Source organism: Pygocentrus nattereri, chromosome 1 (assembly GCF_015220715.1).
Source record: "Pygocentrus nattereri isolate fPygNat1 chromosome 1, fPygNat1.pri, whole genome shotgun sequence".
Classification (NCBI taxonomy): Eukaryota; Metazoa; Chordata; class Actinopteri; order Characiformes; family Serrasalmidae; genus Pygocentrus; species Pygocentrus nattereri.
The window spans coordinates 21,680,469-21,812,596 of NC_051211.1; the positions used below are offsets into that span (position 1 = coordinate 21,680,469).

At 40.3% G+C, this 132,128-nt stretch overlaps 8 protein-coding genes across 14 annotated transcripts in view; 5 read left to right on the forward strand and 3 right to left on the reverse strand.

Moving 5' to 3' along the window:
• LOC108444404 (probable ATP-dependent RNA helicase ddx6) overlaps nucleotides 1-12,931 on the forward strand; it is a 14,273-nt gene extending 1,342 nt beyond the window's left edge. The window contains exons 2-14 of the mRNA XM_017725583.2: nucleotides 1,139-2,130; nucleotides 2,230-2,293; nucleotides 2,829-2,933; nucleotides 3,070-3,199; nucleotides 3,393-3,539; nucleotides 3,867-3,961; nucleotides 8,741-8,863; nucleotides 8,949-9,077; nucleotides 9,177-9,293; nucleotides 9,438-9,501; nucleotides 9,785-9,886; nucleotides 10,228-10,439; nucleotides 10,609-12,931. Of these exons, the coding sequence (XP_017581072.1) occupies nucleotides 1,943-2,130; nucleotides 2,230-2,293; nucleotides 2,829-2,933; nucleotides 3,070-3,199; nucleotides 3,393-3,539; nucleotides 3,867-3,961; nucleotides 8,741-8,863; nucleotides 8,949-9,077; nucleotides 9,177-9,293; nucleotides 9,438-9,501; nucleotides 9,785-9,886; nucleotides 10,228-10,439 (1,476 nt within the window). The 5' untranslated portion in view covers nucleotides 1,139-1,942 and the 3' untranslated portion in view covers nucleotides 10,609-12,931. The remainder of the gene's footprint in view (nucleotides 1-1,138; nucleotides 2,131-2,229; nucleotides 2,294-2,828; nucleotides 2,934-3,069; nucleotides 3,200-3,392; nucleotides 3,540-3,866; nucleotides 3,962-8,740; nucleotides 8,864-8,948; nucleotides 9,078-9,176; nucleotides 9,294-9,437; nucleotides 9,502-9,784; nucleotides 9,887-10,227; nucleotides 10,440-10,608) is intronic.
• A 7,601-nt stretch (nucleotides 12,932-20,532) lies between these two features.
• tomm40l (translocase of outer mitochondrial membrane 40 homolog, like) lies at nucleotides 20,533-27,343 on the forward strand. Of its 2 annotated transcripts, none has more exons than XM_017725565.2 (10): nucleotides 20,533-20,637; nucleotides 21,275-21,480; nucleotides 22,618-22,685; nucleotides 23,469-23,561; nucleotides 23,830-23,931; nucleotides 24,027-24,132; nucleotides 25,096-25,218; nucleotides 25,340-25,416; nucleotides 26,352-26,454; nucleotides 26,597-27,343. In XM_017725565.2, the coding sequence occupies exons 2-10, from the start codon at nucleotides 21,276-21,278 to the stop codon at nucleotides 26,734-26,736; spliced, it is 1,017 nt and encodes a 338-aa protein (XP_017581054.1). In that variant the 5' UTR covers nucleotides 20,533-20,637; nucleotide 21,275; the 3' UTR covers nucleotides 26,737-27,343. The 2 variants fall into 2 exon arrangements, with proteins under 2 accessions (XP_017581054.1, XP_017581053.1); XM_017725564.2 differs by lacking the exon at nucleotides 20,533-20,637 and adding an exon at nucleotides 20,690-20,805.
• A 5,043-nt stretch (nucleotides 27,344-32,386) lies between these two features.
• Nucleotides 32,387-34,749, reverse strand: LOC108444392 (apolipoprotein A-I-like). Its single transcript, XM_017725568.2, has 4 exons — nucleotides 34,678-34,749; nucleotides 33,963-34,022; nucleotides 33,709-33,862; nucleotides 32,387-33,111 (listed from the first exon to the last, which is right to left on the reverse strand). Exons 2-4 carry the CDS (start codon nucleotides 34,000-34,002, stop codon nucleotides 32,568-32,570), a joined length of 738 nt encoding a protein of 245 aa, XP_017581057.2. The 5' UTR covers nucleotides 34,003-34,022; nucleotides 34,678-34,749; the 3' UTR covers nucleotides 32,387-32,567.
• A 3,325-nt stretch (nucleotides 34,750-38,074) lies between these two features.
• Nucleotides 38,075-40,246, forward strand: LOC108444394 (apolipoprotein A-I-like). Its single transcript, XM_017725570.2, has 4 exons — nucleotides 38,075-38,127; nucleotides 38,259-38,318; nucleotides 38,428-38,578; nucleotides 39,526-40,246. Exons 2-4 carry the CDS (start codon nucleotides 38,279-38,281, stop codon nucleotides 40,067-40,069), a joined length of 735 nt encoding a protein of 244 aa, XP_017581059.2. The 5' UTR covers nucleotides 38,075-38,127; nucleotides 38,259-38,278; the 3' UTR covers nucleotides 40,070-40,246.
• A 5,771-nt stretch (nucleotides 40,247-46,017) lies between these two features.
• apoea (apolipoprotein Ea) lies at nucleotides 46,018-49,778 on the forward strand. The gene is made up of 5 exons (XM_017725567.2): nucleotides 46,018-46,038; nucleotides 46,133-46,197; nucleotides 46,726-46,876; nucleotides 48,214-48,501; nucleotides 49,003-49,778. Exons 2-5 carry the CDS (start codon nucleotides 46,155-46,157, stop codon nucleotides 49,307-49,309), a joined length of 789 nt encoding a protein of 262 aa, XP_017581056.1. The 5' UTR covers nucleotides 46,018-46,038; nucleotides 46,133-46,154; the 3' UTR covers nucleotides 49,310-49,778.
• A 4,396-nt stretch (nucleotides 49,779-54,174) lies between these two features.
• Nucleotides 54,175-71,588, forward strand: si:ch73-347e22.4. Of its 2 annotated transcripts, none has more exons than XM_037532628.1 (5): nucleotides 54,175-54,349; nucleotides 61,885-62,138; nucleotides 62,225-62,503; nucleotides 62,591-62,899; nucleotides 62,984-71,588. In XM_037532628.1, exons 2-5 carry the CDS (start codon nucleotides 61,932-61,934, stop codon nucleotides 70,352-70,354), a joined length of 8,166 nt encoding a protein of 2,721 aa, XP_037388525.1. In that variant the 5' UTR covers nucleotides 54,175-54,349; nucleotides 61,885-61,931; the 3' UTR covers nucleotides 70,355-71,588. The 2 variants fall into 2 exon arrangements, with proteins under 2 accessions (XP_037388525.1, XP_017580196.2); XM_017724707.2 differs by lacking the exon at nucleotides 54,175-54,349 and adding an exon at nucleotides 58,756-58,901.
• On the reverse strand, nucleotides 71,405-80,578 carry psmd4a (proteasome 26S subunit, non-ATPase 4a). The gene is made up of 10 exons (XM_017724708.2): nucleotides 80,468-80,578; nucleotides 77,449-77,589; nucleotides 77,241-77,355; nucleotides 76,864-76,950; nucleotides 76,511-76,579; nucleotides 74,184-74,399; nucleotides 73,713-73,821; nucleotides 72,577-72,708; nucleotides 72,317-72,372; nucleotides 71,405-72,215 (listed from the first exon to the last, which is right to left on the reverse strand). The coding sequence occupies exons 1-10, from the start codon at nucleotides 80,491-80,493 to the stop codon at nucleotides 72,045-72,047; spliced, it is 1,122 nt and encodes a 373-aa protein (XP_017580197.1). The 5' UTR covers nucleotides 80,494-80,578; the 3' UTR covers nucleotides 71,405-72,044.
• A 5,619-nt stretch (nucleotides 80,579-86,197) lies between these two features.
• On the reverse strand, nucleotides 86,198-111,829 carry pip5k1aa (phosphatidylinositol-4-phosphate 5-kinase, type I, alpha, a). Of its 5 annotated transcripts, none has more exons than XM_037541718.1 (18): nucleotides 111,337-111,829; nucleotides 109,728-109,816; nucleotides 107,270-107,314; nucleotides 101,462-101,496; nucleotides 101,189-101,278; nucleotides 98,815-98,945; nucleotides 97,663-97,780; nucleotides 96,898-97,050; nucleotides 96,351-96,650; nucleotides 95,130-95,323; nucleotides 94,892-94,975; nucleotides 94,737-94,785; nucleotides 93,513-93,597; nucleotides 93,166-93,396; nucleotides 91,823-91,955; nucleotides 91,654-91,707; nucleotides 91,473-91,560; nucleotides 86,198-90,166 (listed from the first exon to the last, which is right to left on the reverse strand). In XM_037541718.1, exons 2-18 carry the CDS (start codon nucleotides 109,771-109,773, stop codon nucleotides 90,164-90,166), a joined length of 1,839 nt encoding a protein of 612 aa, XP_037397615.1. In that variant the 5' UTR covers nucleotides 109,774-109,816; nucleotides 111,337-111,829; the 3' UTR covers nucleotides 86,198-90,163. The 5 variants fall into 5 exon arrangements, with proteins under 5 accessions (XP_037397615.1, XP_037397612.1, XP_017580200.1 ...); XM_037541715.1 differs by having other exon boundaries at nucleotides 111,413-111,828; XM_017724711.2 differs by lacking the exon at nucleotides 107,270-107,314 and having other exon boundaries at nucleotides 111,337-111,828.
• Between the last annotated feature and the right edge of the window lie 20,299 nt (nucleotides 111,830-132,128).

Below are 132,128 nucleotides of genomic sequence, written 5' to 3' on the forward strand. Positions count from 1 at the left end.
ATTATTCAAGAATTCTGGAAAAAAATAGGTGGAATTCCTCTTTAAGAGCTGAATCTGCAAGCTTGCCATATGAGCGAATTTGGGAAAGTTATCTGTGCCAAATAACTGACTTACAAGAGGCAGTGGTTAACCTTCATTGTGTTTGATCGAACTTTAGAGCTGTGCTTGCAGTGTTGGGATAAGGGGCCAGGACATGGTTCATACATCAGTCAATAAATTAATAGTCTCATAGTGATTCTGTGAGAAACAGTAACATTACTTGCACTTCTTTTAAAGTTTCTGTTGAAACACTGAAAAATTGGACATTGAGTGCTCATCATCCTAGACGTGGGGCATGTGTTTATGTTACTGTTGCTAACCATTTATGCGCAACTTTTTTTTGACCGCATATAACTTTAAAAAAAAAAACAAACATTAATACACATTATTTGCTACCTTCATCTACATTATATGTACTCCTGTTGTCTATTTTATCAGCCCCACTTACCATGTAGGTGCACTGTGTAGTTCTCTTATTAAAGACTGTAGTTTGTGTTTCTCTGCATACTTTTTTCCGGCCCTCTTATCGTGTTCATCAGATGTCAGAACTCCCACAGGACCAACACTGAGCAGGTGTTATGTGGGTGGTGGATCATTTTAGGCACTGCAGTGTTGCAGATGGATACCGATACCTTGTTAGCCCACCTTTTTAGATGTAAAGTTATGGACGTTTGCTCATCTGTTGCTGCATTGTTTGTGTTGGTCATCCCCTAGTCTTCATCAGTGGTCACAAGACACTGTTGGCTGGATATTTTTGGTTGGTGCACTATTCTCAGTCCAGCAGTGATACTGAAGTGTTTTAAAACTCCAGCAGAACTGCTTTGTCTGATCCACTCATACCAGCACAGCATACTCTTAACATGCCACCACCACATCGTGATAATGCTACTTGGTATGTCACCTGATTAAAACGTTCAGAAATGTTTCTTCTCTGCTCTTTTGGACTCAAGTTCTAGTCCCATGATGATATTGTTGCATAAAAATCCTCCTTTTAAGAAGTTACGTAGTGCCTATGTCAGTTATGTTGAGTAGCACGTACTTGGGTTATGATGATTGATTTTCATGTGCACACGCTGATTTTTGTTTCTATGTTTTGTAGGTGACAGAGGTGGAGGTCTAGTTGGAAGACCACAAGGAGGAGAGGTTACACACTAATCTCCGCATGCCCACACATTTACTCACACTTGTACACACACTCTGACACTGACACCAGGTCAGCAGTCCCAGTCTTTGAAGTTGGGTGAGGCTATTTGAAAGCGTAAAGCTGTACTGTGCTTTGGACTTTTGTCTCCCTGGAGTTTTGCGTTTTCCACAGACTTTGCGGATTTTGAACCTCAGAGAAACTGCTTTTGGACAGATGTACAAATAAGCTGTAAAACTGGATAGCGCTTTTGAACAGGACATCAAAAGGATTAAGTCTCGCACATCTTGGAATAAAAAATTGTGACGAACTGGAAAGAAAGGCCCCAACATAGATAAATACAGACACATTTAAAGACTAAGAGAGAGATTGAACTTCTTGAGCCGAAGAGAAGCATTTTGGCAATACGCTCTCCTTAGTTTATCTTGCCTTAGCTGTTCTGTTGCAGGAACCTGCTTGTGTATAATTTTCTATACCCTCTGCAGGTGTACTATTTATGCATATAAATGTTTATTTCTCTTCGTTTGGAAGAGCTTTCTTGTTAAACCTATTCTTGTGAAGACAGTTGCTCTTATTTGAAGAGGTCACACTGTACGTGTACATAAACCTGTTTGTAAATATATAAAGACTTTATCAATATCAAGTTCTGATTGCAGCATTGAGAACATTGTAAATATTTTATTAGAACTTTTGTAAGGCCTAGTGGTCCATTGTAAAAAGTGAAAAAAGGCGCATCAGAAAAAGCAACAAAAGGAGAAGAGGATGGCTAGCGCAAGGACGGAGAATGTGGGCCCCGTCGTAATGGGGATCAACAAGCAGAATGGGCAGTTCAGAGGACAGCCTAAGCCGGCCTCTCAATCAGGACCCATTGTTGGAAGTGGTCAGTCTGGAAAGGTTCCTACTGGAGGCCAAAAATCTGCCGGCGGCTCTCAAGAAGGGCCTGGAATCAGGTGAGTCTAGCATCTGTTGAAAGAGGGAACAATTCTATGCAGTGTTATCTCGTATTTCTGTGTCTCTTTGCATTGTTGCTACTGTTCTATCCTTCTCAGGTTTGGCGATGACTGGAAAAAGAGCCTACAGCTTCCACCCAAAGACAATAGAGTCAGAACTTCAGTAAGTCTTACACTAGCTTCACTTCTTTTAGTTTTTTTACTCTGTTAATATTTGAGCTGTTTATAAGATTGCATCTTGTCTGGCAGAAGTTCTCTTCCAGTCATGTGTTCGGAATACAGCACATTGGTAAATAAAGCTTATTTAACCAAAATGAGTAAGGGAATCCAAAATGCTGTAGAAATGAACTTTTTCACAGTATCTGATATCGGTATTAGATATCAGATCGGTGTGTCCCTAATAGAAATATTACATAACTTTTTTTTTTTTTTGTTTTTGTAATGTCTGCTTCTATCAAATGTGAGATTTCTGTCCTTTTTATCTATCAAGAAACAGCTGATTAAGACTGTCACTTCAATAATGTAGTGTAATAGCATAAATATCAGTAATATCGTCATTGTGGATTGCTTTTCTGAAATGTTTTTTATCTTTTTCGGAATACCACTTGGTCATTTGCAGAACACCTTTCACAACTTCTATTTTGGAGCTCGCTGAATACTTTTAACTTTTTTGTCTTTTTTTTTTTTTTTTTTTACAGGATGTGACCGCCACCAAGGGGAACGAGTTTGAGGATTACTGTTTAAAGAGGGAGCTGTTGATGGGAATCTTTGAAATGGGCTGGGAGAAACCTTCCCCCATCCAGGTGACTGAACGTCTTCGATACTTTAGTCTCTGAGAAAGCAATATCATTAACTAAGCAGCAGAAGTTCCAGCGTTTGTCCAGTTAATCTTATCCAGCAGTTTTAAAGATTTAATTTTTTTTTTTTTTTTGTCATCAGGAGGAGAGTATACCCATCGCGCTCTCTGGCCGTGACATCCTGGCTCGTGCGAAAAACGGAACAGGAAAGAGTGGGGCTTACCTGATTCCTATGCTGGAGAGGATAGACCTGAAGAAAGACCACATCCAGGGTAGAGTGGCCTTCTTTGTCTCACTTAGGCTTTTTGTTTCAGCATCCTGCGCAAATTTAGATGAAGCGGTTGTTGTGTATGTCTCATACATATGTAGGCCTCAATTTTTTCATCACCTCTATCAATGAAGGGAAAAAGATTTATTTTTTGATCCTCTTGTGTGCCAATTTCTGTTTTTTCTCTCTGTTTATAGCCTTAGTACTGGTGCCCACCCGTGAGCTTGCCCTACAGGTCAGTCAGATCAGCATCCAGCTCAGTAAACATCTAGGTGGAGTCAAAGTTATGGCCACCACTGGTGGGACCAACTTACGTGATGACATCATGCGTCTCGATGAGACTGGTAATAATTTGTCAGTTGACTTTTAATGCAGATAAATTGAGCATTTGCCAGTGTAACGCACAGTCCTACTATGTTCCTAGCATTTGAATGATCAGAAATAATGTTACAGGACTTCACAGAATTACACACTTTTCTCAAGTATGTTTACTTGCTAGAACATTTCTTTGTAGACATAGAATTTCTGTTAGAAAAGCAACTTCAATTACTGCTCATTGACTACAAAGAATCATCAGTGCTTAGCACTGTATAATTAAGTTATAGGTTTTTTAAAGTTAAGGTTTTTTTTTCTTCTTCTTATTTTTCCATGTTTGCTGGATTGTTTTGCAGTGCATGTTGTGATAGCTACACCAGGCAGGATTCTGGACTTGATCAAGAAGGGAGTTGCAAAAGTGGATAAAGTTCAAATGATGGTTATGGATGAGGTGAGTGATCATGGATCTTACCAGCGTTGGACGAAGTTCACAAATCCTGTACTTGAGTTAAAGTAGAGATACCCAAGGTAAAATATTACTCCAGTAAAAGTAGAAGTTCCTCCCTTTAGACCTCCACTTTTTTCCCACGGTTTGCCTTCAAATGTACTTAAGTTTCAAAGGTAAAAGTACTAATAATTAATTAACTTAATTCAACTTGGTTACAAGTTGAAGTTTAATAAATATTTGCTTTAAGGTTCCCAAATGAGTTTTCCTTTCCTAATATATTGCTCCTGTAGGTCTTTGTTCACAAACGTGAACTAGCAAAAACTAATTAACTGTAACATGAAATAGTCCGTCCGTCCGTCCGTCCATCCATCAATTATCTTCCGCTTCTCCGGGGTTCGGCTCGCGGGGGCAGCATCCTAAGCAATGAGGCCCAGACATCCCTTTCCCCAGCCACTTCCACTAGCTCTCCAAGGGGGATTCCGAGGCGCTCCCAGGCCAGCTGGGCGATATAGTCATGCCAGCGTGTCCTGGGTCTTCCCCGGGGTCTCCTCCCAGGTGGACTTGCCTGTGACACCTCCCGAGGGAGGCGTCCAGGAGGCATCCTAACCAGATGCCCGAACCACCTCAGCTGGCTCCTCTCGATGTGAAGAAGCAGCGGCTCTACTCCGAGTCCCTCCCGGATGACTGAACTTCTCACCCTATCTCTAAGGGAGAGTCCAGACACCCTGCGGAGGAAACTCATTTCGGCCACTTGTATTCGCGATCTTATTCTTTCGGTCATTACCCAAAGCTCATGACCATATGTGAGGGTGGGAACGTAGATCGACCGGTAAATCGAGAGCCTTGCCTTATGGCTCAGCTTTTTCTTTACCACAACAGACCGGTAAAGAGCCCGCATCACTGCTGACCCAGCACCAATCCGCCTGTCAATCTCCCACTTCCTTGTACCATCACTCGTGAACAAGGCCCCGAGATACTTGAACTCCTCCACTTGAGGCAAGAGTCTATCCCCGACTCAGAGAGGGCTCTCCACCCTTTTCCGCCTGAGAACCATGGTCTCTGATTTAGAGGTACTGATTCTCATCCCGGCGCTTCACACTCGGCTGCAAACCGATCCAGCGAAAGCTGAAGTTCGCGGCCTGATGTCCCCAGTAGGACCACATCATCTGCAAACAGCAGCGACGTGACCCTGAGGTCACCAAACCGGACACCCTCCATCCCCTGACTGCGCCTAGAAATTCTATTCATAAAAATTATGAATAGAATCGGTGACAGGGCAGCCCTGACGGAGTCCAACTCTCACTGGGAATGAGTCTGACTTACTGCTGGCTATTCGAACCAAGCTCCAGCTTTGTTTGTACAGGGCCTGAATGGCTCGTAGCAAAGAGCCATGTACCCCGTACTCCCGAAGCACCTCCCACAGAATACCCTGGGGAACACAGTCGAATGCCTTCTCCAGATCCACAAAGCACATGTGGACTGGTTGGGCAAACTCCCGTGAACCCTCCAGAATCCTGGCGAGGGTGAAGAGTTGGTCCAGTGTTCCACGACCAGGGCGGAACCCGCACTGCTCCTCCTGGATCCGAGGTTCGACTATAAGCCGGACTCTCTTCTCCAGTACCCCTGCATAGACCTTACCAGGGAGGCTGAGGAGTGTGATTCCCCTGTAGTTGGAACACATCCTCTGGTCCCCTTTTTTAAAAAGAGGCACCACCACCCCAGTCTGCCAATCCAGTGGCACCGCCCCCGATGTCCATGCAATGTTGAAAAGGCGTGTCAGCCAAGACAGCCCCACAATATCCAGAGCCTTGAGGAACTCAGGGCGGATCTCATCCACCCCTGGAGCCTTGCCACCAAGGAGCTTATTAACTACCTTAGCGACATCGGCCTCAGTAATGGACAAGCCTATTCCCATGTCCCCAGACTCAGCCTCCTCACTGGAGAACGTGTCGGTGGGATTGAGAAGGTCCTCAAAGTATTCCCTCCACCGCCCAATGACGTCTTCAGTCGAAGTCAGCAGCACACCATCTCCACTATATAAAGTGCTAGTGGCACACTGCTTTCCCCTTCTGAGTTGACTGGTGGTTTGCCAGAATCTTTTCGGAGCCAACTTACTTTCCAAGGCCTCACCAAACTCCTCCCATACACGGGTTTTTACCTTGGCGACGACTGAAGCCGCAGATCGCTTGGCCTGTCGATACCTGCCAGCTGCCTCTGGTGTCCCACAGGCCAACCATGCCCGGTAGGACTCCTTCTTCAGCTTGACGGCATCTCTCACCTGGGGTGTCCACCACTGTGTTCGAGGATTACCGCCCCGACAGGCACCAACAACCTTACGGCCACAGCTACAGTCAGCCGCTTCAACAATGGAAGAACGGAACATGGCCCATTCTGAGTCAATGTCCCCCACCTCCCCGGATATCTGGTCAAAGTTCTGATGGAGGTGTGAGTTGAAGATCGATCTGACAGGATCTTCTGCCAGACGTTCCCAGCAAACCCTCACTATACGTTTGGGCTTGCCTGGTCTGACCGGCATCTTCCCCCACCACCTGATCCAACTCACCACCAGGTGGTGATCAGTTGACAGCTCAGCTCCTCTCTTTACCTGAGTGTCCAAAACACATGGCTGCAAGTCCAATGACACGACTACAAAGTCAATCATTGAACTGCGGCCTAGAGTGTCCTGGTGCCATGTGCACTTATGGACATCCTTGTGTTCAAACATGGTGGTCGTGATGGACAAACTGTGGTTTGCACAGAAGTCCAAAAACTGAACACCACTTGGGTTCAGATCAGAGAGGCCATTCCTCCCAATCACACCCCTCCAGGTCTCACTGAGAAAACCCAAACATACAGGCACCAAGTCGAGGGGCTATGAGAAAGCCCACACCTGTCCGCCACCTCTCAAGGAGATTGGACCCAGAGCCCAAGCTGTGTGTTGAGGTGAGCCCGACTATATCTAGCTGGTATCTCTCGATCTCGCACACCAACTCGAGCTCCTTCCCCGCCAGTGAGGTAACGTTCCAAGTTCCAAAAGCCAGTTTCAGCAACCGAGGATCAGAACGCCAAGGCCCACGCCTTCGGACACTGCCCGATCCACAAAGCACCGAACCTCTACTACTGCCCCTCCCATTAGTGGTGCGTCGATGGGAGGGGGGACTCGTGTAACTCCTTCGGGCTGGGCCCGGCTGGGCACCATGAGTAAATGCACGGCCACCAGACGCTCGCTGGCGAGCCCCTCCCCCAGGCCTGGCTCCAGGGTGGGGCCCCGGTAACCCTGTTCCGGGCAGGGTGCACAAGTCCTGTTTTTGTGTTTTCGTAAGGGCTTATTATGGATCACACTTTGTCTGACCTGTCACCTAGGACCAGTTTGCCATGTGAGACCCTACCAGGAGCTTTTGCTCCAGACAACATAGCTCCTAGGATCATTCAAGCACGCAAACCCCTCCACCGCGATAAGGTGGTGATCCATGGAGAGGACATGAAATAGTGTTTGTACAAATTCAGAAAAAATAAACATGCCAGTCGCGACTGTGTATGTGTACATATTTCTATATTGTGCTCTATTTACACAAAGTTAGGTTAGTTCCATCATTTCTGTTGGAATAGACACTTGCAAAATTTTACGCTGCTGCACTGACGTTGAACCGTGTGCTTGCACTGGGTCAGTTTGTCCAACAGGTCAAAACAAGCTCAAAACAAAGTGCGCACTGGCCCCTGATCGGTGTCCTTGCTTCACTCTTCTTTTGACATGTTCCTTTTGGATAAAAACATAACAGGTTTCTCATAATTTAGTGGAGTAAAAAGAAAATATTTAAATTTGAAATGTAGTGGAGTGAAAGTAAAGTCACCCAAAATGAAAATACTTCAGTAAAGTACAGATACACGAAAAACTACTTGTAATGTACTGTAACGTAGTACACAGTATGTGGTACTAGTCAGTGCTGTCATATACGTAAAGACAAACAAGTCTAATTGTACTATACCTGTAGGCCATTGCCTGTGTTTGGATTCCCCCTTCCCCCTTTGCATTTTGTCACCTTAAGACAACAGACAAGAGTCACATTTCAGATATGACACAAAACTGTTTTTGGGTCTCAGGGAAAACATGTCATGTCTTGGGTCTTATACATTTGCCTCAGACACAAAGGCAACAGGCTAACCAGCCACAGCTTCAGACAAAACAGTAACATTTTTGTGACTTTAGTAAATCTGTTCCTTATTACAAGATTGATTGATTGATTAGTTCTATGACCAAATCGAAGATGACTGTGTTCTATAACCAAGCTTTTACAGAACTGCACAATTATGTTTTATTACCTGGCAAAAATTAAGCTTCAGCTTGCACACCATCACTGTGTATGTGTGTGCCAATGTCTGATTTGGGTGTCTTGACTTGGGTATCACCACAAAATTCCTGGAAGTTAAAGTATTGCTTCTATTATCATTAGTGTTGTTGTGATTAGTGCTACATATGAACACTTTGTGTAAATAAGAAAATATAAAGGAAAGGGCTTTCAGAATGTAATAGTTGGTTGAGACAGTTGATACTCCAGTCTGCTTTTACCATCCCTCACACCCCTCTGACCATCCATGAGCCTCTCTCTCTCTCTCTCTCTCTCTCTCTCTCTCTCTCTCTCTCTCTCTCTCTCTCTCTCTCTCTCTCTCTCTCTCTCTCTCTCTCTCTCTCTCTCTCTCTCTCTCTCTCTCTCTCTCTCTCTCTCTCTCTCTCTCTCTCTCTCTCTCTCTCTCTCTCTCTCTCTCTCTCTCTCTCTCTCTCAGGCTGATAAGTTGCTTTCCCAGGACTTTGTGGTGCTTATCGAGGACATAATTGGCTTCCTTGCCAAGAACAGGCAGATTCTACTCTATTCTGCCACCTTTCCCACCAGTGTACAGAAATTCATGGTAAGGGGTGGAGAGGTTAATCTGAGCAATGTTTTAATAGTAATGAACATGCTTGCATATTTTCATTTTCTTTTCCTTTTCACAGGCAAAGCACCTGCAAAAGCCCTATGAGATTAATCTAATGGAGGAACTAACCCTGAAAGGCATCACCCAATACTATGCCTATGTCACTGAGAGGCAGAAAGTGCACTGTCTTAACACACTCTTCTCAAGGGTAAACACAAACTCACCATGATTGTAGCATGACTGTTTATTTTATACATGAATTGACTGTTGGTGAAAACACTGTGGCTATTTGTTTTCTTCAATACAGCTGCAGATTAATCAGTCAATCATCTTCTGCAACTCCACTCAGAGAGTGGAACTCCTGGCCAAGAAAATTACCCAACTGGGCTACTCTTGTTTTTACATCCATGCCAAAATGATGCAGGTGTGTTAATGAGTTCAACTGGCTGTATCCGTGTTTTACTGATTAGGAGGCAATTAGCCTGGTTTACTTTTTTTATGTTCATGGATTTGTTGTCTTTGTTTTTACTACAAATATTGGGAGTTCTGACTGGGTTGTTTTTGACAGGAGTACCGAAACCGTGTTTTCCATGACTTCAGAAATGGACTGTGTAGAAATCTGGTCTGCACAGGTACAGCTCTATTCTTAAATTCCCTTGTTTATGTAGAACATAGAACTCCCCACCAAATATCCCTGAGCAATACATTGTTTTATTCTTACTGTCTTGGAACGTCACAAAGTTTGACTGTTTCAAATGAAGTAGTGCTCATCTTTTTGAATTTTTTACTCTTTTTATGAAAAGGGGTTCATTTAAGTGAATAAATAAAGAGGTTCTTTTGAAGTGTTCTGCAAGTATTTCAGTTTGGACTTTTAAAAGTGGAGTTGAACCTTTATTGAGTATCTGCTCCTTACAGATTTGTTCACTAGAGGAATCGACATCCAGGCTGTGAATGTGGTCATCAACTTTGACTTTCCCAAGAATGCAGAGACCTATCTGCATCGTATTGGGCGCTCAGGTGATGTCAGTTAATCAAATTCACATACAGCTTGCCAATTCATTCTCTACATTTTTTTTTTTTATGTCAAACAAATTTTTTCTGTAATTTTCCTATATAAATTCAGATTCCCACAGGAGCTTCTATCATTCAAAGTTACTTGATCATGTTCCACTTAGGATCCAACAAACTAAATATTAAACAGATCCCTAGTCTGGAGTCAGTCTTGGAGTAGATTTAATCAGTGGAACTATAATTGAACAATAATACATTTTTCAAAAGCAGATACATCTGCTGTATTATAAGGAGGCCAACAGTAAACATCTTTCTCTTTTTTTGGTCTTTTTTTAAATCATCTTTAGGGAGGTTTGGCCACCTTGGTCTTGCCATTAACCTGATCACAGCAGAGGATCGATTTAACTTGAAGGCCATTGAGGACCAGCTGGTGACTGATATCAAACCAATCCCTGGCAGCATTGATAAAAGCCTGTATGTGGCAGAGTACCACACAATGAATTCTGAGGTGGAGGCAGAGGAGAGGGAACAACTGGCAGGGAAACTTCAAACCTCCTAAGTAAGTATGTAGGGGTGTGCCTTGTAATGTGAGAGCATGTCTCTATATTTGAACAGACGTATTAGAGTTTCTAATGAGTGATGCAAACTAATTTCTTTGTCCCTTTATCTTTTGTGCTAAGCATATTTTAAGTAGCAAAATTAGTAACTTCTTGCTCTCCTTTCCTCAGGACAATAAAAGAAACAAACCTGGCTTTGCACAAACATCAGTGTTTGCACACACCAGCGTTTGGCGTTAAACTTTTTGTTTTGTTTTGCTTCCCATCTCCCCTCCCTACATGCAGTTAAATTTTGTGCCCTGAAACCTGGCAGTAGTTTTTGTTTACTTGGTTTTTTGTTTTGTTTTGTTTTGTTTTGTTTTTTCTTCTTCAAAAATGTATGTCAAGACTTGGATCGTCAGCCAGACTTGTATTATGCTTTGCACCAGGACTTGAGGTTGACTTTGAAGGAAAAACCCTATACATTCCAGAGTCCATTTGAGACTTGCAATAAAAAGGCTCAATCAAGACATGCAAGTCCAGGTTTACTTGATAGTGAAACACTTGCAAACACCTCTGATAAAATAATAATAAATAAAAGCAAGAGGGGAAAAGTGCACAGGATTCATTCTGTAGATTGAGTGTTACTGCTTGTTTTTACTACATATCAGCTGAATAGATGAGAGAATACTCAAGGTGAAGTTCTGACTGGATACAGCTCTATTCACTGGCTACAGGAGTATAAAACTGTGCCACAGTCTGCCAGATACAAACATTTTTTTACTCACTTAAGTGCCTTAACATGTCTCCTCAGTTGCGGGCTAACTAAAAGCTCTAGATGTATCTCTGATAAAATATATGAACAACTGTTAGAACAGTGTCCCAGGCTTGATATTAAAAGAGGCCAATGCTTGCCTTTCATTGCAGCTCTTTCATTAGAGCTGAATTAAAACTGAAAAGAAAGAGTTCATATAAACTATAAATGGAAGGCATCTTGTTGGCGATTTCGACAGCTGGCCTTTAACATCATTCACATGATCGTTGCACCAACTGTCCAAGTAATCAGAAGGAAGCTCTAAAAATTCCAGCCTCCCATTGCTTTTGGACATGATGCACCTGTCTGGGGATATTTTGCAATAAGACATGGCAGCTAAAGATGATCTTTTTACCTCCTTGAAGGTTTGTTATTGTTGTTGAGTCAAGCCTTTTTAATGTTTCTAATGTTTGGATTAACATTCCTGGCCTCAGCATGGTCAGTGGGAGCAGCCTAATGTCTGAAGGAGAAATTTTTCGAGCATCATATTTCAGACTCAAGTTTTAATACTAAATCAAGGGCATCCAACTGCAAATGAGTTGCATAAAAGATTGTGAACAAGGTCTGAGCACTGTGGAGACACATACTTTATCAGAGGTGTTTGCAGGTCCATTTAAATGTTTAAAGGGCAAGATTTTTTTTCCCCTTTCTTTTCCTTCTTTGAAGAAGTTCTGCATGCAAAGCATAGGAATTAATTTTAGGAAATAGATTTCAGGCTCAGTTGCATTTGTGTTTTTTTTTGTTTTTGTTTTTTCCCCCTCAGATTGTTCTTGTCCTTCATATTGGTGAATGTCTGAACTGGTAGCATAAATGAGTCAACAAATGAAAGTTAATTGTTTTTGTTTTTTTGTTTTTTTCTTTTCTTTAAGTAGCTTTATCGATCCTTTATAAATATGGAAGACCTTTTTTTTTTTTTTCCCCCCTTCCCCTAAATGGCTTCTAAAATTTGTATTGCATTTCTAAATTACAGAATGTGTTTAGATTGAATAAGAATAATTATTTTAAAGCAAAACTGTAGCATCTTCTAACTGTGGCAGCTCTAATTGTCCCCTCCCCACCCCCCTTCAAAAATATTTTCACTGCAAATTTAACGCAAAGAAAAACTACTACATTTTTGCGGAGTGGGTTGTCTTTTTCCCCTGTCCTCTGCTTTGGCCAATATGCTTTCTGAGCCAGGCTGGACAGCGTGTAGCTCTGGTGCAGAAACATCAATATTTTTTATTTATTTTTTTTTCTTTCTTTCTTGGCTCTGAATAAGCCTAGTAAAGCTTTTGGCTTTTGTGAAGAGCTGACTTTGCCTCAGCGGTGCTATGATGTGCTTAAGGCAGTTACACATGAAACGTCCATTCATAATGACTATTAGCATAATTCTGCCCCTCAAACTTTGTGCTCTGGCAATGCAGAAGGGCTGCACTAAAAATGGATTAAATTGGCCCACGATTTTATTGTTTCATATTTTGAATATTGCCTCGTATTGCAATTGCGATGCACTGCAATATATTAGAATGGTATTGCTGAGACAGAAATGTGACCCAAAACTCTGGCATTTACACATTTGCCCGTTGTCAAGTCTTGGAGATATCAGTATCATTGAGCCACCATTGAGAGAACCTTTAGCAGTATGTTGTGCTGCCCTAGTGTAGATCACAGCTACAGAGCAGAATTATTCTCAAGGTCTTTTTTTTTTTTTTTTCCCCTTTTTTCTCCTCCAAGCACATTGTTACTACTAGTAGTGACACTGTGCATCTCATATATATATATATATATATATATATATATATATATATATATATATATATATATATATATATATATATATATATATATATAAAATTTTTTTTTTTTTTTTTAATTAAAAAAAAAATGAGTGATTGGCTGGGTTTTCTTTTTCTGTGGGTAGCATCTTTCCTAAGTACTATTTGGGCAGGGTTAGTTTTACATGGGCAGGTATGGTAATGTAATTAATGCTAGCATCTCTGTGTTATTCCCATCTGAATCCACCTTGCCAGTTATTTTTACTACATGCTTCTGCCTTAGTAAAGATTGCAGGGCCTGTCTATTGTCTACCCATATTATAGCTGATTTACATAGCGATTATTTTCCAGGTGCAGGCCTATAAAATCCAAATACCCTGGCTTCAGGCTCAAATGCTGGAAGAAGTGTGCCAGACTGATGGTAGCGTGTTCATGAGCACAGCACGATAGCTTTTGATTAGTCCTCTACAGGCAAATCACAAGATCAGTGTTATTAGGTTAAATTTCCCTGCTTAAAACCCCAAGACATTGTTGATGGCATGTGCTATATTTAAAATTGCAGGTCTTGTGATGTGGAGATTGCACTCTTTAAAAATTTACTTCAATATAATAACAATTATTCAAATGAAAACAGGGTGAATAGTTAGATGAGTCAGATTAAACTAAATGTTTGATATTTTCTACTTGTGAACAGCTGAAAAGTTCTGCCTATAGAACCTTTTTGGAGTAACCGTTTTCTTTATTGGCCGTTGTGTGGTACAATTGCATTACCCCACCTCCCTGTGGAAGATTAATACCAAATAGTTCTTTTGAGAGATCGTGATTTGAGTTCTGTATGAATGTAAAGTACAGTTTACAAAAACGTGGCTAAACAAAGGGGTGTGAGGTCTTGAAAGTTTTTTGTTTTTCTTCAGGTGGGTGGGAATACTGACTTTCAGGACTCAAGCATAACCAAAAAGTGTAAGTGTGTGTGAGAGAGAGAGTGAGTGTGTGACTGAGTGGAAGAGCAAGAGCAGGTGTGAGTTGGTTTATGTACATTTATCGAAAATGCTGCATTTGTTATCCTGTATGTCAGTGCATTTGCGGATACGGGTGAGTGTGAGTGAGAAGTCCATTATGTCAGTATCAGTAATTACAGCTGGGGCTTTTTTTTTTTTTTTTTTTTAAAGGATGACACAAATCTGAGCCACTATTCTTGCAGAAGCATTTAATGCAAGTTAGTTGTAAAGCCCACACTGAAGTATGCCAGCTGTGCTGTTTAGAAACTTTTGTTTGAGGTAATACCTCAGTTCTTACTTTTGTAACACTGTGTACAAGAAATCGTCTCGGAATATTGTCGAACACGCACAGTGAATCCTCTGAACCTCAACTTTGCCACTGAAACAACATCAGTCAGTTTGCGAAAGTTGTGAATTTACATTGTAAAAGTTTTACTGTTTCTAAACCAAGGCAAACATTCTGTTCATCACAATTTGATTGGCTTGTTTGGGTTTTTTTTTTTTTTTTTGGGGGGTGGGGGGGTGGGGGGGGGGGGGGTGGTTGGGTTGGTGGGGGTGATGTTAAGGGGATCTGGTGGGGTCTTGCTAAATAATTTTTGTTTATGTGCTGTAGACATTGTAATGCAGGTAAATTGGAGAAAACGTCTGCAGCAGTGATAGAACAAAAGTCAACGGAAGAAATTCTCAGCATTTTGTTTTTGTAGTTGTACGCTAAATTGTACGCACCTCAACGACTTTCTCAAAGTCTCATTTGGTTTTTTTTTTTTTTTTTTTCCCCTCTCACCCTTTCTTTTTCCCCTCAGACTGCCACAGCAAGAGTGAGAGAGCTGTGTTCACTGAAACCATAACTGGACTGGGGTGTATTGTGGGTTTTATTTTTTTTATTCAAAAATCCAAGAAAAGGGATACTTTCTCTGTTCACTAGAATGAGTTACTGTTTACAGCATTGATTTTCCTTATTGCCATTTCAGAAGTTTTAAGATGGTTTTCCGCGGTGGATACTATCCTGAACTTTTGATATGTTGTTAATTGTGTTAATGACCACATCCACACCTAAGGGAATAACTTTGGGGGGAAATTGACTCAGTGTCTTATATTCTGTCTGAATATTTAGAAAGGGTATTTTTGCAGGTCTTTCATGTCTTGCAAAACAAAAGGTGTCTGTCTCTTTCTGTCTCTCTCTTTCTGTCTCTCTCTCTCTCTCTCTCTCTTTCTCTCTCTCTCTCTCTCTCACACTCACACACACACACACACACACACACACACACAGTCTCTCTCTTTCTCTCTCACACTCACTCAAAGGAAGACAGCACCCTTCCAGCTGAAATGTTTGCCTGGCCTGTGTGATCAGATGTCCTTTCTGAAAGCAGGTTTCCTGTGAGCTGCTCTCTCACTCTCACGTGGCAGTGTTTAAGTGAAACCAGTGCAGGGGAGTTGTTTGACTGAAATAAAACTATTACCTGCATCTCAGTTCCTGTGTTCTTATTTCACCTTTCCTGGGTCTGATGTTTAGATAATGTATGCTTTGAGTTGTAAAGAAACTGATTTCTTGAACTTCATATTTGAATGTTTTGTATATTAAAGGCTAGGGGTACTGTTTGTACTCAGGGCTGGGGGTAGTGATGGCATGGCATCATTTTCTTCTTTTACTCATGTGGAACCCGTAAGCATCAGCCAATACTTTAAAAACTACTGCTTTTTAAAGTAAGCTATTTGGAAGTGATGCATTTTGCTGAAGATGAGTGGGCTTTTGTGTCTAAAGTAGTCAAATGCTGCACAACCCCACATGAAGACATAAACAGCTAACAATATCACATCGCCCAGTGTCCGTATGCAGTGTAAACTTCACTATCCAGGACTTTTTTTTATGCTGCTATTGGCCCAACGCTGAGGTAATCTATAGCGAGGACACAGGAATTGATCCTAGACATGTTAACCAAGACCTCCTTTACTCAGTTGTCACTTTTATCAGCTGTTTTTGGGCTTAAAGTATCTGCTGTTAAATGTGTTGTACTATTAACTGACATTTCATATCATTATGCTTTATTGAAGTTCAAATACATCGACCATTTATTTGACTTTCATCATCGCTTTCCCCCACTATTACTTTAAATCATCAAATTGTGTGAGTTTTTAATGCTGTCCACTCTAATAGACGCTCCTACCTTGTCGGTTCACCTTGTAGATGTAAAGTCAGAGACGATGGCTCATCTACTGTTGCAATTTGTATTGGTCATTCTCTAGTTCATCAGTGGTCACAGGATGCTGTTGGCTGGATATTTTTGGTTGGTGGACTATTCTCAGTCCAGCAGTGACATAAGGTGTTTAAAACTGCAGCACCATTGCTGTGTCTGATCCACTCAGACCAGCGCAACCTACACTAACACACCACCACCCTGTCAGCGTTACTGCAGTGCTGAGAATGATCCACCACCCAAATAGTACCTGCTCTGTGAGGGTCCATGGGGGTCCTGACCATTGAAGAACAGGGTTAAAGGGGGCTTAAAAACTATGCAGAGAAACCGATGGACTACAGTCTGTAGTTGTAGAACTACAGAGTTCTATACAGTAAGTGGAGCTGATAAACTGGACAATGAGTGTAGAAACAAGGTCATAATGTTATGCCTGATTGGTGTATGTTCTTTAAGATGGTAGATTTCAGTTGATTTCTGGGTGATGGGCTGAAGGACAGAGAAGAGAGCAATCAAAGAGACATCAGAGTTGAGATCCGCCTGGTGTCATTGATATAAAGCACCAAGACCTATTGAGTGCTGCTAACCCCCCCCCTTCTTGTGGAAAATCTTCAGGCTGCTAAACATGTGTTCCAGGTCTCTGAGGTGCTTTGCATCTAATAAAAAACTGAAGAACGTATCAGTGCAGCACATTCAATTCCAAAGAGTGGATGTCCAGACCTCCATATTAGTCCCTGTAAGCATATACGTCTCTCATCCCATAGAGGTTAATAACATTCCCAAGTATAACAATAAAAATGCTCATTCTATCTTTATAGTATGCATGTTGTTTGGAGAGCTTACAAGTGCATTAATGTATACCTTATAAGTTACCATTAATTGAGCAGGCTTATATTCACTCTGTGGTTAGGTGAGGTGATGAATGTGTGTTGAATTGTTTACCACAGCTAGACTAATAAACATTTAGAAATTCAGTTAATGAAGTGTGAAGAAAAGCATCCATTCATAATTTTTGTCATATACTACAAGTACAAGGAGAACTTTACTTTTTGAGTGTGAAATAGAAAGATAGTAGAGAAATTACCTTGACAGGTCAACACAGTTGCATAAACACAACCTTGTAAAGGCACCTCTTATGAAATAGGGTTACATACAATATCATACATACAATATAATTCAAAGAGCCAAATTAGATACAAAAAAAACAGATTCCTCCTCTGTTCACATCCTTCTGCCCATGACTCAGACTCTTTGAAGTCTGACACATTTAAGTGATACTTTATTAATCCCACAAATGGGGAAATTCCACCTCCGCATTTAACCCATCCACAAAGTGAAACGCCACATACACACTAGTGAATACACACACACAGTGAGCACACTTGCCCAGAGCAGTGGGCAGCCCAATCTGCAGCGCCTGGGGAGCAGTTGGGGGTTAGGGGTCTTCCTCAAGGAGGCCTCAGTCATGGACTGTCAGCACTGGGGATTGAACCAGCAACCTTCTGGTCACAGGGCCAGTTCCCTAACCTCCAGCCCATGACTGCCCCAGGATAATCTTTAAGGACAGTTCTTCAAATGCGCTCCACGGATTCCACGGTTTGGCAAACGAATTTGTCCTCACATCTTATCCCTGCATCTCTTCCTCGGGTTCTTGAGGAAGGAACTCGGACACAAGAAAAAGTTACAAGAGAAAGAAACTAGAAAACACAGTTAAAGATGTGACAGGCACTTAGAGGTGAGAGCGCTGGGGGCAGAGTGCACTTTCAAGTTGCTCCCCAGCTCGAATTTCAGCCAGCAAAGATAAACGCATCAGACACATCTGCAACAGTCACTCTCAGTCAAGCCTAAAGCCTCGGAGGTTCCCAAATAAGCTCCACTATGTCACATTGCCTGGTTTCGTTTCCATTACCCAAGGCAGCACATGTCCTGTTCATAAGTTGGAGATCCGCATGGCCGTTATCTCAAGTCACAACAACCTTAGAATGTCCTTGAATGTCCATGATGTCCTTGAAGAGAAGAAACGCCACAGGCCTCACAGAAACAAAAGCCAAAGAAAATGAAGGGAATTTTAGAGGCAAGGTTTGCACCACATGCTCCCCCAGCCCCACAGTTAAAAGGACATTTGTTGTTATTGTTACTGATGTTTGTTGGGTTAAGGTGTGTGTATGTGGTGTGTTATTGTGCAGGGCTGTGGGTCAATTAGCATGAGTTAAGTGGTAAAGTTATAATGCTAGAAGTGACCCGGCTTCCTATTCTGACTGCATTTCAGTGGCCTTTTCCTTGTTCAATTAAAGGAGCCCTTAATAATCTATGAGATATGGCTTTCTCTGATTCATCTCTGCCAAAGACACCATAATATGTTGAAAGGCATGAATTTGATTGCAGGACCCAAACCATAACTTTTGTTTCAACTCTTGAACAAATGTTTCTTCATTTCAGCAGAGCCCGTACTGGAATCTATTGCATTGCAGAACAATCTCATTAGAGTAGACAAACTTGTTGAAATAAGCAAGGCAGAAACTTTCAGGAGAGCCCAATTATATTGAACTGAGATTTACTTAGATGGATAAATTAAGCCCATTTGGAAGCATCAGCTTGTGTCCTTAAGGGGGATTTTTACTAATTTTTCCATTTTCTTTCTGCATAATTGCTGTGATGTAAACAGTCATTCTTTACTCTGAACACAGTCAAACAGCCAAACTGTAATCTGCCTAGCAGCAGACTCTGATTGCCTACTACGTACGCTATAATGAAACAAAGTGTCTATGAGCAAAGATCAGTTATCATACCATACCAAAGGAACTGCAGATGTCGTTCTCTATATGGATGATTCTACTGAATCAGTTCAAAGTCAGAGTTTAAAACACATTTCAGACTTTCAGCTGACTCAGACTTTATACTAAAATCTTTTGAGAGACCCTAAATCTTAATTAGGTTTATTTTATTAAAATAAATGATTGAACATTCTGTTGCGCCACAACCAAAACAGTCCTAACACCATTGAGATTTTAGACAAACGAGCAGACCTACATGACATGACTAACAAATACAACTTTGAAGATTTGTGCACACACAAAATCATAACTTTTTTTTTTACATTTATGGCATTTGGCAGACGCTCTTATCCAGAGCGATCATTTACAGTTTGATCATTTTACACAGGTAGGCAAAGGTGGTGTTAGGAGTCTTGCCCAAGGACTCTTATTGGTATAGTGTAGGGTGGTTACCCAGGTGGGGATTGAACCCCAGTCTACAGTGTAGAAGGCAGAGGTGTTGCCCACTACACCAACCAACCATTTCATTTAAACACAAACAAACAAAATGTGTTTCTGTAATTTTAATTCTTAATATTACACACTAATTTTCAAAAAACTGCTCACCATGTTGAAATGGGGGAGAGGGATGCAGTCTCATTTCCTGCTCCAAAATGCAGCGGTGTGGCTAAAATAAGCTCCCCCATGCACTAAAACTCATTCTTTTGGTGGTGACATGAATACATGGGACAGCATTTTCTAAATAAAGTTTTTTTTTTTACATTTTGAACTGAAGATAAATGAAGTGTTTCAACTTCATTTTGAAAGAAATAAAAAGATCTTTCAAAAAATCACCAGTCAAAAAAAATCTAAATTATTTTTACAAGTGTAAATGTAGGGCTTAGGCTTTGCACAGACACGCCTCGAAAGAATGCACCCTATAAATGATGATTTTGTATATATTTTTCTAATTTCTATCTCGATTAATGCCCAGGGTTTCAATAGATCAGAAAATAATTTTTGTACAACCCCAATTCCAATGAAGTTGGGACGTTGTGTAAAAAATAAATAAAAACAGAACACTATGCTTTGCAAATCCCTTTCAACCTATATTCAATTGAATACACTACAAAGACAAGATATTTAATCTTCAAATGGATAAAGTGTATTGCTTTTTGCAAATATTCACTCATTTTATTTTGTTTTATTTATTTATTTATTAAATAATGGATTAAATGAAGTAAAAAAAATCTGGAACTTTTGTAAACCAGCCAAGCGAAACGGTAATACAACAAAGAAGCACGGATACAACCAAACTGCGGAAGTTTTCATTTGAGAAACTACAAAACCCATGACTTGCTGCTGGCGCCCCATCGCGTGGTTTGCGGGAGTGACGTAATTCGCGCGACACAGTTTGTAGTCCGTTTTGGGAGAACATTTAAAAAAATGCCTAAAACGTTTTACCGTTAGTGAATCATTTGTACCGTTGACCGTGGGGAATATAACAGACGTGTGGGATGACAGGGCGCGTTATACGGTACAGTCCACTCTGTAGAAACAACACATTTCCCCCGTCTGTCCGGTGATGGACAGTCGCCAGAGCTTCTATTGTCCAATGACAGAGCGCCATAGCTGAAGTGGGCGGGTCGTGAGGGTTTGCGGCGACCTTTCAGTGCCGGGTGAGGACTTGTCCTCTGCGAGAAGCGCAGCGTGAGTAAATCTCCATTCATTACTGCTTTGGGCTTTTTATTCTGGACGCAGTAGATGTGCTGAGGTCTTTAGACAGCGCCCGAGAACAAATCCCTCATTCTCACTTTTTAATGGGCCTCATAGCGGCGCGGTGGTTTCAGTCGCCTCATGTCGTTCAATGGCACACGTGTATGTGTGTGTGTGTGTGTGTGTGTGTGTGTGTGTGTGTGTGTGTGAGAGAGGGAGAGAATTAGTCCGTACGAAGCTGCAGTCAGACTCCCTCTCGCCAGCTTCTTCTGTTCGCAGTTACATTCAGGAGGCAGTATAATAATAACTGCTTCACCATTTAAGGTGGAACGGGAAAATTCTTGCAGCTGCAGTCCTTAACAGACTCTCAACACTAAATTCTCTGACAGTCGTGTGAAAAACCAACTGTCGTGCCAGATATTGCTATAACAACACCCAGCTCTGCATAGTAGAGTCATAAATATTCGTTCTATTTTGTCGAGAAATATATTTTTTTAGTTTATTATTTTTAGTTTTTATTTATTTGGGTTTTTTTTCTCTTGTCTTGCTCATCTCCCCATATGTAAAAACTCACCCTTCTATCTGTCTCTCTGCCTTTCCTCTCTACTTCTCTCTGTTCTGTCTCTCTCAGTATGGGTAGTGTCCTGGCCGCCAGTTCACCCAGTCCACCCCCACCCATGCCAGGTGGTCCTGGCTTGACCTCAGTGCCCCCTGGCTTCACCATGCCCACAGTGTCGCCCGTCTCGCCCGCTGGCAGTGCAGCTGCTGAGCAGCCAGAGGCAGAGGTTACGCTTCCCAACCCGGGCGCCTTCGAGGAATGTCATCGCAAATGCAAAGGTGAGCAAGATTTGCTCTGTGTCTTTGGTTCAGGGCAGAGTTTTTTTCAGGCCTGATGTTTCGGTTCAAACCTGAGTTTAGACTGAGAATTTTCTATCCAAGCCACAGCACCAAGTCAAGTTTCTTTAAACAGCTTATTTAAACTCTTGGTGGCTCTTTTAAAAGTAATTTTAATACAGACACAGCAAGGCAGCAACTACAGAAATGTTTATTACGTGCAAGGCCTAGTTTACTTCAAACACTTACTGTGTACATAATCTTTGTGGAAATATAACTTCCAATGTGTCTGAACGCTGCAGGTTTTTGCTGGTAATGTACATGTGGATGTGGAAATAAACAAGAAAATTTGAACTTTTCAAAGGTTTTTGATGTGAAACATTTCATTTTCATTGGTGGTGATATTGGAGCAGTCGTGGGGTGGAGGTTAGGGAACTGGCCCTGTGACCGGAAGGTCGCCGGTTCGATCCCCAGTGCCAGCAGTCTATGACTGAGGTCCTTGAGCAAGACACCTGCTCCCCGAGCACCGTGGATAGGGCTGCCCACCGCTCTGGGCAGGTGTGCTCACTAGTGTGTATGTGGTGTTTCACTTCACGGATGCGGAGATGGAATTTTTAAAAAAAAGTATCACTTAATAGGAACCAGGAGTCACAAGTCTGCAATGCAAAACTAGACTTTTTATTTACTATCCAAAACCAGTGAGTTTTTATGTGTAATGTCAATAATGGTATAATAATATAAATCTGAAAAAGTTAGGCACTGTTTTGCATGTATCTCTATATCATAAAAGTATTTAATCTTAGAACAGCCACAAGAAAAAAAAAATCAAGCATCAAGCACCATATTCATCACCGTTTGATGTAGTACCTTTATGTGAGCTTTTAGAGGCGTTAAACTCTTTAGATGTCCCATCACAACGGGTGTAAACAATTATGAGAATTTCTTTTTGAGTCAGAGTGGAGCAATAAACACTGAAAGACCGTGTTTACATTTTAATGGTTTAATTATGCAGAAGTTGTGAATAATCATTGAAATGCCTTTTTAGCAGATTTGTGACATTGACTCTCTTAAGGCCTTTGTGCAAAAAGTGAACCATGGGTTGTGTAGTTTTGTGGTCTCATGAATCTGTCTGCCTCTCAGAGGTTTTCCCCATGCAGATGGAGGGAGTTCGGCTAACCGTCAACAAAGGCCTCAGCAACCATTTCCAGGTCAGTCTGAAGTGTCTGATTGCATTTTCAGTGTTTTTCAGTGTCCCTGGTCTTGCCACGAGGTTTTAGGCATTCCACACTGACACCAGTTTATCTAGTGGACCTACCTCGTACCTCCAGTTGCTGGCAATTTGATTGGGAACCGATAAGCTCTAAATAAATGCACTTTGTAGGTTTACAAATACTGGCTCTAGCCCATCTGTTGCTACACAATTTTCCATTCACCTTCTGCTTCATCAATGGGATTCCCAAAAACCACCGCTGACCAGATTTGAATGGTGGACCATTTTTAGAATCAGCATGAAAGTAGGTGCTTCTGGGGCACTGAAACAGGGCTGAACAGTTGGCCGGCAATATCTAATCGCGATTTTCCCAAACGATATTGTGATCATTTTCGTTAAATGAAGCACCAGGTCTTTCTCGCCAACACAACTAGCAAATCCATTTTTTTTTTTCAGGTTTGAAACTTGAGTTCTGAAGGCCACTGTGAATAATATAGCCTAAGGTTTAAATTGTGGATTAAAACTGCACTTTTTTTCAAACTACGATTTTGATATGAAAACCATTTATCGTTCAGCAACTTGTATTGTGCCTAATAATATGGCCAATGAATGTAGGTACAGGGAAAGCGTACCCAATAATAAACTGTGTATGCGTGGCACGTGAAATGTTATTGGCTTTTTTTTAGCCATAATGCTGTGGCCGGGGATGTCTATTGGCCTCCCCTTTCATATTGTTTTGATGAGAATTAAATGAACTTGCTATTTTTGTGGGTCTTCACAGGTTAATCATAACATCACACTGAGCACCCAGGGAGACTCCAGTTACAGATTTGGTGCCACTTATGTTGGGACCAAGCAGACAGGACCGGGAGAGGTAAAGAGCTTTATTAGATTTATTAGAAGCTTTAGATGAAGAGCACATATGAGCAACCAACCATTTTCAAAGTCATGGAATGTTTTTTATAGTCTGTAAAGGTATATCATACAGATCAAACACACCTCTGTCCCTTGTGTTAGGAGCATTGATTACAGGCAACTTATAACAACTGTATTAAGAAGAGAAAAAAACAGTCTGCATGTACATGGCCAGTAGAGGAATGTTAAGCAAATGGCTTCTTATAACATTTGCTTTTGTTTACTAGGCTTTTCCTGTGATGGTTGGTGATATGGACAACACTGGCAGCCTCAACGCACAGATTATTCACCAAGTAACCAACAGCGTGCGCTCCAAACTAGCCTTCCAGGTAAAGCAGGATTAATGAGATTTTTATTCACTTTTCACTGGTGGGTTTTGCTCATGTCATTATTTTTCTTTTTTCCCCTTTCTAAACCAATACAGACGCAACAGCAGAAGTTTGTGAACTGGCAAGGAGATGCTGAGTTTAGGGGAGAAGACTTCACAGCTACTGTAACTTTCGGCAACCCTGACGTAGTGGTGGGATCTGGTAAACCACTGTTTATATTTTTGCGTGTGTCTTTAAAGGCTCCATCGGTAATTTATAGTTGGAATACCACTATTTAAATGACATGCTGATTTTGGACAAGGTACACACTTAAATATGCTGTTTTTTGCTAATTTATTGCACAATTTATATTTATTTGCTCATTTCAAGATATTTGGGTGAGGGGTATTAAATAAATTGTGCCACATTGTTTTATTTTTGCACAATATGATTCAGCAAATGAACAGTAAATGTGTGGAAATATGTTCTCTGTAGAAGATTTGTTAACATTTTTCACTTTGAATATCAAACCAATTTTTGACCTGAGGCACCCAAACAGTATAACCATACATCTCCATTTCAAGGAATAGTTGGAGTTTTGCATTGAAACGTTTTTTAAACAACCTTGCACTAAACATTTCCAAAATTCTGTTGAGAAAGAAGCTGGATATCTTTTTCCCTTTTAGTTTATGTCTGTCTGAAGTGGTTGCACTGAATACCGTTTGTGCATCAAGCACTCTGATAACTAAATTGAAGGGTGTTTCTGAAGATTTCATTTTGAAGAGTGAATGTGTGCCAACAATTTCACAAGCATTTCACTAGCTTGCTTGTCCTACTTGTTATCAGTTTTACTCCAGACATTAAAAGAGAATGCATGTGAAGGATTTGGGGGGTTGGGTACCAAGATTTCACCATAATCCAGCACAAAAAAATTAACAGGATTACCACAAGATGTATTCTCGGTATGAGATCTTGTCACTCTCCATGAGACTAGTGTGAAACGAAAGAATCTTCAGACGCTAAGCTGATCACTTAAGCTGAATGCACATAGCAAGTTCATACGTTCTAGCTTACTTATGATCACACTTTAAATGAGTAGCTGGCTATGTGTGTTCACATTCACTCTGTTGTCAGATAAAAGCTAAAGTAAACAGCTACAGTAAAAGCTGTATATCTCTCTCTCAGGCATCATCGTAGCTCACTACCTGCAGTCGATCACGCCGTCCCTGGCGTTAGGAGGAGAGCTGGTGTACCACCGAAGGCCAGGAGAGGAGGGCACAGTCATGTCTTTGGCAGGACGATACACAGGTAGCTTTCTCAGATATACGTTATTGGCTGCTATTTAAAATTTGATCTGCTGTCACAGATGGTTTGAATCAATTCTGGAAACGGGTTCTTTTTTTCTTTTTTTCTTTTTTTTTAAATCCAGGCTCCAACTTTATTGCCACACTGACGTTAGGAGGCGCTGGTGCACATGCTTCATATTATCACAAAGCCAATGATCAGGTAAAGGTCCTTTCTCAGCTGTGTGGTTTGATCTGGAGACACTGATCACTGTAAATAATGATTACGAGAATTTGTCAGCGCACTAGAAGCAAACAGACTAGAAGCATGAGCTCTGAAGTGAAAGATGAGTCAATATGTACACTGGAAAATTGCTTTATGTTTAGATGTTTTTTTGTTGTGGTTTTTTTTTTCCCCTTAAAACTATTTGCCATTGATTTTTACTGATCATTTTTGATTTTCAGACTTGCTTATTACCCCAGCCCTTAAAAGCAAATCCACCAATTTTTTTAAGCTTCTGTATAATTCAGGTGGAAACAAAGTGATTTGATGTGAGACAGTGCATTATAGAGAAATGTACTGACTCAGATTTCTTTACAGTGGTGGTGATAGGAACCAAGTGTCAAGGTGTCTACCACACACATATAGACATTTTATTTACTATCCAAAATCCCCATAAACCTACGTGTGTCCGCCTTTTTATAAGTAATGCTGATGGGACAGCAGTGATGTATCTGAAAAAAGTACTATTTATCCTCATAATGCCTTTCATGTATCTCTCCACCATTATTGTATATAGAAGAAAAGAAAAAAAAACTTTTCTCAGATCATAAAACAATGTGTCAAGCCACAGGCTGCAAATTCTTAACCATTTTGTGTAATACATTTTTGCGAGGGAGCTTTTAGAGGTATTAAAACAGCAGCAGGCGTCTGGTTCCAGTCCCCACCACTGTGAATAAATCAGACACTTGAGCGTTTCACATCAAACCTTTCTGAATGACTTCACATCTTAATGACTGAATGATGCAGAAGGTTGGAGAAATCAGTGCAGTTCTCCTTTGACCAGACACACAGATGTGCTTTAACAGATTAAACTCCTTTTAAGTTTATATCTTGTGTAGTCAGCATTTTACAATATTCTCTCTGGTGCTCTGTAGTTGCAGATTGGTGTAGAGTTTGAGGCCAGCACTCGCATGCAGGACACGAGCGTATCACTTGGCTACCAGCTGGACGTCCCCAAAGCCAATCTCCTCTTTAAAGGTTTGGCCAGTACAGATTCACATATACACATACAATGAAAACTATTAATTAAAGCATGTTGTGTTTTCTGCAGATATTTAAAGTGACTGGCATAAGTGTCCTTTCATTTTTTCCGTCTTTCTTTCTTTTTTTCCCCCTCCAGGTTCTATAGACAGTAACTGGGTAGTAGGAGCCACACTAGAAAAAAAGCTGCTGCCTCTGCCCCTCTCTCTAGCGCTTTGTTCCTTCCTCAACCATCGTAAAAACAAGTTCCAGTGTGGATTTGGCGTGACTATTGGTTAAGCCAGGCCAGCTCAGCGCCATATAGACATTCAAAGATCAAGCAGTCAGAGAAGTACCAAGTCTCCACATCCATGTTTTGATAGGAATGTATATTAGTCCCTGTTTAATCAGAAATTGAAGCGTTTAAAGGTTTAACGGCCGTATGTTCATTAGTGAAAGTATTTTACCTTACTCCTGCAATGCAAATCTGAGCTAAAATGGCCATTTCAAAATGTACATTATGTAAAAACAGATGTAAATCAAGATTTTGGATTCATGGTTTAAAAAAATGTGAGAAAATATCAGTGAACAGCATCTGAAAACATGAGGAAACCATGGAGAGTCTCTGACACAATCATTAAGAATCGATCCGGTTACATTGCTTTGCAGTTTGTGTAATTCTTATCACTTTTGTTCTTTTTGATATGGGTTCTGTGGAGTTTTTTTTATCGCTTTTTCAGAAAATGTTTAGATTTACAGTTTTATTTCTTTTGTTGTTAGCTCCTTATCAGTTTTCTGTCCTTTGATTCGTGGTTTTCATTTTCTTTGTACTTCTGTATTAAGTATTAAATCATATAAATATGTAAACTGTACTCCTCAGAAAATAAATACAGTTTCCTATTTAAAACATTTAGGCATCATTTACGGTTTCTTTTCATGTCTCTGTGTGATTTGAGCGTCATTCAGGGTTGTTTGAAATGCTTCATTCTAGAGAAATTGAATTGTTCACAGTGGTGGTGATGGGAACCAGACGACCCCACAGACAGTTATTACGTGAAATGGTTGTGAAAACACTGCCTGATGCCTGAAACGTGGTTTTACAAAAGAGACCAGGTTTCTTTGCTTTTAACATGTAGAGTGTTCTAAAAGAGATTTCTATAATGTTTGTACCATCGTCAGCATATTTACACTCTGAAGACACTCAGAAGTCGTTTCACTGGTAATTTTGGATAGTTGGTAAGATGGCCCCTAGTTTCTATCACCACCACTGTGAACAAGTCCAAGTAGGTAAGCTTGTCTACAACTATTTCACAACAAACCACTGTGAGTTACTTTGCTTACATCTCAGTGACTGAAGTATGCAGAAGTTTTAAAGAATTCCGACTAAACATCCACGAAGCACACTGTCAAAATCCTAATCCTCGTAAGCAGAGAAACCTTGTGAGGAACTGGAACAATCAGAATGAGCCAAGAAATTGGCAGATGTTTGCTCCAAACACGCAGCTGTCTGATTTATTGTGGCTGATCAGTGTTTTTATGGCATAATGTGACGCAAGGAAGTGCACTTGCACTGTAATTGAATGCTTGTTTTTGTATTAAAAGAAAAACAGCTGGAAAAGTACTAAAGAGATTCAAGTGTTCATTTAGCTAACAGTGTGAGCTTTAGGTTAAATAATAAATAAATAACAATACCAGAGCGTTTTGGCCATTTTGACTATACAACAAAAAAATCATAATCAATGTACAAATGAAGCAGTTTTTCCAGAGAGAATACACTTCACTTCAGTGATGCAGTTTGCTTAAAGTTGCTTAAAGCTTATTATTGAAAACGTGCGTAAAACCCTGAAGGGGAATTCCATAGATTTCTGCATACTTCTGCATTTGTGCATAATTCCATCACTGTGACATAAACAAAGTCATTCCAAGTGGTTTGATGTAAAATGATTAATGGTAGAGAAACTTACAGACTCAGATTTCTTTACAGTGGTGGTGATGGGAGACCATGTCTACAAGCAAGTAAGCAAGCAAAATTCATTTATATAGCGCTTTTTACAACAGGTGTTGTCACAAAGCAGCTTTACAGAACAATCAGTATTACAGAGTGAAGAGAAAAGAGAAGAAAAGAAAATCCGGGTCCGAGCCCCCATGAGCAAGCCAGCGGCGACGGTGGCAAGGAAAAACTCCTTAAAAGAGGAAGAAACCTTGAGAGGAACCAAGACTCAGAAGGGGAACCCATCCTCCTAAGGTCGACACCAGATAGCAAACATTATTAGTATTATAGTAAAGTGGGAAAAGAAAAGATCTGAGGGTGAGGACTGCACAGCACTGTACAGCAAGAAGCTCAGTGGTGGTCAAACCGGTCCAGAATGTTACACAAATGTAGCCATTTTATTCACCAACCGAAACCACTAGTCTTCTATATTTGTATATGTGATGTTGATGATGGTGGTTGGTTAGTGTAGTGGTTAACACCTCTGCCTTCTACACTGTATACTGGGGTTCAATCCCCCACGAGGGCAAGCACCCTACACTATACCAACAAGAGTCCTTGGGCAAGACTCCTAACACCACCTTGGCCTACCTGTATAAAATAACCAAATTGTAAGTCGCTCTGGATAAAAGCGTCAGCCAAATGCTGTAAATGTAATGATGGTAAAATAGTGGTAAATCTTAAATGTTTTGCTTTACAGACCCCTGCACTTGTGTGGCTGTCATGATTGATTTAAAATAAATGGATTAACAAGACATTTTGGGTTTTTTATCACAATGCAAAACAGTGTCTCAGGTATCAGGCACTGTATTCCTAGCCATTTGTGTAAAAACTTTCTGACGGGAGCTTTTAGAGGCATTTAACTCTTCGGATGTCTGGCTCATATCACCTCTACTGTGAACAATTCTGACTTGCTAAGTTTCTCTAGAACGAAGCCACACCAAACCACTCCAAATGATTTTGTTTACATCTTAATGTGTAATTGAATTATATTGCAATTGATATTAATATAATCATTGTAGGGTGTTCACATATTCAAAGAATCACAACTATATGCAGCGCAGTCAACAGCAAATGTAGAGGAAAGTAGCCTCATTTATCACAAATTACAGGCTATAGTAGCCACTGCTGGAGTCTAGATGATTCTTGTTCACAGGGCCCGACTGCATTAAACAGATTTACCTTTTTAGATGCAAAGCACTCCAAGGAGCTGACTTGTAATTTACTCATGCATTCACTCTAATTTAGCAGGCACAAGGGGGCGCTATTAGCAGTCAAATAGCTTCTGATGCTTCATAAGATCAGAGCTTAAAATCTGTGACTATGCCCTGTGCACTTGTGCATTGTGGTCTCTGAATCTTCTTCTTCTTTCGGCTTCTCCCTTTAGGGGTCGCCACAGCGGATCATCTGCCTCCATCTTGCCCTATCCATTGCCTCCTCTACTTTCACACCAACCATCTCTATGTCCACCTTAACTACATCCATAAACCTTCTCTGAGGTCTACCTCTTCTCCTTCTGCCCGGCAGCTCCATCTCCAACATTCTTTGACCAATATATCCACTATTCCTCCTCAACACATGTCCAAACCATCTCAACCTGGCCTCTCTGGCTTTATCTCCAAACTGCTCCACCTTCACTGTCCCTCTGATCTGCTCATTTCTAATCTTGTCCAGCCTTGTCACTCCCAACGAAAATCTCAGCATCTTCATCTCCGCCACCTCCAGCTCAGCCTCCTGTCTTTTAGACAGAGCCACAGTCTCCAAGCCATACATCATAGCAGGACGCACTACCGTCTTCTAAACCTTCCCTTTCACTCTTGCTGCTATCCTTCTGTCACACATCAGCCCTGACACCTGTCTCCACCCACTCTATCCTGCCTGCACCCTCTTCCTCACCTCTTTTTTACACTGTCCATTGCTCTGGATGGTTGACCCAAGATATTTGAATTCATCCACCTTTCGACCTCTACTCCTTGCATTTTCACCTTTCCACCTGCCTCCCTCTCATTCACACACATGTATTCCGTCTTGTCTCTACTGACCTTCATTCCTCTCCTCTCCAGTGCAAACCTCCACCTCTCCAGATTCTCTTCCACCTGCTCTCTACTCTCACCACAGATTACAATGTCATCTGCAAACATCATGGTCCATGGAGCCTCCTGCCTGACCTCATCTGTCAACCTGTCCATCACCATTGCAAACAAGAAGGGGCTCAAAGCTGATCCCTGATGTAACCCTACCTTCACCTTGAAACCATTTGTCACTCCAACTGCACATCTCACCACTGTCTCACTATCCTCATAGTCCTGCACCACCCTAACATACTTTTCAGCTACACCTGACTTCCTCATACAGTACCACAGTTCCTCTCTTGGCACCCTATCATACGCCTTCTCTAGATCCACAAAGACACAATGTAGCTCCTTCTGACCTTCTCTGTACTTCTCTACCAAACACTCTCAATGCAAAAATTGCATCTGTGGTACTCTTTCTGGGCATGAAACCAAACTGCTGCTCAGTGATCTCGCCTTAGCCTTGCTTCAACAATTCTTTCCCATACCTTCATGGTGTGGCTCATCAACTTTATAGCTCTGTAGTTACTGCAGCTCTGCACATCACCCTTGTTCTTAAAAATTGGGACCAATACACTGCTTCTCCACTCATCAGGCATCCTCTCACTCTCCAGGATTTTGTTAAACAACCTGGTTAAAACGTTCACTGCATTCTCTCCTTAACATCTCCATACCTCCACAGGTATGTCATCCGGACCAACTGCCTTTCCATTCTTCATCCTTCTTCATTCTTCATCATTGTGGTCTCTGAATGCAAACTAAAAATATGCAATAACGTTACTCAGAGCAAAAAATGACACTGCATGACACGTAGAGGTGACAGTTGAGATTCTTCTGTTTTGACCTTCAATCTGTGTAAGGTATTTTGTAGTAACATTACAAGCCGTACATTCCTGTATGTGCTACAATGTACGTGAAAGATAAAGGGGGCGAATCCTCTTATGTAAGAGGCCTGGAGAAGACTTTATCTAACTGTGTGAGAGAAAAAAGAAATCCCATAGACCTTTTTGCTTCTCCCTGATTCTACAGCCACAGATAGCTGACTTGCCTGTGAAGCACATTCCTATTTCAGAGCACATTATGTGCAAGGTTGACGTCTCTTGTTGAGTAGATATGTGAAGAAATGACTATCCATTACTGAAAAAAATTGCGGTTAGATTGAGAGTTGCTTGGAAGTACATGTTCCAAGCAATAACTAATAAGTTGTTTACGAGTACATTGCACTGGTGCTTGAATCTGGAATGGCTGACTGGTATGAATCTAATCTGATTTTGCTGTCAGGAAGGAAACTCAGCCAGTGACTCTGACACCAGTGCAGTTTTTCAGATGAACATTTTGCTTTAAGAATAGTTGTGGCAGGCTAGGCTAGCACAGCAGTGTTAGCATGGCAACACTCTGTAGCATTTCTTGTACAGAAACGCTGATGTTAGCCCAACCTAGGCCACATCCATCATTTCCATAAAGCCCAAATAAACCATAACAAATAACCACCAGAAGAAGGTGTTTGCCAAATATATAAAGATCTGGTGGTTAAACTAGTGATTTAGTGGTGTGTCAGTTCTGAAAAGGGTGGTTTAAAAGTAGTGGCCAGCTCACAGCTGTAACAGACAGGTGTATTATTAAATACTCCATTATAATAATTATTATTGTATTGTCATTTTTATTATTGCTATGTTTGTTTTATTAATGTCATGTTTAATAGCAATGTTTATGTGTAGCAAATATCAAATTTCTATTTAGCATTCAGCATCATATTAATAGGATGAAAACATATGGGTTCAGGCAACCACATCTGGCCCACTTCTGGCCCATCCTGCCAGATGTGGCCCAGATTTGGGCCATTTCAACATTGCAGTCTGGGTTTTTATCAAAGAGACAGAGAGATTTCTTCTTTTCAGCTTCTCATTTATTTGTTAATACAGAACCTTTATGGAACAGTAAAATGCAATATTGTGCTACAGTGATCAGTGGCCATAATGAACCTTGTAAACATTCAACAAGCTGAGTCCCTTGGATGCAAAAGTCAGATTCTCTTTATCAGGAGAAATCTGCCTTGGATGCAAAATTTTTTACTGGCTGCTCTTTGCAAAAGACTCCCAGAGAGCAGTCAGCTGGGTCTTCAGGTCCTGGGCGTAGGGGTCCAGTTTCTTCTGCAGGTCCTGGGCATTTTGGACCAGCTGTTCCTGGAGGTTTTCAGCCAGTGGGATCATGGTCTTCTGGAATTCCTGCAGATGCTGTTCCAGTTTCTGCCTCAGCTCCTCAGTCTGGGGTCCAAGCTGGGCCTGCAGGTCCTTCACGTTCTTCTCGAGATTGGCCCTCAGCTCCTCACTCTTCTGGAGCAGAGTGGCTTTCAGAGTCTCGGCATCCATCTCTGCATAGGGGGCCATTTCTGTCTTCAGCTGCTCCACCTGCTGCTGGACATTTGACATCAGCTCCTGAATGTAGGGATCCAGCTGGGACTTCACAGAGCTCAGGTCCTGCTGCAGACGCACATTCAGCTGCTCAGCCTCTTGGAAAGCCCTGGTCAGCATCTCCTGAGTCAGAGGAGTCATCTTGCTACGAAGAACCACAGCATACTGGTTGATGGTATCTGCGCTCTCGGAGATTTTGCCACTGAAGACAAAGAAATGCAGCAATGGAAAAATGAATATTTTTTGGTGTTATACAACAGTTACTTCCATGATTGGTTGAATATGGTCCTTAACAACCGCTGCTTTACTCTAAGCTGCTGAAACTACTTTTTTGGAAGAAGAAATTGCCACTACTTAAAACATTTGATACAACGTTCAAAGCTTCTTTGCCTTACTTTTTATTTACCTTGCAAAACTATTAGAAAGGCAGGAGAACATTCAAAGTCATGTGTTACTGCAAATGACCTTAGGACTGTGGTGATCTACATGGCCAAATCATAGCCATAGTGTTATTTGCAATAAAATACTTCCTCTTGTGTTCTATTTGCCTGATTCTACAGCTCCCCAATAACCCAGCTAAAATGGCACTGCATCAGATTAGTTCAATAACAACAATTATTGGGCCATGCATAACTATTCACACCTTAACACTACAGTAAATGGCTGGTGAATTACTTTGGAACAAGCAGATCCCCACTGTACACAACAGATCAACGGACGAACACCAAGCCAACCAATTCTAATTAAGCTAATCAAGTCATTTGATGTTTGACTTTAGATCTTATTGTCAGCCACTCACTTGACTTCCTGCCCCATCTCAGACTCTCTGATCTTCTGCAGGATGTCTTCAGTTGTTTGAGTTGCCTTTGCAACGTAATCCCAGAAAGCGTCTTTCACCATCTCCATACTGGGCCTGGCCTGGTCGTGCCACATCAGCACGTTGGCATGGCAACCTATTGGCATGGAAAATCCAAGATATTTTTATACAGTTGAGGTAATGATAGGTAATGATTTTTCTCAACTTAGTAACTAAAAGTTAAAAAAAAAACTCACCAGCAAAGGCAACGATGGCAAGAACTACAAGGACCTTCATGTTTGTGTGTTTCAGGAACTCTGAAAGACCAAAGACAAAACATGGATAAACATGGTTTCACCAAAAGGTAGTTTTAGATGTTTTATTCACCATTTTGAGAATCCTCTGAAAACGATGATATACCATAACTGTCTATGTGCATTCATCTTTGTAGAGTTATTTGCCTTGAGATTTCATATTCACTTTTTAAATATGATGAGCTGGGCATATGTTCTACACCTCTATTATAGGGGGTGGTCAATACAATATTTTATGACTATCATGATAAGTTTTGTTGTCGTGATAAACAATATGCTCCTCTCATATGGTAGATATTGTCAGTATGACAAGGAGAGCATAACTCATCTTGTTCAGTTAGATTTCATGCAGGACAGCATACAAAATGACATTGCATTCTTAATTTTTGATGGTAGTTTTTTAAATGTGACAGCAAAAACATACTTAATCTGTGTCGAAATATTGTGATACCTATTGTGTACTGTGAAAAAGTCCATCCCAACTCTGTTCATCGTTCTGGACACTTCTTCATTTTTATTTAAAGCTTCCTATTGTACTGAAATTGTACATGACTAGCATATTAGAATCATGGTAAACAGTTATTTCTGAACAAACTGGCTTAATATTATTAAAAACACTGACAAACATTTGAATGAAGGTGTATAGGTAGCTTCATACCTCTTAGGTGTTTCTTGTTCCCTTGTATGTCCCAGGGTGAGTGTGTGCTGAGCCGGTACTGGTGTTCTATATATATGGACTACAGGGCCGTGATGAAGAAGACAAAGTCCAGAACTCATCTCCCTGCTGTCACCACTACCATATCTTTGAGTCCTGCCACATCACACACTCCAACTCAGCTAAAGTGGAATCTCCTATGTGAGCTCTGTAAACACATTCATACAGATAGCACTCAGCACAACTGATAATTAACATCTCTTCTGAATGTCCTATGTTCTGAAACATAGTGCAGCTTTGGGTCAGACATTAAGGCATCATGTAACGTCACTTCTTTCCTGAAATATTAGGCCCTGATATGGAGCCCTGTTGTCATTGCTGGCTGGGATTGAATGGGTTTAGTTCAGAAAATCACAATAGAAAAATGTTTGAATAAAAGTACAACAAGTAAAGTCAACAGTTACGTTTCCACTTAAAGTAGAACTTTTAAGCTTATCAATTATTCATTCAACTTACAGCAGAACGTCACTGATTTTCAAACATCTGCATAATTCAGTGGTTGAGACGTAAACAGTCATTTAGAGTGATTTAACATGAAATGGTTAACTATAGAGAGACTTACTTGCTAAGATTTGTTTAGCGGTGCTGATAGGAACCAGGGGTCAGGATGTCTACAGAGCAAATATAGTCATTTTATTTACTATCAGAAACCACCAGCGAACCTACGCACGTCTTATGAATTTTTATATGTAATATTGATTATAGATATGTAGTGGTAAATCTGAAAAAATGTGTTTTCTTTGGGGATTATTTGCTTTAACACTTTGAACCTGCATTTGTCTCTCCACCATGAATGGATATTAATAAATATATTTCAAGCCAAACTTATACCTCCAAGCTATCGTAAAACAATGTCTCAGTGTTCATAACAATTTAGTGTAATAACTTTCCATAAAGGAGCTTTTTTAGGAATTAAACTCTTCAGATGTCTGGTTCCCATCACCACCACTGTGAACACTTCTAACTGGGAAAATTTCTCTAGAATGGAGCATTTCACATCAAACCATGCTGACTGACTTTGTTTACATCCATTAGCCATTTAATTAAGTAGAGATTTAAATAAATGGGGGAACTCCTCTTTAGTATTATATAACTGCTATATTACATAACTGCATACTACCCTGTAAGATCTATGAAAATAATATGTAAGTTGTGCAGTTGTGAAGGTAAGGAATTGACATGTGGGCCCACATACAGGCTTTAGCAGCTGATTAATATGAAGCAGTGAATAGAAATAACATTGTCATCATCATTTGGCTGGAGAACGCTACCCAAGGTTTACCCCCTGACGTTACGTGACTTGACATTACGTGAGTTAAATTGCTTTGTTTGAACTGATTGAGCTTGAAACCACTTGATCAATATCAAAACTAAGACAAGTGGAACCAGCGCCGTATGCCATATAAAGATAAAGAAGAGCTAAGGTCAGTCTATACGTTTGTGTGTTAATTGCATGCTTATCAGTGATGAGTTTAATGCACGGAATGCTTAGCTCACTAAGATGACGGATCTCTAATGATAAGCAGGTGATACATCACTCTGTGCAGGGGGATACGTCTTAAACCGAATTTTGTCTGAGGGCACTAGGGCAAATGCTTCTGTTTTGCATTCTTTTCCAATTTAATAAAAAATGTAGCATCACAAATGATATTATCAGCGTAGCAATAAGCTGATTCATGTCATTCATGTTATAATGAGTATAAGCAGAATCTTGGAAACTCTAACATGAATGCCAGTGTTAGAGTTTGTCCCCCATCTGTCCATGCTGTGTCCTGCCTTCCGCCCAGAGAGCACTGAGATATGCTCTAGCAGCCCCAACGCCCCAGGAGGATAAGCAGTTTAGAAAGTATGTGTGTGTGTGTGTGTGTGTGTCCTCTTTTTGCTTTAATGCCAGTGATCTGATCACTAACAGGGCTTCTGCTGAGTAGATTAAACCTGAGAGTCGTCTGAACACGAGTTTCGATGGAAGAAATCCATTGCAATCTGGCCCTTTCTACAAAAGCCGTAACATCATCAGAGTCACAAATGTGCCTACATTTGAGTGCCTACCTTTAATTTGTCAAAACCTTTCTTTATTTTAATTTCTGGAAATGCTCTGCTGTTTATTTCCAACAATCCCAGATTTTCAATGTGGTCTCAGACGTTTGACTGACACATTTCATTCAATGTTTTTGTATCAATGATAAGCACTAAAAAAAGAAAACAAAAGAAAACAAAAAAACACTTTGAGCAATTTCACATATTCCAGGATACAGAACTGTGGAACTCACTGTCATAGGGAATCGAATTTATTACAGTGCTCTGGTTCCAGGTTTCTATCTGCTGTGTAAAACAGGAATTCCATTTTCAAAAAATGTCTGCATAATTGAATTTGTAAGATGTAAACAAAGTCATTCAGGAGTGATTTAATGTGAAATGTGTAACTCTGGACAAACTTGCCAAGTCAGAACTGTTCACAGCACTGGTGTTAGAAACCAGATGTCTTCGTCTAAAAGCTCCCACTGTGGAGAAAAGCTTTTGGCCTGAAATCTTTTCCATACATTAATGAGATCAACAATGTGTTCTAAGGCAAAAAAGCCCTCCAATAATCTGTTATTTTTATATACATTACACATTTCAAATCAGAAGATGTGTAGGTTCACTGGAATTGGATATGAAATCGAATGCCTTTATTTTTGTTGTACACTGCAAAAAATCTGTTACTACAATAAACCATTTGACATCAAACCACTCTGAATGACGTTGTGTACATTCCAACAATTACATTTCGCAGAAATGTAAAAATCTGTCAATTCCACTTTAAAGAATTGGTTCACTAAAACAACTTGATTGAATTTTCTCTTTTACCCCAAACACAGTTGACCAACTAAGACATGTTTGGTGTCTGAAGTTTTGCACTGAAGCTAAAAGCCTAATATGATAGACGTCTACATCACCAAAAAAGATTTTGAACTTCCATTTGCTGTTAACTGTTTTAGCCTTGAAGCTCCAGCATAAACCTTCAGTCACAGAACAATGTTTCTGTGTAAATTAGACTTTTTTTGGTAAACTGTTCTTTTAAAATGGGAAAATTACAGGCCACAATATAATAGATTTGGACTAATAAATTCCATTCTGTTAAAATCCCATTGCTAAACCACTGTTGTTGATTATTTCAGACTAGCTAATGAATCAAATAGTGATAGTGATGGCTGATGATTTAGAGCCTATTTCAGTTCACCTTAATCAGGTTGGATTGTGTGATGTGGCATGAGTAACAGTACAATGGTGACAGCAGGGCGCTGAGTTTTGCACTTTGACTCCTTCATCAGAGCCCTATGGTGTGCATATATAAAGAGCTGATGCCTACTGAACACATACTCACACTCACAGAGACAAACAGGAGACATCAATGTAAGTAACTGGATAATTGTGTTTTTCTGAAGTAGAAAGTAAACATCTGGAAATGTAGAAGCATTATATGTAAGTATGTACTTATAAGCAGTGTTGTCATAAATCATGGTTTACTTTGTTTTTCTTTTCAGAGGTGCTCAGACATCCAGCCATGAAGGTCCTTGTGGTTCTTGCTATTGCTGTTTTTACTGGTGAGTATGTTTATGTTGTTATCATGATCACTATATTATGATTGATCTAAACAGAAAACAAGAAATCAATGTCAAATAAAACATCACTGAACCTTTTCAATGCCAAAAGGTTGCCATGCCAAGTCTATGTGGCAGGACCAGGCCAAGCCCAGTATGGATATGGTGAAAGATGCTTTCTGGGACTATGTTTCAAAGGCAACTCTAACAACTGATGACATCCTGCAGAAGATCAGAGAGTCTGAGATGGGACAGGAAGTCAAGTGAGTGACAAAAAATGACAACAGAGATCATATTAGAAATGTCTTACTCAGACATTTGTATGTATAGAGTACCACCCTGCTAGAAAAACCAGCACAGGCCAGCAGTAATGGAAGTTATGCTGGTCAGCATTAATGGAAGTTATTATGCTGGTCACCAGCAAAGCCAGCCTATACTGTGTTGGTATGCTGATCAACTAGCATAGCCATGCTGGGTGAGCAGCTAAACCAGCACCAGACCAGCACCAATCTAGACCAATGAGTGCTGGTCTGTGCTTTTGTTTCATCAGGGCGGTCATTCTCAATTAGCCTTCACACTTTTTATTTTATTTGCTATGGGAAAGTCACACTCAGTGAATTTTAATTTGAACTGCTGTGGCCCAAGGTTTCAATCTTGAAAACACAGCCAAAATACAAAGCCATCAGAATGCCTTCTGGACTCAATAGGTCAAACTATCTTGCAATATTAGCACTGCTGTTGAAATATTTACCTATACAAGCACTTTCGACTGACCAACACAATGACCACCTCTCTAGATTTGCATTATGCTCACATTTCAGACCACCACATCTTATCAATACCAGATTGTCATATCATTTCTAACCAACAAAGTTCATTCTAATTACCAGCCATAGTTCCCAACCCCTATGAACTATTTAGCTAGCTAATCTAGCTAACTGACTCTCATGCATTATTAAGTACACCAGGTCTTACCTTCAGCTTCTTGCAAATAACCCCCAAGTCAGCCGTTTGTTTTAAGCATCTATGAAGGTCTATTTGCCCTTTTTCAGTGCTTTCAATGTTAATGGGGCACATATATCAAATTGCTATTCTTTTTTTCCATTTTCCTCAGCTGCCCACTGACTAATCACACTGTTCATACCCTGTGTGGGACACAATAGGCAAAGTGTCTGTTATATGATTAAGGTGCCTCTCTCTTTCTGTTCAGTGCACGGATCTCCGAGAGCGCAGATGCTGTTAGTCAGTATGCTTTGGCTGTTCGTGGTCAGTTGACTCCTCTGACTCAGGACCTGCTAACCAAGATTTCCCAGGAAGCCGAGCAGCTGAATGTGCGTCTGCAGCAGGACCTGAGCTCTGTGAAGTCTCAGCTGGAGCCCTACGTCCAGGAGGTTATGTCAGAGCTCCAGCAGCAGATGGAGCAGCTGAAGAAGGATGTGGTCCCTTACACAGAGATGGACGCCGAGACTCTGAAAGCCACTCTGCTCCAGAAGAGTGAGGAGCTGAAGGCCAATCTGGAGAAGAACATGAAGGACCTGCAGGCCCAGTTGGAGCCCCAGACTGAGGAGCTGAGGCAGAAACTGGAACAGCACCTGCAGGACTTCCAGAAGACCATGATCCCACTGGCTGAGAATTTCCAAGATCAGCTGGCTTATAAAGGTCAGCAGATGCAGAAGTCATTGGACCCCTATGCTGAGGACCTGAAGGCCCAGCTGACCGCTCTCTGGGAGTCTTTTGCAAAGAGCAGCCAGTAATCGGACATTTTCTCTGCCGAGATTTGCACATTTCAATTATACAAAGGACTGACCAATATCATGGAAAAGGAAGGCTGGAATACAATACCTGATAGTTTGGCTTTACTAATAAAGTGTTTCCCTTTATTTATTATTTTTTCTTCAAAAAGAAGCTGAAATAAAATAATGTTCACAACAGTATTTTCAAAGCTGTTTTTTTTATAACATTCATCATTTAAAGGAAACTATGAGACAAGATGTTCAAAAAAGCCCTTTCAAACTTATGTTGATAAATAACAATAATCTAGAAATGACATGTTATGTCATTGCATCGTTCCCTTTTCAAATGAAGAAAGCAGTGTAACATATCACATAACTATAAAAGCACGACAAACTAATTAAAAGGGGCATTTCTTATGTTACATAATATTCTGTAGCACATCTCTCATTCTTAAGGGCTGGCCATATACCCAGCATGCATTACACAAAAATACACAAAACAGTACACTGATATTCCACTCATGCAAGTGATTTCATGACATATTTTCTCCATAAATTACTTATAAAAGGAACGAACATGACAATCTATACAGGTACATCTTCAATGTAATTTGAGCCAGATAACAGGTTTTCAAGCAGGCCAAAACGTTTGTGCAGGTATACTGGCCAACAAAACTGCATGGTCAGTCCACATGAAATCACTGGAGGCCTCCTAATCTTGATTTACAACATTTCCAGGCAAGGTAATATTTTGGGGTCCATGTAGAGCAGACTGACTCAGTAGTATCCAACCAAATAAAACTATGAATCACTGTCCAAACCTCAGATAGAAGCTTATGCTATGAAAGCTTTTAGTAGGGTAGCAGATAACTCTTGCCAACAGGCATTAAGTTCAAATGTATAAGTTCAAATATTCGCTTTAGGAACCCACAACACAAATCTAAAAAAAAAGCCACCACAATGTCTGTTCAAAGCTTCACATATCTGTGTTTAGGCCAGTGCTTAAATGCTAATGCATTGTGTGGGAATTAGCATTGTGCTACTGGGTGAAGAAAGGCTATAAAGTGCATTAATGTGCAGCTAACACACTCAAAAATGTGTGACTGTGTCGACTATTTAATGTGAATAAAATGAAAAACTTACTGAAATGACAGGAACGTCCTATATTTTATTTAAAGTTTGCATGTCTAGAGCGTCTTTATAGCTCTAAACCCAGTTAGCAGGAAAATAGCGCCCACTACTGGCCCACTGATAGCAAAGCTGGTGGCCTGCTCGCTCTTTGCTGAATGTTTTCCAGGTGGGGCACCAGCAATCAAGCAGACTGTGAAGCATTATTCCTTAATTTCTTTATTGTTATGCTGTAAATGAATTTTGTAAATAGTTTTAACAGCAATATCATAAATAAAGCTGGTAATACAGTATAACCAATCCAGCACAGTGTCAGCAACAAAATCTTTCAACAAAATTTAATATCAGGCCTAGCCATTTTCTTCTCTCAATTATTTGTAATATTTATGATAGTTTATTTTCATCAATAAAAGGGTTTGTGCATTTAAAATCTGTTTGAGATTCAAAACTAGTTAGACCTTGTGTGCAGGCCTGGGTGGTAGATACAGTCAGTGGGTGCTGACCTTAAAAGCCAGGGGACTGATATATGCTTGCTCTCAAAGGAGGGTCAGGTCAATCAGAAATGTATTGGAAGGTAATATATAGAAACGACAGATAATGAAAGTGGTCTCTTCTGGTATTAGGAATACAGTACGCTTCACCTGTGCCCTATATTTTTAATGGCATTGTGAATACAGACATTTGGAGCACTAAACAGATGCAGATAAAGAGGCATTGCATTACTAACCTACTAAACACAATCACTCAGATGACGACTGCACATTTAAATTTAAAATGGAAGAACATTAAGATCCAATAGGTTTATTAAGTCCACAGTCCAAAACCAGAGTCCAAAAATCATAAACCAAATTATTCAGTAACTAGATCTCACATAGAGTCAAGGGTGACCAAAACAGAGACAAATCAATCCAAAACCAAATAGTGTTGTAAGGGAGAGGGTTACAGACACATAATCAGAAAGACTTTCCATCAGCTACAAGAAAAACAGGTCGATTATTACAAATACAGCTCTCGGAACAACTGACGTGACTTGACGTGACGGTGACCTCTGGAGTGAAAGAAGGAAACCAGCGGGTTCTCATGAAGCACTACAGGGCACATGTGCCTTTCATAAGGCATACAGAAGTGATAAAATATGCAGATATATTTACTGTAGTAAAAGCAGAAAGCATGTAGCTGGTGCTATCAGTGGAATCAGTGGAATTGCCCTTAAGCAATCTTAGCTTATGTACTTTGAACTGTAAGCGTCTTTGGGTCCTTGATAAAGCGCTATATAAAAATAAAGAATTATTATAATTATTAATTAGCAACACGAAGTCTATTTTGAGAAAGCATCTTGATTTTTTGTTAGACCTACTCTCATCAGGAAGTTGCGATGCATTTGTTTCAAGAGGTGAACTCTGAAACCTCCTGCAAACACATTTAACCCAAACTAACGCTATAAGGGGTGTGCTCTTCGATTAAAGATTAATGTAGTGTTGCTCAAAGGTAATCTCAAACAGACTTGCGTACGTGGATTCTGATACTGATTATTTTTGAGGCTACTTGATATGGTTTGTGGATTGTGTCCTTTGATATAGGGATGCAGTTTGCACAGCGTTAATGAAAAGCTATAAGCTACCGTTGTTTGTTAGCTACAATAGCTGTTCCAGTGCAAAACTAAAGAAGTTAAGTTCAGACTGCAGACATGCTTGCAGTTTTAGTTAGTGTTTAGGTAAAGGTTTCAGTTTAAGCCCAAATGAGAATTTTAAAAATGGCATCTGTTGTAAACCCACTTGCTTTTAAAAACTACAAAATTGCCCTTCTGATGATCTTGAGGGCAGGGAGGAATTCACAACTGCTTGGCTGTGGATTTTAGAGGAAGGGCTGTTTAGAATTGTTTTTCAGTTGAAGAAAGGCAGATAGCTACAGCTAGGAAACTGAATGGCCTATTTTAGCCATATAACTGCCTTCAAGTGATCATTTCAATGGGGAAAATGGATTTACAAACAAATGAATTATGACTAGATACAAGATGTTCTCTCTGGCTGAAAGGGTAAAAAAATTCTCTCTGATATCCTTTCTTTATAAATTTGTTCAACAACCGTGGTAAGTTGTACACTAACGCTAGCTTGATTTGCTATGCTATCAGTCAGGATTGGTTGACACCACAGGGATTTTCAATGGTTGTATGAGGCGTTTGCATTAAAGCATGTTGAGTATTTTGGTGAAAGAATATTATGGAAGCCTGGTTCTGACACTGTAGAATAATGCAACCATTTAGTAAGTCATAATAAAAAGAAAACTTCCAGTGATTATGATGTAGTGTCCCATAATTATGACTAAGCGTCTCATAAATATGTCTTACTTTCTCATAATTATGGGACTGTTTCATAATTGTGATGCACTTTCTCATAAGTATGAGGCATTTTCTCATATTATGAATACAGTAATTACTATGAGATGTTAAGTCATAATTATGAGAATGTCATTATTATGAGATAGCAAGTCATTATAATGAAATGCTGTATCATAATCATGAGATACCAAGTCATAATTATCAAAAAGCTTCTCATTATTATTGTCACGATTGGCTCCTCCCACTCCTGTCCATGTGCTTGTGTTTACCTTTTAGTCCTGTCCATGCTTTTGTTTTGTTTCCTCCCGGTCCTGCCCCCTTGTTTCTAGACTCCGCCCTTGATTGTTCTCACCTGTGTTTACCACCTGTGTCTTGTTAACCCTGCTGTATTTAAGCCCTGTGTTTTCCCCTGTTAGTTTGCTGTTTCTTTGTATTGTAGTGTTTGGTAGTGTTTCTGTTGTTTGATATTGTTTGGTGTTTGTTTATTCTGGCCTCCGTTGTGTTTTTTCCATTTTCCTTTTATCACGTTTGTTCCCCGATCTCTCCGTGTTGGCTTTCTGACCCTGGACCATTTTGACCCTGATTATGGATTTGCCCTTAATAAATCTCGCACATCTCAGCGTATGTGTCCGTCTCATTGCTCCCCCACATTACAATTATGTCCAATTAAATGGCTGGATATTTATCTCCAGTGGCAGAAATGGGCTTCCATAGAATATTGATGAAGGAAAACATGAAAACAACATAACATTGCAAATTCTGTCAAACCTATAATTCTGAGGGATACAATGCTGCACTACAGAATACTGCATAACATGACATACATTCACCTTTAGTTTTAGGCCAGAATTCCCCTTTAATTAAGGATTTGACTAATTGCAATGCAACTTATTCTACAGAAGAAATAGTAAACATTTGAGAAGCAACTGCACTTATCACATTCTTACTTAGATTCTCATTCACCTGAAGTTTTTCGCTATACTGTTGTGGTGTTGAGGTGGTATTTTTTTGTTAGAGATTACGTCTGCCCAGACAAAGGTCACTGTCTCAAATGCTAACTGGGGAAATGTAAGGTGTTGAAAGTGGAAGTGTATAACAATGTATTCAGTACTCTATTACTCTATTCACAATGGTGTACAACACTGTAATAATGACCACCTCACCTTCTAAATAATCATTTCACCATGGGGTTTTGATGTTTTAAAACTAAATGCAAAACAACAAACCCTTATCAATACAATAAATTGAAATACATGACTAAGATTAATGGAAATTTCTTTATACTGGTTTTATACTAGGCGGCGCGGTGGCGTGGTGGGTAGCGCTGTCGCCTCACAGCGAGGAGGGCCTGGGTTCGATTCCCCGGCCGGGTGACCGGGGTCCTCTCTGTGTGGAGTTGGCATGTTCTCCCCGTGTCTGCGTGGGTTTCCTCCGGGTTCTCCGGTTTCCTCCCACAGTCCAAAGACATGCAGTCAGGCCAATTGGACATGCTAAATTGCCCCTAGGTGTGAGTGACTGTCTGTGTCTGTCTGTCTGCCCTGCGATGGACTGGCGGCCCATCCAGGGTGTATCCTGCCTTCCGCCCGAAGACTGCTGGGATAGGCTCCAGCACCCCACCGCGACCCTGACGGAGAAGCGGCTTAGAAAATGGATGGATGGATGGTTTTATACTATTATACTATACCTTATACTAGTTTTATTGCTAAAGTGGCAGGCTGTTACACTTAAGCAAAGTTAAACTATGTTACTGCTTCTTTCAGCAATAATCTGTTTTGGAAGCTTTAAAAAAATGCTTGAAAAAGAGATTGAGTGAGTCTATTAGACATTTCTCATGTTCAGACTACCTACAGGTAGTTTGGCAAATCAGGGTACATAGGTCTGAATAGGTTTATCTCTTTTATTATGTAAAATGTGAGTGTACAGGTCACGACTGCTCAGTTAAAAGTACTTCAACCCTGCTGAGTTGATAACACTATGCTGACATACTTAAATCTGTCACTGATATCTAAAAATGACCAATCTGTAAAGTATTGTCCAGTGCAAATGCATCTGATGTCCAGAGTTTTTCACACACTTTACTGTGCTCCCACTGTAATACTTAAACCTGAGGTTTGGGTCAGTTTATGAACTAGTTTTGTTCAAACCTGGTAAATAAATGCTGTTTGTTAATGTGGGCAATGATTACACGTTATACGAAAATATTTCTTATGCTTATTAAATGTTTTTAACGCAGGGTTTGTTTTTCACTTTTGTACAAGGAAGTATGTGCCGTGGCCTTTAGGAACCTCCGTGTTACAACGTGGAATAAAATATGGCAATAATAAAAAAAAAAAAAAAAACAGATTAGCAAAGCAACTGGTAACAAGAACTTCGGACAGAGGATGCCACTTCAGCTTTGTCTGAACACGTTCTCCCCATTAACAAGGTCATCTGTCTAGATTCACGTCATATAAATACCAGCCAGTCCCAAAGCCCTGCCACAGATACTCCAGTCTTCAGCCCAGTGAGGTGAGTCGAAATCAAGGTGAAGATCCCAGATCTCACAGTAGTTTATTTAGCTTGGACTTCTGTTCAGACTTTCAGCTCTTTTAAAAACTCAAAGACCCTGTTTCCTGCAGGTGTGCTCTCTGGTGGATAACCATGAAGTTTGCGGCTGTAATCCTCGCGCTGTCAGTCATCTCAGGTGAGATTCCTTTCCTGTCATGAATGAATGCTTGATGGTCGTATGTAGATGTTTTAACACCACTGGTTAGATTACATGGTTTGTTGATTTTTAAAATAAATAAACAAATATATAAATAAATAAATAAATAAATGACACGTCCTCTATATCATAATTGGCATTTTGTTCTGCAAATTTTAGTGCACAATTTCTATTCAGATGCTGATTTAAACAGAGTGGAAAGATAGAACACATAAAATGTGTCATAACTTCTGCACAGGCCACATTTTATGTTTTATTTATTTCCCAATAGGGTGTATTCAGCAAATAAACAACGGCTGTGCATTGAAATGCGCAGAGGGGTGACCTTTGTAGATTTCCTTTGTAATATTTTTTTTTTTCAAAATGAACAAAATGTTATTTGTTTGGGGTGCCCAAACTTTTGCATACAACTTTGTTTTTTTATTGTCTAGTCAAGCCATAATACTGTACATTTTTTTTTTAATTCTCCAGATAAACTATATAACATATGATATATTTCCTTTGTAGGCTGCCAAGGGCGCTTCCTATTTCAGGATGAGCCCAAAGAGCGCTGGGAGGTGATGGTGGATACATTTTGGCAGTATGTGGCTGACCTGAGCTCCAAGGTCGAGGAGATGAGGGAGAACATTAAGAGCATTCAGCTGGTCAGAGAGCTAGAGTGAGTATGGAGAAGTCTTTGAAGTGTGTTGTGCCTTGTTTACAGAACTGTGTCAACACATCAGTAGACCTTGCACACAGCTCCCACATGGCATACAGGGTATTGATGGTGATATGTAAGAGGTAGTCTGTTATATCCAACATCAGTAAAGCTATAACACCACTGTAAAAATGACTCAAATCTGAGCTTTTCTCAAATGTATTTTACTACCTTTTTGGTTTCAAAGCCACATGTATGTAGAAAAATGAAAAAATGACCAGCATGCCATTATTTTACTTTAAGATTAAAATCACTTAATGTTTCATATGTAACACCACTGACACAATCTTTTCAGCAGCATACTAAACTGCTCGTAGTTTAGCCAGTTTTTTTTTAGAAATACATTCATTCTTGTGAAAATAAGTTAACATACATGGAAGAACCTTAAATATGGCTTGGAAGGTTTAGTTCACAATTTCTATTTGTTCACTGAATTTAACATATTGGAACAAATATACAAATAAAATGTGCCATAACCTTAGCACCAGACACAGCTTATGCTTTTCAAACATGTTCAGAACATCAACAGGAATTGTACATTAAAATGTCCAAGGTGTGTAACGGCCAGGGGTGCCCAAATATTTGCATATGACTGTACTTACAAAAACACCTTCCTTTCTTCTTTAGTATTATTTAAATAAACTATATTTGTGCATTTCAAGAATCAAACAGGCAATTTCTCAAACTGAAGAGCAAGCATGACGTTGTTTCACATAAAAATAATAAGTTGGCATCTGTGAAGCCACTGCTGTGCCATGCTGTTTTCATGCATGATGTGATTAAAATTCACCAAAGACAAAATTCAAAAAAAGGAATTATCATAGTCTTTCGGAGGATAATTTAGGAATAGAACAGAGAACACTCAACACCAACCTTCAGTGTTTTTTTCTCTTATTTTGAGCTCATTTTCATGGTTTCAAAGAAGTAATAATTGAATGACCCAGCTGCAGATTGACAAGGAAGTGATAACCAGCAAGCATTTATCCTACAAGCCAAAGAGCTGATCAGAATGATATGATCCTACAAGCCAAAAGAGCTGATCAGATCATATGCAGTTGTTTAGTGATCAATACACAACCCTCCATGTGTATAACAATATACTCCACTACTTACTCTGATTCACAATAATAGGTTCACAACTCTATTTTCATTGTTTTTTGTCTGGGTTGTTGATGGTGCTGGTTGTTTGCACACAATGAAGTTTAATTATTACATTAATAGAATTTTTGAACATGTTTGTATCACAATATCACAATAATGCACTGTCCCGCCCCTAAACTCCCATTTTCGTCTTCCAGCACGCTGATCACTGACAGCATGGCAGAGCTGCAGATGTACAGTGATGACATGCAGTCCAAGCTGGTCCCTTACGCTCAGGAGACCGCTAAGAAATTCCAAGAAGACCTGCAGCTGCTCACCAGTAAACTCCAGACACATATGGTAGAGGCCAAAGAACGCATGACTGAATACAGCCAGGAGCTCCAGACCATGGTGGAGCAGAACACAGAGGATGTCAAAAACAGAGTCAGTGCTTACGTCCGCAAGCTGAAGAAACGCCTGAACAGGGACACCCAGGAGATCAACAAGTGAGTCAATAAAACCATTTACTTCATGCGGATACAGATGATCCTATAAGATTTACTTCGAGTTACACTGACTTGTTCTTGTCCTGATGTCTTTATAAGAGAACTTTGCAGGGGTGTAAAAACGTACAGTAAAACTATACTTACAAGAGAATTACATAAATTTTTCTAAACATCTGCATAATGCAGTAGTTAAAATATTTAAAAAGTCATTTGGATTGGTTTAGTGTAGTGTGCTATGTTCTAGAGAAACTAAACAAGACATAATTCTTCACACTGGAACCAGGCATCTGAAGGGTGTAATGCTTCTAAAAGCTCTCCCACAGAAAGTCATGAAATAATTATGAATATGCTGCCTAATGCCTGAAACATTGCTTTATGATCATTTTGAGAGAAGGTTTTGCCCTAAATCACGTTTTTTATAGATGTTTCTAAAAAAGAAAAACAAGTAATAACTGAAATGCAAAACTCATCTTTTGTAATGAAGTCATTTTCTCAACTTAGGAAAATGGCAACATACTTCGAGGAGGTCCAGGCTCGTACTGCTCAGGGCATGGAGGACGTGAAAGATCGCGTGGCACCTTACTTTGATGCAGTTCGCCAAAATGCTGAAGATAAGGCCACCAGCATCTCAGAGCTGCTGAAGACCCAGGCTGGAGAACTAAAGGAGAAACTGCAATCTGGTCTTGAGAATCTACGAGAACACATTGAGAAGACCAAAGAGAGTCTGCGTGCCAACTTCCAGGATAGAACTGAGGAGGTGCAAAACTGGTATCAGCAAATCATCACCCAAGTTGAGGAGAAGATCTAGACCATTGTTGAAATCTTTAAACCCTAAGAACCAAGCTGGAAAAAGGTGGATAGAAAATGGACAGAATGTAAAAACTATAGCAGCTTCAACAGCTTCAAATTAGGCCTACTAATGCAATGGATCACAACATCTACTTTTTTTTTTTACATAATTGAAGCTCATTCAGTGAAATAAGCTAGTAGCAGTTGACCTGTGTGTGTATTAGTTATGCCTTTAGCACATAAGTCACTAGCCACACAGAAACAAAGTAAATCTCAGAGGTTTCCATGAAAAATGAATTATAGTATCAGGATGACTGTATGTTCAGTGCTTCACAGTGAATACTGGTGGTTTAGTCCAGTTGATCTTGTCGACTTAACATCTGTCGCCTTAAATTCTATAGTGATCCAATGAGACATGAAAAGTTTTAATGAGTTACAGCAAGACTGTGATCTTTTGTAAAAAAGGCCAATAAAGTAAACAGAAACAATTTGTGTCATTATTTCTGGGTACTATGTATTCTCTGATATTTTATATTTTCCAAATGTTTGACATTTTCCAAGAGGGGACAGCCTACAAGAACATGAATTAACCAAACACTTCATGATTTCTAAGCCATATTCATGGCCAGAAAATGGTAAATTCTTCTAAAGAGTATTGATATGCTGATCTCTTGCTAATCTCACCCACAACTCATGGACAGACAACACGTTTTAGCTTTTAATTCAAAGTTTCAGATATTCAGTGTGTACAGGTTAAAATATGAATACTGGTCAGGAGACATATATAGAAAGCTGTTTAGTTGTTAATCCATAATTTTAATCCATAAAAGTAAAAATGTTACTGAATTATCAGTACTAGAATAATGACATCTGATTTGGGATTTTAGTTCTCACAAATAAGAAATCAGGCTTTTCCCAATTCATTTTAGTGGGAGAAGCATTTTTATTTTTCAATTAAATTTTAGTGTTTATGTGCCAATTCAGTTTTCACAAGAAAACAAAACTGTTACATGTGCAAATTTAAAGTTTTATATGTAAGAATAAACATTGAATATGTAACACATATTTTTCCTCCCATTCAAGGGGACTGAGAAAAGCCAGAAATTCTTACTTAAATATTTTTCTTGAATTGTAAGATTTAAATTTTACATATCAAATATCGTTTTTTCCTTAGTAATGACCCCCTCTGTTAAACAGAGTCCCTAAACCCCACCAACAGTGTTTTAAACAGAGACCCTAAACCCCACCAACAGTGTGTTAAACAGAGTCCCTAAACCCCACCAGCAGTGTGTTAAACAGAGAGCCTAAACCCCACCAACAGTGTGTTAAACAGAGACCCTAAACCCCACCAACAGTGTGTTAAACAGAGACCCTAAACCCCACCAGCAGTGTGTTAAACAGAGTTCCTAAACCCCACCAGCAGTGTGTTAAACAGAGACCCTAAACCCCACCAGCAGTGTGTTAAACAGAGACCCTAAACCCCACCAGCAGTGTGTTAAACAGAGACCATAAACCCCACCAGCAGTGTGTTAAACAGAGTTCCTAAACCCCACCAACAGTGTGTTAAACAGAGACCCTAAACCCCACCAACAGTGTGTTAAACAGAGACCCTAAACCCCACCAGCAGTGTGTTAAACAGAGACCCTAAACCCCACCAGCAGTGTGTTAAACAGAGACCCTAAACCCCACCAACAGTGTGTTAGAGACCCTAAACCCCACCAGCCGTGTGTTAAACAGAGACCCTAAACCCCACCAACAGTGTGTTAAACAGAGACCCTAAACCCCACCAGCAGTGTGTTAAACAGAGACCCTAAACCCCAGAGACCCTAAACCCCACCAGCAGTGTGTTAAACAGAGACCCTAAACCCCACCAGCAGTGTGTTAAACAGAAACCCTAAACCCCACCAGCAGTGTGTTAAACAGAGTCCCTAAACCCCACCAGCAGTGTTTTAAACAGAGACCCTAAACCCCACCAACAGTGTGTTAAACAGAGACCCTAAACCCCACCAACAGTGTGTTAAACAGAGACCCTAAACCCCACCAACAGTGTGTTAAACGGAGACCCTAAACCCCACCAACAGTGTGTTAAACAGAGACCCTAAACCCCACCAGCAGTGTTTTAAACAGAGACCCTAAACCCCACCAGCAGTGTGTTAAACAGAGACCCTAAACCCCATCAACAGTGTGTTAAACAGAGACCCTAAACCCCACCAGCAGTGTGTTAAACAGAGACCCTAAACCCCACCAGCAGTGTGTTAAACAGAGTTCCTAAACCCCACCAGCAGTGTGTTAAACAGAGACCCTAAACCCCACCAACAGTGTGTTAAACAGAGACCCTAAACCCCACCAGCAGTGTGTTAAACAGAGACCCTAAACCCCACCAGCAGTGTGTTAAACAGAGTTCCTAAACCCCACCAGCAGTGTGTTAAACAGAGACCCTAAACCCCACCAGCAGTGTGTTAAACAGAGACCCTAAACCCCACCAACAGTGTGTTAAACAGAGACCCTAAACCCCACCAACAGTGTGTTAAACAGAGACCCTAAACCCCACCAACAGTGTGTTAAACAGAGACCCTAAACCCCACCAACAGTGTGTTAAACAGAGACCCTAAACCCCACCAACAGTGTGTTAAACAGAGACCCTAAACCCCACCAACAGTGTGTTAAACAGAGACCCTAAACCCCACCAACAGTGTGTTAAACAGAGACCCTAAACCCCACCAGCAGTGTGTTAAACAGAGTTCCTAAACCCCACCAGCAGTGTGTTAAACAGAGACCCTAAACCCCACCAGCAGTGTGTTAAACAGAGTTCCTAAACCCCACCAGCAGTGTGTTAAACAGAGTTCCTAAACCCCACCAACAGTGTGTTAAACAGAGTTCCTAAACCCCACCAGCAGTGTGTTAAACAGAGACCCTAAACCCCACCAACAGTGTGTTAAACAGAGACCCTAAACCCCACCAGCAGTGTGTTAAACAGAGTTCCTAAACCCCACCAGCAGTGTGTTAAACAGAGACCCTAAACCCCACCAGCAGTGTGTTAAACAGAGACCCTAAACCCCACCAGCAGTGTGTTAAACAGAGACCCTAAACCCCACCAGCAGTGTGTTAAACAGAGACCCTAAACCCCACCAACAGTGTGTTAAACAGAGTCTCTAAACCCCACCAGCAGTGTGTTAAACAGAGTTCCTAAACCCCACCAGCAGTGTGTTAAACAGAGACCCTAAACCCCACCAGCAGTGTGTTAAACAGAGACCCTAAACCCCACCAACAGTGTGTTAAACAGAGACCCTAAACCCCACCAACAGTGTGTTAAACAGAGACCCTAAACCCCACCAACAGTGTGTTAAACAGAGACCCTAAACCCCACCAACAGTGTGTTAAACAGAGACCCTAAACCCCACCAACAGTGTGTTAAACAGAGACCCTAAACCCCACCAGCAGTGTGTTAAACAGAGACCCTAAACCCCACCAGCAGTGTGTTAAACAGAGTTCCTAAACCCCACCAGCAGTGTGTTAAACAGAGACCCTAAACCCCACCAGCAGTGTGTTAAACAGAGTTCCTAAACCCCACCAGCAGTGTGTTAAACAGAGACCCTAAACCCCACCAACAGTGTGTTAAACAGAGACCCTAAACCCCACCAGCAGTGTGTTAAACAGAGTTCCTAAACCCCACCAGCAGTGTGTTAAACAGAGACCCTAAACCCCACCAGCAGTGTGTTAAACAGAGACCCTAAACCCCACCAGCAGTGTGTTAAACAGAGACCCTAAACCCCACCAGCAGTGTGTTAAACAGAGACCCTAAACCCCACCAGCAGTGTGTTAAACAGAGACCCTAAACCCCACCAACAGTGTGTTAAACAGAGTCTCTAAACCCCACCAGCAGTGTGTTAAACAGAGTTCCTAAACCCCACCAACAGTGTGTTAAACAGAGTCCCTAAACCCCACCAGCAGTGTGTTAAACAGAGACCCTAAACCCCACCAGCAGTGTGTTAAACAGACACCCTAAACCCCACCAGCAGTCTGTTAAACAGAGACCCTAAACCCCACCAACAGTGTGTTAAACAGAGACCCTAAACCCCACCAGCAGTGTGTTAAACAGACACCCTAAACCCCACCAGCAGTGTGTTAAACAGACACCCTAAACCCCACCAGCAGTGTGTTAAACAGAGTCTCTAAACCCCACCAGCAGTGTGTTAAACAGAGACCCTAAACCCCACCAGCAGTGTGTTAAACAGAGTCTCTAAACCCCACCAGCAGTGTGTTAAACAGAGTCTCTAAACCCCACCAGCAGTGTGTTAAACAGACACCCTAAACCCCACCAGCAGTGTGTTAAACAGAGTCTCTAAACCCCACCAGCAGTGTGTTAAACAGACACCCTAAACCCCACCAGCAGTGTGTTAAACAGAGTCTCTAAACCCCACCAGCAGTGTGTTAAACAGACACCCTAAACCCCACCAGCACTGTGTTAAACAGAGTCTCTAAACCCCACCAGCAGTGTGTTAAACAGACACCCTAAACCCCACCAGCAGTGTGTTAAACAGAGTCTCTAAACCCCACCAGCAGTGTGTTAAACAGACACCCTAAACCCCACCAGCAGTGTGTTAAACAGACACCCTAAACCCCACCAGCAGTGTGTTAAACAGAGTCTCTAAACCCCACCAGCAGTGTGTTAAACAGACACCCTAAACCCCACCAGCAGTGTGTTAAACAGAGTCTCTAAACCCCACCAGCAGTGTGTTAAACAGAGTCTCTAAACCCCACCAGCCTAAACAGGGTCTCTGCTAGTACGGGGTCTCCGTGCTGAGCTCGTGGTCAGAGAGTTTGACGAGTTTATTCGCGCAACAACTTCGTCAACTTCCGGTCTTTGCGGATGTTGTGCTGGGGCAGGGAGCAGTGGGAGGAAGCACGGTGAGGCGCGGGGACGGTCGCCGCTCAGAGGGCGGATTAGAGACGGAGAACGACTTCCAGCGCAGAGAGGAGCTGCTGGGGAGAGAGAGGCGACGGCGCCGGGGACAGACGGGCCCTCCTGAGTGGAGGACTGAACCGCCGAGCTGCAGCGGTGAGACAGGAGTGCTGTGTTGGGGGGAGTTGTGTTGTGCTGTGTTGGGGGGAGTTGTACTCTTGAGGGGCTGCTGGTGGGGAAGGGAAGGGGCAAAGTGGTCAACATGGAGTAGGACATGCTGCTGGACCCTAACGCTAACCAACAACTTCTGAGCGAACTGGAAACGTCGACTGTCTGAAGTCGCTGTGTGAACGAGGTGACCCAGTCTGAGTCTCAGTCTCAGTCCCAGTCTGAGTCTCAGTCTGCGAAGCGAAGTCTGCAGAGGAAAGAGTAGCAGTGAAACGTGTGAAGGAAAAGGGTCGCTATTTGAGGAGGTCGCTGTTTGAGGAGGTCGCTGGTGTAGATAAACCCGTCGCCGCTGAAGTTCCTCCTGCGTATGTCTTGTTTTAACAGCTTTTTAAAAGCAATAGTATCTTTTTCACGGTGTCATAGATTTAAATACGCAAAGTGACCGTTTCCTCCCTCTCGTTTTTGCACTATGCAGTTATTCATTTATTTTTTTCCAGTTAATTAACAGAGAGAAAAACACATTGAATTCGATTTAATTTGATTTACTCTGCAATACTCTGCATTCCTAAAGGGGAACGCCACTGATTTTTCCAAATTTCTGGGTAATTAAATGGTGAATGCGTCAACGGGGTCATTCAGAGTGGTTTGGTGTGAAATGCGTCCTTCTAGGGAAACTTTGAGAGTTAGAATTGTTCACAGTGTTGGTGAGAGAAACCACCAAAAGCTCCCTCACAGATAAATATTGCATGAAGTGATTATGAATGCTCTGCCTGATGTCTGAGACATTGTTTTGCGGTAGTTTTGTGACAAAGTTCAGGCCTAAAACATATTTTAATCATTTTATTCTACTTAATGAGTGGTGGATGGATACTAGCAGGGGGTTCTAGGGCAAAATACACACACACACACATTTTCTAAGCCGCTTCTCCCTGAGGGTCGCGCCGGTGGGGGATGCTGGAGCCTATCCCAGCGTTCACTGTGCAGAAGGCAGTATACACCCTGGACAGGTCGCCAGTCCATTACAGGGCAGACAGACAGACACAGACAGTCACTCACACACTCACACCTAGGGGCAGTGCAGCATGTCCAATTGCACGTCTTTGGACAGTGGGAGGAAACAGACACGGGGAGAACATGCAAACTCGACACAGAGAGGACCCCGGTCGCCCGGCTGGGGAATCAAACCCAGACCCCCCTTGCTGTGAAGCAACAGTGCTACCCACCGCACCACCACCATCGCCTAGGGCAAAACAGTCAAAAAAATGTTTTTTCTTTAGATTTGCCACTGTATTATGGCATCATTAACATTACATAAAACTCAGAAAGCACATTGGTGGTTTTGAATGGTAATTACAATGACTATATTTACGTGTTGTAGACATTGGGACCCCTGGTTCCTATCACTAGAAAGAAATCTGAGTCTGTAGGTTTCTCTGTAAATGAAATATTTCACACCAAAACACTCTGAATCTGTTTACATCTCAACTACTGAAATATGCAGAAATATTGGTGGAGTTCTCCTTTAAGAATCTTTCAAATAAAGACTTGCCTCAGGCCAGCTCAGGTGTGGGCAGTATGATGTTACTGTAATAAAATACGTCACATTTTGTCACACTATGCTTTTTTGAACATATGGTGGACGTCACAAGTAAGACGGTCAAGAACACAGCTGCATGTTTTATTACAAAAAGAACCGTAATTTTTTTTTTTTTGTGATCAATTTTTTATTGAAAGCATATAGGTATACATTCTATGTACCTCTTGTATACATACATACATACATACACGCACATACACACGTATGTATGTTATTGTTTCTTAACAAAAAACCATACACATAATGTATAACTGAGAATTTCTTTAACCATTTAAAACCCTCCCCCTGGCGACTCCGATGACACATCCCCCCCCCCCCCAATTCAAATTACCCAGGATCTCTCTCTATATATCAGTTAAGATATACATGCACATCTCTGTGTGTGTACACAAACACACATTCAAACATGTTACAAACATATCATAGAGAAACAAACAAATCAAAACATCTTCTCTAAACAGACAAACAAAAATATAAGTAAATAAGATCAATCACACTGCACTCTCTCTTTAGCTACACTGTATGCCATATCCCAAGCCCTCAATGTTTTAGGGCTAGCTGCATGCATTTGAGCAACAGATCTTTCCATACGAATGATATCAAGAAAGGAATTAGCCCACCTTCGCCACTCTAAAGAATGTGGTGGCTTCCACCTCGAGGCCAACATTTTCTTGGCAGCAGTGAGCCCAGCCCATAGAATACGTTTTTGCTGTAAAGACATGTCTAGGGACGAGTCGTCATTAAGCAAAAGTAACACTGGAGAATGTGGGATTGTGCTTTCAAGAATGTCGCATAAGGTAGAAGATACCTGTTTCCAAAAAATGCTTACATCAGGGCAGTCCCAATATACATGTATAAATGTCCCTGAAACGTTAAGTGTGCATAGATCGCAATTAGGAGATGTGATAATCTTCATAGAATGGCGTCTTCTAGGTGTTAAATACATCCTGTGAACAAATTTGTAATGTATTAATTGATGGTCAGGGTTTTTGGATGTTTTACATATATTTTCCCACACTGTGCTCCAACAAATCTCGTCAGTTTCAGCTGACAAATCTCTCTGCCATGTGGCCTCTACTGGAAGGGACCTCTGAGGTTCAGAAGCAAATCTATAAAGTCTTGATACTATACCCCTAGTAGGTCCCCTTACAGCCAGCAACCTATGAAGGGGGTGAGTGGGCAGGCCTGTACCCCATGGGACACCGTATGCCCTCATGGCTGACCTTAATTGCAAATACAGAAAAAAGGATGATCCAGGTAAACCATAGTCAGCTTGTAAATCACTAAAGGCACGTAGACCATTATCACTGTAAAGATCTTGCAAAACCTTAACTCCTAGTTTTTCCCACTGCGGATGTGTAAAAGGTTCATTACCCCTAAGAAGAGAAAAATTGTTAAATATTGGTGTATGTCTGTGCCATTTAAGACCTGCACGCACATGTTTCATTAAAGTATAGTAAGTTTTGAGTAGACATGACATTACTGGACCTAATCGCGGTTTTAATTTCTTCAAAGGAATATTAGCATATATTAGGTCTTGTAGTCTATGAGGTGAAGAAAGGTTTTCCTCAATCTGCCTCCAAGAGACAGATGAATTAGGGTTAAACCAAACAGTAAGAGGACGTAACACAAAGGACCAGAAGTACATCTTAAAATCTGGTAGAGCCAGCCCACCCTGTATCTTGTCTCGCTGGAGAGTAGTGAGTTTTATGCGAGGTCTTTTTTTCTTCCATACAAAATTAGAGATTAATGAGTGAAGCTTTTCCCAATATCCCTTTGGGGGTGTAAGAGGAATCATGGAGGAATAAAAATTAACACGGGGTAGTATGTCCATCTTAATTGTCGATATGCGAGATTGTAAAGAGTTTGGAAGTGTGGACCAACGTTCAAGGTCTTTCTCAACTTGACTGTAGATATTCTGGTAGTTATTCTTGACTATAGAAGAAACAGAAGGGGAAATCTCCACACCGAGATATTTAAAACTTTTGACTACTGGTATATGGGGGGGCAGGGTTGTTTGTGATGCTCTAGAATTTAAATGTATCAGTGATGACTTGGTCCAATTGATTTTATAACCAGATAATATGCTGAACCAATCAAAGGTAGACAGCAGATGTGGCAGTGAAGAATTAGCGTTACCTACATAAAGAAGAATATCATCGGCGTAAAGTGATATTCGATGTTCTGTATTGCAAAAAGTGATGGGAGACACTAAAGAATGTTGTCTAATCTTTTGGGCAAGTGGTTCAAGAGAGAGAGCGAACAATAAAGGTGACAAGGGACAGCCCTGGCGAGTCCCCCTGGAAACAGAGAATCGAGAGGAGAGAATATTGCCAGTGCTTATCATGGCTGAGGGATTTGCATAAAGGATTTTAATCATGCGGATAAATTGTGCACCTAATCCAAATCTGTACAAAGCAGTCCAAAGATAGTCCCATTCCAGTCTGTCAAATGCCTTTTCAGCATCAAGTGATAGGATTGAGCACGGGAGTTCGATATTGTTTGCCTCATGAATAATGTGCAACAAGCGACGCACATTGTCAGATGCTAAGCGGTTTTTAATGAAACCAGTCTGGTCGCTATGCACCAATTTCAGCAAATAGGCCTCCAATCGTGATGCCAGCACTTTGGCATATACTTTAACATCCCCGTTCAAGAGGGAGAGAGGTCTGTAATTACCACATTGAGTCGGGTCTTTATTCGGTTTTGGCAATACTGTAAGTATAGCCATGTTAACACTTGTGTTAAATGCATCTTTGTCTATAGCTGTGTTAATCATATTTTAACAGTGGTTGTCCTAGCACATCCCAGAAGGAAAGGTAAAGTTCTGGAGGAATTCCATCCCACCCTGGGGATTTGCCCGTCTTCATATTTACCAAAGCATTCTTCAATTCTTCTAAAGAAATGACGGCACCAAGTGAATCAGCCTCACTGCTTGATAGGGTGGGTAGATCAAGTCCTTCAAAGAAGGGCGCACATGAATTTGTATTAAGCTCAACCTCTGATTTATATAGAGTGGAATAGAAGTTTTTAAATTCAGTATTGATGTCCCGAGGGTCAGTCAGAATGTGTAGAGGTGTTTTAATAGCCATAATATTAGAGCATTTCTCCTGGTTTTTCAACCTTAACGATAATAAATGGCTTGGTCTGGCCCCATAAAAATAGTATGTTCTTCTGGTCCTATGCATCAGAAATTCTGCTCTATGTCTCAACAGTGAATTCAATTCAGATCTCACCACAGCAATTTTCCCTTGTAAAATCCCAGATTGCTTAACATGTTGCTGATTCTCAAGCTGACTAAGTGTACGCTCCAGCTCTGTTATCTTATTCATTTTACTTCTGTTAAGATGCGAGGCGAACGCAATTGAGGAGTCCCTAATACATCCCTTTATGGCGTCCCATACAAATCTAGGGTCAGTAACGGAGCCTGTATTAAGACCTATGAAGGTATTAAGTTTGTCCCTGAGGAATATACAGAATTCTTCATTTTTTAATAGTGAAGTATTAAATCGCCACCGTGGTGCTTTCATCGGCACTCCAGACAGCGTGGCATGCACAGAGACAATGCTATGGTCTGATAGGGAACAAGGTCTAATTACAGCACTATGTAATTTAGAAAATGATGCGGGGGAAGCTAACATGTAATCTATCCTAGAATAACTCTGATGTCTTGCTGAGTAAAAAGTGTACAGTTTAACTGTAGGATTAAGTACCCGGTATAAGTCTATTAGGCTAAAGGCCTGAAGGAAACCTTGGAGGTCTTTAGATGCTCTCATCTGGGTGGGTGAAGCTTGTTGGATGGATTTATCCAGTGCCAAGTTTGCAAGTGCATTCATATCTGCTCCCAGAATGAGGGAGTATTCCTGGAGTTGTAGTAAAATCGAAGTTAAATAAGGAAAGAAATCTGTCTCGTATTGGGAAGGAGCATAGACAGAAATAAAAGCCAATTTACGCCCCGATATTACTGTCTTCACATATGAAATTATACCATCTTCACTACCAAATGTTCCTAATATATTCAATGAGAGACTGCGCTTCATCACTACCAGCGAACCCCTAGTTTTGGTGTCTAAAGACGCAGATGCAGCCACATAGTAGTACTTATTTGAAAACCTGCGGGTGTCGGTTGTTCTTAAATGGGATTCCTGTATTAGGGCAATATCCACACGTTGTCTGCGCAAATGGTCCAGACAAGCTGTTCGTTTAATTTGACCATTCAAACCGTTTACATTCCAGCTAACTATGTGAAGGCTGCTCATTATAACTGCGAGAAATTATCAACTTAACTGCTATATACATTGAAACATAATAGCAAAAGTGAGAGTAAACAGTGCAAAGTACAGTAAATAAACATACCAATGAGAGAGATCCGTCCCACCCCAATTAACCATGTCGCCATATCCCCTCCCCACCTTCCCACACCAAAACCAAACTCTATTAACACAGTTACCAAAAATGTCATCTTCGTGTGATTTCCCCCTAAAGTTGGACCCGTGGTTTTTAAGTGATGTACCGTCGTCGTTCGTGTGTGGCTTCTCCCCCCACCCCAGAATTAGTTCAGAACTATATGTATATCATACCAAACTTAAATGCAATGAGCTTTCTACGTAGCCCATGTTGAAATACGAATAGAAACAGTCAGCAGACCAAAAAAAAAAAAAAAAAAGGAAGGAAATAGCATTTGTGTATGTTAATATACACACCAGCAGATGCATTTAACAATTCTAATAAACATTACAGCCACTACCAAAGTGAAAGGTCGTACAATGAGTCAATACTCGGACTCGATTACCTCAGTGATCAAATTCTATTCATTAGCGGATTCAATGAAGACCTTCGCCTCACGCGGGGAGTTAAAGATGTGGCTGGCTCCTCCGCGACATGCTTTGAGTCTCGCGAGGTAGAGAAGAAACGTGCGAAACCCTTGCTTCTGCGGAATGTCCATCCAGTCGGAGTAGGCCAGCCTGCGCTTGAAAGTGTGCGGACTGTAGTCAGGGGTGAAGCGTAAGGCTTTCCCATCGACCTCCACGATATTGCTCCGAGCTGCTTTGAGAAGCTTGTCTCTGTTGGTAAAACGGAGGAGCTTGAAGATGAGAACGCGAGGAACAGGTCTGCCGTTCGCGTCTTCCTTTGGAGCGCCCACGCGATGTGCTCGCATAATTTCGACCGAGCACAGCCCTGGAAACCAACGCGGGATAGCTTCCGTGAGGTAGGCAAGAGCATTTGCGGTTTCAGCATTTTCTGGAATGCCGTGAACTCGAATGTTAACTCTGCGCGACCTGTCTTCCATATCCGCTATTTTTTCCTCCAGTCTGGCGTGCTGTGCTTCAAGCTTGCTCACCGCTGCCGATAACTTACTATCCAACTCCGCCATGCGGTTCTCATTTTTTTTCCATGTAATCGGCTGACTTTGAGACATCAGCATGCATAGAAACAATTTCTTCACGAAGTGAGGCAACTTGCGTATCCAACAGGGTCTGAGTCTTATTTATTAGCTGCGCCACCACGTCTTCCACGAGCGTGGGGATAGCCTCCCTTATAGCATCGGCAACCGCTAGCTTAACTAGCTCAGCAAGTTCGTCGTTGTCAGAAAGACGGGTAGTTGGCTGTTTGGCGTTTGCTTTTCTGGAACTGGTTGCCATTATAGTGTGCTAAAAGCCTTCCGAAGAGAAAATAAGCTGACTTAAAGTTCAAAAATTAAATTTAAGGTATGATAATCTTCAGATTCTTGGGGGATTACGCCGAGCTCTCGTCGAAGCCTTCTACATCCCTCGCGGTGACCACGTGACTCAAGAACCGTAATTTTTTTTTAAAATAATTTTTTATTTTGCCCAGCTCTAGGTTTTTCCTTCATTTTGGGAGTGTTACTGCCTTTCATGTTCGTCTGATTTATTTTTTCTTTGTTACTGTTTTTTCTTGTTGCCAGCAAATGGAAATTAAAAGTTAGGCCATACCACCCAGGTTTGTGTAAGTATGAATGACAAGTTCCCGCCATGGAATGCCCAGCGAGGGTACAGCCACGGAAAGGCATATGGGTCTGATACACTACAGAAATGCCAAGGATTGGATAACGCTAATGATGTTTCTCCACATTGTGGAGAAGCAACAACTGATGGAAATTATGAGGAACAATCAAGAGACTTCTCCCGTACCAGTTGGCCGCAGACATCTCAGCATGAGGTATGTTGATGCTTCATTATGAATACTGAATGCTTCAAGCTGCACTGAATCTTTCCTTTATAACCCCAAATATTGTTTAATTTTAGGGGACCGACATGAGAGGCATCCAGTCTGTTGGGCATGCATCATCATACACATCTAGTGCCTCAAATGCTTTTTCTTCTGATGGCCAGGGAATTCCTTCAGGAATAGTAAATTATCCATATTACCGAGTCAGCCCACACCCCATGAGATCCAATATGGGACACATTACAGAACATTATGGAGAAGGAACTGCAAAAGAGATGAGAAAGAGAGACCATTTTATCAACGACAGTTTAGCTGCTGCATCAACCAATGCATCAAATACATTGGTTCAAGAAACGGTAAATGACAACTACAGATTATTCTTAATTGAAAGTTCTAGATCCACTTTCTTTTGAGATGAATTTGTGTTATATTTTATTTTACAGGAACTGGAAAAAAACAGCTCTTCTAACTGGACATCTGTGATTAAAGAAGCTTTAGAAATGAGTAATGGTGTAGGATTGGAACAGGATGTATCCTGTGGAACATCAGTGGTTTATGAGGAAGCACAGAGTGAGACAAGAGGAACAGAACTTCTGAAGGACCACTTTGACCCTGTAGATTGCCAAAGTCAAAATGACCATGAGAACTGCAAGACAGAAGAAATGATTGGTGCTCAAGATTCATCAGTTATTGTCTTATTTGATGGGATGAAAATCACTCCTATTAAATCAAGTCAAGATCTTCAACAGAGGGTAAGTTTTGTATTAATGAGATATTAATTGTCTTAAATTAAGCCAAATTATAGTATTTATGTGTTTGTCTTTTCCTTTTTACAGGAGGTAAATTCCTTGAATGATGGCTTTTCTGTGAATGACAAGGTACACAAAAAGACTTCTTGTGGGACAACTGAGCAGTGCTCATCACTGGGATTTTATAATACCACTGAGATTTGCTCTTTAGAGCAACATGCACCTACAAAACAGAAATCAGTTTCAGGTTTTACAATTAGATCCTGTTTGTCAGATAATTTAAGTACAATCAGAACTAATGTGGAAAAGCAGTCTGAAAATTTAGTTGAACTTGTGTCCACGGTTCCTTCTACCTCATTAGACATAACAGGGAACAGAGAGGGCACATTATCACCAGCTGTTTCCCAACTGAGACAGATTTCCAAAGAACATGCTGAGTCTTACAAAAATTACAGAAGGTATGTGGACAGCCAGACTAAGCTTTGTGAAGACTATTGTTCTAAAGGTAACAATGCAATACTCCCTAGAATTTTCAATGTGCCTGGTAAGAATTTGAAGCCCAGTATGACCCAGAGACCAATCTTTCAATCAAATGTACCAGATAATATCAGTCAGACTGGTCAGCATGAATGGGCTGGATCAGAAATGAAATTAAATTTTACTATTACAGAAAATCAAAAACCAGTTGTGGCACAAAATGAATTGGTGGTGATGGAAGAAAACTGGTCCTCAAACATAACTGAGGGAACAAATACAGATGACGGCCAAAATTTCCCCTTAAAACTTAATGTTCAAAATGAGAAGTCTAACACAGTTAGGCGGTGTGCCTTTACCGGTACCTCTGCTGAGCCAAGCTCTGTATGTTCTTCTACCCCTGTCAGTCAGCTAGAGAACTTTGTGCATAACCTTTACAAGGAGATCCTTCCTACCCCTACACTGAAATCTCTGCAGCCCTTTCACATCCGAACAGACACTACAAAGGAGACTGCAACTAAATGTGAAGATTCTGATCTACCACCTAGACAAGAGCAATCCTTAAACATGGCATCAAATGCTGAATGTACACTAACAAAACAAACTAGATCAACATCCAGAACTGCCTGCTTTGCTGTTCGAAGTCCTCAGAAGGACTTGGTGAAAAACCAAGTGAAGCCAAACAAATGGGAAAAAACAGGTAATGGTTTTAGTACTCAGGAAGCTTCTACTTTTCAAGACTCAGCTGCTGAGCCAGGAGACTTGGCCTCTGACAAAGTACCTCCCACAAAGGCAGCTGGAAAAGATTGTTTAACCTCACCAAAACCTTATAAGAAACAACCTCAACATGATTCCACGCCCTCGTTTACCTCAGAAAATGTCTCTCAAAACTCACAAAATGCTTTAAAAAAGCAGAAGACACCAAGTAAAAGAAAAGCTTTAGATGGTGAGGCATTAACTTGTCATACACAAAAGAGAACCTGTGAAATCGGTAATTACAGTCCTATAACTAACCTTGAGAACGTACCATCGGAAGGCCTTACTAAGGAAGTTAACACTACTGATGTTTCACAGTGCACAAGGGAAAAGCAAAAGAAACCAGAAAACAGTTGCGGCTCACTGAAGAAATCATCACACCTGCTGGAGGAGCAACCCCTTGGCTTATATAATGTGGTTAAGATGCCAACTGCAAAACAAGAGTGCAGTCCTATTGCTTTGACTGAAAAAGAGGAAAGTAATGCAGATCTGCCAGAAACTGCCAGAAGCCAAATTGTGTCCCAACAAGAAGATTGTCTTCCACTAATCTCAACATCTGCTGCACAGAAGTCTGTAAAAGCAAAAGCACATGCAACAAAATTTACAAACAAAACAACTAAAGATGTAACTTTGGAGGATGATCCTCTTTCCTGTGAGCCAGCAGATTCCATTTTAACCTCTGAGAATAGTGATTTACGCCCAAGGAATACCAGCATGAAATTTAAGAAAACTAAGAATTCCAAAATAAAAAACAAAACTGCGGCATTAGGCTGTGTTCATAAATGCCCAGCTCTATCAACAGACAAACTCTCATCTTTTGGTCTTTTTGAAGATGTTAACGCAACCCATGAAATTCAGAATTCAGGATCTAAAAGCTACATTAGAAGATGTTCAGATGAAGATGTTAGTATTGATGCAAAAAGCAAAGCTGATGACCAGAATTCTCTTCAGGAGCCAGTGCAGCAGAATGCAAAAGCAGATATAATAGAAACTTACGGAACACCTGATGCTTGTTTGTCCATGGATATTGTGTTTCCCAGAGAATTAGACAATACATTTCAGCTTGTGTCTGACATTAAAACTGAACCAATGGAAGTCAGAAACTATCTGAAGAAGCTAAGGAAACGAAAAACTACCTCTGAAAACCACTCTCTTGTTTGTAAGAGTACAAAAAATGTGAAGCTAGAGTCTGATATTTATCCTCAAGGCTGCCGTGATTTGCCTGTTACTCATTTTGAAAATGTGTCAGATTTTCTAGAGAAAGGAACAGTTTCAGTCAAAATAGAAGAAACCCTTGAAGATGGTTCCCCCAGTCTTGCTAAGAATGATCTTAAAATGGTTAATCTCAAGAGCATTAAAGCTCATGTTTTAAAGAGGAAAAGAGCTCGCCGCCCCTTGAGAAAGAGGAAGCTAATGAAATTAGCCAAACCATTATCGGAAGCCCTGAATACTGAAACTATAACTGCTAAAGGTTTGCAGAAAATCTCTCAAAATGTTGTTCCTGGAGATTTAATGAAGACTGATGTGAACTTTGTGAAAACACAGATGGAGTCTTCCGTGGATTCTTCTAGAAAATCATGCTGTGCAAGACAAAGTAACTCCTGTTCCAGTATCCAGACCCGTTCTACTGTCAACCTGGTGCTGGAGGACCCGTGTGAGAGTCCTGAACAGAAGCAGACAATTCTCTCTCATCCAGTAACTAGGGAGACTATGGATAATCACACTAGCATCTCTAACTGTAAAAGTTCCAGTAGTGATGGACATAAGTCACGAAGAAGACAGCCAAAGAAGCAGAGACGATCTGCACGATCAAGGACAAATACAGCGCAAACAGCCTTAATTTGCAAAGCTGAAAAAACAGAGCTTGAGAGTCCTGAACAGAAGCAGACAATCCTTTCTCATCCAGTAGCTACCAGGGAGACTGTGGATAATCACACTAGTATCTCTAACTGTAAAGGTTCCAGCAGTGCTGGGCAGAAATCACAAAGAAGACAGCCAAAGAAGCAGAGACGATCTGCACGATCAAGGACAAATGCAGCGCGAACAGCCTTAGTTTGTAAAGCTGAAAAAACAGAGCTTGAGCCTGTGAACGTTTCAAAAAGGAGTAGGTCCGTGTCTCCTGTGGAGAATAATATCCCACCCCTTCAAATCTCATATCTTTCTGCAAGTACAGCTAGTGCAGAAAATGAAACTGCAGTTGTGGAACCCACAAATCTGATGAAACAGAAGATTAGCCAGACGTGCAGGAAAAGGACATTATCAAAAATTGGGTTACAAAATTACTCTCCAGAACAGAGGGTTACTTCTAAGATGGTAAACAGTCTGCAAGCTCTTCCTGTTCATGCAAAAAAAGGAGGCAAGATGTCCAAAACGCAGTTATCAAACGTCAACATATCAAGTTTGAGATACTCCAGAAGACTGTCAAGGTTTACCCCAGGCGAAGTCAGAAGTCTTCAAAAACCTGGTAACAGTGCAGCAGATGACAGCATTTCATCAAAGTGTCATTCAGTTTTATTGTGTGAAGTGCGCCGCAAAAGCAGAAGAAGAAAAAATAGAAAGCACAATAAGAAGAAAAGTGTTCAAATCAGATCAAACACCAATGAATCTTTGCCTAAGAGTAGCTGTGATATTATGGACAACTGTCTCCTAACTTCGACATGTGAGGAAAAAGACCAAAAGACAAACGAAGATAGTTCATTGGATTCTCTTGCACTGTGTGGCCACCACCTAAAAGTATCCGAGGGAAAAGTAATACAGGTAGCAACACGCATCCTTCCCAGGACAATGAAACTCAAGCGTGAAAAGGATCAAGGTATGGTTGCAGACACAAAACTATTGGAGAATAGCTCAGAGACACTGGCTAACAATGGAGAAATGTCAGAGGAAAAATTTGGCCAGCTAAGTCTTATGTTAAAGCAACCACCTTCAATGATTCAATGTGGAGAAAGTCCAGGTGTAAAGGCAGAATTAAAAAATAAGAGGAAAATGTCAAAAAAGAAGGCTGAACAAGTTTCCAAGAGGATGGAATTGAGCCAGGAAGCAAAAGGTTTGCAACTGGATTCAAGTAAAGACTTAGGCTGCTTTGAAAGACCTCTCAAAATGGGTATAGCCAATGGGGAACAGCAATCAGCAAATGTTTTTCGTGCAGTTAGCAGCAAGATGCTACTGAGTACAGCAGTTGAAGAAGCCCACTTTGCTTTGTCCACTGCCTTATCTTCTAAGTCAGAGAACAAGGACATAAAGGGGAGAGAAAGCAAGAAAAAGACAAGATGGCATGAAAAGAAGAAAGACGCTTCCAGCACTGAATCAAATCGTGGTGATGCTTTTGAATTATCTCTGAAGTCCTCTGCTAATACCATAGGGTTCCATCCCAGCAAGATCGGTGATGCAATTTGTGATGATAACATAAAGGAAGAAAAGTATGAGAAGGTTGTGACTGATACAAGTATCAGAGCATCTGATCTGGAAGTACTAGCAAGGGATGTTACAGTTGAAAATGCTGGACTTAAGGCTGCTAGTGAGGGCACTTCACCTAATTTTGGAGATCAAAACACAGGTGGGTTTATACAGTATTTTAAAGACTTTATAGCCACTCTAAACATAGGCACATGTGCAGTAGATGATGCTGCTGAACATAAGAAAGCGGGATCCCTACCAAGAGAATTGGCAAAGAAATTTATCATCTGTAAGTACTGTGGTCAGTCTTTCCGTCATATCTCAGCATACACTGTTCATCAGCGTATTCATACTGGTGAAAAACCTTACAGATGCAAACTTTGTGGCAAGAACTTTGCTCACCTTTCCAAACTCAAATCTCATAGAAAAAACCATACACAGCCAGAAGCTCTGCGTTGCCCATGCTGCAGCAAAACATTCTCCCGAAAACAGAATTTTGTATCCCATTTTAAGATCCACTTACAGGAGACAAAACAGAAGAATGGGCCTGACAGAGACATGAAATGCAAAGATTCTGCCCCTTTAACTTCTCCCTTCAGAGATGACACAAGCCTCCTTTGTGAAATTTGTGACAAAAACTTTACCAACAAATTTATGTTAAAAATCCATATGCATATGCATGATGGAAAGAGTCTGTCCTGCACAACCTGTGGAAAGAAATTTCAGGAATATTCAAACCTTCAGGTCCATGAGAAAACCCATTGGCTTGTGAAACCATATGCCTGCTCCATTTGTGGTAAAGTGTTTAAACAACTCAAGGCACTGAAAAAGCACTCTCAGGGCCACACAGGGGAGACTCCTTTCTCCTGTTCTCACTGTGGCTGTGCTTTCCATGACCTCTCTGCACTACGAGTGCATCAGGTATTCAAGCAATGTGCTGTAAATGGAAAAATAAATGGGGGCAACTGTGACAATGAGGGCTTCCTAGTCAGTCAAGGAATTGATAGTCAAGTAAATACACCAGTTTTCTTCAAATGCCAGATATGCAAACTGCTTTGTCGAAAGTGGTGCCAGTATACTCTTCACCTGGAAACCCACACAAAAGCTCCACCGTATCTCTGCTTTACTTGTGGGCAGAGTTATGCGAAGGATTCTGACATTAGCATTCATTGTAAGATTTGCTGTCAGTCAAGCGGGGAAGAAGTGGCTTGTCGTGCATCAATTTCTGAAATCTTCTCCGGTGACACCCAAAAATATACTTCCTCTCTGAATACTTCAACCCTTAACCCTCATTCTGTAAAGAATTGCAAAACCAAAAACAATTCATTGTCAAATGAAAGTCACTCTCAGGATTCACAAGCTTCTGCTAATCTGCAATGGACAGAACGCCTTAATCCTCATGAGTTCATTGAGGCTTCATTGTTGCCTGAAACTAATGTTGCTGAGTTACCCATTCATCTGCATTCAGGTTCCCCATCACCCACACCTGAGATCACTTGTGTCTCCTTAAACGACTCTCAGGAATGCATTGAAATCTCACCAAGGCTTGGGAAATTTGAATGCCCACGTTGTGGTCAGCAATATGAACAATACAGGACTTTACATGCTCACATGCAGACACATGCCCATGGTTATAGATATGTTTGCGGACCATGTGGGCAGTCATTTGAGCGGTGGAATAGACTTTGGTTGCACCAAAGGATTCATCGTAGGAAACGCCGGTTCTATTCTTGTTCACAGTGCAACCTCCAATTTCGCTTCATTGGTTCATATAAAGGGCATATGCTGGACCATGCAGGGCAGAGACCTTTCGCTTGTCCTGTCTGTCCTGAAACCTTTGTCCATGGAGAAGCATTGCATGCTCACCAGTGTGAATTTCATCAGTTCTCAAAAATCTTACAGTGTGATGTTTGTGGAAAGACCTTCAGTAATTTGAGAAACTTGCTTAAGCACAGTCGTCTACACAATGGTGTAGTTTCTCACCAGTGTCTTGCATGCAAGCTGTCCTTCACAAACAGCAAAATCCTACAGGAACATCTGAAATCTCACCAGAATAAGCTTGGACTTCCCCTCCCTGATATTCCATCACAGCCTTTGGCATTTTTGCACAAGTGCAAGAAATGTGAGGCCTGCTTTTCAACAGGTGATCTACTCTATGCTCACCAGATTTGTCATTTCGGAGGTCAGTTGTGTCCTACTCATATCAACAAATCTACCTCGTCTGTGTTTGAGGGGAGCTCTCAACCTCACACAGAATCCCCATCTCATTCTACTACCAGGCCTCTGTTATCCACTCTTAACCTTGATACTATTCCAAATGATGAGCGCCTTTATACTTACCCCCACCCAGACAAGCTTTATGTGATGCCTAGCCTGTCAAGAACACGTCTCCCGCTCATTAATTTGGACTCCGATGAGGAGGAGAACACACAGCCAGCAAGTAGTGACCAAGCTTCTGCAAACATTAGCATGTCTGGAAGTGAAGGGCAAAGAATACCAGAAAGTACTCAAGACTTTTCTGAGACTAATACCACACATCTACCTCAGGCTTTGGAAAGCCCAGAATCTAGTCTTCAGTCTCAGTCCACTGAATGCATGCCAGCACCTTGCACAATAACCAGTAATGTTGAGAACAAAGTTAGTCACGATTCTGTGACTCAGACAGATAATTTTGTGGAAACTAGTGTGTTCCTAGAGGACCCAACCACCACTGCAAACAGAGAACAAAATGAGGAGCTGGAAGAGAGTTTTGAATGTGCTGACTGTTCCTATAGGGCAAACAGTCTTCTGGGATTACATGAACACTATTTTTTACATGCTTTTGGGAATTAGTTACCTACACAACTTCCTCAGACAGATGAGAGTAGTTGTATGTTAGCAGTATTGTTCATATGCCACTTTTGGTTGGAAATGCAGCCTACTGTAGGAAAACGGGATGTCTTGTTTTTTCAGTAGGGGCAGTATTGAGTTGCTGAACCTTAGCAAGTATCTTTCAAAACGGAAATCGGTCATGTTTTGTGCTAAATAAGGTTTCCATATTTATTTATGGATCTTAGCATGCATTACGAAACACCTTTTAATCTGACACAGGACATGTTTTACTCTCGTATGGTTAAACACAAAACAATGTAATTCACTTTTACAAGCATATGGCTTTATTATGCAGAGCTAGGGCTTAACGATTTGTGTAAAATAACTAGTTGTGATTTGTCCGATCATTATTGTGATTGCTATTGAAATATTTTTTTCCTGCTAAATTAAACTCCTGGCCTTTTTTCCCGCAGCTAAAAAAAACTGCACATCAATTTATGCCAGCTTGAACGCTGAATGTAGTGTGCCAGTCGAAGCTCTGTGTTGTTAAGGTTAAATTTGTCCACTTAAGACGATTGTGAATAACATAGGATATAATTGCAATTGCAACCCTTGCAATTTGGAAATGGTACCTTTTTCAAATTTAGTTTCGATATAAAATTTATCGTTTAGCCCTGTGTAGAACTTTGTGCCTCACTACTGTGTGATGTCTTAACCCAGTGTGTTCTTAAAACATGAAGTGCATTATCAGTTTCAGTACTGAGCAGTTTTAACCTGTGCCTTCACAAAGTTTATCTTGAAGTGATACATTTAAGAAACGGTCTACATAGTTCTACAGTCTGTTTGCATATCGTGACTCTTATTGTAGTCAATGGACCTGTAAATATTGTCACAAACCTGCACTAGAAAACCTTTACTAAAAAGTTAGTTTGTATTAGTTTTTTATACTTTTTTTTCCTTCTTAACACTTTATGGGTGAATACTGTATCAGTAATATAACTTTAGCCATTTATGGATAAATGGATAGAAGCAGGGAAAGTTCATGCAAGATAAAATGGACACAAGCATTGCTGTAGTTTGGAGTTTGTTTATATGTACTGTACATGATCATTTTGGGAACACTGACAGCTTTCTTTGAAAATTCTATACAGTAGGTTTATTTTTCAAGAAAAACATTTAAAAATTTTCTGAAACAAACTCTTTTACAATGTTTTTTTAAAGGCCTTTAATAAAACCCTATCTGTAATACCCAGTACTCTCAGTTCATGAGTTTGTGACTATTCTGTGGAAAAGCTGATATTTTCTATTGTCAGAATAGAAATCCAGGGGAAAGTAAAAAGGAGCAATGAGGAATATCATTATTCTTAAACTGAACCTTTAATGGCAATAAGAAAAAAGAAAAAGTAAACAAAAAGTCAGCTGTTAACATAAAGAGAGAGCAAGCGACCACAAAAGGAACAAAAGTAGTTAGCAAGCTATGTGTGAATTTGAGGTACCAGCTTTGCTAGACAATTTCTGAGAAAACTGGTATCCATCCAAATTTTACAATGTTTAGTGCCCCAGTCTTCATTCATTCTAGAGCCTGTCACTATAGAGGCTTGTATGCTGCAACATACGGGGCTCACTGTTTTTTGTTCAGAGGGGATTTTTTTTTCTCTTTTTATTTTTCCATCAAATAGGTTGTCTATCAATAACGTTTGGTTACAACATTTTATTTCTTCTTTTCCTCATCTTTTTTGCCATCTTGTTTCGTTCCGCTCTGAGAAGCCAAAGAGCCCATGGCATTGCGGATGGCCTCGTTGTTGGGGTCCACACCCGGAAGATTCTCCAGTACACTTTGGAGGAATTCTGGATCCTGCATTACATCATAGTCATCCTCTTCCTGATGGCAGCAGAAAGATATTTAGTGATCAAAGATGAAATTTCAAATTAGAGCGGAAATTAGAATTTGTCCAACAAGAAACATTTGTCATGTTATTTTACCTTTGCCGATTCAGCCGTGTCCATTGGAGCTCCTGTGTCCATTGATTCACCAAATTCTGTATTAACAAATAAGAAAAGACTCAATCACGGACAGCATGTCCCATCAGAAATTCCACTTGTCAAGCATAACAGTCAACATGAATATTAAACCAGCAGGCAAGATTAAAGTTGGAGGTAAACTTTGCAGGGGGTAGATTAGCTGGGCTCTCTGCCTAGGAGTGTGGGGGGAGGGCTGATGTCAACAAAATTGTCAAACTAACCTCCACCAGCCAGGGACATCTGCATGGCATAGGCAATCTGCTCCTCCTCAGTCATGCTGCTGAAGTCTGGTAGTGATGCCACACCCGTCTCCGGCTGGGACACAGACATCTTCAGCAGAGCATCCTCCGACTCTGAAAAAACATGCACAAATATATGAATGAGCCACTCAAATATCGCAAAGCAAGTCACAAAATGGAGATTCCATCAGCACAAAGAAACTCACTCCTGACATCAGAATTAAAACACTGAATGCAGACTCATGAAAAGCTGTTATGAATGACTAAGAGCTTAAACTTACACACCTGACTTGCCAGTCAAAGCAATCACTGGCTACAAGGTGTCTGCACAGGTTCAATTACACTGGCAGCTCAAATATGAACTCCACAAAGTTTTTCATCATATGCCATATTCTGTAGCATTGCAATGTATCCCACAGCCTCATCAGTTTAAAAAAAATTGTGTTGGATGAATGAAAACAAAAAATTACTTACATTATTCAAAGATTCAAACTATGAAGAAACCCCCTCAATTCCTTAACTAATCCTGAGTGTTTGCCCAGCCAATGATCTTATAAAATACACTCTAGCTAGTATTATGTAACTTTGATCAACAACCCTGATTAAATATCAATATATCGTTATTAATAACAATTTAATTAAATGTCTCGAGGGATGGAAAATCGATGTGATGGAGTAAAAAAGTAGTGTTTAGATAGTCAGGTAGGCATATTATTATTTTTATCTTTTAGCTTGTTGTCCTCATCTGGCGAATCATTTCTGTTGTTTGAGTAATCAATCCTCTCCATTGTGGAGATGATTTAAAAGGCAGTTACCACAGTTACTCGGTTGCAAGACATTCCTAGCAGTAACATTATGTATTTGGCTTTAAAGCATCGACACAAAACACCAGTTGTAGTTTTTCCACAAGTTCATTCCACCTTTACAATATGTCATGAGAGGGGGGTTTCCTGGTCTTTACATTGAAAAATCATACTCTAGAGACTTCTGTGGGTCTGCTGTAGGATGAGATGTTTTTAAGAGATGTGGTTTTTCCATTTTGGCCAGACTGACCCTTTTATTTAAATGCAACAGGAAATTCAATTATTAAAAAGCTAATTTTTCCTTTGGATCCTTACCATCAGCAGTAGGGGTGGGAATGCCTGCCTCAGCTGCTGACTGGGCAGCAGCCCTGCGCGCCTCCTCCTCCTGCCGCTGTCTCTGCTCCTCCATAGATACACGGAGAGCCTGGGGAGAGAAGGAAAATAAAACACAAGGTTGTCATGTAAGATTTCTTGAAACGATTTAAACACAGGCTATTTAATATGAACAGACATTTTATTACCAGAAGCGTAACTGCTATGGTTGTGTTTGATTTCATCCCAAGGCTTCCTAGTTTCATCCTAGATTTCATCCCTAGTCAGAACTCAACTATATTCTGACAAACTGTTAAAGCTCGTTTTCCTGTCTGTCTTCTGTTCAAACCCAAACATTGCTTTGAACACTATTCTGTTGTTTAAGAAATGCCACCTTTAAGTGAGGGACACAAAAACAGGCTCCAGGTGGTCATCAGTTATTTGGAATCTACATACACACTCATGTCATCTCACCAGAGCAAGCTCGGGGTCGGCACTGGGATCCACTCCAAACTCAAAGTCGCTGGCGCCCAAACCCATCATGGTTCCACCCTCACCCGCCAGGATTGGGGAGGAGAGTAGAGCATCTGCTAGACTGGGTCCAGGGGGCACAGTGACCAGATGAGAGCCTGTGCCCTCCTTTCCGTTTAGAGTGTTCACAAATGCAGTCAACTTCTCAGTGTTCACCTCCTATGGAATGAGGACAAGTGAGAACAACAAGGATGAAGCATAATTTAAAAATCAATTAATTTAAAAATTCAACAAATGGTAAAAAAAAAATGCAAAATTCAAAACAGGGCGGAGTGATTAATAAAGCCTAGAAAAAAAACAGCTCTCAAATAAATAAATAAATTAAAATATTAGTTATTCTTAAAGAAGCATACCAGACCAATAAGTATTTTGATGTGAACACTTAACTAATAGGGCATGGCTATCATTAAAAATGTTTCAGTATCAATACCAACTCTGATATCGACTGCTGAACCCATTTACTTTTTCAATACAATAAAAACTGTGGCTTAAACCAGAAAGAAGTACGTGGTGGTGGGAGCGGGTATATTTATTAACTGCACCAGATTATAGACTAATCAGGAAATACCTGACTAAGAACATATGACATTTTAGACAGCCAGTTATCGGTCTGTTGGCTCACAGATGCCAGGATTGACTGCTTATCGCTGTTATCAGAAGAAAACCTTGCATCTCCATTTTTATCATTTTTCTGGCAAATTGTCTGTTGGCCTTCTTATGATGTGTAAATCTCATGAAGAATGGATCCAAAGAAACGGCCCAAAATGGCTTGGAAAAAAGTCTGGTTCCATTGAATTACATTAAAAGTAGAATATTTTCTTTACAGAAAAAAAGTTACCATTTTGGAGATTTAAGCTTTTCTTCTACAACAGTGTTATGTACACTCACCGGCCACTTTATTAGGTGTTTATAACCTTTATAACCTGTTCAGTTGCTTGTTAACACAAATAGCTAAATCGGCCAATCACATGGCCGCAACTCAATGCATTTAGGCATGCAGAGGTGGTCAAGACCACTTGCTGAAGTGCAAATCGAGCATCAGAATGGGGAAAAAAGGTGATTTAAGGGACTTTGAACGCGGCGTGGTTGTTGGTGCCAGATGGGCTGTTCTGAGTATTTCAGAAACTGCTGATCTACTGGGATTTTCACACACAACCATCTGGGTTTACAGAGAACGGTCCGAAAAAGAGGAAATATCCGGTGAGCGGCAGTTATGTGGACGAAAATGCCTTGTTGATGTGAGAGGTCAGAGGAGAATGGGCAGACTGGTTCCAGATGATAGAAAGACAACAGGAACTCAAATAACCAACCAACATCTCTGAGCTTCAACACCTTGTTGAAAGTACAACCCCAATTCCAATGAAGTTGGGATGTTGTGTAAAACAGAAATAAAAACAGAATACGATGATTTGCAAATCCTTTTCAACCTACATTCAATTGAATACACTACAAAGACAAATAAAAATATTTAATGTTCAAACGGATGAACTTTATTGCCTTTCAGGGATGCTCCCTTTATACCCAATCATGACACTCACCTGTTTCCAATTAACCTGTGGAATGTTCCAAACAGGTGCTTACTGAGCATTCCTCAACTTTCCCAATCTTTTCTTGCCCCTGTCCCAACTTCTTTGGAATGTTTTGCAAGCATCAAATTCAAAAGTGAATATTTACAAAAAACAAAGCTTATCAGTTTGAATATTAACTATCTTCTCTTTGTAGTGTATTCAACTGAATATGGGTTGAAAAGGATTTGCAAATCGTTGTATTTTGTTTTTATTTATGTTTTACACAACATCCCAACTTCATTGGAATTGGGGTTGTATGACACGAAAAATTAAGGCAGTTCTGAAGGCAATGAAACCTAATAAAGTGGCCGGTGAGTGTATATTTGGTACTGAATAACAATTTTTTGATGCTTTGTGGTAAGTAATGATACAATCATGATCATCATTTTAATGTTTTGTTCTTTATGACCTGTAACCTGTTGCATATGGAAGTAATACGTAAAATACAGCATACCGTTGGAATAGGACTTGCCGTTATGACAGAACATTGTTGGCTGTTTAATCCAAGTTTGTGCCCATCACTATTGAGCAAACTCAATCTGATGCATATAGAAACCACTTTAATGAACAGCCAGGCCATTGTAAGCTTTATAACCTAATAAAAGGGCTTTCTTGTGCTGATTACTGTAAACACTGCTCAACTTCAGAATTAGTTACACAAATTCCACACGTATAATCAATGCAAAAAGAAAAAACAGTCACCTCCTCTCCAAAATTAATCACATCCACGTTGACCTTCTCTTTCTTCAACCGTTTTGCCAGTTTCACCAGCTGTGAAAGGGATATATTGGAAATTAGAAAAGCAAGGTAACTGCTCACATGCAAAGCAAGAACAAGAACAGTGGCACTAAAATCAGCATATTATATACATATGTAAAATCTGTAACGTAACACTGTTGGACCTGGAAAACCCCCAGCACTGAACATGTGTTTTCCTGCCAGTGCTTCAACTCCGGAAGAGCAGGTGTGTTGGGAGCAGGAAAAACAAACTAAAATGGGCAGTGCAGGGAGTCCTCCAAGTCAAGAACAACAACTGGCATAATACACACACTTACATCCTTCTCATTGTCCTCTACTGGGCTGCCCACAAAAGCAATGATCCTCATCTTGTGGTTCTTGCCCTGTCTGTGCTTCAATGCCAGCTGTAAAGACCCATACACACAGAGAAGCGCCATGAGCAGGTTATTATGTGCATAAGACATGCAGCATATATGAAATTAATGTAGCCCAGTGTAGGTCAGGGGTGCCTGATGCTAGTACAGAAATCACCCTGCAGAGTTTAGCTCCAACCCTAATCTAGCACACCTGATCCAGGTAATCAAGGCTTGCAGGGGTATCTGACTATATAAAGCAGGTGTGCTGGATCTGAACTCTCCAGGGTGGCAGGCCTCCAGACCAGGATTGAGCATCCCCTGACGTAGGTCATACTCACATGGGCTATTCTAATGCCAGTACAAAAGCTGATCTTTCCACGGGGCTGAACGGCATGCAGTTTGGAGAGGATGCGCCCCGTGTCCGGTGTAAGAGTAGTCAGGACCTCACAGTTGCTGCGCTCACAAATACATTCAAATAATAGATCGTTATAAGACAAATCAACAATCACTACTACACAGCATGGCTAATGTTAATAATGCACTCACTTGGCCATTGTGATGAGTCCCACATTATTCTCCGGATTGCTGCGGGTCTTGGAGTGACAAACGATATTGACGGCATCTTGCTGTGCCTGTAGTCGGGTGGGCAGAAAATCGCCATTCCTCATGTACTCGCTGTTGTCCACACTGAAAAACAAGAATAACATGGATGAGAATAGTCAAAGCATGTATTGAACCTTTTAGGCCATTAATGTTTGTTACACTACATTCGCACTTCAAAGCAACATGTTTGGTTCAGCCTCTGGAGATGCAAACGAGAGTCTCAGCTTTGCCGTTTCTCATGACTAGAATTCTGAATAGTGGCATTCCAGCCTAAAAACTACAATTCATGTCATTGGTCATATTATGCAGAGTTCTGTAGCACAGCCTTGTATCTCTCAGCTTCATCGGTTTGGAAGAATTCACAATTTGATAGTTTACTCATTACAACGCTCAGCAAGTATTACGTACTGATTCCATATGGAATCAATCACTGCAGTGTCAATCAATCCTGATTGACCATCAGAAATGGGCTTATGCAGGGGAAAACTTGCCCCGTATCAAGTGCATCAGTGTTAACATTTTTGTTTTAAAATGGGAAAACCATCAAAAATAAAACAAAGAGGACAAATGTGCCCCATATCGGGCCATTGCCTATATACAGATTTAATAAACAAGTGTTACTGTGTTTGTGATTGAAATGTGCTCAGCTCTAGCTGTCCTGATCCTGAGGTAGTCAAACATGCATTGTGATTAGATGCGTGTGCATGTGTAAAGATGATCAGGCCAGTGTGGTGATGGGAAAGATTGAATAAAATATTCCTGATTAGTAATCAATAAACTAAACACTGGCTCACTAGAGACCCCTCCTAATAAGGTAATACAGGGAAGCAGACTATGGACTGTGTGCAGTAGACTCTCTTAAAGGGAACGAGTTTCTGGGCCCACAGAAGGGAGCTGTGCCAGATGACAGCTGAAGTTATAGCTGAGGTTCACTCTTGCATGTACATGGAGGGTTGTGCAAAAGGGCCCTGCAAGGAGAGAACAATCCAGTGAAAGTCAGACCAGAGTGGGTTTTAAATAAAAAAAACAAAACAAAAACAAACAAAAAAACCCCACATCATCCTATGCGTTTGGTTTTAAAGGTTACAAAAAAAAAAGTGTAAGGACATGATGGGGACTAAAATGGTACGGAATTGTGTAAATAGGGTGAAGAGATTGCCTCATCGCCCCAGAGGGGAATGAAAAGGGATGTTTAGAGATATTATTTGCATTGTGATTGACCAGGAGCTACGTTACCTTTATTCCACAAGAACTCAGCGGCTGAAGTCTTTGTTCATTATTCTTTGATTCTTTTGAAGTCATTAGATGACAGACAGTTATTATCTGCACTGTTGCCCTAATATTAGAGTTACTTATAAATGACCAGACCCTGGAAAGAGATTTCTTGGTTGCGACAGTGGTTACATTTGTGGTGTAACGTGAGTGTCAGAACATACATTTAGACGTAGACCTATGAATGCAAAAGCCTAAAAGCTGTTTGCCGCCTGTGGAGCTGCCTGGCATTTGAACTTTTCCTTTAGACTGTGCTTCAGTTAGTAGGCCTCACCAGACCAGCCCGATTGAAATTTTAAATACTGCATGGGGAAAGGAGCTTGATCAATATCTGGATGCAGAAGCTACATATGAAAAAGGCAAGTGCGCAGATGCTGCATTCAGACTGGATGATGATCGGATGTCAATGTCAACCCCGCTGAACAAAAGAATTAGAACCGTCCGAATTACAACCTGATGGTTTGGCTGAGGTTTAAGTGTTACTATTACAGACCACTAGTTTCTAATAGGACAGCTTTAGATCCTATTAGGAAACCACCTGGAATCAGTCCATCAGGACAACACTGAACACCATTAGTGCGGCCAAGAACAAAGAGAAAATTTTAAAAAGTAATAATTAAAAACTCCCTAAAAACAGCAGCTGTTCTCACCACTGTAGTAAGTGGTGAATGTGTCGCTTTGTCTGCAGTATCACTTTAATAATTAAAGTGAAAGTGCAATCTGGCCCCAGTTCCACACTACATGTCCAATTGTTTGTGGACACTACTTGTAATCCTACAACAGTTCTTGGCACAAACGCCGAATCTGTGAGATTTTCATCAAATGAGGCTGAACTTGGCTTCCTACTCGCCCGCTCCTTGTCAGAATTTACCCGTTCCACCTTAAATGGCGCAGCAGTTACATCCTACGCCATTTAAGGTGGAACGGGAAAATTCGGGTTTGTGCCACGTTAGCTGAATCATGTTAGCTCCCATGGCAGTTAGCTTACTGAGAACGAGCCAGCTGGTTTCTCGAAAATCTTCTTGCGCCAAACATTAAAGAGCAAACGGCTCTTTCAGAGACTTAAACGACGAACCGGCCAGGACGCCCTGCGCGAACAACGCGTTAACTTCACCCCACGGCGAGCTAACGCAGCCAGCCCACCGACAGCCCGCTGAACGGTAGGACACCCGGCTTGTGAACGCTAAGGTCACGCACTTTCCACGTTGTTCAGTCAGACGTTGAACTGCCGACAGAAGAACGAGTAAAGCGGAGTGGAGGAGCTCGTCCTCGCCGGCCTGCCGGGGAGCTAACCGGCGGCGTTGGGCTACACGTCCAGCGTTCGGGCTGCTAGCTAACGGCAATTAGCCACCACAAAACCTCCACAGACACACGCCGCAGCTAGAAACCCGGCATGGTTCATCGGGCATATCGACCACTTTCGTCGTTGCTACATTTCTGGGCTTCTGCCCCTGGTCAGAAGTCCGTTTTTCGGCGGGTGGTGAAGGTTTGTCGGTCCGGACGGGGAATAATGACTCAGGAGAATCAGGAGACTCGCCGGCCTGCATTGTTCCGCTGCCTGCACCTCCACACATCGCCTCCCGTACATTAGCACACCGAACCAAAGCCAAGCTCATCAACAATGACCTCCAAACGTTAAACAGACATGCAAAGAGTAAAAACTGGACCAAGGCGTTTGTTTATTTCTTACCAGACCATAGTACTTTCAAGCACCATCTTGGAAACTTTCTACTCCTCTACAGCGCCGTCGCCGATTGGTCTAACCCGCGATATTCATAACGGAGCAGCGGATTGGCTGCTGAGCGGCTCTTCGCCTCTCATTGCTAGTGTCGCCGCCGCGTGGTACAGACGCTGCATTGCAGCCCTGCTGGGAAAAAAACACAGAAACCATGAAATGTTTCTCAAGGTTCCTGTTTGCATACAAATGGTATCGGCGTAAACACTAACAAAAAAACTAACAAACAACAAATGTCCTTTTTTAACAAAGGGGGCTGCTTGTGTACGTGCCGCTTTTCGTGTCATGCCTCTTGGGCCCCTCTTGAGGCACAGAACCTGTGGCAGACAGCAAAATCTCACTTCTGACACCAATGTAGCATTGGTGTCAGAACAACAACCGGGACAATGCTGTTTTATTGATGTCAAAATGTTCATGATGATACAATTATGCCAAACCAGAAAGAAAAAGTTTTATCCGGGGACTGTTTTGCCTTAGATCGTCCTGCATAACCCCCCACCCCCACTTCCCCCCCATGGACTGAACAAAAAGTGTTTTAAGCCAAAATCTCTCAGAACTATCAGAAAAAGTCTCAGTCACCAAGCAATGTATTCTTAAGCATTTCATGTAACACCTTTCTGTGAGGGAGAGTTTCATTCAATGCTTTGGATGCATGGTTCCTGTCACTGTGAAACTCTGTTTCTCTAGAATGGAGCGGAGCACATCACTTTGAATAACTTTGCTTTCATTGCAATGGCTTCGTTATAAACTGGAGGAATTTTCTTTTAACATTATTTACAATAGTAGTGCTAGGGACAGGGGGCTGTTTTATGAAAGCTTTCCTAGGAAAAAAAATTCTCAAATATTCTCTTAAAGTGTTTGTTGTTTTCTTAAGAAAACTTTAATTGTTTTTCATATGTTGGCTATCAATACTAAGTTACATTTTACAGATTACCAGAAATATTCCATGTTTCCAGATAACCCAAGTAAACAAAAAATGCTGTTCAGGCCTACCTGGCCCCTTGTGAAAAAGTAATTACCCCTTTATCTACTAAAGCACCCAGTTAACCAAATTTAGATGACTGTTGGGTTTAGTTTCACTAGATACACCCAGATGTGGTTAAATTCAACAGGTCTGGCAGTAAACATATACATATTAGACATTGAACTTGTCTGGCAATGTGAAGCAGGCTAGAAGGTCTCAAAAAGCAACACATGATGCCACATTCTAAAGAGATTCATTTCCAGATGCAAAACAAAGTAATGAATGAAATCTACCAGTCAGGTTACAAAGCCATTGCTAAGGCTCTGGAACTCTTGAGAGCCATTATCCACAAATGGAGAAAACTTGGAACAGTGGTAAATCTTCCCAGGAATGTCTGGCCTGCCAGAATTTTACCAAAAGTGTGTCAACGACTCATCCAGGAGGTCACCAAAGAATCCAGACAAACATTTAAACAACCGCAGGCCTTACTCACCTCAGTTAAGGTCAATGTACACTGGGCAAAAATTGCATCCATGGGGGAGACGCAAGATGCACATCACTGCTGATCAAAAAGAACACAAAGGATCTCACATTTGCCAAAAAATATCTAGATGACCCCCAAGACTTTTGGGATAATTATTTGTGGACTGATTAGTTAAGGTGGTACTGTTTGGGAGACACGAGTCCCATTACATCTGGCATAAAGCTAACACTGCATTCCACCATATGAACATCATACCAGCAGTCAAACGTGGTGGTGGTAGTGTAGAGGGTGCTTTGCTTCTTTAGGACCTGGATAACTTGTCATAGCTGATGGAGCCATGAATTCTGCTCTGAATCAGAAAATCCTGAGGAGAACATCTGCCCACCAGTTCATGACCTAAAGTAGAGTTCACTAACTGATGGACCGTGGTCTGAGACTGGAGCCAGGCACTGTCCTATGCAGACCTAGACCTATAACTGAAACTATGGATTATAATTTAATTTTGACAGGACTGTCCTATTTTAATCAGAGTTACATTTCTAGTCATTACAGTACCAGTTTGGAGACCTGGGAAACTCCCAGACCAATCATTTCCATTGTAAATATCACCCCGTGAAGCTACTCAGCCAATCAGATCTGTGCATTACGACTTGAATGAGTGATGCACACACAGGAAATGAATGGGGCGAAACACAGCAGATAGAGAAGAAAGTGAGCCGGATTATTTTATATGACCTTTTCTAAAAAGAGAAAACTGACAACAAACATTGTTGAAATATTACTGAATTGTACTTTATTTGATTTGACATTCAGTTGTTGACTACATAAGATGTTGATATAACTACTAGGCTACTTCATTAAACACTATATGGCACTGAATCATAAAGTTCTACATTATGATGTTTCAGACCTTTGCTTGAGGAATTTTTCTTTAACTGGACCTTATTGAATTTAATTAAATAACCCTGTCCTAAAGCTTAAACACAGCTGGGTTAGGCAGAAGCACAATGATCTAAAGCACACAAGCAAGTTCCTCTCTCAGTGGCTCAAAAGAAACAAAATTAAAGTTTTGGAGTGGCTGAGTCAAAGTCAAAGTCAATGTCAAACTTATTTGAATCCCACTGATGTAAGAACTTAGACAGTTCATGCTTGAAAACTCCTCAATGTAGCCAAATTATAACTCTGTAAAGAAGAGTGGGCAGAATTCCTCCACAGCGATGTAAGAAAGACTTATTAAAAGTTATCACAAATGTTTGATTGCAGTTGTTACTGCCAAGGGTGGCAATTACTTTTTCACATGTGTAATATAGGTATAAATGTTTTGGGGGGAAAAAAATCTCAATATTTTTAAATTAAATATGTAGTTTAAAAATCCACATTTAAGATTTGTCATATTCTTTTGTGAATCTAGCCTTAGGGGTCACAATTTTTTATACAGATACATCATTTCATTTACTATCCAACACAACCATGCACTTGTCTTCTGAATGGTAAATCAATATAAGACAAAAGGTTTTCTTTGGGCAAAAACCTTGCATCTCCAAAATGGTAACTTTACAGAAGAAGGAAAAAACATACTTTACTTTAAATGTCAATGTAACCAGAACCCCCCAGTCCCCCTGGAAGAAAACTGGAAGAAAAAAAAAGGAAATACAAGGTTTTCTTCCGACTGCAGTATATGTGTACAGTCATGTAAAAAATTAGGACACCCTATGAAATCCTGTAGAATTTTTAACATATTTGCACATTTGGATATTTAATATAAATCTTCATAATACTGTGGTAGGGCAGCACGGTGGCGTGGTGGGTAGCGCTGCCGCCTCACAGCAAGGAGGGCCTGGGTTCGATTCCCCGGCCGGGTGACCGGGGTCCTCTCTGTGTGGAGTTTGCATGTTCTCCCCGTGTCTGCGTGGGTTTCCTCCGGGTTCTCCGGTTTCCTCCCACAGTCCAAAGACATGCAGTCAGGCCAATTGGGTGTGCTAAATTGTCCCTAGGTGTGAGTGTGTGAGTGACTGTCTGTGTCTGCCCTGCGATGGACTGGCGACCTGTCCAGGGTGTATCCTGCCTTCCGCCCGAAGACTGCTGGGATAGGCTCCAGCTCCCCCCGCGACCCTGACGGGGAAGCGGCTTAGAAAATGGATGGATGGATGGATGGATAATACTGTGGTATCCAAGTATTAAGACTAAACTATTAAAAATTAAGAAAGGCCTTTTTACATTTTTCTGTAAAATGGAATTTAAAAAGAATGTAATTTCTGGTGAGGCATACATTAGGACAGCCCTACATACTGTCCCACTTAAAACAGTTAAGATCACACACAGGTGTATCACATCAGGTGCACATGATCAGAACATTGTTACCCAGCATTTTGAATGAGGCTTGCTCTATTTAAACCTCAGAAAATTAGAAGTGAGAGTGAGCACCATGGTGAGATCCAAAGAGCTGTCTGAGGCCCCCAGAAAGAAGATTGTGGCTGGTTATGAGTCTGGTAAGGGATTTAAAAAGATCTCAAAAGAATTTGACATCAGCCATTCCCCCATCCGGAAAACTGTTTACCAGCGGAGGACATTCAAAACAACTGCGACCGTGCCCAGGTCTGGCCGTCCGAGCGAGTTCACCCCCAGAGAAGACGGCAAGACACTCAAAGAAGTCATGAAAAATCTAAAAATTTCATCACAGGACCTACAGCAGGCTCTTGCTACGGTCAATGTGAAAGTGCATGACTCAACTATCAGAAAGAGACCACACAAGTTTAATTTTCATGGGAGGTGTGCAAGGAGGAGACCTTTGCTCTCTAAGGAAAACATTAAGGCCAGAGAGAACGCAGACAAAGACCAGGACTTCTGGAACAATGTTCTTTGGACAGACGAGTCTAAAACTGAATTATTTAGACACCAGAACAGAAGACAAACACAACATTCCAAGAAAAGAACCTCAAACCAACTGTGAAGCATGGAGGTGGAAGTGTCATGGTTTGGGGATGCTTTGCTGCAGCAGGACCTGGCCAGCTTAGCATCATAGAATCCACCATGAATTCTACTGTGTATCAGAGGGTGGGAAAAAAAAATAAAGCTGGAGCGGAACTGGACCCTGCAACATGACAATGACCCAAAACATACCAGTAAATCCACCAAGGACTGGCTGAAAACTAAGTGAAGAGTCCTGGAATGGCCAAGTCAAAGTCCGGATCTTAATCCCATTGAGATGCTGTGGAGTGACTTAAAATGGGCTGTACATGCAAGAAACCCCTCAAATATCTCACAGCTTAAGGAATTCTGCGTTGAGGAGTGGGACAAACTTTCTTCAGATCGATGTCAGCGACTGGTAGATGGCTACAAGAAGCGTCTAACTGAAGTTAAAACAAAGGGGGCAACACTAGTTTTAAGAACGTAGGGTGTCCTAACTTTTTCCTCCATTATAATACGCATTTTTATTTATATCTTTTGTTTCATGAGTAAAATGAGGTTAATTTTTGTTGTTTAATTGCAATTAAATCACTTTCTTTTCCAGAAATAAACAAAAACAAGATTGGACATTGATATGTAAACATTCCTTAAAGAGCTGACTACTTAATGGGGTGTCCTAATTTTTTCACATGACTGTGTAAAATGATATAATAAATAAAACAGTTCAGACTAAAACCTTGCAAACTACCTTAAATGTTTCAGGCATTACATTCATAACCATTTTGTGTGATAAGATTTCGGTGATGTAGCTTTCAGAGGCATTAAATGTTCTGTAAATAAATCTTCACTTCTTTGATTTGTTGATTGCTCGAGAACAGCACATTTCATAATCAATATATATTTCATGACAATTTGAATATGAAGTTGAAGAAAAAAAAAAACGAAAGTGAAATTCCTTTTTAAAAATAGATCAGATCATATTTTAAAGCATGTCACAGGTCCTGGGAGAACAGTAACAGTTCTTTCCAGAATTTGCATAAACACCCATTCATACTGAAATGCTGCAGTTCAACTATTTTTGTGACCGTTTCATCTTCAATTTAATATGGTAGACTAAAAATAGTCACTGTCCAAATCTTTACTGTATAGAGTTAAAATGAACGTTTATGGTGCATTTTACAATAGAAGTCAATACAGATGCATTTTCAAAACATCTGCTGAAGCCCGTTTTCCAGTCAGCTACACGTTAGCCCACATGCCCTGTTTGAATTCTCTTGCCATAACAACTCAACTTTAGGAAACAAAAACAGAGCCAATAAATAAGATCTTGTTCATTTTTTAAAAATTTATTCTGAATACAGTATGAAAAACTGTCAGCACAAAAAGAACAGCTAAAACCATACAAAAGTAACCCATTTGATATATCCTCTTTAATAGAAAGCAAAAATATCTGCAGAAAATTGCCTGATTTAAAGGGTAGACAATGGATCATTATAAGAACCTAATATTTTAAATAGTTCTTGGAGTGGTAGAAATAGAGGGTCAACTCCAGCACATCCAGCAGAGCAAGCTCCAAGTGTCTTAGTATCCTTAAACACGTGTTCTCACAGACTTCGAGAGATGCCAGGCCGAGCTGCCCACAGTTACAGTCTCACAGTCCTTGACATAATTCATTTTCAGGTTTTGTAGACGTTATAACACAAAAACACTGACCAGCATTCTTATATAGTGTGAGTCAAAAGTCACAGGACAGGTTTTATTTCATTATTCATGACCTTTATCTCTGGGGTCATCTCAAACAAATTGTGTATGCTGAGAAAATAAACACCACCTTCAGCACCGCATCGTGAGGGCTTGTGACAGCATAAAATATAAAACTGTGTCTTGTGACTCTCGCCCTGTACTAATATATATATATATATATATATATATATATATATATATATATATTGCATAAACCCCAGGCATAAGACATAATACACGCTTCGAAACGTACAGAAATAAATTACACTTATAAATAAATAGGTATGTGTACAGGCTTGGTTTCTTTAACTGTCTTCATGCTAGCCGTCACACTGAGCTCTTGCGTTCCAGCAAAAAAGTGGCAGCTCCAATACACATATCACCATAGAAAAAGTTATGGGAATGTTCTCATTTTCATTGCAGAAGACTTGTTTTTTTTTTTGCCTAAAATGTCTCTTGACTGCGATTCACAACTGTATAAACATATTAAATACTAATGTGTAAGGCAACTGTAGGTTCAAAGAACCGTGGCAAAACTGAGGCCTTTGACTGTACAGATCCAACAAGCTTCTGTGTTGTGGCAAAAATGTCTGCGCTAATGTGGCTAAGAAAGGTTTTCCAGAGAACAAATCTCTACATCATTAGTTACCCCCCATTCTACAATAGCGTAGTATAAACATATGACATTTTTCAAACATGACATAAAATCAGACAGTACTAACTTTTTGATGTACATTTCACAGCTAAGTTTTAAAGGCCCATATCCTGCATCCCCCCTCCGAAGTCCACTTAAGACATTTGTGCCATAATTCAACCTTTCTAACCTCTTCTTCTCCACACTGTTTTTGTGTTTATTGTGCCTTTACGACAGATGAATGAGTCAGTCCAGGCTGAAACACTCCTTATAACTTCAGTGTGAATGGGTGGGGCTTAAGATAGGATATATCCAAAAGCACTGGTTTTCCTCACATCACAAAAACCACTCAAATCAGACTATTTTGCAGCTTAGCTTACATGTTGTGGACTGTATGGAGTGGAGAGTAAATAATATATATTGAAACATCAACAGTATTTACATCAAACTACATTAAAAAAAAAAAAAAATCTACAAACTACATCAAAAGAAAGGCTACAAAAATTTGGTTTCCCATGATATCGGCACTTTACATTTTGTTAGTCTTCAGTTGTGCTCAACGCTTATTAATCAGTCACCAAGTCAAAATAACAAAATCAGTGTACTGCCATCTAGTGTTCACACAGGTTTTACGCTAAATCATCTAGTCATCACCACATATGTTCCAGCACACTTTTTTCTTTTACCTATTGGATTGTACCAATTGAGAAGCATAGAATAAATGTACAATACTGAGCTATATATTGTACAGTGGAAATACCAGCAAAAGACACGTTTTCACACTCACCCCATTTACTCAGCAACCCTTTGGTTTTATATATCTTTTTTTTTTTTTAAACAAAATCATCCAGATAATAAATAAAAAAGATGAAGTTAAATGTCAGCAAAGCATTGATTTTCTCAAGCTATCTAAATGAATAATATAGTGAAAGGTACAGTAAACATGCTGTATGTTTTCTTTCTAATAGCAAGCCTGCAGGCACTGGAGTAAGGCTATAATTTGACATCAGTACATTCTACCAATCAGTTCAGTCCAACTCTTCAGCTTTATTAAACAACAAATGCACTAACTCCCATGTAGTCCCATGTAGACTTAATTGATGACTTGTCTCGGACATGTGTTTAAATGTCTTGTGACTCGCCTCGAGTTCCAGACTTAAGATTTAAGAAGTTTCAGCGGGGAGTTTGAACAAACTGAAATAAGTCCGCCAGTCTTAAAGTAAACAAAGAAAAACTCTGGTTTCCAACCTTGTGTGTGCAATTCACCTTTTAGTTTTTCTAAAGTCATCTAAGGTGTGGGAGTTTATGGGACACTGCATTATGGGTATTGTAGTTCATTTATGTTGTTACCTTGGCAACTGTAGCTACTGCCATGATGAAAATCTGACAATCCAGTAAACTCATATTTTTAAAAAGAATTCAGAAAAAAAAAAAAAAAAAAAAAAAAAACAACAACAACAAAAAAAAAACAATAAAATAATCCCAGAGCGACAGTAACACCAAATTCCCTCTGGTCCTGAAACTAGTTATGGGAAAGGTTCCCCCAGTCATCTCTGGAGGCAGGAATCAGGAAGGGTGAAAGGGTAAACAGTAGTAATACCGTTCTCGCAGCTCACAGTGCCATCAGCGTCAATACAGCGCATAAAATAATGACCTTTTTTATAGAAAAACTTTCAGTCTGAAGAACAGAACGAAGCACTACTTGCAGTAAACATCGTGTTTTAAGGAAAGTGGCGAATCTATCAATAGTTCATTTAGCTTTAGTTGTTGTCTAATCTACCCAAAGTTTGATTAAGTTACAGATCTTTTTTTTTTTTTAACTTACCAAAACTTCAGCTAGGATTAGCTATTATGCTAACTAGCAAGCAGTCCTACAAATAACCGAATACCCAGCCATTAAAAGGTGTTTTAAATGTGTCAAACCCAAGAGGTACAGCCAATAACTAGACTGAGGCTCCTAACACTGGACCTTGACTCGCACATCAGACACGATGGTCCACTCAGACTTGCATGAAGCGACTTTTAAACATCTGTGGCTAAAATTTTGCAGTGACTAATGGGCAGTTTTTCAAAAGCCTTGTTTGTTGTAGTATTCAAACCATCCTGTCCTGCCAATTTATTCAACTCTGCTTTGGCACTTTAAAACAAACTTTAATACTAAATGATTAAATCTACATGCAAGTTCTTCCATCTCAAACCCCCATCATCAGACAACCCTTGTGCATATGCACAATATTATCAATGATGCTTGGAACTTATCTGCAGCAACTGTTTACAAAGCTGAGGCTAAGGTTAAGGTTATTTAAACTTTTAATGGCAACATCAACTACAGTTGTTCGACTACCTCCCTTTCACCCCATCAAGAGACGCCTTTTGATTAGACCTGTGCGTCAAATATGCACCTCCTTGGTTACACAAGTTTCTCAGCACTGTTTTTGTCTGGCTCATTGGTAAACAGTGTCTGGTTTAAAAAAAAAAAAAAAAACAACAACACATTTTGGTTTACTAAGGATCCTTAGTACTAAGGATCCTTTACTGTACTGTCAAATATTCTGGTTCCTGTGAGCTGTCACTGCAAGCACACTGTACGATTAAGGCACTGTTGTTGTGTTTGAATGCTGCAAGAACAGTGGTTTGGAACTCCCGATGTGCAACACTGGCAACTTCCTAATGACAATGTCTCTAGCAGCGACCCTGGATGTGGTTATCATCCATAAAACGTCTTTGTATTTACGGTCTTTTCTGTGGTTCGCCCTTTTGGAGTCTCTTCTTTCTGCTTCCCTTTTCTAACACTGCAGCAGAGTAGCATGATCTCTGCTTCCACCTTACTTTACTGACTTTTCTCTCTTTCTTCCCGATCAGCTTCTCTCAGTGTGCATCCACAGGCTTTAGTCTGTCTTTCCTCCTTAAACCATTCCATCACTGTAACAGAAAAACAATACAAACAGAAATAATATTACTACTGACTCCTATAACAATGTTATCAAAAAGATCAATTACATCTGTGAACTGGATCATTAAGATTCATATTCAGTCTAAATAGCATTTCAGGGTGTATTCGGACTTGGCAGGTATGGCTCAATTAAAATGAAACCTGGCTTGTTTGTGTGGTTGGTTAGAACAAGACAAAACACTCCTGTGCGAACACTGGTGTGCGCCAAATAAGTTTCCCGAGACCCACCCAGGAGGTCTGTCAAAGTCGGCTTCTGAATGAACTTGAGTGTTTCTCTTGAAACAGGAGCGCAAAAATGGACCAAACATGCAATTTTCTCTCTACACACCTTCTTTAGTAAGTGCAACAGATGAGTTTCTGAAGCTGTTTGGAACAGGTCTCATGTTTTATCATCTCTTTATGCACACCAATTATGTGATGCACTATTTCCAACATTTTATAATCCTGCTCAGTGTGTTGCGGTGATTTCACCTCTCGTGGTTTATTGTGTTATCCATGATCCATGAGGCCAGTTAGACCAAAGCACAAAATGGCTAAGTTAGCTGGACTTTAATGGTCCAACACAGTTATTAGATCCAAACAAGATCTGAAATCTGTCCAATCTTCGCTCCACCTTAACTGAACTTTTGTGTACATATTTTGGATCAATGTCAAAAAGACCTTTGAAGTTGTGTGCCATTCTGTAGTCCATTAGCCTGTAATCCTATATTAGCAGCTTCAGATTTAAGCTGGATTTCTCCATGTCCAAAACGACTGCAATTTTCCTTGGTCCCAAAAACAAACATTTATACATCCATGGCAACAGCAAGCTACATTTGTCCTGCATATCTCCCTGACCTGCTGTGCTAGGCACGCATCTTACATTTATCAAAATTCATTTACTCCATTTTAATTCCTGCTCACACTGTTTTAATTCTGCTTAAGTTATGTACACACTGGGAGTATTGAATTGAGGGAGAATATTAAAACGACGCTCAGATGGTTCGGGCTGAAAAGTTCTTTTTAAGTGTTTTATTACATTTTTGTCTTTTTATTAAAATTTTGCTAGATATGTCTCAGATCACAATTGTAGCATCATATAAACATTTTAAATAACTTGTGCAGTGGTCCCTGGGACTTTACCCTTTTCTGTTTAACTACCAGTAACTACCTGGATAAAATTGCAGTTGTGAAATAAGCTTTAGTGTCCATCTGGGTGCAAACGCATTATTTCTGGAAACAGAGTTCTGTTTCTTTATTGGTCTCAAAGCTGACTTTTCAAATGACGCTACTTACATAACAGCTGCCAGTCTGAGGGATTACATCGCTGAGAGAGATAACCTCAACATTCAGACTGTCCTCTAACGACTGGACAGATACAGTGCTGCAAACAAAAGATAAACAATGTCACTGTAAGTGAGTGCATGTGTTTGGCATGAATCTGTGGGGCAGATCTCTTTCTGTATGTGTCGCTCACCTTTCTTGAACACACTGGCTCTGATCTGCACTGCATGGCTTCTGCTCTTCCTCTCTGAAACGCAAGAAAAACATAGCAGAAAGTACAATGAAAATGAAAGTACAATCTCCTGCAACAATGAGAAACAGTCACACACATGAATGCAATCACAACACACACATGCACGCACCTCAGGGCTGGACTGCTGGGTGCAGGTTCAAGGCTTCCTAGAGAAAATGTAGAGTGTGTTGTATCAGCTGAGTTACTTGTGACATCATCATGAGGAAGGGGTCTGGGGAGCAGGTCAGGGCGTGGCTGCATATCTGCAAGCATAAAAAGAAAGTTCAGGTTAGCAGTGCATAGAAACTCAAAAAAAAATTCATCAATAATAAACCAGCAACATGAGAACAACAGTGCTGATGAACATTACAGTACAAGCTTACAGCTGACCAACCATTCAACTTCCCTTTTCAACGGATTTCCTCAATAACTTACAACAGTGTTTTAAAGGGAAATTCCACCAATTTGTCTACATTTCTGCCATTTGAATCAGCGATGAAATGAAATCAGGGTCAAGAAGTTCCTCTACAATTATGCAATAATACATAAGAACTGGTGTGCTGGGGTCATAGGCACAAGGCCTACAATAGACTTTTAACAACAGGTTTTTCAGACAAACATGATACGAAAAAGGATTAATTCGTTCATTTTTAAGGTCTTAAGAAAAGTAGCTTTGATTTTTATGCAAGCACTGCTGCATTTAAACGCTGCTAAATCTAGTATAACATTGTGTCACAAACACCTCCGGATGTCTATACGGGACTGAACTAGCTACACATCACATTTCTTTAAGATATTTAGATGTCATATCAGTAGTTGACAGTAAAAAAGATTCAGATTAGCAATTGCCCTGTAAACCATCTCAGCTGTAAACAACTGTTGAGGCTCTCTTTTATTCCCTTCAAGGATTAGTTTTGACGAAAGTTGGTGGGTTTAAAATGGCACTTGTTGAGGGAGAACATCAGCAAAATGCTAATAAATATAAACAGGGCATTCAGACGCTCATGTATGGTGTAGATGATTACAATCTCCATTGATAACAATGGACTGGTTTTATTTTACCGCTTACTTGTGCCTCTTGCTTTTAGAAGGGAAAAAACAAAACAAAACAAAAGTCATAATTCTTTTTGGCAGGACTGTTACTTTATTTATTTTTAAATGGCTGGTTGTCGTTGCTAGCTTACAGCTGAATAAGGCAGTGTGATACAGAGATGCTATTTTCTCTCCATAAAGGATCATAGAATGCCTCTCAGCCACATTGCAAGGCCAGAAGTAACTGTGGTATGATTCAGCATTTCCCATCAAACAACTCTGAATGATTCAACAGATTCTCAACAGCTTTAATATGTGAAATCCCCCCCAAAATTTGCTGTATTCAGGCCAAAATGCTACTGTATCTATTTAAGATTGCAAGGAAGTCTATTCCTTATGGATATGTAAATCACTTCACAGTCACAGTTTTCAGTTTCCTACCTCCATCTCCTGGTTTCTCGGTCTCTGAAGTGAGAGAAACAGCACTGCTGTTGGATAGCCGTGTCGTGTCCTGGTCTGTATGGGTTTGTTCTGCATTTGTCTGTATTACATTAGCTGATGATGGTGCATCCAATGGCTGAGGCTGATGACTTTGCCCAGATACTGCAGTGTTGGCCTTCCGCACAGCAGACACCACACCAGCTCGAATCTTCTTAGAAGGTGATGTTTTTACTAGTGAGGTGTGAGAAACAGCGTTTTAACCAGCTTTAGTGAAACTGAAACTTTTATTGGTAAATATTGGTAAAAAAATACATAATGTATCTGGTGAGAAAATGAATTAGACTTACATGACATTTTCCTGAAGACAGTGTTGCACATGAACTTCTGGAAGCGGTCTGCATAGAAGCCAGGCCTGTGCACCGACACTGTGTCCTGAAGCAGAGTTATTTTTGAGAATACACACATTTTTCTGTAATATTGCAAAACTAAGATGTCATGAAAGACACAACTACAAATAAAATTAAGTTTTAGGATGAGTGATTACAGAAGTACTGAATAATAAAAAACTGAATTGATCGTCACAAACTTTAATCAAGTGAGGATGCATTTCATTTTGGTGTTTTGTTTTTTTTAATTATTGCTTTTTCAAAATTTGAAGACCTCAACAAAATGACGATAATGCCAATCATTTCCAATGCACACCACACACAAATTCAAAAGCACCATGCCTTTTTCATAAGGACTGGTTCAAATTCAAACATGAATACATGCTTTGAGCTACAATCAGCTCCAACATCCCTGACCTTTCATCAGTGGTTAGTTTCTGACCACAGACCACTGTCACGTGTGTTTTTTCAATCATATCTTTAGGTTTCATTTATAATGTAATACCTCCAATAGCAAAAATAAGATTTTTAGACATTTTGTGACAATGCATATTTAAAGATCTATTTAAAAGACGCATAAGACTTTTTAAACTCACTGTATATTTAATGAATAAAATGGAATAAAACTGTGGTCACGCTTTGTTTGAATGGTCCCCTATAGATGGTCTACAGCTACTTATATTATTAACAAACTATGTGGTGATAGTTGAATATCAACAATATTAAGATTAGGATTAGGTTTAGAAGTAGGTGTAAGTTTTGCCTTAATGTTAAGGTTAGGTTTAGACTCAGGGATAGATTTATTAGAACCTTTCACACAACTTCTAATTCAGTTGCATTTAATAGATATTTGGTTCAGTGTTTCTTAAAGACTGACTGAGCACCTACAAATCACCTACAGTCCACCCAAATAAAGTGTTACCAAAATTACTAACATGCTAAGATGGGTTTACAGACAATGGAGGATTTTTCCTATAATCCTTAAACTTATTCTTTCCTTTTAAAATGTTGTGAAGGTTATTCTGCTACGTTTCATCACTAAGCACAAAGGCAAATTATAAATGATTGAGCGAACATCACAGCAAATGCTCTACCAGTTAAGGTGAACTTATCACCAACATGCTTTCGAGAAACTAGGCCTTGCATTGTAAGCACTTTCAATAAACACTTAAATCACAGACTTACCCCATCATGTACTAAGGCTTTCCATGAGTGCTCCAATTTCTTCACCAACCTAAACAAATGAACAGTTTTCTTAAATAATGTAAATAAAGTATTTGCATTTACAAAATAAATCACAAAACAGCATAAAAAGTACATAATTCACAAAACTTTAGTACCTGTAGGACTGCAGGATGTCAATAATACCAATAAAGATCAGTAGCCTCTCCCCCTTTGAGTTGCGTGCTGGGATTCCCCCCAAGCTGTGGTCAAACATGCACAAAGAACAGAATCATGTATAAATTTACAGTAAAAATATGCCTGTAGCACCGCACTAAAAAAATGCTGTTGGCTTGCAGCATTTGTTACAGACTGGTGAACAGTCCCATTGTAAACACTATGAATCAGTGGCCTAACCTCTCATTGGACTGTGGTGGAGTTTTGCCCTTGGCCTCCCCCTGGATTGCCTCCATGGCTGTACAGTACAGGGCCTTCTGGCCCTGAGCCCTTCTGTGATCATGCACTGCTGTGGACGCCTCTTCTCCTGCCCGGTCCACACTATGAACCCCCATGAGTAAACTGTAGTCCATGATCTTGAAACTCTGCAGCAACTGTAGCACACAAAGTGTTTACACATCAGCCATCATCTCAAAGCAGTCAGTGAGAAGCTACATAACCCCTCCATCTCATATTTACAGTTTATTCTTAAATTAGGACTACAAATGATTCACATTTTGTTTCTGCAGCTATACATTTACATTTGACAGGTAAATTTGCATTACTCCCTACATGCTGTGGCTAGTTACCCAACGTAAGCTAAATCAAGTGAGTTTAGGCTGATGCTTATGCTGTTAAAAGCAAAACAGGGTGAACTAAGAAATGAACGGAATTATCAAATGAATCCACAGAGAACACAGAATTAACCACTCTGCTTTGCCATCATTTTGTCCCACTATATTCCAATCCCAGGCCCAGAATGTCTACTGTTAAATATGAATTTACTTGACTTAAATGCACATTAAAATATTTACTATTTCTACTATGACTACTACTTATTCTAATAGCATTATGATGACGACAACTAGAGAGCAGTCGAAGTTGATTAAAAGTGCTTCAAAGTTTATATGTTATATAGTTAAAGTTTATATTCAAATATGGGACACTTATTCCCTGCCCCAAAAGCCTAACTACTGGCAACAAGATCATTTGAGTTTGACACCCCCGATATACAACAATAATGACTTTAAGCATTAATGGAAAGAGGGAAGGCTGCAGTGACCAAAAAAAATTTTTTTTAAATCTGCAAATTTTTAAACTCCACTCATTATAGATGTCAGACATCAGCATCAGTCTATAGAAGCAACCATTTCTGTATTTACAATGTGCTTTAATGAAAAATAATACTTAGCTTAGTTAACCTAGCAAACAAAAACGTAACAGTAAAACCGTTTTTATATTTTTTGCTCCATTAACATTATCTGTATTTAGTGCACTTTCACCTGTTTACAGGTAGACTATCTCCACTATTGGACTAAAGACTAGCAATTTATCAAGTTTAGCAGGTTTTATCTTGCTCCACGACACACAAACACACCCATCACTATCTCCACTTGTAGACATGCTAACTTTTCCTCTCACCAGACAGTCTCGTTGGATGGTTTTGCAGAGTGCGTTGTAGTGGTCGTTCTCCAGCAGCAGACCATCAGGGAGGTCCTGTATGAAGTCCAGGTCTTTGTAGGTGGGCAGGCTTTTGTTGCGCTCTTTGGGTGAGGCCCGACGCTTATACGTAGAGCCCTTCAGGTCATATTTTAAATGCATGGGGACAGCACGGGGGAGCAAGTTGTTCATAACTACAATGCGTATGTTTTTTCCTCCAGACTGAACGCAGTAGAGCCCATAAAACTTGGGAAGCAGTGTCCGCTTGTTCTGGTTCAGGTTCTGGGAGAAGAGTCAATAACAGCATTTAGAAAGATCATTACATTCGAGAAAAAGGGGAAATATGTGAGGAATTCTCTCTCTCTGTCTGTCTCTCTGTGTCTCTCTCTCTCTCTCTCTTACTCACTCTATAAAGAAAACCTATGAATTTTCTTACAAATTAGGACATGATTACAGAAAGAGTTTTAAATAAATTAACAGTCAATCTGACAGTAATTAAACAGCTCGAGTCTGATGATGGTCCCCTCACCATGAAGTATCCAGGCAACAGCTTCTGCAGGAACTCTGCCTCCTTGTGCTGGACCGTTTTAATGATGAACTCGTCATCACTGGAGACGTAGAACAGAGAGCCACTTGCCCCCGAGTTTGACAACTCTATCAGCGGCTCATTACAAAGAGAGTACTGTAGATTTCACAAGCACATTCACAAATCAGTGAATCTACAGGGACAGTGATGTTAACAAAGCAGATTTATGCAAACTTCAAAAGCCAGCTCTGATAAACATGCAATCTATGTCTATACCAAAAAGACTTTAATAATTTAAATCAATTGCAATTTTTCATAATCAACTAATATAAAAGCCTGTGATGTTCCAAATTACCTGGATTTTCTCTTTTTAAATAAACAGTTAATAAACTGCACTGTGTGGTCAGATCTAGAGATGGCATATCAGTACTGATGAATATCGGTATTGCGCTTATATCAGTAGAAAATACTAGGTTGGATATCAACAGGAAAAAAGGAACGAAGTAGTTCAAGTAGTTCGAGCATGAGCACTTAAGTGCTTCAATTACAAATAGTTCATTTTAAAGCGTAGAAGAAGAAATAAAGTGTGGAATAAAAATGTGGTGTAATGCCATCTCTAGTGACATCAACTAACTGCACTAGCAGCACCCCCCCACCCCCACCCCCCCACAAAAAAAAAACAAAAAAAAAACCAAACAACAACAAAAAAAAAAAACATCAGGTTACGCTGTCAAGGTCAATAAGGCACAGAAAGGGGAGAAATATTACCAGGTAGTCATCGGGCCGAATCCCAAACATCTCTCTGAAGTAGCGGAAGGCAATTGGAGCATAGGTTTTAAACCTGAAGTCGCCATGGTGGTGGCCTGGGGTCAAATTACTGCCCTCGCTGAGAGAGAGAGAGAGAGAGAGAGAGAACAGTAAAGGGTGTTACAGAGAAAACCACAGAATAAAGGAGAAAGCAGACACAAGGAAATTACAGCGGCTGAGCATCATGCTGGCCCTTTACACTTAGTGTTGTTCTGGTATGCCATTTTATCAGTACGACAGTCTAATGGAAAAAAAAAAAAAAAGATTCATGTTTTTAACTTGATATATTTGACTGGCATCCTCGACATTATGTGCTGAAAATGTTTTTTACCCTCTGAACAGAAGGGTAAAAATTCTTTCTGTGAGACGAGGTCTTTTTTGTATAGCCTTGTGTAAAAATAATAATAATAATAATAATAATAATAATAATAAAAAAAACAACTCATTTCCTTTTTTCAAATTGATAGTATTCATAGCAGCCTCAAATATTTCATGTTTTTCTTTTTTAGATACTCGTAGGCTACTGTGTTGGTTAAAGTAGTCACAGACAGCAGCCAAAAAAAAAGAAAAAACAAAACACACAGCTAATTTGATAACATGTAAGAATGTTCGGTTAAAAATTAAAGTTTCAAACAGGCTAACAACAATTTTAAGGAAATGGTCACTCTCACAAAACAGCCTCAAAATATCTGTTCATAAATACTTGGGAATCTTCCTATTAAAATATATGTTTTATTTAAATAACTTAGTCTGACAACAGTATACACACAAAAAAAAAAAATTTATTGTCGGATTTATCTTTAAATCTTACTGGGTTGTGGTAATGAGTAATTGGTCACTTAAATTGGAAAATCATTAAAACTATTAAAATCAATCAAACTACCTGGATGTATTTTTATTTATTAAACTTTTTAATAATATACATACTCAAGTTTTCGTCGTCATTTAAACGTGGTCATGTTTGGTCTCGGTATTTGTCATGTTTATGAGGAAAAAAAGGAATTTCTTCCAAAATTTGGAAAAGTACACTGTAACCAACCATGACAAAGTCACACTACAGCAACCCTACTTGCAAACCAGCAACAGCTTTTAACCATTTAAATCTTTGGTCACCTGGGAAAGAATATGCTCTCCACTACTTCGAAGTCTTGCATGAGCACATCTCTCTCTGGTTTCTGACTTAAGCTGCCCACAGTGTGTGCGATGCCTAGCTGGATGGCACCTTTAAGGGCGGATGACGTGGTCTGAGAAAGGAAAACAGTTTATCAAAGGCAAAGTACAAGGGCGGGAAATGATCAGCATCACAGACACGACCAAGAGCGACACAAGATTTCAAAATACTTCATAACTGCATCTTTGTTTTCAAACTGCTGTTTCATGTCTGTTTTGACTATTGGAGAAGATCTTAAGGTCATTACAGCAAAAGAAGCTTCCTACAAGTTAACGTTTAGCCTCAGTTATGCTTCAGATGACTTCAGGACATGCTATCTACAACAAACGCTGAAATAACAAAGCACATGCTGCAATTTCAGAACTGGGATGTGAAAGTTATACAGCTGCACTGAAGACAAAAACAGTGAGGGTGTAACTGTGATATTGCCCCACAAAATTGTGACAAAGTGCACCATGGAGATGTGACGATTCATTGTGGAGAAAGCATATTCTATTAATTCTGCCATCAAGTAAATCTGCATTATTTCTACACATTGTTTGAAGTTTACAAACAATCGGCACCAATCAACAACTCACCCTACCGCTCCTGCTGCCACCCAGCTCTAATGCCATTAGGAAGTGCTTACTCACCATTTTTCAGTTTGCTCAAAACATTAGGGAGAATATAGAGCTGGGTGATATGACACCATTTACAGTGCCCTCTACAAATACTGGCACCCCTGGTAATAATGAGTAAGATGAGCTGTACAAATCTTTCCTAATCACTTATCCTTTTGATCTTTCATTTAAAATATTAGCAAAATTCCAACCTTTATTCAAGGTATAAAAATTAAAAGAATCTGTGTGTGCAACAATTGTTGGAAACGCTTGAAAATCTTAAGAGGGAAAGCTAACTGAAGTATATTCCCATTCATATTTGTTATAGTTCACCTGAGTGATTAGGAACACTTAAATGGTCAGGAATATATATTTGATGAAACTTCCTCAGCCATCCATTATGGACGCATGCCTATACTGACCTTATGCACAATGAAAGGGACAGTTTGAGTAAACAAATATATATAAGCATCACTGATGGAGAACTGCAGACATTAGTTAGGTCTTGGGGTCAGAACATCTCCCAAACCACAAACAAACCAAACACCACCTATACAACCACAAGCTTTTTTTTCATGTGGGAGGGGTTGGGGGTTTCCTCTACGGTCAAGAAATCAACAAACTCAAGCTCCTGCAGTTTGCCAGACTGAATTTTCAGCGGGACTGTTTTCTGTAGGCAGAGTAGACCAAAACAGGTTTTTCGAAACAAAAATGTTTGTAGACACAAAGATAGCCATGCGGAAAACCACTTGATGCTCACTGTACAGTATGTAGTGGATCAGTGATGATGCGGGGCTGTTTTTCTTACAAAAGGCCCTATACAGTTTATTTGGATGCATGGCCTTACTCCATCAAGAACCAGCTGAAATAAATAAAAACCTGACTGCCTCAGCCAGGAAGCTTTAACTGGACCATCGTTTGAATATTCCAGCAGGACAGTGACTCAAAGCAGACCTCAAAATCATCACAAAAGATTTTCAGTGACCACAGAATTAAGGTTTTACCATGCCCAGCCCAGTCCTGACTGAAACCCCATAGAAAATCTACAGGATGAGCTGAAAAGGAGAGTCCACAGTGTGAATCTCAGAATCTGAAGGATCTGGAAAAACTCTGTATGGAGGAAGTTCTCAAATCCTTTGCCATCTCTTCTTCAGTCTCAACAGCAGACTATAGGAGAAGACTCAGAGTTGTCATCTTTGCAAAAAGAGGCTGCACAGCCCATTGTGCCCATATTTAAAGGGTTGCAAATATTTGTGGAAGGCACTAAAGCAATATTGTGATAAATTACATCACAATATGTCAATGTGATTTTCTGAACATATCATGGATGTTGGCAGTACTTAAAAAAAAAAAAAAAAAAAAAAAAAAAAAAAAAAAAAAAAAAATCACGTCCCAACAGCTTGACACACTTATAAAAAACTTCCTTAAGCAACATGGTACTACATTTTGCCACATGCCCACTTCAATGAAAATAGGAACCCAGAATGAACAAACAAAAGTGACTAAACACAGATTGTTTAGCGCAATGTGTGAGCAACAAAAACATTTCCTTTACTTGCTACTAACAACAGAATTGAGAAATAATAGTTTTGTAACACAAAGTGACACAAATGTTCAAGTTCAGCACATTTTATTGCTTTCCTTCAGAGATTAATCAAATGTGGTGTTTGGGTGTTTGGATCAATTAACCCCAGATCAACAAGCTAAACTTTCTTACCTTTTTGTATGTAGTCTCCCCTGTAGGATCAATTCCACGATGACCAATAGTTTTCTTATTGGTCTGAGATGAACTCGGGGAGCCCAGGCCCTGAGAGATGCAAAGGTATAATAAGCCCAAGCAATACAAAATTTCAATGTTATGTAATAGAGAACCCAGAAAAGCTACTTTTGAAGGATGAGAAAATATAACTTGACAGTCTGACACACTTAAGTTACAAGAAATATGTGTAAGTGAAAGTGTAGTAAGGCATAAATCAAAACTCATTCTTACTTCTAAAGACGCCATCCTACCAGTTCCAGTCGTTCCTGTACCAATGCAGAGAAAGAACAGTTACTCAGGCAATGAAATGCAAATACCTCTAGCTCAATCCTAATCCCGATTCCCAGCAACGTTTCACATGGCCTTTATGTATTATGGCAGAGCCATGGATCTTAGAATACGGCCACTGATAACGTTTAGCTTCTATTTAGCAGCAGGGGTATTTTCTACAACTTAGCTGGTACAGGAATATTCTGATTGCTACAAGTAAAGTGGCTGTTTGATTATATCCCCTTACCTAATTTGTATTTGCCTGTTCCTATACAATACATTTACACCCATTTCTCAGCATATAAATCCAAAAACAGTACAGTTAATATTGTTATTAACAAACAACAATTTACTGCATCTCTACTCTGTTGCTAAAGTGTTCCACTGCTCTTTATTTCAGGCAGCTGTGTGTAGAACCGGTTTTACATGAGAACTATAATAAAGAAAACATAACTCCGATGACCTCCTAGGAACTAGCTTGATTTTTTTTTCTCATCATGTGTAGTAATCATCATAGTGCTGACATGCAAATAAGCCTGCAAATGGGACACAGAAGTGTGCCGAGGCTCAAGGAAATAAAAATCCTCATTGACGTAATTATTTTTCTCACTTCGTAATGAAACATGTAGTTAGTGTTCTTTAAGTGCTAACGATCCAAAATATGCCCTGAAAAGTGTACGGTCACAATTTATCACGAAAACGATATCATCATACCGCCTACGTCTAATTTGATGTCATTAAAAAACATGGCTCAACGATCATGGAGTAAGAGAGTCGTAGTCTTATATGGAGATATATTTCAGTTTCATATATTTTTATATATTTCATATTTCAGGGCCAGTTTCCCCAGAGCAGATGAAGCCTAAACCTAGATTAAAAAAGGTAATTCACCACTGGCACAGCAAATTAATCCAAGACTATAGTCTTGAAAATGGGTCTTTAAGGGTTCTTTTGTAAAGATAATGGGTCTACACAGACCCATGAATGCTTATTTGAATGCTTGAAAGTTTTTTTTTTTTTAATGGTTAGTTGGTTCTTCTTTATGGTGCAAAAACTTGGTTGTTCAAAGAATCCTTCTGGAATTGTTCTGTGTTGCCGCAAAGACAGTTGGACTACTAGTCAAATAAACATTGTTTTCAGTAGGGGGTGTCATAAAAAAAATGTACATACTTTTGTAGTCTAATAACATGGCTAATTCTCCCTCAAAGGATCTCAAACTTGAACAAAATGTGTAAAAACTAACCTAACTTTTTTTCAGGTTGAAGAATGGCGTCTCACTTGAAATGAAAAGGCATTTTGTGTGTTAGAATATGCGTGAACACAGTCAAACAAGAGTGTGCAGCATGCATTTTCAAAAAAAAAATCAATAAAAATGCACCAACTGGAAACCAGATTTGGACATGGCACAAAAAATTCAAAGTGGCAGGAGCTGGATTACCCACTTGATGTGTGTCACGTCACAGGCGGTGCGCATATTGAACATTTGTGAAGCTTTGTGAAATTGGTCATAAAATCTACTTCCCTCTGAATTTCTTGTTCGAATTTTGATAAATAAATCTTGTATTGTTCAACTGAAGCCTATGCTTGTCATCAATTGTGAATCCTATGCTTGTCATGCTATGGCATTTGTGGGCTGGAGGTTAGGGAACTGGCACAGTACACGACTGAGGTGTCCTTGAGCAAGACACCTAATCCCCAACTGCTCCCTAGGCGTTGCCGCTCCAGGCAAGTGTGCTCACTGTCCCCTAGTGTGTGTGTATTCACTAGTGTGTTTGTGTGTGTAGTAGTGTGTTTATGTGGTATTTCACTTCACGGATGGGTAAAATGCGGAGGTGAAATTTCCCTGTTGTGGGACTAATAAGGGTCACTTAGTCTTCATCTATTTAATTTAGTTTTTTTCTAAGACATGTAGTTGGTCAGATGTTCATATCTCAAATGACGTCATAACTGAATAACTGTACTAAACTGTTATTTCTTTTTTTCTTTTAAGTTTTAAAACCTGGGCTGTGAGAGCAACTGTTCTGGATCTTTGTATATTTATTTTGATGATCAAGTGCACAGTTTCACATTTCAACTTTTTGTTTATTTGATGTTATCTTGTTTTCCCAGCAAACAGTCTCCAGGATGCAGAACTCCACAGAAACCTGACTCAGATGACTACGGGCAGGAAAGACTTATAAGCTAGAAAGGCCTTTATGACTACAGTCATTTCAAAATAACCTTGTTCACTAAAATGAATCTATATGCAGACATCTGAAAAAAAGCTTAGTATGCTGGTCTTTAACCTTCACTTGAATAATTCACTTATCAGCTTTCACCAACATCAGAAACTTGGACAATCATAACAGCTTAGTCAACACTAGCCATACCACAAATGTTTGCAAACCAAGTTGTCACAGAGGCTTTGAATGGGAGACTGACTTGCACACTTACACAGACACAATTATAACATAATCACCTATTCGCAATAGCTGACTGCAATCATTTTCCATAGTGACTGAATTTTACAGTCATATTATGCTGCAACTACATTGAGTGTTCAAATGTTTTTAAAAAAAGAAGAAGAAAAAAATCATCAGGAGACAAAAACTTCAAACTTCATGTTCTAACATGTTCAGGGGCAGCGCTGAGTAATGTTTGTTTAGTTAGCTATGAAACTAATACTTTTAGCATGTATGCTAGCACAGTGAGTGTGTTTTTGCTTATTTTCTCACTCTCATGAACGACACGTAACTTTTCTTAACTCTACATTGCGAGTCAAAAGTCACAGGACATTTAATTTTATTTTTTATTGTATTATCGACGCTCACCTCTGGGGTCTTCTCGAACAAGTTTTGAATGCTTAGAAAATCCACAAAAACACCACCTTCAGCACCGCATCGTGGAGGCTTGTGACAGCATTTCTCCAGAGATTCTCATGCGGGTTCATAACGATTGGATCCTGCGCCTTTAGCTCTGTGTTCAGCACCAGGGACAGCACAGTGAACACGTCAAATAACTGCACATCACAGGCAATGTTCCCAGTTGTTGTTGCAACATTGTGTTGATAACTTTTGAACCACAAGAGATACTGCAAATTTGATTGAGGAAATCGCCACGTGCCGGACATAGCCTAAAAGATAGGCCCCCTCACCCATTACTTGCTGGGGTATTCAGATGTGTCATTTTCCCTTTCGTTACTGAAATAAAACTGTGTCCTGTGACTTTTGACTCACCCTGTACATATAATTCTGTGTAACTTCTTACATGCTTGTGTAGATTGTGTAGATGCTTGTGTGTGTGCAGTATTGATTTCACAGTACAACCAGTGTTGGCAACTAAGGAAACACATCTAGCAAGACTAATATTCCAATTTAGGCAATTGTTCATTTGAAACTATTAACAAAAAAAGATCCTCAAATCGTTATTTGCAATTATTCCTGACAACTGTCAATTTCATGATCGTGATAGGCCCGAGTTCCATCTTAACTCTACTCTCGTCCATGAGTAAACATTGCTTGTAATTTACTAGAAACTGTATATCAATATCGAGCTGATATCAACAGAAAATGCTGGATCAAATATCAGAGGGGAAAAAAAGATCTGAAATAGTTCTGTAAGCAATCCAGCCTAAAATATCACACTCGCACTGTGTGGTGTGATGTTCGTGCTGCGTTTCTTCCTGTGGGGTGGCAAAGTGTTTGCTTAAACTGAGATGGTAGTCTACTATTTTGATTTGAGTCTGACTATTTAAGTTTCAAAATGCCTGGTTAGTTAAGGCTAAAAAAAAATAAAAAGATATCATTCGGAGTAGTCGCTTGTAAAGAATGCTTTTCTAGAGAAACTGAAAAAATTCACAATGATGGACGTCCAAACTGCCTCTAAAGTTATGTCAGAGACATCTATGAAATGGTTTAAATTAGGCTGCTTAAAGATCGGGCCATAGTTTTATGATGGCTTTATGAGGGGTTTGGCCTAAAATGTATCTTTTACAAGCCAGTAAAGGTGCACATAGGGCATTCTAAGGCAAAAATACTGCTCAAACTTTTTTTTTAACTCAAAAAGTCGGCTGAAAAATTGGACTAAAAACTAAATGATCTAAACTTTGGACACCAAACATCTCTTGGTCGACAGAGTTAATGTGAAATGTGTTAACGAAGATTTCTGTGGAACTGTTTCTTTAATATCCTGCTGCTTATTCTCATTACTTAACCTCAAAACTAAAATCCCTGATCCACTAAGGTAATCTGTACTCTCAGCTGTTGTCTCTTGTGAACAGCAACAATCTGTAGAAATACATGAGTGGTGTTCTTTTCTTAAGGGAACAGTTTGCACAACTTTTTTTATAAAAATCAGGACAGGGCTGAAACTACAAAAAAGCTGGCCAACAAACACTTAACTTAAAATAAACTTACAAGTACAAGTACAATTGCTACAGTATTGAGGCTCCATAATAGAACGGCTGCACATCCAAAGTAATTCTATTTTGTTTTAGTTCACTTTTGAACTGTCAGCATGCTAGGAGGAACTTTTTTGCTGTTTCTGTTTTGCTGTATTCTGCATATTGAGCAGGATGTAGTGTTTTCAACAGGTATCAAACCTGTATTGGAGAACTTGTTGTGCCCTCTTGTTACTTGGCAGGAACCCGGATTACAAATTGCTTGTCTACTGTCCCAGGACACAGGTAGGCTGCAAACTGTCTGAACACGTCTGCAGTACTGCTGAACATTTAATTGTTTTTATATTGAAATTGCAATTTGGAGGAGAATGTGATTACAAACTATATAATTCACATGTCTCAAATTTAAAGGGAGAAATTTAACCTAATGATGCAGAACTTGTGAACTACCATTTTGGCACACAAAGGTCAGCATTTAAGTCTCCAGCCTAAAAAAATGCGATGTGCTGGTAAGAAGGTCCCAGAGCTTAATGTAAATAACAAAAGCACATTTAAATCACAATACTGGTGATTTAAATAAATAAATAAATAAGATATTTTTCACACTTCGCTCAGCTCTAGTCTGCAGTGACCAGGGCAGAAAGGAGAAAGAATTAAAGGAATGAAACAGCATTTTTAATCATAATTTCTCATCTTCATGACCTTCTAAAAACTTTCATCTCAAATAGCTCAATTTTATCTTTGTTATTGCCAAAAACCCAAAGTATTTAGCAGTTTCGGCTGAGAATTTAGGTTGAAATTTCCGTGTATGCTTAACATCAGTTTTGTAGCTCCACTGAACAACCAAAAGATGCAGACCTCGTACAAAAATTCCTCCTGGTTGACAGAGTATGTTTGATTTACAGGTAAAGATGTGTAAAGCAGATTTTTCATGGAATCGTTTCTTTAGTATCCTGCTTCTTATTCACGTTACTCAGCCTTCTTGTAGCATTTAAGTGTATTCCACAGATGCTGGGTTGACTAGGAGGAACATTCTTTGTAGCGTGGTGCCAAAAAAATCCAACCACAACACACAGACACACAGAAGATATTGTTATCTGTAGCAACATGCAGATTATATGCTCACTTAAGCAAAAAGTGTGACAGCAACTGCAAATGCACAATCACAGGGCATGCACAAACACCTGGCTCATGGTCCTGACATACACCCCCACCACCCCCTCCCCATTTTTGGTTCTGATCAGATCTCGCTGCAAAGAAACAACACATCTGCACACATTACCAACAACATCAAAAGCAACAGGAGCACTGTTACCAAAGACCCCATACTACACTAAAGCATTAGCCATCCAAGAACTTTACTCACATCACAAACACACACATGCATGTACCTCTCCAAGGAAACAACCTCCTCCTCCAAAACAGAGTAAACACATCTGGAGGACAACCATCAAACTAGTTATAATTACATTAGAAAAGAAGAAGTAAAGATGAAAACCACAGAAATGTAATGAACTGCAACAAAAAGTAAAAGACAAGCCAGCACCCCCACATCTGTTCACTCAGACAGGGTCTACAGTGTTATGACCAAAATGAAAATAGATGTGTGATAGCTTTAAAGCCCCTGTCAACATGGTTTCTAATGTTTATACGATATGCCAGTGAATAAGCATTTATAAGCATTCTATTCAAGGAATGTATAAAAAAAACTACATAAAGGCTCAGACAAATATTCAGAGCTGCTGCTGGCTCAGAACTGTGAGTGTGTCGGAACGCAAACAACGTAAGCAACTCGGCACCAGCGGAACGACCCTGCCAATCAGTGCTATTTAGCTGTACACGTCCGAGGTTCTCCTGCATAAAAACAGACCACTTCACTCTTGTTCTGTCACTTTATTCTGACAGAATAAATTGATCCATGCTTGTAAATGACAATCTCTTATAACTTCACTCTGACATGTGCCTAAGACAGGAAACCGCATCTAGCTATGCTAAAAACTATGGGGTAATAAATCTTCATATCAAGCATCACTGACAAATTTAGAAAAGCCTTAATAAGCTACTTTCTGGGAGGTGTATGGCTCAGAGCAGGGAGAGAGGGTGAGGAATGTGAGTAGCATTTACTTATTACTAACTGGTAATATGGCATATCTGACTTCTCCAATGTGAAATTTACTGCACTGTCCGATCGGGAGGCAGCCGTCTAAGGAGGCAGCATTTTAAGGGAGCACTTTCAAGCTCCCGAGATGAGAGCTGTCCATTTCTGAAGGCAGCTTAAGTCAGCTGTCATCTAAGCCTCCTTACTTTAACCAAATTTGAAGGCAGCGTCACACGTATTCTTCTTACAACAGGCACACAGTACTGGTCACCAACCAAGCGTTCCATTACTTCAGTTTGAAAAACATGGCAGATGGAGCAGTTAACAAACGTAGGCCATTTCTTGACATCTGTCTTTATTGTTTGGATTGTTATATTTCTGTAATATATTTAGCACATTTGTGTGTGTAGATCACTAGAATTATTCCTGTGATTAAATTTAGGCAAATTGCTTAAACATGCTGAAAAGCTGCGTTTGTAACTCTTTAGGTTAAGTTTACATTAGTTAACTCAGCTAGCGGCTGGCTGTGTAAACACGCTGGCTGTTCAAAACGAGTTTAAAATACTGGCTTCTCACCGTTTTCTAGCTCTTTGTGTATGCAAGCAACCTATCGGTTTATTTCTATACTCAGAGATATTCTCTGACCTTAGGGAATAACGTTACAGAAGCGTAGCTGTAAATACCTAATTTTGCCTGCTCTGCTTGTCTTGTATTGCTGTGCATATCACCGTCACATCAGTGTGAATGATGATGGCTAAATTTCAGACTAGGAGCTCATAAATTAGATGAGAATGCATAAAATAAAATGCATATTAGCTAGCTTAGCAGTTTGTGTGCAGAACAATTACACAAAATCATAAGTAGCTTTTATCCTGTGTGTGTTACAAATAAAGCAGGGTATTTATACTCTGGGGCAGTCGTGGGCTGGAGGTTAGGGAACCAGCCCTGTGACCAGAAGGTCGCCAGTTCGATCCCCTTTGCTGACAGTCCATGACTGAAGTGCCCTTGAGCAAGGCACCTAACCCACAATTGCTTCCCGGGCGCCGTTGGATAGGGCTGCCCACTGCTCCAGGCAAGTGTGCTCACTGCCCCTAGTGTGTGCTCACTAGTGTGCATGTATGTGGGTGTTTCACTGCACGGATGGGTTAAATGCAGAAGTCTAATTTCACAGTGTGTGCAAACACAGTGACAAATGGTTGTAAAATCTATTCTATTCTTATAGGTGGAGGACAATGACTGAACTGAGCAAACTAGTACTCATGATTATCTGTATTTCTTTGGAATGCGGTGTTGAATGTTACAGCCGACTGCGAGTAAAAAGATAAAAAGCGTACAGCGCAGTGAAACTTATGACGTGTGATTTTTCTGTAGAGTGTCCTGAATGTTATACCTACTAAGGTTCCTTCACGGTTAAAATGCTGCCCAACAAAAGAGATATCTTATAGACTGAGTGACGAGTTTGGCGGACGCCTCCGGTACTTAACGCACTATTAATCTCACTCAACTCAAATCAAACTGAAGAAAACAACAAAACAAAGGTCATTTCAAAAACCTCTCAATAGAGAAGAGAAACATCAACTTAAAAAGGTCAAAGAAACTACAGAAAATATTTGGAAGAAAATCATGGCAATCAGAAAACAGGGGCTTTAAAAGTAGATAAAAGCATTAATGAAAGCACATCTACAACTGCTCCTGTAGACAAAGAGCAACACACACTTTTATCATTGTTCTTCTCCAGTCACTTGACTTACCTGTAGGGTTCACCCCATCTGTGGGAACTTGACCAGCCGTAGCCATCAGACGGCCAAAGTTTCATAGGTTTCACTTTCACTTACACGTTCTAGGATGAAGTACAAAGAACAATAAGACGTTCTATATTTGAAGTAGGAATAAAAACATTAGTATTTCAAATTAGGGGTGGGAGATATCACAAATAGATCACAACATTTAAAGATGTTGCAACATACAGATGGCACGGATGCAATATCCTAGCAGTACATTTAACGATCAACCGATGCCTCAGACATTGATGGGTTTTCAAAAAAATGTTTTAGCCTTAACCTTTAAAAAAATGGTAAAATATATATATATTTATCAATATTACATAATGCTGGACATCTCAACCCCTAGTTCCTCAGCACCACTGTAAAGAAATCAGGTTTCTTAAAATTGCACCATTTCACATCCATCCATCCATTTTCTAACCCCTCAGGAGGGGTGCTGGAGCCTATCCCAGCGGTCATCGGGCAGAAGGCAGGATACACCCTGGACAGTCCATCGCAGGGCAGACAAACACATACACAACACTCACACCTAGGGGCAGTGCAGCATGTCCAATTGGCCTGACTGCATGTCTTTGGACTGTGGGAGGAAACCCACACAGAGAGGACCCCGGTCACCTGGCCGGGGAATCGAACCCAGACCCCTCCTCGCTGTGAGGCGACAGCGCTACCCACCATGCCGACCCATTTCACATCAACCTACTTTAAATGACTGTTTACATCGCAATGAACAGCGAACTATGTATAACATTTGAAAAACCGTTGTAAACTCACAACTCACTTAAACCTGAATCAGAATAAGCACATGGTAGATCACTTTGGGGGGAAAAAAGGAAATAACCACAATAGGGCTGTCACGCCATCTCTCAACCCCTCGCCCTAACAAAGAGCAGGCAATCTTGATAAATGGATTTCTTTCCACAATGTGTTGAAAGACCTGCTAAAACGTATTAGGCAGAACACGAGATTTTCGCCCTGGAAAGGCTTTAAATTATATCAGTGTGGTACTGAAACCAAACGGCTGACTCGTGGAGTTGCACCACAACTTAGTTTCTTCCCATAAGAACAACTTTGCTATCCTGGTAACGTTAACCAGCTACAAAACACCACCATGGGTGCAGCTGGCAGAGCTACCAATACGTGGTTAAGCGAATGTAGTCAGTCTTAGGCGAGCTAAAACACCTAAACACTGGCTAATGTTGCACTTACCAACCGTTTACCAACGTAGCAGGACAAATGCTTCAACACATTTCCGAAACAATTGATCCTACCAAACCGAAAGCAGGCTAGCCTCGTCCTTTACGTACCTACTCCGAGTTACCAGCGGGGTTTAGCCCATTAAGTGCCTTTTACGAGGCTGAAGTCGGCTTGTTTTTCGCCAGCTTCTTTTTAACGCTAACCTAGAATTTCCCCGTTCCACCTTAAATGGTGCAGTAACTAGCCTCGCCGAGCTAACCTAACTGCTACAGTTTTAGGTGGAACGAAAAAAGTCAAACAAGAAGGTGACCTCAGCTTCGTCCTTTACTGTTTGTTTACACGTATTTGTAGCTTAACAGATAAGAACTAAGAGCACCCGAACCTTATAAGCAGCCGCAGCTGGTTCCCCGCACGGGTAAACAGACGCCAGCCACGGGTGGCTCAAGCTAACGGCTAACCTCTTTCGCTGCGTTGACTGTTTGTTGACCTGCAGACTCCGAAGTGAAAACAGAGCGAGGAGGCGTCGCCCGTCTTCTCGGCGTCTTCTGTGCCAATGTTCGCAGATTAGAAAAGCCCTCTGGTGAGTTTCGGTACGAGAAAGCGCTTCGCAGCGTCAATATCTCGGAAACTTTCTCCCACACTCAGCAGCGCCGCCGCGATGTCTCAGAGCTTTTGGAATAGGCGGAAGTGACGGTGTTGAGGTGTCGAGCGCCTCTCACAGACACTCTGAACGGCCGGTCATCTGGGTGTTTACTGGCCCTTTGTTCGCCTTTTCGATCGTCTTGGCAAGAAAATCAAGCTCTAACTTTAATTCAGAGTTATGTGATGGACCACGCCACCTCACACTTAAAGACCCGGAGGCTGAGCAGTGTAAACAGACTCATTTTAAAGGGACATTTAACCACCCCTGTCTTACAGCGGCGCTGCACACTTAATGTCGACACTGTGAACAGCAGAGGTGGACGAAGTTCACAGATCCTGTACTTGAGTTAAAGTAGAGACACCCAAGGTAAAATATTACTCCAGTAAAAGTAGAAGTTCCTTCCTTTAGACCTCCACTTGAGTAAAAGTACTAAAGTATTTACCTTCAAATGTACTTAAGTATAAAGTAAAAGTACTAAAAGAGTAATTATGGCTCTGATGTCCTGTTATCATTGTTATAACAAGACTCACTTCTTGAACTCATTTCAGGTGAAAATCCTCCAGTGTCTCTCTTGGTAACTCAAAACACTGAAGGTAAACAGTTTCCATCAGGGAGAACCGAGTGGCTCTAAAATCACTTTTACAAACAAGCAAAGTTTCAGTTTACGATTACTTTATAAATTAGTTTCAAGCTGAATAAAAACTGGCTTTAAACTCAGGATCACAAATAAGTTTTCCTTTACTGTGTTGATCTGTAGGCCTCTGTTCATAAACATAAACTAACCCAAACTAATTTACTATAAAATGAAAGTGTTTGTATGAATTCAGAAAAAAAGAAAACATGCCAGTCAAACTGCTTATGTGTACATATTTCTATATTGTGGTCTATTTACACAAAGTTAGGTTAGTTCATCATTTATAGACGTATGTGCTCCGAAGTTTTATGCTGCTTCACTGACGTTGAACCGTGTGCTTATACTGGGTTGGTATGACCAACAGGTCAAAACAAGCTCAGAACAAAGTGACCGCTGTGCCCTGATTGGTGTTCTGGCTTTGCACTTTTGTTTTGACATGTTACGTTTTTATACACACAGAAACCAAAAGGAACGACAGATTTCTCAAAATGTAGTGGAGGAAAAGTCAGATATTAGACTCTGAAATGTAGTGGAGTGAAAGTAAAAAGTTGCCCAGAATGGAAAAACTTCAGTACAGATACAGGAAAAAATTACTTAAGTACAATAACGAATTACATTTACTTAGTTACTGTCCACCATTGGTGAATATATCATTTTGCTTGCTAACAAAATAGCCTTGCCTTACAGCGCCCTGCATCCTGTAATGGCTTTTCTAAAAACCTTCATGAAACAGTGTCTTGGCGCTTCAGGGCATAATGTTATTTTGTCAATGCTTTTTGTGAAGCTGTTTTCAGGGACATTAAATGCTATAGATGTTTGGTTCCAGACACCACCACTGTAAACAAGTTCTGACTTGTAAGTTTCTCTGGAATGGAGCATTTCTCATCAAGATGGAAGGTGGAAGTCCCCTTTAAGACTTAGACAGTGACCAAAACGACGCATTAGTTTTGGACATGTGTTGAGGAGGAATAGTGGATATATTGGTCAAAGAATGTTGGAGATGGAGCTGCTGGGTAGAAGGAGAAGAGGTAGACCTCAGAGAAGGTTTATGGATGTAGTGAAGGTGGACATGGAGATGCTTGGTGTAAAAGTAGAGGAGGCAGTGGACAGGGCAAGATGGAGGAAGATGATCCGCTGTGGCGACCCCTAAAGGGAGCAGCCGAAAGAAGGAGAAGAACAAGAAGTTTTGGAGGTGTATTATTTAGTTTACTAAATCACAGTTAAAAGTAATGAATCAATAAATGAATTCTTTCTCATCACTGGCCTGTGTCACTATTCATCAGTCACATAAACCAACATTAGTTGCTTGAGTGATGTATCTGTGGTGATATACATGATAACATTATGACCACCTCCTTGTTTCTACACTCATTGTCCACTTTATCAGCTCCACTTACTATATAGCTGCACTTTGTAGTTCTACAGTTACAGACTGTAGTCCATCTGTTTCTCTGATACTTTGTTAGCCCCCTTTTACCCTGTTCTTCAGTGGTCAGGACCTCCATGGACCCTCACAGAGCCAGTTCTGGGTGGCGGATCATTCTCAGCACTGCAGAAACGCTGACGTGGTGGTGGTGTGTTAGTGTGTGTTGTGCTGGTCTGAGTGGATCACACACAGCAGTGCTGCTGGAGTTTTTAAACACCTCAGTGTCACTGCTGGACTGAGAATAGTCCACCAACCAAAAACATTCAGCCAACCATGTCCTGTGGGCAGCGTCCTGTGACTGCAGATGAAGGGCTAGAAGATGATTAGTTCATACTGTACAGCAAGAAATGTCACCTCTGGCTTTACATCTACAGGGTGAACCAACAACGCAGGTGTGTCAAATAGAGTGGACAGAGAGTGGACACAGTGTTTAAAAACTACAGAAGCGCTGCTGTGACTGATCCACTCATACCAGCACAATACACAAACCAATGCTGAGAATGATCCACCACCCATATAGTACCTGCTCTATGAGGGTCCATGGGGGTCCTGACCAATGAAGAACAGGGTAAAAGGGGGCTTAAAAACTATGCAGAGAAACAGATGGATTACAGTCTGTAACTGTAGAACTACAAAGTGCAGCTATATAGTAAGTGGAGCTGATAAAATGGACAATGAGCGTAGAAACAAGGAGGTGGTCATAATGCTAAGCCTGATTGGTGCATTCATATAGTGACCATCAGCAGAGATGTTTTAAAATTGCTACATAGCAATACACACAGGAGCACCTTTAAAACATTTCTGTGAAGTGACCATTTCTCTGTTGAAAGGAATTCTGAGGCTATCTACTTTGAGGGCTTGTAAGCTCGTAGTGTGGGTGTTGCTGTTCCTGTTAATAATCTTAGAGAAATACAACCATCTAGCCTTGCATAACTCTGAGTTAAAAGTACAAAGGCTTTGTTTTGTAGTACTTAGGGTGGATTTGTTATTCAACGCTGTAGCATTAGCATTACCTTTCACTGAAACTAAGGGTCTGAGCCTAAACCCTGAAAAACAGCCCCAGATCATTACACCTCCTCCACCATACTTTATTGTTAGCACTGTACATCCCAGTAAGTAGCATTCTCCTGGCATCTGCCAAACCCAGATTAGATTGGCAGATAGTGAAAGGTGATTCATCACTCCATTGAACACATTTCCACTTCAGCCATTTCACAGTAATACGACTTACAGTTGACTGTGGCAGGTCTAGCAGAACTTTCATTAAGGCACATAGGCTTTGTAAGGTTTGTTAAAACTACATACAATTAAAAAAACAACAACAACAAATAAAAATAAATGCATTTTAAAACATATTTGTTATTTAACAAATACATTTTTGGCCGTTTTCATCCATTACAAAAATATATTTGATACATACATTTAGAATACATGTTTTTTCATTTGGGTACTCTCATTTATGTACCTTGAAAACAGAAAAACAGAGTTGGTTTAAACATCTGGAGAGATCAGTAAGTCACAGAAGATGCATGAATGGCCAAGTTCTTAACTATAATGGCAGAAATGTTAAGACCTTTAGAAACAACCACATCCAGAGTGTGTCCTTGAGTGTGCGTAGGATCAAGAATCTAGTTGAAACCTAGAACAATGAAACAGTTTTAGGGAAAAATAGTGTTGGGAAATTGGTTTGTAGCCCGAAGGCCAACCTTGCAGTGAAAACTGTTCTTTCATTAGATCAACGCATGAGGGCACTGTTCAGTCAGTAACTTTAGCCAGTAGTTTAAAGGGGCATTTGGGCATGCAGCCAGAGGAAAGAAATCGCAACAGCTTCTGGACATTTTTTGTATATATATATATATGTATATATATATTCTATCTAAGCAAATTTTTAAACAGTTTACCTCAGCAGTGAGTTTATCACAATATACATTAGAATAAAGTCATATTCATAATTCAAATAAACATAAAAACAATAAAAAGTAACAAGAATTTCTTAGGCCCATATTTTTCCTAGACACCTTCACAGCTGCCACAGAGACTTCTTAATATCATCAATTACATCACGAGCACAATTTATTGAAGCACTGATTGGTCAAACCAGGAGCTGCTTTTTAACTACATATAATACTGTAATACTGGACTTCCTCAAGGAGGGGTTTGGAAATGGTTAAACAAACACACTCACATCCAGAATATCATATATATATATATATATATATATATATATATATATATATATATATATATATATATATAAAACAATCTAATCACACCACAAGAATTACAAACTGAAAATTCAGCAATTTTGGTGAGAGAGAAAAAAAAATCTCAAGTGATATAGAAAGCTGTATTAGCACTAGCACTAGTCAGAAGCACTACCATCAAAAAAGAAATGAGGGACATGCAAGAGACTGAAGCTGGTACACATGGGCTAAGGACAGCTATATATACAACCATGGTCAATGGGTTTGATAATGAAAAATTGTACACATTAAAGCTTAAATTACTATTAAATTAAATTAAATTACTAATTTAAATATGCTTGATGCTCATGATTTTTTATATGATCTAAATATCAAATCTATTAAAAGGTTATGGAACTCTCCATGTATGTGATCGCTGTATGTTAGAAGTGAAACAAGGCTGAAGAGCACGGTTAATAAATAAGACACAATGTGTTTGTAAGTACCCTTGCCTCACCTCTTGCATATAATATAGCTGTCCTTAGCCCATGTGTACCAGCTTCAGTCTCTTGCATGTCCCACATTTCTTTTTTGATGCTTACCATCAAACATAAATTGATATTTGAACTTATTTGCAGATCTAACATCATCCTTGCTCTCTAAAGGTTTACAAACTGGAAATGTACCATTCCCTGTATTAGCAACTGGACCGCAGGAGCAATATTATATAGATACGCTAAGATAATAAAGGTGCTGTATGCAAGATTTGGTGAATACCACTCCCTTTTCAACCATGTAGTAGAACCTATTCGGCCCTCAGGTTCTCGTTTCTTTGACAAGGAAGATTGAACCTTCCTTGCTGTACTAAATAATAAGCATGATGATCCTCCATTTGTCAAAATCTGGCTTCTCATTACTTTTCACAAGACAAAATGGATAGCTAGCACTGGCAGCAACCACGGATTCTTCTTCTTTCAACGTCTCACAACCTTCAGCAAACTTCAGCGTAGAAACACAAGAGGCACTCACTGGAACCAGAGTTTGGTTTGTCCATTCTGGGCTATTGTAGAAATATGGTAGCCTCTGTTGGAAGAGGACCTACTTCCTATGTAGACATGAAAGCCTCATCCTAAGCTAACAAAATCACAATGATTCACAGCTACAGGTGATTTTACAGTGATGAAAGCATGGTTTTTCTATAATATAGTCCATTTCTGCTAATACACCCCCCTAGATTTTACACACTGCACCTTTAAATAACTTCGAGCAAATAATTACTATGCCCTCAAAACAAAACCTAATACCTTGCCATTTGCACGTCTTCTGATTGCTCTATGAACTATAGCTCAATAAAGCGACTTAAATTTTAGCCATTCACTACCACGACCACAGATAACATTCATAATCTCATGTGCTATGAGCTACAGCGTGCTAAACACTTTGCATTAAATATCAGCCTGCCCCCAAGTGTCTACCCCAAAGCACTTGCAGTCTTTCCACCCGTTTAAGGGGGTTTTCGTAGCTTTTAAACCAGGAAATGTAGCTTTAGAGACGAATGCAGCACAGCTGTAAGAAGTAAGTGCACATTTACAACACAGAATACAACAGATGAAACAACGGTTACATTGTCCTTTGGTCAGATTGTCCTTGTAATTTTGAACCATGCTCATATGGGGTGACTGATCCCAGATAGCACAACTGATATGGCCCAAACCTGGGCCACATCCAGCGTTTAGACGCAGCCCACATTCCACATGGAATGATACCACAGATGTGGGCCAGACGCAATTGCCAGAACCTGTTTACTGCAATTACAGGACCACAGCTCAGCCACCTTTAAACCACCACTGCCAGAACTGACCCACCACTCAAAACCATTAGTACAGAAACCAGGTCATTAAAAAAACTGCCCTGTTGGGTGGGATGTCCCACAGTGCCTTGAGGCTCAGGGAGAGGTGGTGTTTAACACTATTGAACCACTAGCTGTAGACGGCTATGGTGTTGATGGAATCTGACCTCACGATTTCTGGATAGAAAAGCAACCGCATTGCCCACTGCACTACTCAGGTACATCCATTGCTTCTGCTTTGAGAGATGTGCAGTTACTAGTAATGTTTACGAGCAGCCTAAGACATGTCATCATTATATAATTCACCCAGGTCTAAGCTTTTTTTTCTGTGTAGAAAAAAAACCCATAGCATTTTTACAAATCACAGCTCTTGTACTACTTAGTAGAGAGTTCCAAAGCCGATACATTAAGTCCTATATACATTTATTACCCTGAATGGCCCTGAATATCGAGGTTGTTCTGTGGTTGAAATACAAATATTGCTATATGTATGTTAGAAGTGAGCCAACAATTTTGTGCATTAAACTCACATCAAAGTCTGGCAACCTCACCAAAATAGCCCACGCAAGCCATCAAGCTGTATCAAGTGTGGTAGTCAAGTGGCTTTAGGAGTCAGCGATAGTTTGAACAGCTGTTGTTAAATAAAAGTATTAGAGTAGATTGGGAGCCTTAAGTTCGTGTGACGTTAATGAAATGCACAGACGTGGGTTTTTCACCTCTATTACCTTTATTACACCTTTATAGTGAAAAATGGTGCCAGTTGTGGAAGGTTCGAAGCCTTATTACAGGTATATTGTGGAAAGTATAGCTGTACAAGAGGCTGTTAGATCATCTCACTTTTTATAACAACTGTATAGGTTTGGGGTTAAAAAGCCAGCTTAAAGGGCCCATATCCCACATTTTTTGTATTTTATATTTTTTGCCCCCTCTGCTTCACATTTGTGTTGATATAGGCACCAAAACCATCTACCAGAGGTGTACCAGGGGCTTCTGGGGCTATAACCTTATAACGTTAACATATCATACATTTCATGCTTGTGTTCCCATTCGCTATTGTTTCACTCAGTGTCACCTTCACCCACTCCTCATTCTAAGAGCTATTCTAATGAACAAATGACTCAAGCTGGAAGGGAAGAAGGGTCTGCTCACACAGCGCCATGTTACTGACACCGTGGAAGAAATATTATGAACTGATTTTACTTCTGTGGCACTTTTCTGATGAATCAAGTTACATGCAGGGGTGGAAAGGTGCGCCTTTCTGTTGATGAAGGAAATTCGATAAATTTAGTTGGTATAAAGTTTTACTTTGAAAAAAAATTGAATGAACATGTCAGAGCGGTTATACTTTTGGCACAACTCGAAGAATGAAGAGAAAGAGCCATCTACAGACAAATACTTAAAACACTACTGTACTACTATGTCACTTAGTTTACAGCTAAAACACAGCATGAACGATGATTGGGTGACAGAGTCATTAAGTAGTGAAATATGATTGGCTCATATGATGTTCATATGATGCTCATATGATGATCATCAACTGTGATGATATTTTGTGTAATAGTGCTTTTGTGCTGTACTGCTCTGTGTGTACACAGGCTAATGTTAATGGTCCTTAAGAACTGAACAACAACTGGGTGCTTAGAATCTGTTTACAATATGAATGGTATTATACTGAGTGGCTTTTATACAGTGGCTTGCTACACAGCTGCTTGATCCCTTTTTATCTTGCCTTTCACTGGCCGTTTTCACACTTGGGCCGTTTCAGTGTGTGAAGTGGACTCAGACCACTGAGTTTCTGTCGCATATGTCAACATGGCAAACGGACTCAGGCCCCTCTAAATGGCCCCCAAAACAAACCTAACTGAGACCTTCTCAGGAGGTGGTCTCAGTTCAGTTTGTTTGTGGTTCGTTTCATGGCCCGCTTAAAATGTGCATCGTGAAAACAAAGCGGCCCGGGTCCGCTTCGCCTTTTGTTTCACGCACAGAACCTCGAGGCCTGTAACCAGTTTTAATTCTCACTAATGAGAAATGCGCGTGGAATTGTGATGAACAAGGTAAGATTACAATACTCTCTCTCTCTGTCTCTCTCTCTCTCTCTCTGTCTCTCTCTCTCTCTCTGTCTGACTCTGTCTCTGTCTCTGTCTCTGTCTCTCTCTCTCTCTCTCTCTCTCTCTCTCTCTCTGTCTGACTCTGTCTCTGTCTCTGTCTGTCTGTCTCTCTCTCTGTCTCTCTCAGTTTAGCATTAGATTAATGTGTAATAGAATAATCCTTTTTGATTTCGTTTTGTATAGAAAAATATGGCAGCAGTGTTGCTGAAGTCAACAGTAATCCTGATGAAAGTGATGCTTCAGCAGACACTTCAGGCTGTACAGATCCACCACCAGTTGTAAAGCGGCCGTCATCAAAACCTGAACATCCTAATGCTAATGGCACCATTACAGAAGTGGCCTCCATGATGAGCTCATCAATTGAGCAACAAAGGTGCGATTTTGAGCTGTTTGTCACTAAAGAAGATGAGCGACGCCGTAGAGAAATGGAATTGGAGCAAGACGCCTTGGGCTTCAAATGGAGATGGAGGAGAGACGCCGACAGGCCCAAATAGAGAGTGACCGAGCCATGATGTGAATGGTTACTCAAGTGATGGGTGCAGCAAATTTCCCACACTTCACTTATTCCCACACATTTTCCTACTCCCTCCTGCACCACAGATGAGATCCCCACCTTTTACTTACTCACCCCAGCTCACCAGTCATCTCCTGTGCCTTCAACAAATAATCAGGAAGCTTCCACTCATGGAAACAATGAACCACCACTGACAGCAGCTTTGAGGGCTTTTTGAGGTTTGGGTTTGTTTTGGCCTAATGCTCCAGAACACCTCATATATAAATTATTTTTGATGAGTGTTCTTTGCATTTGTGTAAAAATGTGTTAATTTGTTTTATTGTTTGTGTTCTGGTGATAGAATGTAGATGAGTGTGGACCCTTTCATATGCAGTAGGTTCAGCAATACTGTGTTTATTTGTGTTCAGAAGCTTTGATCTATTTCTTGTACAACCCCAATTCCAATGAAGTTGGGACATTGTGTAAAACATAAATAAGAACAGAATACAATGATTTGCAAATCCTTTTCAACCTATATTCAGTTGAATACACTACAAAGACAAGATATTTAAGGTTCAAACAGATAAACTTTATAGTTTTTTGCAAATATTCACTCATTTTGAATTTGATGCCTGCAACACATTCCAAAGAAGTTGGCACAGGAGCATGTTTACCACTGTGTTACATCACCTTTCCTTTTAACAACACTTAATAAGCGTTTGGGAACTGAGGACACTAATTGTTGAAGCTTTGTAATTTCCCATTCTTGCTTGATGTACAACTTCAGTTGCTCAACAGTCCGGGGTCTCCGTTGTTGTATTTTGCGCTTCATAATGCGCCACACATTTTCAATGGGAGACAGGTCTGGACTGCAGGCAGGCCAGTCTAGTACCAGCACTCTTTACTACAAAGCCACGCTGTTGTAACACGTGCAGAATGTGGCTTGGCATTGTCTTGCTGAAATAAGCAGGGACGTCTCTGAAAAAGATGTTGCTTGGATGGCAGCATATGTTGCTCCAAAACCTGTATGTACCTTTCAGCATTAATGGGGCCTTCACAGATGTGCAAGTTACCCATGCCATGGGCACTAACACACCCCCACACCATCAGAGATGCTGGCTTTTGAACTTTGTGCTGATAACAATCCAGACAGTCCTTTTCCTCTTTGGCCCGGATTTCCAGAAACAATGTGAAATGTGGACTCGTCAGACCACAGGACACTTTTCCACTTTGCGTCAGTCCATCTCAGATGAGCTCGGGCCCAGAGAAGCCGGCGGTGTTTCTGGGTGTTGTTGATATATGGCTTTCGCTTTGCATGGCAGAGTTTTAACTTGCACTTGTAGATGGAGCGACGAACTGTGTTCACTGACAGTGGTTTTCTGAAGTGTTCCTGAGCCCATGTGGGAATATCCATTACAGAATGATGTCGGTTTTTAATGCAGTGCCGCCTGAGGGATCGAAGGTCACGGGCATTCAATGTTGGTTTTCTGCTTTGCTGCTTTCTTGCAGAGATTTCTCCAGATTCTCTGAATCTTTTGATGATATTATGGACTGTAGATGATGAAATCCCTAAATTCCTTGCAATTGCACATTGAGAAATGTTCTTAAACTGTTGGACTATTTGCTCACGCCGTTGTTCACAAAGTGGTGAACCTCGCCCCATCCTTGCTTGTGAATGACTGAGCCTTTCAGGGATGCTCCCTTTATACCCAATCATGACACTCACCTGTTTCCAATTAACCTGTTCATCTGTGGAATGTTCCAAACAGGTGTTTTTTGAGCATTCCTCAACTTTCCCAGTCTTTTGTTGCTCCTGTCCCAATTTCTTTGGAATGTGTTGCAGGCATCAAATTCAAAATGAGAGAATATTTGCAAAAAACAATAAAATTCATCAGTTTGAACATTAAGTATCTTGTCTTTGTAGTGTATTGAATTGAACATAGGTTGAGTGTACATTTAATGAATGATGTACATTTTTCTTGTAGATTGTAGATCAAATGCGCTGTTGAAAATGCAGATTTTCTTAAGCGTTGTTGTGAAAGACACTTGTTTATTTAGAGTAATAAGACATAAATCAGAGATGTTAACCTTGTCTTTAAAAAAAACATACAGAATCAAGTGGAATAGCTGTTTTTAATTTAAATCTCTCTGTCCTGTATGAGAAATCAATAATAATATACATACTAACAGAAAACACAAAATTCCAAATCAAGCCATGTTTTCACATTTTAAATTTGACTGAAGTAATGTGTTAAAGCCCCGCAAATATCTCCACCTGTTTAATTATCAAGGACTGCCTCTTCTCCTTCCTCCAGATCCCATCGCTCCATCATCATCCACATTTTCCAAAAGCATGGGGTCTAGCTCTTCCCCTCTGCTCTGACACAAATTATGCAATGTACAACAAGCAGCTACCACTTTATTGATCACATTTATGCTGTGACCATTTCTCTTTAGAAGGCAACGCCATCTGGCTTTTAGTCTGTCAAAAGTTCTCTCTACACACATTCTTGCTCTGCTCAGTCTGTAGTTATACATGCGCTGATCCTGTGTAATTCCCTGACCTTCAGGGTATGGTTTCTGTAGCCATGGTAGGAGTGGATATGCTGTATCTGCTACAATAGATACTGGAACAGAAACACCTTGAAATCCCTCACTCCATGGTGGAAAATGTTTACTTGACTGACCTTTCTGGAAGATGGAAGAATTGCCAAACACTCTTGAATCATGCACCTTTCCAGGACAACCTACGCTGATGTCCCAAAACATTAGCTTGTGGTCCGCCACACCCGGCAGCAGTATGGAGTAATAGCCTTTCCTATTGTAATAATCTGCCTTATTATTATGTGAGGCTATGATAGGCACATGTGTGCCCCAGCACATTGAGGGAAGCCCCATTTATCCCTGAAGCCATTGACTATATTTCTCAGGTGGTTTCCTTTTGGGACCTTGATTAGCAGTGGCTTCAAGATGCGGACAATGGCAGAGACTACCTCTTGAATTACAGTGTGTGCTGTTGATATGCCTATGCCAAAGAGATGCAAAATGGATTGGTACTCAATATTTGTAGAGAGCCTCCTTAGGGTCACTGCAACTCTTTGCTCCACTGTAAGAGGAGCTCTGTAGCATGTTCTTTGTCTCTCCAGCTGAGGTCTCGGGTGATTGCAGAGATACGTGAATGTGTCTTGTCGCATCCCTACATTGTGCAGCCAATCAATATCTGTCCAACTTGCTGTGCTTTCCCACCAGACATGAGACCTATTCTGAGACTTTGATCTCTACACGGCGATTCAGCTGATCCCATAGGTTTTCTATGGGATTCAGGTCTGGAGAAAGGGCAGGCCACTCCATTTGAGGTACCCCAGTCTCCAGCAGCCGTTCCCTAATGACGCGACCTCGATGAGGAGCATTGTTGTTCTTGAAGATGAAATTAGGCCTGTGTTATTCATGCAGAGGCTCAATGATTGGATTAATGATGTTATTCAGTAGTACGGGTTTCTCACTGTACCATTCACAAAGTGTAGGGCAGGTCTGTATTGACTAAACACACCTGCCCAAACTGTAACACCACCACCACCACCTTGCTGTTAAGCTCCTTGATAGAGAACAGCAAGTTGTGCAAAAAGTACTGAAACACTGAACAGCTGGACATGTGCATTCAAACGTTTAGAGAAGGTCACATTAAGTTCACCTGTAATGGTTAGAGTGCATTCTAGTTTCATCCTGAAATTTCACCCAAAAGCCAAATATCCCTGACTTTTTGTGAGTAGTGTATATCTACAGTGGATGCAGTATCAGAATACAGGGATAAACCAAACCACAGTTGTGAAAGCATCCTTAAACTATCTATACTTGGTGGAGAATAGTTCCATCACTCCAGTCTCACACCAAAAATTGTCACTTGATATTTTGAGATTATGAGTGTGAAGTTTTAAAGGCGTAACTGCCATTTTTACATTAGTCAGAACCTGATCATACGTTCAACAAGACCAGACTTTTATTTTTTCACATTGACTTTTCCCTTCCATATACAAGTGGTGTATGATACATCTAATTTCCAGAAAAATGTGTCCTGAATAATAAATATTGTAACCAAGAGGATTGGCTCATCGTCATCGAGCAGTTGCTGGAGGAATTTTGGGGAAACCAAAGCAAAATTTTTCCATATTTTTTGGTCATGTGAAAAACTGAGGAAGTATTGGGGGGACATCGACAATCCTCTTAACTCTGCCTTTGATATTCCAATTCCTAAAGAACCTTTAGTGTCATTACTAGGAGTTGTCCCCCCAGGGATTTGACAGTAGGTGCCAAATATACATTCTTCAAATTTTATTTGCAGCAGCCATTAAAAGTATAACTGTTAAATGGCTGAAAATTTCTGTTCCAACATACAAGCCCTGGATTCAGCGTTTGTGGGAACTGCATAATATGGAAGAAATAACACACAATTTGAGACTACAAATGCAGAAATCTTTTAGGCATTAATCCTGATTCCACTACATCTCCTCCCTTCCACCCAGGTTATTGTTTTTCATTTTTAAGTACTTTTTTGATCCCACAACCGGGGAAATTCCACCTCCGCATTTAACCCATCCGTGAAGTGAAACACCACCTACACACTAGTGAACACACACATTAGGGGGCAGTGAGCACACACTTGCCCGGAGCGGTAGACTTTGACAAATATATGTGACCACCAGTGTGTATGTATGCATGTATATCTATATGTATACACGTGACTTACTCTGGCCTGACTGCGAAGTTGTGAATCTTTTTGTGATCCTTGAATAAATAATAAGCCCCCCCCCCCCCCCCCCCCCCAAAAAAAAAGAAAAATATTGTGAACTTAATGACGATTTTGACTGTCAATTAAATTAATGTAGAGTGCTCTCTGACTTTTGCATGGTACTGTACATCAGTGATGATTTTCAATAAAATATCTACGTACAATATGCAAAGCTCACAGTAAAATTATATAAGTGCGGTGGAACATTTCTGTTGACAGACTGAAACGAAATCTTTAAAATGTTATATATTTGTGAGGCAATAAAAAGATTTTGTTCAAATAAAAACTGCTTCACACTTGTATTCAAACGCTTAATGGCACTCTTTTCACACTATTTTCATGCTATTTAGAAGTTTAATGGTAATATTGAATAATGAATACAAAACCAACCTATAATTTCAGTGTGAATGTCTGGTGCTAGCTGCCTGCCAATGCTGACAAAGAAAAGCTCAAGTACATATCTATCATCATGGAAATAGCATTAGTATTGTTAAATGTTTGCATGTAGCAAATTTGAGTACATTTTTGTACACACCAGTTCTCACAGGGGTCAAAACCATTATCACCTCAACACCTGTATCAGCAGATGGTGTTGTTCGCTCCTGGGAGGTTACAGTTTGCTCTGTCCTTGAGTCAACAGGGTGTTCCCAAGCATTTGAAAATTGATGAGGGATTGGCAGGCTTGTCATCTATCAAACATGTCACACCTGGCTCTACTTTCAATACAGTCTCTAACCAAAATGTACATGCCATGACATTAACCTTTTATCGTTTATTTAACGTTTATTTAGGTGCTTATTTATTTATTTATTTTAAAGGTTTTTGCTATTTATTTGCTGCATTTAACATATTGGGGGAAATGGCCTATGCAAATTTATGGCACATTGTTTTGGTTATGTTTTAGCTTTCCTAGCAAATATGTAGAATCTGTATGTGCAGAACATTTAAATATGTTTCTGGTAGAGGATCTATTAACTTCACTCACAAATCCACAGCTACTGCTGCAATTGTTCATCTGTCAAAGAGCCAGAGGTGTGGACTCAAGTCATATGACTTAGACTCAAGTCAGACTCAAGTCACGAATTAGATGAGCCTCATGACTTAGAAAGACTTGGGACCCAAAGTGGGAGAAACGTGTAGAGTCTGACTGTAGACGGGACTCTACACAGCCGCTTACTGTTTGTGTTAATGGATTTGTTTCCTGTCATAAATTTGATGCACAGCAAAGTTGTCAAATGGCTGCTACTGTGTTTATGCTCAGCTTATTTTATTTCAGAAGACACGTAAAGCATTAGAATTTGCCTCCGTAATCAGGAAATATACAAAGCATCTGCTGCATTAATAAGCCCTAAGCACTTAAACCTAAGCCTTACTACAGAAACTAAGTAAGCACACTGACTATTTTCCTCATAGTAGCAATACAAAACAAACACAGCTGTCTCTGTCTGACAAATTTAAACATCTTCTGCAGGTAAAACAAGCACAGCATTCAACATAATGTATATAAAGGAATAAGCCTTTGAAACTATAATTATTTAGATAAAGTAGAGATATTTGGGTGGAATAAGCCTTTGAAACTATAAGTATTTAGATAAAGTCGAGATATTTGGGTGGAATAATCCTTTGAAACTATAAATAGTTGGGTAAAGTGGTGGTATTTGGGTGGTATAAGCCTTTGAAACTATAAATAGTTGGGTAAAGTGGTGGTATTTGGGTGGAATAAGCCTTTGAAACTATAAATAGTTGGGTAAAGTGGTGGTATTTTGCCACCCAATGGAATAAGCCTTTATAACTACTTCCTTGTTGGGTAGTAGCCCAGTTAGATTATTCTAATCTCTGGTGACTGTGACCCAAATGGGCATTTGCCAAAATAAACTACAACCCCAATTCCAGTGAAGTTGGGACGTTGTGTAAAACATAAATAAAAAAAGAATACGATGATTTGCAAATCCTTTTCAACCTATATTCAATTGAATACACTACAAAGACAAGATATTTAATGTTCAAATGGAAAACTTCATTATTTTTTGCAAATATTCACTCATTTTGAATTTGATGCCTGCAACACATTCCAAAGAAGTTGGGAGAGGGGCAACAAAAGACTGGGAAAGTTGAGGAATGCTCAAAAAACACCTGTTTGGAACATTCCACAGGTGAACAGGTTAATTGGAAACAGGTGAGTGTCATGATGGGTATAAAGGGAGCATCCCTGAAAGGCTCAGTCGTTCACAAGCAAGGATGGGGCGAGGTTCACCACTTTGTGAACAACTGCGTGAGCAAATAGTCCAACAGTTTAAGAACAACGTTTCTCCACATGCAATTGCAAGGAGTTTAGGGATTTCATCATCTACAGTCCATAATATCATCAAAAGATTCAGAGAATCTGGAGAAATCTCTGCAAGTAAGCGGCAAGGCAGAAAACCAACACTGAATGCCCGTGACCTTCGATCCTTCAAAAACCACTGTCAGTGAACTCAGTTCATCGCTCCATCTACAAGTGCAAGTTAAAACTCTGCCATGCAAAGCGAAAGCCATATATCAACACCCAGAAACGCCGCCGGCTTCTCTGGGACCCAGCTCATCTGAGATGAACTGATACAAAGTGGAAAAGTGTCCTGTGGTCTGACGAGTCCACATCTCAAATTGTTTTTGGAAATCATGGACGTCGTGTCCTCCGGGTGAAAGAGGAAAAGGACCAACGGATTGTTATCAGCGCAAAGTTCTAAAGCCAGCATCTCTGATGGTGTGGGGGTGTGTTAGTGCCCATGGCATGGGTAACTTGCACATCTGTGAAGGCACCATTAATGCTGAAAGGTACATCCAGGTTTTGGAGCAACATATGCTGCCATCCAAGCAACATCTTTTTCAGGGACGTCCCTGCTTATTTCAGCAAGACAATGCCAAGCCACATTCTGCACATGTTACAACAGCGTGGCTTTGTAGTAAAGAGTGCGGGTACTAGACTGGCCTCCCTGCAGTCCAGACCTGTCTCCCATTAAAAATGTGTGGCGCATTATGAAGCGCAAAATACGACAACGGAGTGTTGAGCAACTGAAGTTGTACATCAAGCAAGAATAGGAAAGAATTCCACCTACAAAGCTTCAACAATTAGTGTCCTCAGTTCCCAAACACTTACTGAGTGTTGTATAAAGGAAAGGTGATGTAACACAGTGGTAAACATGCCCCTGTCCCAACTTCTTTGGAATGTGTTGCAGGCATCAAATTCAAAATGAGTGAATATTTGCAAAAAACAATAAAGTTTATCCGTTTGAACCTTAAATATCTTGTCTTTGTAGTGTATTCAACTGAATACAGGTTGAAAAGGATTTGCAAATCATCGTATTCTGTTCTTATTTATGTTTTACACAATGTCCCAACTTCATTGGAATTGGGGTTGTACATACCCAGCCATCACCATGTCTTGGGATGTCTTAAGACATGTTTGAAGACACATTATGAAGACGTCTTAGGACATCTTGAGGCATGTCTTAAAAAATGAAGGCATCTTTAAGACATGTCTATAGACACGGGTCTTAAGATGTCTTGACTATAACAACATCCCAAGATGTCTCAAGACATAAGATGCACAATATTTTTTTTTTTTTAATTTTACCTAAAAATATTTTGAAATAAATCTTTAAGGGAATTTTAAAATGTAACATTGACAGCTGTATAGATATGAAGCTGGGCAGCTGTCCAGATGTGAAACTGGGTGGTCGCTGTGTTTACAGTGCGCTGCTGGGTGAGACAGCTGTCCAGATGTGAAGCTGGGCGGGCGTTGTGTTTACAGTGCGCTGCTGGGTGAGACAGCTGTCCAGATGTGAAGCTGGGCGGTCGCTGTGTTTACAGTGCGCTGCTGGGTGAGACAGCTGTCCAGATGTGAAGCTGGGTGGTCGCTATGTTTACAGTGCACTGCTGGGTGAGACAGCTGTCCAGATGTGAAGCTGGGTTGTCGCTGTGTTTACAGTGCGCTGCTGGGTGAGACAGCTGTCCAGATGTGAAGCTGGGTGGTAGCTGTGTTTACAGTGCGCTGCTGGGCGAGACAGCTGTCCAGATGTGAAACTGGGTGGTCGCTGTGTTTACAGTGTGCTGTTGGGTGAGACAGCTGTCCAGATGTGAAACTGGGCAGTTGCTGTGTTTCAGGGCGCTGCTGTGGTGAAACAGCTGTACAGATCTGAAGCATTTACATTTACATTTATGGCATTTTTGCTGACGCTCTTATCCAGAGCGACTTACAATTTTGATCATTTTTTTTACACAGGTAGGCCAAGGTGGTGTGAGGAGTCTTGCCCAAGGACCCTTATTGGTATAGTGTAGGGTGCTTGCCCTGGTCGGGGATTGAACCCCAGTCTACAGCGTAGAAGGCGAAGGTGTTAACCACTACACTAGCAAACCAGAAGCTGGGCGGTCGCTGTGTTTACAGTGTGCTGCTGGGTGAGACAACTGTCCAGATGTGTAGCTGGGCGGTCGCTGTGTCATTGTAGTCATTGTACTTTGAATAAAGTCTAGATTTTTAAAAATATTTTGAATAAAAGAGGATAACAGCCTGTTTTGCTCATCTTTACCAAGGGTGCCAATATTTGTGGATGGCCCTGTGTGCTCCATGAGGTTCAGGGGTCTTCCACATACTAGTTATAACTAAAAAAGACATCCTAGAATTAACGTTTATCTTCGAAAGACCGCCTCAATTCCTGTGCATTTGGTGGTCATTGGACTAGCCTAACCATGTGCATTTTAGTCAGTTTCTGCAGACAATTTTCAAGTAAGAGATGTTATTTGAATCAGTCTTGCATCTTTGTTTTCTGTTGTATTGATGTTAACCACTTTTGCTGATAACTGTTGCAGTCAGACTGTGCAATCCGAAGAAACTAAGTTTCTCACTATGATTCACTGCGTCACTTTGCCAGAGCACCAAAAAAGTCTGCAGTTTTGATACCTCTAAATAATACTCTCTGATGAGCTGTAGGGTGACCTACAGGAACCAAAAGCTTAATCTGCTGATTTAAATGATCATCTTGTACTTTGTGCAGTATTTAATTGCATTTCTGTAAAGCTTTTTTTAAAGTTTGTTTTCAAAGGCAAAACTGACATGAGAAACAGGTTGAAAGAGGATCATTTGGTAGATAAAAAATATCCAGTATAGGGCTGGGTAAAGAACAATACCTTGCACTCCATTACAGGATCATTCTGCCATAGTGGCAGGGTTCATTCTAGAATTCTGCACTACCGCAGACTCCTGCATGACTTGACATAATCATAAATAATAAAATAAGAGACACCATGTGTGAGAGTTGGCGGCGCCTTCAGTCCAACAGCCACAGCTGCCCAGCAAAATACCAAAAATTGCTTGTGGTTTAACTCCTGCTTTGTGGTTACTGGGAATAAATGGCATGTGATGAAGTTACTCACATTTGTGATTAGACTTTGTCAGATATTGGATGTGAGCGGGCCTGTGATCTGTGTACTGTCATCAGTACATGTTAACATTCGTTTCTCTTTGATTCACAGACTTTTTCCCTGCTGGTGTGTGGCTTAAGTGCCTGTAGTGCCTGAAGTAAGTCAAGATTTTCAAGTCACTTAAAGCTCTTTTCACCCCACCAGTGGCAGAATTAACTCAGTTACTGCTGTGTTTTACTCAACCACTGGCAGATCTAACATTATTCACTCAGCCACAGGAATATTTAACAGGAGGATTCCCACAAATTTTCATTTAATCCAGTAACCAATGCATTTCACTTGGTTTTGGTGTTTTCCTCTGTAGGTGGCTTTTCCATGGCTTGCCTGGCTAGTTAGCAAACTATGGCACCTTACTGTACTGTCCAAAATTAAGCTACAGATATTAGACCTTAATGTACTCTGAGGGGCAGTCAGTCTGAAGTCTATAGGGACGTTTTCACACTTGAACCGTTTCAGTATTTCAAATAGACTCAGACTGCTGAATCATGTTTTTTTTTTTTTTTTTGCTTCTGTGAACAAATCAAATGAATTCAGAACAAGATAAGGTTATAATGTTCTCTCTCTCTCTCTCTCTCTCTCTCTCTCTCTCACTCTCTCTCTCTCTCTCTCTCTCTCTCTCTCTGTCTTGCTCACTTATATAAAGTAATGTCTAACAGCTCTTTTTTGTACAGAGAAGGACACCAGAAGAATGAATCCTGATGAAAGTCATGTACCAACAGACCCTTCTGATTCTACATAGCCACACCTGTTATAGCGGCCATACACGAAGCCTAAACTTCCCAATGAGAGAACCATCACAGATGATAAGCTCAATATTTTAAGACCAAAATGAAGATATGCCTCAAATTGGGATGGAAGAGTGACACCAACAGGCCCAGATGAAAAGTGACAAAGCCATGATGAGTGAATTTGCTGCATCTGCTATATTCTTGAAAAAGTGTTCTTCGGGGGTTCTTTAGTAAAAGGAATCGGTATATTTAGAACCATCTGTTCTCTATAGAACCATTACATGCATAATTGGTTCTTTGCATGATGAAATGGTTCTTCAGCTTGATGTAGAATGTATTGAATATAGTGTATAACTAGAGCTGCATTTTAATAGCTGAATGAACCTTCCTTTTCTATTCACATTTCTCAATTTTGCTCTGATCTTTGATCTGGTAGTCAGATTCTCATGCTAGTCGGCTCTGTAAAAGTATTTAATGAGTCCATGGTTCCAGGTGGAAAAGGAGCATCAACTGTTTTTAACCAGCCTAGAAGGACTAACCCTGCCACAGTGGTGGATCACCCATAAAACACTACGTCATAATGACATTCCCAATCCCTAAAGAAAACAACAATTGCTTATATATCTTACTTAAGTTTTTTCTTAAATTTGTTCTTAAGAAAGGTCCTAAGAAAAGGTCTACATCAGATTCATGATGTGTTCTGAAACCACAGAACTGTTTGTGCTTTGTGCTCTGGTGCTCTTACCTAAGAACAATTCCCAAATATGAAAACATTGGTGAACATCAGAATCTTCGTGAAAACTGTGTAAGTGGGTTGTAAAAAACATTTCTTTGTATGAATGGCTGGTGAATGAGGACCATTGCGTA

Bases quoted from the DNA above. Each gene is read 5' to 3' on its own strand.
- tomm40l (XM_017725564.2), top strand. The intron at 23,932-24,026 runs GTAAAGCAGGAT...AAACCAATACAG, and splicing joins GCTCCAAACTAGCCTTCCAG to ACGCAACAGCAGAAGTTTGT. The intron at 25,219-25,339 runs GTAGCTTTCTCA...TTTTAAATCCAG, and splicing joins TTTGGCAGGACGATACACAG to GCTCCAACTTTATTGCCACA.
- LOC108444392 (XM_017725568.2), bottom strand. From the start codon at position 34,002: ATGAAGGTCCTTGTAGTTCTTGCCATCGTTGCCTTTGCTG. The intron at 33,863-33,962 runs GTGAGTTTTTTT...CCATGCCAATAG, and splicing joins TGCCATCGTTGCCTTTGCTG to GTTGCCATGCCAACGTGCTG. The intron at 33,112-33,708 runs GTGAGTGGCTGA...CTTTGTCTTCAG, and splicing joins GAGATGGGGCAGGAAGTCAA to TGGCAAAATCTCCGAGAGCG.
- LOC108444394 (XM_017725570.2), top strand. From the start codon at position 38,279: ATGAAGGTCCTTGTGGTTCTTGCTATTGCTGTTTTTACTG. The intron at 38,319-38,427 runs GTGAGTATGTTT...CAATGCCAAAAG, and splicing joins TGCTATTGCTGTTTTTACTG to GTTGCCATGCCAAGTCTATG. The intron at 38,579-39,525 runs GTGAGTGACAAA...CTTTCTGTTCAG, and splicing joins GAGATGGGACAGGAAGTCAA to TGCACGGATCTCCGAGAGCG.
- apoea (XM_017725567.2), top strand. From the start codon at position 46,155: ATGAAGTTTGCGGCTGTAATCCTCGCGCTGTCAGTCATCTCAG. The intron at 46,198-46,725 runs GTGAGATTCCTT...TTTCCTTTGTAG, and splicing joins CGCGCTGTCAGTCATCTCAG to GCTGCCAAGGGCGCTTCCTA. The intron at 46,877-48,213 runs GTGAGTATGGAG...TTCGTCTTCCAG, and splicing joins CAGCTGGTCAGAGAGCTAGA to CACGCTGATCACTGACAGCA.
- si:ch73-347e22.4 (XM_037532628.1), top strand. From the start codon at position 61,932: ATGAATGACAAGTTCCCGCCATGGAATGCCCAGCGAGGGTACAGCCAC. The intron at 62,139-62,224 runs GTATGTTGATGC...GTTTAATTTTAG, and splicing joins CGCAGACATCTCAGCATGAG to GGGACCGACATGAGAGGCAT. The intron at 62,900-62,983 runs GTAAGTTTTGTA...TCCTTTTTACAG, and splicing joins GTCAAGATCTTCAACAGAGG to GAGGTAAATTCCTTGAATGA.
- psmd4a (XM_017724708.2), bottom strand. From the start codon at position 80,493: ATGGTGCTTGAAAGTACTATGGTCTG. The intron at 77,590-80,467 runs GTAAGAAATAAA...CTTGTTTTTCAG, and splicing joins CTTGAAAGTACTATGGTCTG to TGTGGACAACAGCGAGTACA. The intron at 74,400-76,510 runs GTGACTGTTTTT...CTCATTCCATAG, and splicing joins TGATTAATTTTGGAGAGGAG to GAGGTGAACACTGAGAAGTT.
- pip5k1aa (XM_037541718.1), bottom strand. From the start codon at position 109,773: ATGGCTACGGCTGGTCAAGTTCCCACAGATGGGGTGAACCCTACAG. The intron at 98,946-101,188 runs GTAAGAAAGTTT...TTCCTTTCTCAG, and splicing joins GGGAGACTACATACAAAAAG to ACCACGTCATCCGCCCTTAA. The intron at 93,397-93,512 runs GTAAGTCTAATT...ACACCTCACTAG, and splicing joins TGTCTTCAGGAAAATGTCAT to TAAAAACATCACCTTCTAAG.